This window comes from Podarcis melisellensis (assembly GCF_964234715.1).
Source record: "Podarcis melisellensis genome assembly, chromosome: 5".
Classification (NCBI taxonomy): Eukaryota; Metazoa; Chordata; class Lepidosauria; order Squamata; family Lacertidae; genus Podarcis; species Podarcis melisellensis.
This window is the reverse complement of record NC_138537.1, coordinates 29902511-30046689: the sequence shown is the minus strand read 5'-3', so window position 1 is coordinate 30046689 and position 144179 is coordinate 29902511. Positions and strand designations below refer to the sequence as shown.

The 144179-nt window shown below is 42.7% G+C and overlaps 3 protein-coding genes and 1 long non-coding RNA gene across 10 annotated transcripts; 2 read left to right on the top strand and 2 right to left on the bottom strand.

Annotated features, from left to right (window-relative positions):
* Positions 1-27549: 27549 nt before the first annotated feature.
* Positions 27550-45593, bottom strand: FAM124B (family with sequence similarity 124 member B). Of its 3 annotated transcripts, XM_081910485.1 has the most exons (5): positions 45462-45534; positions 41117-41151; positions 35596-35912; positions 33735-34480; positions 27550-30012 (listed from the first exon to the last, which is right to left on the bottom strand). In XM_081910485.1, the coding sequence occupies exons 4-5, from the start codon at positions 34467-34469 to the stop codon at positions 29356-29358; spliced, it is 1392 nt and encodes a 463-aa protein (XP_081766611.1). In that variant the 5' UTR covers positions 34470-34480; positions 35596-35912; positions 41117-41151; positions 45462-45534; the 3' UTR covers positions 27550-29355. The 3 variants fall into 3 exon arrangements, with proteins under 3 accessions (XP_081766611.1, XP_081766609.1, XP_081766610.1); XM_081910483.1 differs by lacking the exon at positions 35596-35912 and having other exon boundaries at positions 45462-45593; XM_081910484.1 differs by lacking the exons at positions 41117-41151; positions 45462-45534 and having other exon boundaries at positions 35596-37546.
* Positions 45594-55432: 9839 nt separating this feature from the next.
* Positions 55433-57458, top strand: LOC309369664. Its single transcript, XR_014168238.1, has 2 exons — positions 55433-55721; positions 55769-57458. It is a non-coding gene; the product is annotated as an uncharacterized lncRNA (long non-coding RNA).
* CUL3 (cullin 3) lies at positions 57054-104226 on the bottom strand. 5 transcript variants are annotated; one of them, XM_081910379.1, is made up of 17 exons: positions 103783-104226; positions 84098-84295; positions 77489-77602; positions 76064-76224; positions 74238-74352; positions 73032-73260; positions 71874-72019; positions 70437-70613; positions 69198-69368; positions 67874-67981; positions 62276-62400; positions 61940-62036; positions 61078-61212; positions 60239-60307; positions 59250-59436; positions 57861-58006; positions 57054-57533 (listed from the first exon to the last, which is right to left on the bottom strand). In XM_081910379.1, the coding sequence occupies exons 1-17, from the start codon at positions 103846-103848 to the stop codon at positions 57402-57404; spliced, it is 2376 nt and encodes a 791-aa protein (XP_081766505.1). In that variant the 5' UTR covers positions 103849-104226; the 3' UTR covers positions 57054-57401. The 5 variants fall into 5 exon arrangements, with proteins under 5 accessions (XP_081766505.1, XP_081766504.1, XP_081766507.1 ...); XM_081910378.1 differs by lacking the exon at positions 103783-104226 and adding an exon at positions 91878-91990; XM_081910381.1 differs by lacking the exon at positions 103783-104226 and adding an exon at positions 91623-91758.
* A 17888-nt stretch (positions 104227-122114) lies between these two features.
* Positions 122115-143656, top strand: LOC309370792 (guanylate cyclase soluble subunit beta-2-like). Its single transcript, XM_081912887.1, has 16 exons — positions 122115-122965; positions 124789-124862; positions 127746-127840; positions 128445-128605; positions 129101-129200; positions 130519-130739; positions 131174-131285; positions 131922-132025; positions 132983-133199; positions 134087-134407; positions 135567-135715; positions 137004-137150; positions 138224-138378; positions 139609-139823; positions 140715-140825; positions 141997-143656. The coding sequence occupies exons 1-16, from the start codon at positions 122963-122965 to the stop codon at positions 142146-142148; spliced, it is 2337 nt and encodes a 778-aa protein (XP_081769013.1). The 5' UTR covers positions 122115-122962; the 3' UTR covers positions 142149-143656.
* Positions 143657-144179: the final 523 nt, after the last annotated feature.

The window sequence follows — 144179 nt, the reverse complement described above, 5'->3', positions numbered from 1 at the left end:
CAATTCTCTGTCCCTTAGGCCATACTCCTCTAAAGGGGAACTCATTTCTGTATGGTATATTGCCGACTAAGTATGGGCAGAAGGTAGGCCTGGGTCTATGGGAAGATCCGTGGTGGGGAGGGAGAGAGACAACCATTCAAAATATATTATATATTATATATTATTGCATGCCACCCCAATCTCTGAGAGATATGAGATTCCAGGGGTTCCAGGTGCTTACCTATGATCCATATTTCCTTTCGGGACTCAGGGACAGCCGAGACTGTGTGTCTTTATGATGTATTTATTTATACATATATACAACCTGGGTTTGTGATAGGGGGGGGGGGTGTCACAGCATCAGCAGTCTTGTATCTGCCACAGCTGCAGCCTTGGATTCAAACAGACATCAAACATCGTGCTCTGCTTCTTTCATTTTTCAGCTTGCTGCCTTTGTTGTTGTTGTTTAGTCGTTTAGTTGTGTCCGACTCTTTGTGACCCCATGGACCAGAGCACGCCAGGCACTCCTGTCTTCCACTGCCTCCCGCAGCTTGGTCAAACTCATGCTGGTAGCTTTGAGAACACTGTCCAACCATCTCGTCCTCTGTTGTCCCCTTCTCCTTGTGCCCTCCATCTTTCCCAACACCAGGTTATTTTCCAGGGAGTCTTCTCTTCTCATGAGGTGGCTAGGTATTGGAGCCTCAGCTTTAGGATCTGTCCTTCCAGTGAGCACTCAGGGCTGATTTCCTTAAGAATGGAGAGGTTTGATCTTCTTGCAGTCCATGGGACTCTCAAGAGTCTCCTCCAAAACCATAATTCAAAAGCATCAGTTTTTCGGCGATCAGCCTTCTTTATGGTCTTTTACCAGCCAGTAATCTTTTTCCCTCTAGATCACATCACAGCCAACTCTCTGCTATAAACTCTGGATTTAGTTCTTCTAACTATCTTAGGGCTGGAGGAGGGGCCCCACCCATTTGCTGTTTAGCACAGAGCCCCCTCTCTTTGGCTTTCTTAATGGCTCATTACCTTTCCTTTCTTCTCTTAATGGGCCATCTCCCAGGCGATCGGAACATGGGAAGCTGGGTCCAGGGATTAGGTGTCTGGCATCCGATTCAACTCCCCAAGCCTTGATTAAATTCCACCACCTAACAGACCCAGGAATTTAGTGGGGTCTGGCACCCATAAATTCATGTATATACTATTCTTTACTTCATTTCCTGTATAAATGATCCATATTATCCTGGAACCAAACCAATGTTCAGAAGAGAAATTGAGATAAATTACCATACTAGTCCACAGTTATCTTTCCTTCTCTACCTTTTTATATTTATTCTGAAATAGTCTAAGCCAGCCTCCCCCAACGTGATGTCCTCTAGATATTGTGGACTGCTACTGTCGCCAGCACATTAGGGCCTGATGGAGCCAGGGAAGTGCCAGGCGGGCAAACGCTGGTCTAAGTGAGGCAATCAACTGAGCAAATTACCACAATTTAGGCCAAAATGCTTGGAATAACAATCATTCTAAAACTGAACATTTCTGGGGAAATGGCAACTAGCAGAGCACTTTCAGCCACGCTTAAAGACTTTCGAACAGGTGACAAACATCCTTCTGCACTCTTAAAATTCTGATCACTGCAGGGACGTGTGTGTGTGTGTGTGTGTGTGTTGCAGTTAGATGAGGCTGTAAGAATAAATAGGAATCCTTGCCTCTGGGGATTTTGGATGCTGTCATAACAGGCAACAATTTCAACCCGCTCCTGCTTTAAAGTAATTGCAGGAGTCAGGGAGTCAGTTCCAGAGAAGAGTGAAGATGATATTTTGACAGTTTGGGACTGTATTTTGTGAAATAGTGACACAGCACGGACTTTGGAAAAGAGACAACTATGCCAACTGGCATGAACTAAAGCCTTACATCAATTCCAAAAAGCACAAAAACTGTGTCGGAAAAGCAAGCAAACGCCCACGCTGCATGCACAATATTCTAAAAGCAACACTTCCATTGGGAGAGCTTTCTCATTCTCCCACATTTCGTAAAGCTGTGATTTATTAAAATGCTCTGAAAAATGCTAGTCATTGTGATGGGTGGTTGTCCATAGAGAGAAGGCTTGTAGTACTGCTGTAGTCCTTAGGCCCTAAAGCTTATGGGGGTGCAATGCATACCATAGAATTGTAGAGTTGAAAGGGACCTTGAAGCAGTGGCAGAGCATGGGGGGGCACAGGGGCAGCTGTCCCAGTTGCAAAACTGTTAGGGGGCGCAACTGGTGCTGCTTCAATTCAGCTGTGCGCTTCTGTCACTGGGTTCCTTTAAAAACTCCTTCTCCATGCAAACCTGGAAAAGATCTCTCCAGACAACAGAATGACTCTTCCTTTCTTATCTCTGTGGCTGCCATCTACTGGGTGACACGGACGCCGCTAGGCAGTTGAATGTGCAGGCATACTCCATTCGTTTCCCTCCCTCCCACTTCTCTGTGTGGCCCTGGATACTGGCAAGCTGCGCTACACCACTGCTTCGAGGGTCATCTAGTCCAACCCCCTGCAAAACAAGAATCTCAACTAAAGTATATATGTGAGCTCAGTGCACACAGGCAGATTGTAAACTCCTGCGGGATCTCCATAAGAAAGGACATGCTAGAAGGCAGGCTTCATCCGCAACACATCAGTGTCCTGAAACATAGTGTTTTCCTTAGGAAGATAGGAGCATTGCCCTTCCCACTTCTACCTGGAGATGCCAGGGATTGAACCTGGAATCTTCTGCATGTTAAACAGATGTTCTTCACTAAACAAGAGCCTTTCCCTTGCTTTTCCCTACAGAAATAAATGCCAGCCATTCATTGTTATGCAAGAAAGTGAAAGGATGGACTCTGGGTCCGTGATAAACTTGCTTCTCATCCCCAGGTATCATTAACCTGCTCCCATGTTTTTTGTACCAACCTGGGTACTGTTTCTTGATCACACGCTTGCATGACAGTTTATTGTAAGAGTGGGGTGGATTGTCAAGAGCTAGCTTTTTAGATGCATAGATAAGCAGAAACCAAGGGCTGAGTCATACACAAAATTTTGCATACATGGCCATCAGCCCTGTGAAAGGGAAAACAAGTATTTACAAAAATAAAAAAATAAAAAAATCCACCGTATTCCATGACTCACTTATGAAGACTGAAAAGACACATTTCTGGTATTTAGTTTGGAGTAGGTTGTGGAGCAACACCAGCATGAAAAATTGTATAAAATTAATATTTTACTTGGATGAAATTTGGAAGTGGGGGTAAAGGAAACTAACTCCCCCCAAATCATTTTAATGTCTAAAGGGGACGGGGATCTAATTTTTATGTTTGGAAAACAGCATATGTTAATTCTGACACTTTTAGTGTGTGAATTTCACACTGAAAACTCTCTCTCTCTCTCTCTCTCTCTCTCTGTGTGTGTGTGTGTGTGTAAACATTCCCAGAACGACTATAAAACTTAGCAAGTTAATTAGCTGACCATAAATATTTCATGATGCAGAAAATAATTGCAGCTTGCGGTTCTCTATGATAAATTCAAAAACCAAAGAAATATGAGATCTTCTTAAAAATATACACACATTTAAACAAATCCAGGGAAAAGGGAGTTGATGGCCATGATATAGAATGACTTTAAACCTCTGCCCATAATAGCCTGGGCTACTCAAGGATTCTAATGTGCGCCGAAAGTCAAATAAGGGTTATCTCTAAGGAGATAGGACTAAGCTACCAAACTGGCAGAAAGGGCTGTATCTCAGTAGTAGAGCACATATATTGCATGCAAAAAATGCCAGGTTCAATCCTTAGTAGCACCAGACATGAAAGAGTGTCAGCCATTGCAGACAATATTGAACCAGGTGTTCCAAACAGTCAGAGTAAGGCAGCTTCTTGTTCCTATATTCTCAATTTCCTGGTTTGGCCCACCTGGACTGGAGTCAGCACTCTAATATTTGGGATGATGGAGAATGATCCACAATATCCTTCGCCTTCCTTCTCAAATCATCTGCCTTGCTTCTGCTTACAAAATAATCTATAGCAATGTTCCAGAGATATACAGGTGCCTCCTCATGATCTACCAGTTTCTACCAGTTCCTTCACATTGTCCAAAACAAAAACCCAGCCAGCCGCTCCAAGAGATGGAGAATGCAAATGATCTAGAGCTCATAGCAGTACCATCTGTATCCTACCAAAATGTCATCAGTCATCATGAAATATAATATGCCAACACTCCCATTCAATCAAACCCAAAGCATCACAGTTGACACAGCTGTATTATGAAGGATACACCACTAAAAACTCTTGGCACATAAGAGACCCTCAGTGTGAACTGTTCCAACATACTTTTAAGCAAGCTGGAGATGGAGATAAATGGTTTGGGAGGCAAATCACTCAGTAATGACAGAATACTTCAACCTGTCTAATGATGATGCATGACTAGCTCAAATCCCATCAGTTCTGATGGGCAGAAGGAGAAGGATCCACCCCTTCCTCAGCTCCACTCTCTGCCACCCTACAATCACCTATTTTCCAAGCAGAGAAACTGGCCTGATCCTGACCCTTGCTGTTGCCACCACAAAAGCCCCAGAGCCAAACTAAATCTAAGCAAATACAATTGAAGTCAAGGGAGGATTCCTTTCAAATGCAAATAGCAGTTTTCAAAAGGCATTTTTGGGGGGCATTTGTGTGGCACGGGGAGATAGAATCAGACTTGCCCTTCCTACTGCCATCGTCCCAAGGTTGCTCAGAGGGGAAATCCCATTGCCATAGCATTAATTATTCTGCTAACGTAACTATTTAGTTGAATACCTCTCTCAGCGTGCGTAATAAGTACTAATTGTTCATATTTCTACCTGGACTGAAAAATATATAACCCACTTCTTGACTAGATCAAGGAACAAGATGCAAATTAGTGGGAAAATACGTGCAGACAAGCTCAGCTTCAAGATTTTCAGAAAATTTGATCACCAAACTGAACAGTCACAAAAGGACATCATTACATCCTAGGGCTGTGCATCACTGAGGAAGGTTCAGCTGAGTGAAAAATAATCTGGAATGGTCTCCATTAACTTGTCTGCCCCTTGGCTTATTAAAACCTCACTCAAGAAGTTGAGGCTAATCAAGATGGGAAAGCGGAGTCCGCTCTTGTACTCACTGCCCTATTTCCTGCCTCTCAAAGTCTGGCCACACCTGTGTAGGATTTGAAGCATGCAGTTAGGCATGTCAGTGAATGAAGCAAAAGCCCTCGCAGGTACAGCCATTGCAACGTGGAGAAATCGATTTGACAAGCATCTCTTTTCATCCACTATCAGGGCTTTCGATTGTGCTTGAGGATCTAATAATTATGTTGCCAAAAGAATAGAGAGCACTTTGGAAGCAGATTTGAAACAGGAAGCAGCTGAGTTGCAGAGCAAAAGTTAATTTGGAAGGGAAACTAGATGTTTTTTAAGCTAAGCATCTGGTCATTGTCAATGTCAAGAGCAGTCTGCTCTGATGAGCTTTTACGATAGCGATCTAGAGCAACTGCTGTTTCTTATGCAACACAGGGCGACTTGCTGCTCATTTCATTCAAATCTCTTTACAGATCTTATTTATTACTTCCATCTGTCTCTAGATAGCCCTGAAAATAACATGCAACGGATCTTTTCAGCAGCTTCCCATGGAAGCAATAATACTTATCCAGTTGGTAGCCCAATTTTAAGATTTCCTCCACCACCTCTCTCTCTGCAGTACTGAACTGCAGCTGTAGAATAATGGCAAGTGTTTGGATTGTCACAGACTTCGCTCTATATCAGCTCTGAGATGTGCAAAGAGGCCTTTCTGGAGATCTCATCACCAGGAACTGTGGTACAACAGGCAATGATTTGAAACAGGGACTTTTCTCTTGCCGTATCCAATATACGGATCTTCAATCAGAAATATTGCTAGTGTCTATATTGCTGATATTTCTCTTCAGCAAGTCATTTGGGGACAGTTATCAATGTCACCCATTTCTGTTGTTAGCTTAGAATTTTAGTACTGGTTTTAATGTGTCACTGTGCTTTACAGTCTTCACAGCTTTAATGTTTTTAGATTGGCAAATTATCCTGACGTTATTTATCATGCAGATAAATACGAGTTGTTGAACTACAAATCCCATCAGCCGTGACCTTTCACCGTGCTGGATGGGGCTGATGGGAGTTGGAGTCCAGCTTCATCAAGGTCTCAGGTTCTCCATCCTTGTGTTGGACAAATATGTGGGCACTCTTGCTGAAATGTGTTAAGTTCCACATAACACTGAGGGGCTCATCGTAAGTGCACAACATCACACACGTGACACACACGTGATGTTACGTGCATCGAGAGAAGGCCACAAGGCTTGGGGAGGCCTGATGCCACCATGAGTAGGCATGGCAAGGCCCTCTGCCATCATGGGTGGGACACTAGCTCTTCAAGATTGGGGGGGCTCAGTCCCATCCGCTCATACTTTGGGGGGGGTTGAGCTGTCCTCAGCCCCATTGAATTGGCACCTATGGTTCTAAGCTAGATGAAGCTATGGCCTGACTCAGTTTAAGTGAGCTTCCAATGTCCACTAGTGGTTCTTGCTGACTACAAATCAGGTGAAGTAGGACAGGGGGAGTTAAGTGTGATGTAGTTGTTTTACAGTGTTGCCTGGTTCAAATTCCTCCTGAGCCTTGAGTGGCAATGAGCAAGTCACTAAATGGGGGGTAGGGAGAGAACCAATTCTGCCATGAGCTGCTTCGAGAAAAGGTGGGATAGAAATTCCTCTGTGTATTACATTTGTACTAGTCCATTGTTATGCTGCTGATTGTCGTGCTGCCACTGCCATCGCTCAAGGGCAATGTGAGCAGGTGGGCCGTGAGCAAGAAAACTGGATTTGCAACAGCAGGGTAACCAAGAGGGGTGGCAGGCAAGTGATCTGGGCTTGCAGTAGTGCGTGGTTTGAGTGACGTCCGAGGTGTTGACAAGTGAGCAGGGCAAGTGGAGCAAGAATAGCTGTGCACTTGTGTTGATGAAGCAGGCAAGTGAGCTGATCTCAGGGTGGTTTGAGTGAGGGGGCCTGGTTGAACAGCAGGGGTTTGCTAAGAAATAAGGGGAGAAGAACAGGAGAAGAGGGTTGGGTGCTTTAGCAAGAGGTAAGGAGAGAGAGCGTTTGGCAGAGGGGTGGAGGGTGGGTGAGCAAAGCAAGCAGGGGTATCTAAGCAGCCCTTAGTAATAAACAAACATAAAACAATATTTCACTGAAGGCATAGAGCTACTGTGAATAATGGCATCCTGTGTCAAGTTCACCCACTTACCCTGTGCTGCGATGTCTTGAGGTTATGCATTTCTCCCTACCTACATTGTGCATCAGTGGTTGCTGTTGTCTGACGAAAACTTCCCAACCTTATGACAGGGTCATAAGCATAAACAAAGGGTCATAAGCTTCCTCATACTAAGTTGGACCACTGGGCCCATCTAATTCCATATTGTATGCACTTCCTAGCAGTTTCAGACATCCCCAGCCCTACTAGGAATGCCTGGGATTGAATCTGGCATTGACCCTAGAATATGCTGGGGTATCTTCATGTTTCATTGAGAGCAATAGTTAGTTATTGAACAATGGTTGAATACTGAGCAAACCTGAGACTTATTTCCTTTGCATGAACATTTCAGCTTCCTTAAAGGCCTCACACAGATGACTGTGTCATTTAACATTGTCAGCATGTGTTTTTAATTAAAAATTTGATGAATGGTCTTTTCCCAGCTACACTAGCTGTGAACAAGCCTTGTGGGACAGGTCACTTGAGATAGTGTGGTTTTCTCTCAAGTGAAGGAAAGGATGGTGCTGCTTTTAATGAAAAGTTTTGAAATATATTTGGGAGCATATCCATGTTCTTGCTGGATTTCAAAAAGCAACAAAAGATAAGAATACAGAGCAAGCCCCCGTTGCGTTTTGGGCAACTGAGGTGTGGTTGCCATTTATCCAAGTGAAAAGCAGCCGTTGTCAATTCACAGTCTTTTTTGAGGCCATAATTCAGTGGTAGAGCACATGCATTGAGTGCAGAAACTCCCAGATATGCCTCCAGTTAAAAGACTCTCCCATTGACATCTTTAAAGAGTTACTGCTTATGGACTTCCCAGAAGCATCTAGTGGACCATTAATGAAAACAAAATGGTGGACTAGTCTGGCAACAACCCACTGATTCCCTCCTTGAGATCAGATTCCTCACCTGCCAACTCAGCCCTTTACAGCTTGGACAAATCCTGGGGTCCTGATGTGGTCCACCTCAACCCACTGGATCCTTGCCCAGGGTCATCCTAGGGTACCTCCTCAAACTCCTCGTCACCTTTTGCCCTGATCAGATCAGCCCTTCCAAGAAGCTGTCTCAGGACTCATGGCAAATTGTTTCTCTCCCTGGAAAATATACAGCTTTCCTAGGCACCGGACATTTAAGTGTATTTGGCTATTCAGCTTTTGGGAAGAACGTCACGCTCTGACTGAATTTCATGAAATTGGACTACATTTCCACTTGAATTAATGTCTTTCACATGCTGCCGATGTGAACCATCAACAGATCTGTAAACTACACATTTGTGGAGGAAGTATTTCAACAATTAAGCACTGACAGAAGCTTTCAATTAAATAACGAGCAGGAAAACCAACTGTGGGGGAAGGAATCCTCCCATCCACTGGCTGAGAGAGCATGAGAAATTTCAGCCCACTGGGAAGTTTTCTCAGGAGGCTGGAAGCTTCCGGGGATGAGGGCCAAGGATGAAAGTGTTTCCTCAACCATAACACTGCAGCAATTGCTACTTTGGTGCCATAGTCAAGTTTGTATCGCTTACATGACCTGCCAAAATCTCCTGTAGCCCCTGTGTATTGCAAGATCAGATGTTCTGTCTTTGAACTCCCAACCCATGCATGCTCTGGGTTGTATGGGATTGCTTTCTCTAACACAACCAAAATCTATTTTCCCACATAGGTAATCAAGGCTGAACCTGTATTGTTGCTTTGGGTTAAGAGGGTGTGTTGCTTTCTCTGAAAAGCAAGATGAAAAGAGTTTTGAATTCAACAACAGGAGAAAGAATGAGTTGGCTTGTTTCGCAGGTGAGGCTCAGATTGTAGCCGCAAAGTCAAATTGGCATGCAATGAAAAGTCCATACGCAGACATCCCTTTATACATGCCGTACACATGTTTTAAATTTTTGGTGCACTGAAGAAGAAGAGCCATGCTTAAGGGAACAGAATAACTACCCTGCTTTTAAACACGTGTCTGCTCTGCTCACATAGAAAGTGAGAGATAATTTTCACAACAAAAGGTGTACACAGTTTATGGGAGACTCAATCCCACCCCTTTTTCTTCACCTTCCTTTGTCATGTTCTGTTCTTTTAGATACTTTTCTCCCAAGCTCAGCTGTGGAGGCTGGAATAGTGTATCCTGGAAAAGGGCATGGCTGGCTGGCAGGCATCCTGAGCAGCAGGACTCTATGCTACCACATTTTGTTGCATATCCTAGTAATTCCAACTGACCTGCTGCTAACCTAGTGTTGCATTCAACTGTTACTCAGAGCAGCACTGTCAAAACTGACGGACTAAAGTTAGTCACAGAGGTTAATTTCAATGCGTCTGCTCCGATTAAAAGATAGTTGAATACAGCCCCCATTTCTATTTGACATTCTCACAGACCTCTGACATTTAAAGGTACAGTGGAATCTTGGTTTTTGAACGTAATCCGTTCCGGAAGACCGTTCGACTTCCAAAACATTCAAAAACCGAAAACTGAAAGCGGAAGCCTCAGTACAATAGGGAAACTCAAAATGGAAGCCACGAGGCATGTTTGGCTTCCAAAAATCGTTGAAAACCAAAACAGCTACTTCTGGGATTCTGGCATTCAAAAGCTGAAACATGCATCAATGGAGATGTTCGACAACTGAGGTTCCACTGTACCTCAGGTTTAGAACTTAATTCATTCTGGAGGTCTGTTCTTAACCTGACACTGTTCTTAACCTGAGGTACCACTTTAGCTAATGGGGCCTCCTGCTGCCGCCGTGCCACCGTCACACGATTTCTGTTCTCATCCTGAAGCAAATTTCTTAACCCAAGGTGATATTTCTGGGTTAGCGGAGTCTGTAACCTGAAGCGTCTGTAACCTGAGGTACCACTGTATAAAGCCATCACATGTTTGGAGGGAGTGTATACAGTATTATATACACTGGGATAGAGATCCATCAATGGTTCTTTTCCTAGGACCAGGGAAAAATTAGACAAGCAGGTTGCCCACTAGAGACACCCTATTGTGAAAACATACCTCTGTGAATCCAAGAGAAGGAGCCTGTTGGAGAGGCAAGCATTTGAAGGTCGTGGGGCGAAGAGAGAGCTGATATCAAACAACAAGACTAGTTGTTTCATTAGCCAGTTGTCAGTCCGAGGCCACAAGAAATCATGTTGCCTATAGAGAGGCACAGGTGGCTGCTATAAAAGTCTGACACTCTCGGATGGCTTGACATGTGCTCTTCTCTGTGCTACCACCTGCCGCCAAAGATTTTTCAAGAGCAGTCCCCACGGCACTCAGCACAGCTGTCTGCTCTAAGGGCGAGGAAGGTGCCAGTCCCTGCCAGGAGGTGATTTCTCTTGGAATCACAGTCTCACATTAGAAATCCGCTGCCACTGCAAAATGCAGAATGGGGCCACAGGGCACCCATGCGCCAGAGTCCGCTCTGCTTCTGAGATATAAGGTAGATGCAGAAGTCGAGTCTCCTCCTCTAGGAAGGGCCAGGTAGGGATGCGGGAGAAATTTGATTCATTTTTCATTTAAAGGGGAACTTATGCCATTTGCACTTTCTGAAACCAAGGTGCTGAGCAAAACACAGCTGTCCTCCTTCGAAATCTGCAACATATCTGAATTTTGCAATGTAGCTCTCCAGTCAGGTATTGTAAATAAGAATGAATATGGTGGAATAGAGCATCCATAAAAATGAATATGTTAGTGAAAATAATGTACAAAAAATATTCACCCCAAACAGCTCACAAGTTTTCATGGGCACAAACTGATCACAAACTGATGTGGAAATGTGAAGATTTGAAAAATGAGAAACCGAGAGAAAAGGAAATGGGCATATTCGTCCACTGCGAGGGCCAAATTTTTGGTCATTCTACCTGCATGATCCCATTTAAAGCAACTATGGGACTGGCCATGCTGAGCTGCATTGGGACCACAGTGTCTATAGGGCAGAAAGAGATGCTTGGAGGCCCACATCCAGCCCTTGGGCCTTAGGTTCCCTATGCCCAGGTAATGAGAAATTCAGCTAGTGGACAATGGCAGCAGGAAGTCACAGCAATGTTCACTTCGCTGCTGTTGGATGTATTCAGATCCAACTGCAAACCAAAAAACCTGGTGTACTTTAACAGCATTTGTTGCTTTCATGGTTGTTGTTTTTTTATGTCAGAAATACATAGACTCCAGAAGAAGAATAAATAAAGTTATGAGCCTTCAGGCAAAGCCTTTGATTATTCCTAATTTGTGTAAAGTGCTTTGCTGGTTTTTGAAGCAGACTCTCAATAATAGCAGGAAAGCGCAGCGTTTAAGATTCCTCATGGTTCATTGATAGCGGGTGCGGTAGCAGAGTTTTGCTTTGTACTTGACATGCCCTATGTTGTTCTGAAAATAAACGCCTATTTTCATTCTGAAAGGAGGCCTCTGAGAGATATTGCACCTCTCTCTTTCCAGGGCACCTTTGAAATTGGGTGCTGAAGCCAAGCTCTTCGTCAGATTTAAGAAAACAGGAGCCCCATCGCAAGGCTCACCGAGGCAACATGTGTGTCATTTCACAGGCATGCAGAAGCTGCTGATCAGACTGGGAATACAGTGGTACCTTGATTTGCAGAAGCTTCAGGTTACATATGCTTCAGGTTACAGACTCCGCTAACCCAGAAATAGTACCTCGGGTTAAGAACTTTGCTTCAGGATGAGAACAGAAATCGTGCTCCGGCGGCGCAGTGGCAGCGGGAGGCCCCATTAGCTAAAGTGGTGCTTCAGGTTAAGAACAGTTTCAGGTTAAGAACGGACCTCCAGAACGAATTAAGTACTTAACCCGAGGTACCACTGTATTTTAATTGCAATGTTTATAAGAGACTTAAAAAAACAAACATTTTCTTAAGAGCAATTTTGTCCCTACTCTGAGGTATGCTTAATGTATTATGAGCACCCAACTTATCTCAGAGCCAGATCACCTTTGCTTTTTGAAATGTGTTAGACCAGGCTTCCTCAACTTCGGCACTCCAGATGTTTTGAGACTATAATTCCCATCATCCCTGACCACTGGTCCTGTTAGCTAAGGATCATGGGAGTTGTAGGCCAAAAACATCTGGAGGGCCAAGGTTGAGGAAGCCTGTGTTAGACAAAATGCTTGAGTTTAGGTTCAGGCTTCACTTCAAATCCCTACTCAACCCTAACATTTTTTGGATGGCTTTAGACCAGTGTCTCTCTTATACTCTCTCACACAGGGTTGTTGTGAGGATAAACAAGAAGAAGAGGGATTCATGAATGTCATCTTGAGCTTCTAGGAGATACGGAATGATAACAAACCAATCAATGCTGAAATGCATTGATCTAGATGACACATGGTCTTTTAAGCACACGTAATCCATTTTCAAGTGACAGTGCTGTTTTTGTCTTTTTGCCCTTTAAGCTTAGACATTTTTATGCCCCCCAAGTAAAATGTGAATCAGACTTTTGTCAACTGCTTTTTTTGGGTAGCTCTGACTCTAGGACAGAGATGGGGAACCTGTGGCAGCTCCCACTGTTGTTGGCGCTGTGCTAAAACCTCTTCGCCAGTTTCTTGAAAGTTTTCTTCTCCTGCAAAAGAGACTTTTCATTCTCCGGCCCCTTTCTCAGGGCCACTGAGAATCCCTTTAGAATTTGGGCTTATCTTATTGTTGTGAGGCAGCCAGCTGTGGGTGGTTGTGTGTACTTTTTTGTTTCCAGTACACATTTCTCTGCCACCTTCCCGGTCACCTGCACTTTCTGCTCTGAAAAAGCCCCATGGGAAATGTTATCACATTTCATCTCCCCCCTGAGCTTTATTTGAAGCAGGGAAACCAGGGAGATGGGCTACTGAGCACCTGAAGTTGTTACAGTCACTGATTTTTCCTTTCGACTGAAAGGCCAGGCCACTAGAGAGATGATTCACAGAACCCCCACAAACACCCCTTGCCCACCTTGAAAGTAAAATAAGCACAACAAATGCCCCACAATCCCGTCCACGAGTCCACTCCCCCTGAAATTTTGCTCTCCTCTTTTGAAATTAATGCACAAAAGTTGGTGGAGAAGGCTAAAACAATGCAGGATAAATCTTCATTCTGTAGAATAAAAGTGCATTCAGGTGCAAGAAATATTGAGATAGTTTCCCTGAATATAATGCTAGTGCTTCTGCCCCATTTTTCTAATGGTCCTTTCACATTGCAGAACCTGTTGTGTTACAGAACTATAGCCTTTTGACCAATAAACTGGTATTCACACCAGTGGGCATGGGGTGACACAACAACCAACATCATTGGACAATTTGTGCATTTGTGCTTCTGTTCCCCCATGAAAACAGCAGAAAAGTACTGTGTGTGCCAATATGTTGTTGTTGTTGTTTAGTCGTTTAGTCGTATCCGACTCTTCGTGACCCCATGGACCAGAGCACTCCAGGCACTTCTGTCTTCCACTGCCTCCTGCAGTTTCCTCAAACTCATGCTGGTAGCTTCCAGAACACTATCCAACCATCTCGTCCTCTGTCATCCCCTTCTCCTTGTGCCCTCTATCATTCCCAACACCAGGTTATTTTCCAGGGAGTCTTCTCTTCTCATGAGGTGGCCAAAGTATTGGAGCCTCAGCTTCAGGACCTGTCCTTCCAGTGAGCACTCAGGGCTGATTTCCTTAAGAATGGAGAGGTTTGAGCTTCTTGCAGTCCATGGGACTCTCAAGAGTCTCCTCCAACACCATAATTCAAAAGCATCAATTCTTCGGCGATCAGCCTTCTTTATGGTCCAGCTCTCACTTCCATACATCACTACTGGGAAAACCATAGCTTTAACTATACGGCCCTTTCTTGGCAAGGTGATGTCTCTCCTTTTTAAGATGCTGTCTAGGTTTGTCATTGCTTTTTCCCGAAGAAGCAGGCGTCTTTTAACTTCGTGGCTGCTGTCACCATCTGCAGTGATCATGGAGCCCAAGAAAGTAAAATCTCTCACTGCCTCCATTTCTTCCCCTTCTATTTGCCAATATACCACCCTAAATTTCATCACTTTACTTCCACATTTTTGGGGGGAGAAATAACAGGGAATCAATTAATATAGAAATGAGTGCTATATTCCACTAGATTTCCAGGAGTGGCTTTTATGCTCTGTGAGAATTCAAATATAATGTGGAGATTGACAGCTAGGAAATGTCAGGGAAATGGGGTGAACTGTTGTGTCAATGCAGCCCACAACCAGGCTGACCAGTGGCCATGATGGCTGGGGCTGATGAGTTCCCAACTCCTGCTGTAGAATGATGCGTACAATGGAGAGAGTATTCATAATGATACTGAATGAACAAAGATTTAAACAAGGGCTTTGTGTTCTACCTTTCGGATGCTGCAGACCTGCAGGCCGCAGCAACTGTGGCAGAAATGGAGCCTATGTGAGAAATCTGAGCTGGAAAACCTTGATCTGTGGGCCAAGTCGAATTCTTGGTTGGGAGTCTCACTTGCCAAGTCGTAACAGAGTGGGCGAAGGATAGATTTCCAACCTCAATTCAAAGAATTTCCTTGCTTTAATGATTATTAAGAATGCGGTACAAAGATTGCCCAACCTCAAGATGCTAAGTGCATGAATCAGTTGTGCAATATGTACAGATTTAGAATGTGGAGCCGCCTTACTAATTAAAAAGAAAGGAAGAGGCAATATGCTTTTCATACATTTTTTTCATGGACAGAACACTGATATCTGTCTCACGTTCAGCATGATATTCTCATGCTAGCCGCCTCTCCGTACGTGTTCACTCTCCATCTTTTCAGATATCATTATCACACGCATTGCCATTCATCCAAAAACCCTTCATTTTATCTATGAATTTTTCCTTCTCCGTCTCTGAAATTCAGCTTAGTTGCCAAGTCTTGTGTTTTTCCCCCTCCTATACACATTGCAAATATGCATATCTTGCTCCTAGCTTAAGCCATTTCTCATTTTAATTGCTATGCACTTTTCTTCTCTCAGAACTTGTTATGAGACTTTTATTCCTATGCACCAACTGTTCCCATTTTCCAGGGGTTGCTGCTAGTAAACCTCCCCACTCTCTGCCACCACTGTTTGCCTTCTGGGGAGACCGGATATTTCTTTTCATGTTTCGTGAGACACAGGCATGACAATGGCTTCCCTTGAGCTTTCAGCCCTTCCTCAAGCCTGTCTAGAAGTTAAATCTCTGAGCAGGAGGAGATGTGTGTTAAAAAGCTGTATCGTGAGCTTAATGAACATTCTTATAAGTGGACACACATGAACACTAAGAGTCAAACTATATGTTATGTAAAGCATATGCTTATAAAATGTCCTTATGACTGGTCACTCTCTTTCCATAACGAAAGCAGACCCCAGTGTCATGACTCCCAGGGAGACCTCTTGGCGGGACTGATCAGAGGAGGAGGAGGAATGGGAGGAGAGTGCTGAGCTCAATGTTGGGAAGGTGCTGAGAAGTCCACCAACAGGCAAATCCACCCCGCTTCTGCCAGATGTTTCAGGAAGGAGAGCCTCCTGAACCAGTCCCTGCCCTACCTTCCTATTAACGTGGTCTCCCCAGCAACCAAGGTGCCTCATCCCCATCTCCAAGGACGTGTCATCAGATGTGCCAGTGTGAACAGATCCAGCCTAATCACAAGACTGTCCACTTGCTTGCCCAGCCCTGCCTCCTGGGACCTGAAACCCACAAATGACTGCGCCCACCCAAAGGGAACATGTCAAGTGTTGAAACAACATCTTGATGTCATGAACTGGCAGGATGATGGGGAGGAGGAAGAGGATCCCAGCAAGGGGTGTAGTCAGGACTGGGACACACAAGGGCAAACAGGGGGTGAGGAAGGAAGTAGTCACCAGGTTGCAGAGAATGGCAAGAGGATGGTGGTCAATGTCCCAAAACCAGAGCAGCAGGACCCATCACCAGAGCCAGAGGGGTCCCTGTCTCCATGAACATGGAGGCCTAGGGAGCAGTGGGAGGGGTGCTCCAGGAGCCTGAGACAGGCAAAGGCCCACAGCCCAGCTCCCTAGCTGGCCAGGTGGGACTCACTAGCTTTGGTAGAAGTTCAACTGTAGTAGGCTTGGAGCAGGTGAGGGTCACATGGCTCATCAAGCCCAGATGCTGCAATCAGCATGCAAAGTACAAGAGGACAGCAGAGCTGAGGTGCTGGGTCTGAAAGAACCCTGGGGACTGTGGTTCAGAGGTACATTTCCTAATGCCTTTAACAAACTACAGTTCCCAGGACTCTTTGGGGGAATGCATTTTAAATGTACTTTAAAATTATGGTGAATACAGAGCTGGGGTGCACTGGGAGTTAACATTTTTTCCCTCTGTGCCTTTCTTCACCAAAAAAACAAAACAAACCCATCTCTCCAAATTTGCTGCAAATTGTTCCCATTTCTGTGGGGTTAGGTGGGGATTTTTGGCATGGAAATGTGGTGGGAAGAAAGGGCTAACTCTCTCCTTCTCCTTTGCATAACCCCTGCATGGTTCGTTCGTTCTTTCTTTCTTTCTTTCTTTCTTTCTTTTTCTTTCCTTCTTTCCTTCTTTCCTTCTTTCCTTCTTTCCTCCCTTCCTTCTTTCTTTTTGTTGCTAAGAAAAGAGAGTGGCTCTAAGTACACTTTAAATATCATGATTTGTAGTAATGTGGAGTTTGGCCCTTACGTGCCACTTGGCATGTGCTGACAAGAGTTGTTTAAAACTCCCACTGCCAAATTGGTGTGAATATGACTTATTCCTCACCAGCAGCCACTGGTGACAAATGGGAATAGCAAGTGAAACTGTGTAAACACCTAAAGAAGGCCTTCCTGTAATGAGGAAGGCTCTGTTGAAATCAATGTTTTTCTGAAGTATCATTCGCACGGATGACTCTAAGTGAACCAACAATGATTCACTTCTGAGACCTTCAGATCCAGAGCTGCTTAGAGGAGCCCCACACACCAAATAATGGCACCTTCTCCACCTCTCAAGCAGCTTGTATGGGCAGTGATCAAATGAGCTGGGGAGGACAGAGAAATTGCCCCAGAGATGTCATTGCAAAGTCCTTTGGTATGATCTTCTACTTCCAGTTTGGGCAACTGTCTGCCATGTGGACCAACAGTAGCAACTTGTCTTGGCCACAATGTTGAGGGGACAAGATGACTGTCCCACAGACAAGTGCTGCTTTTTTGAGGTGCTGCTTTTCGTGTAGCTGGCAGATACTGCTCCCTCAGGGATGTAGGAACTGCTTCTCATTTGCCATGAGAATGAACTTCTACCTTCTGGGAAGCAGAAGTCCATGTCCTGAGTGTTTGGTTGGATCCAGCAAGGCTCTTCTTCTCATGTTCTTCCTTATTTATTCTTCTTGCTGCAGTGAAGTTATTTAGAAGGATCGCCTGATAGCAGGAGACCTACAAAATGACTTTGCTTAAGATACACGGATAATGTTTAGAGCTAAAAGTGGCTGGTGCATTTGCTGGCTGGAAAAGAATACATTCTGGAACAGGGATAGACTGGGGGGAAATGGTTACTATAGCAGCATAAAGCCTTCCTGGTTTGTCATGCTTTTATAATAACAATATGCTTGGGTGTTTACACGACCAAAATTACATCAGAAGTATTCAGCATCCTCCTCATCCTCAAATAATGTGTAAGAGAGAGCCTAGTTGACCCAAAAGAGGGCAGGGGAAAGAGAGATATCCCAGCATTAGTCTCATCTAGACAACCAAAGTTGTGGGTTTTTTTCACTGGAATTTTCTCACTTCTTATCTGACTCAGAGAGAGATCCTGGCAGTGAGCTAAGCTGTTCCCACCCTGAAATATGATCTCATTGAGCTGTTAATTGTTCACAGCTACCATATGTTGCTTTGTGGTGCAAAAGTTGACTTTGACTAACTTGGTTTACCATTTAGTCCTATGTCTGGAGTCTCTTCAGACAGGCTGTGCTCACCAGGTTCACTGACAGGAAAAGTGAAAAAGAGAGAGCTGTTACTGGCACCACCGCGGATGACAGGAGCGAACTAGCCCCAGATCTGGTTTGCGTTGATATGAGGCCTTGGTGTTGAACTTTAATTGTAGGTAATTTACAAGCTCCTTGGCAAGGCTCCCAACACAGCTCTGCAGCAAAGTTTCATCTAGTCTGCACTACAGCTTCATTAATGTGTGACCCCAAAATTCAGGATCCCCCCCAAACTGATCACAAAAATGAAGCTCTGCACTACAAGGGCAAGCACATATAGTTAATTCACTGTGGCAGACTACAACACAGTTTTCCTGCCAAGAATTATTATTAATCCTTAATAATAATTGATATATATTCCCCCCAAAACCAGCTTCAATCCAATTAGAAAACTTGAGCTGCATTCACTCTATACTTCAGAATGGTATGAACTTTTGAGACTGTCATCGCACATGCGCAAATGAGCACACATGCACAGGTAACAGGTTGTGTGTGTGCTGCAGGGGCAGGGAAATCAAAATGGCCATGTGCATTGGGGTGAAGACATCTCCAGCCTCTAGCTCTGGTGCAAACTGTGTGCAAATGTGGCTTGAAATACAGCTGGCATGTGTGAGAGGGCAGGTGCCAGGAGCAGGCCAGCAATAACTCACACAGCTTCAGCGAAGTTAACTCTTTATTCAAAGAAACAAGACAGCCCAGGAGGCCATGCCTAGTGAGCACAGCAGCCCTTCCTAGTAAAACCTTCCCACAGCTCCCCAAGTCTCCTGCCCTGGTTCCTTCCCAAGCAATCTGAGGTTCCATTGTCTTGCCTGTCTTTGCTCTGCATCTTTGGGTTCTGGGAGTCTGGGTGGGGTGGGGAGGGGAGCTGGTCGCAGCAGGAGGGGGCTTCTTCAGCAGCCTGCCTCATTTCAGCCTCTTGAGCCCCCCCCCATCCTCTCCAGCCTCCACTTCTGGACTGCTCTCTGCCCTAGCCTCTTCTCGCTCACCAAATCCTGTTACCTCTTCAGTTTCTGACACATCCTCCTCTCTGTCTGCTCCCTCTTCCCCCTCTGACCTCTCATCATCATTGTCCCACCACCCATCCCCTGGCTCTCAACCGCCTTCCCTTGGGGGTTCCCCAGCTGGAGCCTCCCAACCCTCCTCTGCATTCAGCCAGTCCATGACAGCGTGTTTGTGACGTCAATGCATTTTAAGTCGCGAAGTAGCAGACGTAAACCTATTCTCAGTGCTGTCTTTGTAGAACTCGGCAAGGGCGAAACTAGAATGGGTCTGCTCTGCCTGTCGTTGGCTCTGGCTTCACCTACTGTTGGTCTCCTTGCCTTTTGACCTATCACAGACCCATAGCCTTTACCTGATGTCCCAGCATCCCCTGTTTCGCCTATAACAATGTTGAAGCTCCAACATTGGTAAGTGAAATATACTTGGAGTCGAGAGTGGATTTCATGCTCTTTATTCAGCTCATAGTGGTGAGGAAGAACGGAAGTTCCCTCAGAATGTCTGCCCCATATACATTATTACACAATGGGCCCCACGTGATTGGCAATTCTGGGATTCTCCCGTGGGCCAATCAGGTTGTGGATTCACCTCCACCTGGAGCTGGACCGGGTGGCCCTTGTGGACCAATCAGACTGCTGCATTCTGAATCCCATTGTTCTAGGGCCAATCAGATTGCTGCATTTTGGATCCTATTCAACTCAGTACATAACAGTAAGGCAAAGGCCACAGAGATTTGTCCAGTCCAAATCCATTCAATGAATTGAATGGCCCCTGAGGACAGATCTCTCCCACCCTCTGAGGAGGAGATCCCAAACATCTGATGAGGCCTGGGATGCCCTCCCAGGGACCTGCAATTGCAGCCCGAAGCTGCTTTCTTCCACGTACAGAAGAGGATGCAAAACAAAAATCCCGCCCCCTAAAGAGCAGAGTTCTTGGAAATGGAGAAAAGGGAGGAGAGGTGGGAGGAGAGGGAATGAAGGCTGGAACAGGAAACAAGTTGTTTCCATTTCTGTGACACGTTGTAAAGATGATAAAATGTTCTCAGCGCTCCTACTGGGCTGTAAGCCACCCTGCCTACTCCTTCTTTGTGATGAAGTTCAAGTAGACAATGGTGTCAGCTGCCTGGGCACAGGATTGGCCCGTAGCTCAGGCAAGACAGTCTCTGCACAGCTTCAGATTGTGAAACTGCGTGATGCAAGACTCTGATTCAGAGCTGCGTGTAACCGCAGCCAGCAAACTTTGCCCTTTCCTGCCTGGATTGGCTTCACAAGGCAGAAGAGTAAAGGGAAGATGCAGATGACTGAAGAAACAAGACCCCGAAACAGTGGAAAGGGAGGCAGTTTGTAATTCTGACTGGAGATGAGCAGCCACACTCCAGGAGATTTACAGAAGGGAGAGTGACAGCTGGGGAAAGCTTGTTGTTGTTTTGCTCCTGTGCAAGGAGCTATTCAGACATTAGAGATGTGCATTGACTTCAGACGAATCCCAAATCCAGAGCCAAAGTGTCACATTTCCGCAGGATTTTGGACAAATCTCAACTGAAGCAGGTACCTTCTGAATCAACCTAAGCCAAACTGGGCTGTTTCACAGAGATTTGGTACCAATACAGATGGACAAAGGCACTTAGTGACTATGTAAAAACAGATACTTTTTACCCCAAGCTCTCCATAGAAAGGAAATGAGGGGAAGCAGGGCTTAGTTCTGTGACTGACAGGTCTAGCTGCCAACCAAGGAATAGCTTTGCCAAGGCTCTCCTGTTTTCTTCCCATCAGTTCTTTGGGGAGGGATGTAGAAGGAACTTGTCAGATTATCTCAGTGATTGGGCTGAGATTCACTAGTTGCGGTTATATCTCGACAGTGCCTGAGATCAAGTTATTAAAGAGCTAGACAGGATTCCTAAGGCTGTCCTTGGTCCAGAGATACATCCACATCAAACAACTTCTCAGTGAAAACATTAATTCTCTCAGCACTTCTGAACACTTTGTCCCACAGTATGATTTTTAAAAATTAGTATTCTGGATTATTTCTCTGGAATATTACCTGTATTGGTTCTAGGGGTTGCTCGTGCGTAAACCGGCGCCACACCTGGCTGGGTTGCCTGAGTGAACCTTTTCTGTCCGGACAGCCACTCGCCCGCGGCTGTCTCAATCGCTAGCAGAATCCGTCAGTGGGCGTTTCTTGAACTTCTTCCAGCAAAGAAGCTCTTTGACGCCTAGTCTCCGCCTACTCTCCCTGCATGGAAGCCTTCTGCGCAAGGAGGGTGTGGGCAGTGGAGGACCCCTACTCTCCCTGCTGGTCCCCGGCAAGGAGCCATGGGACCGCCTCGCCGCTTCCCCCATCTGCCCCCCTTCTCCACTGGTGCTATGCTGATTCTCTTCCCCAGAAGATGGGCTGCCTCTCCCCCTCAAGGGGTGCTCTCTGGAGTCCCTCTGGAGCCTGCTCTCTCCCTCCGGCCCTGATGGCAGTTCCCTGACATTACAATTTCAGAAATATAATTTTTATTCTGTTAAGTGTGTGCCTCTCTGGAATGGGATGAGGGCTGGTGTCATGAGTCTGTCCTGAACTCAACCAAAAAATGACTTGGGGCCTACTGCAGTGTGTGTGTGTGTGTGTGTGTGTGTGTGTGTGTGTGAGAGAGAGAGAGAGAGAGAGAGAGAGAGAGAGAGAGAGAGAGAGAGATGCAAACTGATGTGACAGCCTGCCAACAGTGCTCACAGAAAAGGCATCAGAGGACAGAGTTGTCAGGACTACACTAGGAACACACACATTTTAATGGAACATCAGGAGTGCTGATTTGTTATACAACTGGTGTCTCGAATGGTTTTGTCCACTGGGAGGTGCAAGTTAAGGGCACACCACCCTCTACTGGTCAGAACCATACTCTCATAGCAGCAGATTACAGTAAATTAGATGGCAGGAGAAATTCTTTTTATTTTACTCAGAGACCTTGGAGGCGGATGTCCCCTCCCTCCTCTCAATATACATATTTCCTTCTAATAAAAAGCTGACAATCTGCTTTTATACTGATATCTGAACAGATAGTTTATAACGTTTGAGGAGTGTTCTCCATTCATGCAGAAACCTCTCTATGCTGAATCTATATTGATGCCAGGATGTGCTTCACTCCCAAATTGCCCTATTCACATCTGATATAAGAGGCAGTACACCTCTTAAATTCAGTACACCAGCTGTACTGAAATATTTTAAGAAACTGCCTCACATAGTGTCTAAATTCTGGAATGCCTTACATTTGCAAATAACGTTCAGCAACCCCTGCTTATAAGTCTTACAGGATCATCCATATTGCTAACACCTAATGGGAGCATGAGGGATGCGGGTGGTGCTGTGGGTTAAACCACAGAGCCTAGGACTTGCCAATCAGAAGGTTGGTGGTTTGAATCTCCGTGACAGGGTGAGCTCCTGTTGTTCGGTCCCTGCTCCTGCCAACCTAGCAGTTCAAAAGCACAAAGTGCAAGTAGATAAATAGGTACTGCTCTGGCGGGAAGGTAAACAGCATTTCCGTGCACTGCTCTGTTTCGCCAGAAGCGGCTTAGTCATGCTGGCCACATGACCCGGAAGCTGTACGCCAGCTCCCTCGGCCAATAAAGCGAGATGAGCGCTGCAACCCCAGAGTCGGTCACGACTGGACCTAATGGTCAGGGGTCCCTTTACCTTTAATGGGAGCATAGGAAACACAAAGGTGAAGATCAACAACAAGTTTCAAGAGGGAGACATCTGGCCTCCCAGACCACACCCTGCTGGCAGAAAAGGTGCCTCAGGAATTTGCTTACTCACAAGTAGATCCCATCCTCCAAAGCCTCTCAACGACTCTGGTCCTGTAGTTGTTGTTGCTCTTGGGCCCTCTTGGTGCTGGTATTTTCGACGACTGAGGAGAGGTCCCACCTCCTCCTATGACAATTCCAAGGGTTTTTTAGCAGGTCACACACCAGACAGAGCCCTTTTAAGGGAATCCTCAGCACCAGTTCTGGGAGACCCAGCATGTGGAAACATGGAAGGCAGGGGTGGCCCACCCATGAGGCAAGGTGAGGCAACTGCCTCGGGTGGCAGGATTCACTAGGGCAGCAGATCCCAATGTCAACTTTTCTTTGACCCATGTTCCTGATGTACATCTTCCCTCGCCCCTTCTTCCCAGACAGGAAGGGAGACGCCATTTTGGCATCTGCTTCAGGGGCAGTGCCAAAATGTTTTGGGCCAGCCCTGGGAGGAGGCGCCATGACATGCAGCCTCACAGGCAGGTTTCATGCATGCAGAGGGCTCCAGCACCCATCATGTAAACAGCTGGTGCTGCTACATGAATGCTGGGCAGTGGCAGCAAGCAGCTGAACCGGACAAAATAGCATTAAGAGCTAAACAAAAGATCCTGCAAGAAGTAAACGGAAAAAAGCCTTTAGGAAAAGTTGCCGCTTCTGACTGTAAGGTGGCGATGCTGCGTGGGGATCATACCACACACAGCTGAGTTGAAGCAAGCATTTCAAGAGGAACAGCCGGCACCTTCTCCTGTTCTGCACAACTTATTCTAATGCAGTGTTTTCACCATGGCATTTTATGAACATTTACACAGTTTTAATGCTTGGATTTATTTGTCCCTGGAGCCCCCAGCATGGTACGTACATATGCCCAAGACACAGCTCTTCAGTTGTTATGTGCAGGTTATTTCCCTCTCAATGCTCATCAATAGATCAGTCTTATTACTGGAGAGGGTGTCAATCTGCATCCCATCTGGCTGGTAGGTTTAAACCTCTCTCCTCACCCCTACCCCGTCGTGCTTATTTTATTACCTTATTAATTCCCCCCCCCTTTTGCCACCAATGCCAAAATTGCTGGGGTCTTGGGAGAACAGAAAAGAATTGTCTTGAAAACCAGCTCAGACTGCCAGGCCTGGGGCTAGCCACACCTGTGGTATAGCTTCAAAATTTTTTTTGCAGGGGTCTATGCCACCATCTGCCAAGCTTGGGACTGCTAGAAGTTGTAGCCCAAAACATCTGAAGGGCACCAGGTTGGTGAAAGCTGTCCTGTGCATAGCTGTCAACCGTTCCTTATTTGGCAGGAAATTCCCTTATCCCAGCGCCGTGTCCCGCTGCTGTCCCTTATTGATGATGTCCCTTAAATTTCCCTGGTTTCATGCTCGCCCGGCTTGGGGAAGCAGCGGCTCGGGGTCCTCCGCCTCGAGAGAGCGAGAGAGAACGCACGCACAAGCTGCTGCGTCTCTGTCTCTCCCTTTTTCCCCTCAGGGGTGTGTGGTGAGGAGACGGGTGGTGGCGGGCGGGCAGGCAGCCCCTCTCTTGCGAGACTTCCGCCGCGCTGCCAGGGGAAGCCGGAGGCAGCAGCGGCTGAGGAGGCGGCCTGAGGGAGGAGGAAGAGGAGGAGATGGGGAGGGACGCAGGACGGCGCTTCAGCGGCTGCAGCGGCACCGCAACCACCTCATGCCGGGCTCGTGGGCAGCGTGGGTGAGAGTCTCCTTCCCTCCCTCCCTCCCTCTCAGGCGGGGAAGGGCCGATGGAACTCCTCACGCCAGGACAACGGCAGCCCCGATGTGCTGCTTAGCATACCCTCCAACCAGTGCAGCATCTTAATGTAGTGATTTCCCCCTCTGCATCCCTTTCATAACTCTATTTTTATAAATCATTTGTCCATCCATAGTTCAAATTTTTACTACAAGTTTTCTGTCAATCCTACCAATGTATGTAACTCTTTACAATAGCTTTTCAAATAAATTAAAAACTTTCCCCATTCTTTATTAAAGAAGTCCTCTTCCTGGTTTCTAATTCTGCCTGTAAGCTTTGCCATCTTGACGTCCTTCATCAGTTTTGTCTGCCACTCTTCTTTGGTCGGAGTTGTAGACCCTTAGGATCATCTAGTCCAACCCCCTGCAAAACACAAGTCAGTCACAGCCAAAGCAGCATGGCTCCATCAGTGCTGGATTTCTGTATAAGCTAAGCCAAAATCTCTTATTTTGGCTGCTGATCCCTTATTTTTGAGGCTGCTGGTCCCTTATTTTCAAATCTGTAAGTTGACAGCTATGGTCCTATGCAATTATTCCATTTCATTCAGGAAGGTTACATATAACCTTTCATAATATATATCTCCCTGGGCAAAAAGCATCTCATAGGTTAGAAAAGTATTCTTTTGTTCAAATAATCAAATCTATCCCACCTCTCTCTCTCTCTCTCTCTCTCTCTCTCTCTCTCTCTCTCTGTGTGTGTGTGTGTGTGTGAGAGAGAGAGAGAGAGAGAGAGAGAGAGAGAGAGTGTTGCTGCAGAGATTCAGTTTGTCCATAGTCATATTCTCAGGCCTTTGGTCAGGGCACACTGGGCAGAAATCCTAATGCTTTTCCTGTTTTGTCTTCAAGATGCCACAGAATGCTGTTCCAGCTCCTTGGTAACTAGTTAGCTGAAGCTCAGAAAAGCAAAGCAAAAAGTACTCTGCTGCTATTTTCAAGCTAGACAAAAGATGCTATTGTAGCCTGAGGCCTAACGTTGCCTCCAGCAGTGCCTGCAAACTTTGACACTTCCTTGCACCCCCCCCCCCTCCAAATGTCATTTCTGCCTCCCTGATCCTCCTGACCCAATCCAATAGCATGTTGGCAATCTGCAATGCAAGGCACCTGATCATTTAAATCACTGCAGCACTTGGGCATGCCCGACGGCTGACAATTGTCAGGATTCATTCTTTGCAGCGCTCTTTGGATGTGTGCGCGCAACAAAAACACCTTCATGTTGAAAATCACAATAGCAAATGAAGATGTTTGCTGAATTGTTTTCTTAATAGGCAGAGGAGAATGATGTTCTGCATACTAATTGGCTGCAGTGGAAAGCAAAGCAGACGGCATCAACTCATTTCTGACATTATCTTAAACACTCATATTGTGCTTTCCCCCCTGGAGGTGATGAATCTGTAAATGACAAACCCTACATGGAAAAGTACATGCATTAATGGAGTACTCAAAGAGGTCTTTACAACACTTTACACTTTAATTACTAACATAACTATTTAGCTGGATGTCAGAATTCTGCGAACAACATTTAATGCCAATTTGCAGAGAGTCTTGCTGGGAGCACAAGTAGGAAGACTGCTGGTCAATGTGCAGGCTTCTCATTAGCCCTTGTGAGAACAGGATACTGGACTAGATGGACCTTTGGCTGATCCAGCAGGCATCTTCTTAGTTCAAGGTTTTCAAAAAATCCCATGCCTATCAACTGCCCATCTCTCAGGGAAGGGGAACAGCTCAGTTTTGCAAAAGGTCCTTATTTCAACCCGACATCTCCAGGTAGGGCTGGTAAAGAATCCTGTCTCAAACCCTGGGGAAATACTGCTGGTCCAAAGGATAGGAAATCTGTGCTTTTCCAGATGTTGTTGGATACCAACCTCAGGTAGCAGAGCCACTAGTCAGAGGTGATGGGAGTGGTAATCTGGCAACACATGGAGGTCCATCGGTTATTTGCCCATAATGTGACTAACACTGAGCTATATGGACCAGTGGCCTGACTTGGTATGCAACAGGTGTTCCTTACGACAATATTAGCACAATATTGCCTGCTATTTGGGGACCTTATGTCCAAATGGGGACCTTATGACTAAATGTGAATTGAAGCAGGAAATCACAAGTGCATTGTTCATAGAGCACACATTGAGAAATGGGAGTGCATTATTGCTTAATGCCCTGCACTACCTTATAAAGGAAGAGAGAATTGAACTGAGCACATCTGATATCCCATCACTTGGTGACTCTGAGCTGAATAGAGCAGAATGGCCTCAATTTTTAAAAAATTATGGGCTCAACTCATGAGAGGTGATATGAAATCTGTGTTGATGGTGCATGATCTATATTGCATCTTTCATATGCCCAGTGCATTACTTACTTGGTGTTACCATTACATTGCCACTATTCAGAGATGAGCCTGCATGCATGGATCATTCTGTTTCTCCTCAAGTACTGCACCTAAAGCTACTTTGCAGATTTCCCCTTTGCTGAAGTGTTGACAAACTCAGGAATAGCTGGGAAGGAGTGTGGCCTTCAGGGACACTTCATAAACGTATTTGACTGTGTGCAAGCTTCCTTGAAACTGGCAATCCTTGGGCTGACAGATTCCATGGGCACCTTCAAAGTAAAACAAACGGCCCTTCTCACATTTAAAACTCTCGTCACTGCCTTCATAATCTCTTCAGCTCTCCCCCTTCCTAAGGTAACTTTCACCTCAGAAATCTGCAGTTTCCCCCATGCATACAGAGTAAGGCCTTGAAGATTGCCAAGTGGGGGCACTCGTTGGTTTAACTTACGTCTTGTTAAGAGACTCTGGTTTGAACAATGTTCTAATTGGAGGTTGTGGGGAAGAGGATAGAAGTGAAAAGAGCAGAAGATGACATATTTGAAAATATAGGTCCTATTTTGTAAGTATAAATGATGCTTTTATTTCTAGAATAGGCCCTTTCCTCACCCATAAGAATGCTGCAAGCTGAACCGTACATTTCATAGGAGGAGACAGCAATACATGACAACAATGCATTATTACTTTTTAATGTGGCACAGCTGGGGAACGCTATGAAAACAATGCCAAGAATTATTGCATAATTAGACAGAGAAAAACACATTTCCTCAGGTCGCTGCTGTAAGCAAGCTGCCTGGCACTAAGGCCGAATCGTGGCTCAGTCCAGGCTCAGTATCACCTACCCAGCTGGCAGCAGCTTGTTAACATTTCAGACAGACCTCCTTCCTCAGTCATGCTGTGGAGGTCTCCAAAGCCACCAGTTGTTTATAAACAGCCAACGTTGGTACCTACCCAAAGGGTTGGGTGTGCAAATCCCTACCCCAGCCAGGCAGATCCAACACAACCTACCCACACATGTCATGATTTTCTACACACTCATATACTGGCATACCTTAATGTTCCTGAGGCAAGGCTTAACTTCCACAGAGCATATCCCATTCAACTCCTCCTCTGGCACACATGCTGGAAATGTGATAGGGTCAAAGCACATTCAAGGAGACTGGTATCTGTTTCCCTGTGCTCTAGATCTGGCTATAAATTATCAGTAGTGAAGCCAGAAAAAGTAGAAGCAAACCTTTGGCTCAGCCAGGATTCATTCAGTAGCTGGAGTAATATCATAGAGTGACATTGTGCTTCCTGGCATTCACGGGGGGACCAAAAAGATGGCACGGGACATATACTCCAAAAGATAAGCAGCAGAGCACTTTTGAACAGCTTGTGTAAGTACAGGGCAATGGGGAGGGGAGAGAGGAAATCTGGGCAGCCCCATCAAGAGGAACAGCCCAAACTCAGACCAGTGAGTCTATTCTATCTCTAGTCACCATGCAATGCAAGAATCAGCTATAGGACACTACCAAGTATAATAAAAACATAGAGATTTCCTAGAAAGAAGCCCCATACATTCAGATTTTAACAGGGACTAAGCACGCACAAGGGAAAGGGGATTTCACAACCTAGGCCACTTAAATCTGTTACCCAGCAATCCTAGCTCTAAAGCCAAAGCGCTCAGTTCACATTGTGTGACGTGACGTTTATATACTTCGCAACCTACCAAACATGTAAAATTCATACATTAGCAAACTGCAGCATCATGAGGACTGAAAGGCTCCTAGCGCAGTCATAATCACAAAGTGTGTTGCTCCCTCACAGAGAGGAGCCAAATGCAAACTATGGGAATAGAGCCGTTCAGCTCCCCAGAGACTCTTAAATGAGATGATGTTGTATGAATTCAGATATCTGGTCACATGAGTGCGAAGTTCTTCTGCATAGCTAAGTGCATCTCTCTAGAATGTGGAAATATTGTGCCACCAACTGGTGGCAGCACAGGGATGCTGAAAGCTCATAGAAGCAGAACAAGTTCATCTCTCCCAGGTTGCTAATGAATTTTAGTGAGCTTGTGGAGCACTGAAATGAATGGCTTGTTTCAATCTATTGCACAGTAATCCTCCAGTGTGAGAAACTTCTCTCACAGTCCTCTTCTTCTTTTTAAACTCCTAGCATTAGTCACTAGTCCATAACCTTATTTGCTCTCTTGCAAACTACGTTTAGCCTTTCTTTTTTAACACTAACATAAAAGGTAGTATAGGCAGCTGGGGTATCTACACAAGGACAGAGTCGTTGTGCAGCATACAGATAGTTCTTTAGTGTTATTTCAGAAATAAGGCACTTAAAATAAAATCTAGAACAAGATTTATACTTAAAAAGTCATATAAAGAATTCTTCTTCATCATCCTTTCCATTTCCATGGCTTATTTTGGATGCTCCCAAGGGAAAACTTGATGGTGCCTGTCCTGATCCTTTATTCCTCTTGGCAATATTTGATGACAACGGATTGTTTCTGCCCTCAGAGTGCAAGCTGATCATGGAGCCTGATCCTGTTAACAAACAGCAGGATGCCTGAGACTGTAGAAGCGCTTTCTGTATGTCTTGTGAAAATCTATTTAGTGGCGAATCACTGCATTCGGAAAGGATCACTTTGTTGCCTGTGTCAACATTAGTCTCCTCCTCCCTTTGACGAGGCCAGAGTTCATGACTGGAATGTCTCAATTTAGTGGCCAAGTTTGTTTGAGAACAGCCTAAGCCCTGGAGAGAAGAACCTGCTTGTCTATATGACTGGGATGAAGAGCAAAAGTTGCTTGGCGAGTGACTGCAAACACTTCCTGGAGCATATGCAACTTCTCGTGAGGATTTGCTTTTATTCTTCATGGCTCGAACTGTCCGGTTTTTGGGCTGTACTGCAATTTTTCTTATGGCCAGTGGAGATGGACTGGAGGGGTAGTGAAGGGGCGCTTCCTCATGTTCATGGCTGTGCCAGCTGGAAGAGGAGTCTTGATTCCCAGTGTGCTTTGAGTTGCCTTGAACCTATAAAATAAAACAAAAAAAAATGAAGTTAAGCATCATCCATCATGTGTTCAAAACTCCACCTGCCCCTGTGGAACCATCATCCACAAATCAATAGTTAAAGAGGCTTCTACCAAGAACTTTAAAATCACATCCCTTTCATGAAGGGCAAAAACTCATGGAAGAAGATGGCGTAAAGTGACGTATTATGTATGTTTGTATTTTTCTTACGAAACTGGCATAGATAGTTTTTTAGAATCAATACAATGCTGCTGTTACAAAATGTGATGTTATGAAATAGCATTATAATTGGTTTTTGCAATGAACTTTAAGGTCTATTAATCCAAACAAATACATGTGAGAACGTACAAACACGAACTATCATTAGGACACCACTTGAAAACAGTATTCAGTGAGGGCCATGCTTTCTAATGCTTTCAGTGAAAGCATTTCTTGCCCTTATGGCAATCTTTATTATATTTATTTTGACTTAACTCCCCTAAAAAAACCCTCCAAACCAATATTATTCTCTGAATGGATAGAGGAGAAAATGGAAGGCGACACACAGATTTGAACAATTCCATGCCAGAGCTGAGTGATGGACCCAGTGTTACTATTGGCACACCTACATGGCGGAGTAATGCTCAATAAACTTAGCACCTTAACTAGAATCACAGAAAATTCTCTTGAGCCTCTCACCTAGTTAATTCACCAACTTGGTCATTTCTGGATTTCAAATGGCAGCTATTTGTGTAAAGCTGAAGTATTTCATACTTCAGAATCTGATTCCCAAGGTTGCCCTGCCTAATGGGTCCCAAAGATCCTCAGACTTTGTGCTGAGGCCCTTGCTCAGAATCTGCTTACCCTCATTTCATTACCAGATTGCTTTCTATGTGAATATACACTTTTCCTATGTTCCCTCTTCCTTCCTTTGTCTTCTCTTGGCTCACCAATAGAATGAACAGCCCCAGACTCTTCCTTCTTCCTTCCTCTAGTTCCTCAGCCCTTGTTGAGGTTGAAGACAACCTCTTTCCTTTATTTCCTTCTTCTGCAGTCTATACCGTAACTCTTTCCTCCTTAGTAAAGTATTTCCTTTGCTTTCCCACTCCTAAGTATCCTCCCCATTGGGACCTGCCTCTAAAGTCTCCAGATGCATCATTGTACCCAGCAGTTGTCCAGAGGTTGTGGCGCCCTAAGAGTGCTTCCCTCATGCACCTTCACTTCCAGTTGAGATGTCTCCTTGTCATATAAGACTGGTTGAGGCATTTCATGGAAGCAGCATTTGCCAGATATGCCCCACTCACAGTGAGATGCTTTTGTTGAGCTACAGAACACAACAAACCAAACCACGAGGTGGCAGCCCATGAGCAATACTTGTGGCTCTGATGCATTACCTCAACACTGGATGTAGATGTAAACCAAAGCGTTTTGTGTTATGAAAGCAGTTGGAACAGGGTGGTGCTCCAGATGATGTTGGATTCCCAACTTCCCTCAGTCCCCCCTATCAAATATGGCCAATGGTCAGGGATTATGGGAGTTGTAGTCCAACATACAGGTGGCGTGTGGGTTATGGAAGCCGCCCAGAGTGGCTGGGGAGGCCCAGCCAGATGGGCGGGGTATAAATAATAAATTATTATTACTATTATTATTATTATTATTATTATTAAACCACAGAGCCTAGGACTTGGCAACCAGAAGATCAGCGGTCAGAATCCCTGTGACTGGGTGAGCTCCTGTTGCTCAGTCCCAGCTCTTGCTAACCTAGCAGTTCGAAAGCACCTCAAAGTGCAAGTAGATAAATAGGTACCGCTCCGGCGGGAAGGTAAAAGGTGTTTCCGTGCGCTGCTCTGGTTCGCCATAAGTGGCTTAGTCATGCTGGCCACATGACCCGGAAGCTGTACGCCTGCTCCCTCGGCTAATAAAGCGAGATGAGCGCCGCAACCCCAGAGTCGGTCACAACTGGACCTAATGGTCAGGGGTCCTGTCAGGGGCTCAGGAGCAGAGGCACAGGAGAGGGAGGCAATGGAGAGCGAGGGAGAGGAATCCGAGGGAAGCATAGGCGATGACAGTGATCCGAGGAATTCCCTGAGTCTTTCCAGCGAATCGGAAGATTCGCAGAAGGGGGCGCCCATGGCCAGGGCAAGGGGGGTGCCAAGGGGGACACCCCAGAAGGAAGGGGCCAGCGGGAGCTCAGAGAGCAGCAGTTGGAAATCAGGACCAGCTTCCCCACCAGAGCGCAGTGGGGGGGAGGAATCCCAGGTATCGGGACCAGGGTGTTCACCACCAGCGAGAGGAGATGAGTCAGGATGGACCACGCCTCCATCGGAGAGCGCGGAAACGGTCTAGAGGAAAGTTGGCGCCTGGGCGCGCGCACCAAGTTCAAATGTACAGGCGAGCGGCACAGCAGGTAGCCCGGGTAGGGAACCAGGTCCTAAAGCCCGCCGAAAGGAGGGACAAGAGTCAGGGGGGTCAGCGTCAGAAGAGTCCAGAAAGGAGGAGACCCCGGGGGGCAGAAGGACCCAGAGGAGGAAAGAGCAACGGAAGAGGTGGAGTAAGGCTAGAGTCTTAAACTGGTTTACAGGGGGTGGAGACTCAGATGGAGCTTCGCCGGTCTAGGTTCTAAGACGTAGAGCTGCACGCTGCGGCTTGTAAATGGAAACTGCACTTCAATAAAGACTTTTGTACATTACCACCGGCTGGCGTTGGTCCTCTGTGAGCTGGGACCTGGAGGCAGCTCTGACAAGTCCCTTTACCTTTACTACATACAGTCCAACATACAGACGGCCACAGGCTCCCAGCACCTGACTTTAAAAGTCTTTTTATGAATATAGATTGGTAAGAGATGAAACACACGACACCAGTAAGAAATACAATGTACAAAGACCAAGAAAAACAAGAAAAAAGAGAGAGAGTGTGTGTTCCTGCTACTGCCCCCAAACTACAAAATTCCCTAAAACATTGGAGTTGGTCCATGCAGTTAAGTTCACAAGCATTTTTCACATATAGTTATAACAGTGATTTGTGGCGTTTTCTTAAAGTGTGTTTTGTAATACACCCCCTCCCTGGAAGACTTATTTTTGCAAAATAGTAACTGACTTGCCTACAAGCATGCTTAAGTCAAGACACTTCCCAGAAACATTTTAGCATGTTATTTGTCTTTTAATGGCTAAAGGCAAAGCAAATATGAGGAATTTTAATTCCTATTAGACTTCCGTGATACGCTTCCCAGTTTCGTTGGAGTAAAAACCATCGTTTTAACGTTGTGACTCAGGATGAAGGCAGGAGAAAAATCCCAACATAAATATTCAGCTTTAACTGGGGTACAGGAACATGGGCATCCCTGTTTTTAAAAGAAATAAACGCAAAAGGGGGGGGGAAAGGGTTATGAATAAATTCAGAGAGCATTACAATCATAATTCAAGAAACCATGAACACCAAGCAGTCTAACACAGTGTCTGCTGCTGTGTTAATGCAATATCCAATGCAGTAAAGAGAGGTTCATTGGCGGTACATAGGGATCTGCCTTATTCTGAGTCAAGACCTTTGGTCCATTTAGCTCAGTATGGTCTATATCAATTGGCAGTGGGTCTCTAGGGTTTCAGACAGAATTGTTTTCCAGTCCTACATGGAGATGCTGGGAATTGAACCGGGGACCTTCTGCATGCAAAGCGAATGCTCTGCCCCCTGAGCTACGGCCATTCCCCCTTGCAGATTGCGCCCACCATTTATAAACCAAGCAATACCTGAAACAGGATCTTGTTCCCTTCGTAGTCTTCGGTTTGCCACCTAGTGCTGCTAATAGGAATGCAGGGATTAGGCAGAAGCGGCACCAGCTGTCCGATTTCATGCACCTTGAACTGCAACACCGAAGACTCCTTCGAGTCAACGCATATTCCCAGAGGCAGCTGCTTCAAGCAGAGCTGGACCGCAATGCTCTCCGTCACGTACAGTACGAAGGCACAGAAGCTGCTTTTCTGCACTGTCGCTTCCTTCTGCAGGATCGTCTCGTAGAGCCTCACTGCATCGGCATAGTTATCAAAGCTACAGTAGAGCGTGACGCGCAGGATTTCCGTGCCGTAATGAACCTGCCTCAGTCCCCACACAGGCATGTGCTCATCCAGCCCATAGAAGTCCTGGTCGTCAAGGGCATGGGAGGACAGCTTCCTGCCGGCAATCTCCAAGTGGACTCGCTGCCACGGCGGGCGCTGGAAAAAGTCGTGGACTTGGAAAATCCGCTCTTCCCCCAAGTCCTCATGCAGGAAAAGTAGGACAGATGTCCCAGGGAACCTGGAGCTCCTCTGGCGGTACGTCTCATAATACTTAATGGGAGAAGTGCGTTCCGACACAAGGAAGAGGCGGACGTCCAGGCAGATCCATTCTTGAAGCTGATTGAGGGCTTGCTGCAAGGGCAACGCGTGTCCACATTTGGCAAGCAAGTGCACAGTCATCACCAATGAGTCTGTCCTTCTTCCATCCATTGTATAGTGACCTTGAAAACACAAGGAATAACACAAGCGCTGCCTCAGTGCCTACAGATTAAGGGATATCACACACAGCAGCAAACACAAAAGTACAACAATTAAACTCTGTGCTTCCCACCAATTCCCACTTAAGCTCCTCTATATGCTCTGCAAACCTCAGAATGGCACTAACACAAGAGATTAATCTTCTTTTTATTACCTGCACACTGGATGTTAGAAATGTGATGATAAGACAAGGGTGGGGGAAATCTCGCATCTCCTAGCTCCCAAGCTCTGTACTTAGGACAACTATCTCACGTTTGCAAATCCCCCAAATCCAGACCAGATTTTCTGTCACGGCAAGATATTACACAACCCGTGTAAGACACCATCTCTGTGCAAATGCAAGGTGATGTTTTCAAAGGCTCAGTGCTGTTTTCTTCTTCAAATCTCTATGCCGTGTGTGTGTGTGTGTGTGTGTGTGTGTGTGTGTGTTTTACAAAGCTAGCATTCTTCCTGAGACAACACCCTTCTGTCCTGTGCTGATAAACCTTTTTTTTAAAAAAAAAAAGGCAAAAAAGACATAGGACAACTGAAGAGAATCCAATGTGGATGCTGCAGATAACAGATGTCTATCTCCCAAGAAGCAATTTCAAGAGAGACAAGACTTCAGGGAAACTGTTTCTAAATGCTGCCTTTATGCATGGCTATTGCACATGCTGCCATCTGGCTCTGCACCAATTATTCCAGAGGCCTCATTTCCTCACAGCAATCTCAAAGCAAAGTGTGAGTGTATATGCGTGTGTCAGAGGGAGTTTCCTAGAAATGTAAGCTGTTTGTTTGTTGCCTAGCTACCGATGTCATGGATTTGAGATCAATCCTGAAAGCGTAAAACACCTTTGGTTCAATCCTTTAGAGCAGCCACACCCCCCCCAACCTGGTGCCCTCCAACAGTTCTGGACTACAACTCCCATCAGCCTCAGCTGGGTATGAGTTGTAGTCCAAAATATCTGGAAGTCACCAGGTTGGACGTGGCTGCTTTAAAGCATTTAGGCAAGTTTTATTGTTTTATCCCACCTCTCCTCCAAGGACCCCAGGGTGTCTTACAAATTCTTAAACACACACCCATTATTTTCACAACTACCCTATGAGGTAGGGAGAGAAGGAATGTAACTGGCTCAAGGTCACCCAGCAAGCTTCATAGCTGAGCGGAGATTTGAACCAGGCTCTCCTCAGTCTTAAGCCTTGATTTCTGCCAGCTACAGCCTTAGCCATGCAGAAGTAGCTTCCATGTAGCTATGTTAACATTTAAATGATTCAGTGGGATGGTCAGGGCCAGTTAAGTGACGTCTAACCACAGAATGAGCAGCCCTGGGGAGCTCCAATCCCAGGGGAAAGATTCATGTGACTTCCCCAGGTTGGAAATCTGTGGCTGCTTTCTGAAATGATTCTGGTCCCCATCTGTAAAATAGGTACAGTAGTGTCATGCAAATTCTATGCAAATTAGAAGTGTCACATGCAAACTAGAACAGCTATATTGTAAACTATGTTTTGTTTAAAGAAGGAAAGAATAAAAGTAATAGAATCATTGTTTCCCATTCTGGGGACGTCCTAGATGCACGTAAAGCAAATGTGAAATGCTAGCAAATCCCATTCCCAAGTCATTGCAAAAGGCAAACAAAAGATGGCCCCGCTTGCAGTGTTGCTTAGATACAACATGCTTAAAACTATCTTTCTGGGGAGCTCCTAAAGCAAAATGGCAGGAGAGGGGTAGAGATCACACAATACAACAATTATCCCATTATCAGTAATTACCACCTGCTTCCTGTTTTCCTGTACAACCTTCCTGTGGGGGAATATGCTAATATTCTATCTTACTGAAAACCCTAATTTTCCTAAATGTGAATGCAGCAAAGCAACTTGCCCTGTTTCCCTAGCTATTACTCAGATGGGTTTCGCCAACAATACCCCACCCTTTGGCGTACGCAGCTGTATTCTTCTCTCTCCACCCCAACCCCCTCGCCCTCCTTTTTTTTGTTTTGCTTTCTTCTTTGTGTGAAGATTTTGTGACACCCACACTGAGCTGGGGGAAAAGGGGGAGTGCATATTTTTAAAGCTGCTTTTGAGGTAAGAAGGGCCATAGCCCAAGGTTTAAATCGCATGGTTTTGCACACAAGAGATTCAATTCCAGGCATCTCTTGTTAAAAAGATGGCAGCATTGGGACTGGGAAGTACCTGTACCTGTCAGGATAAGAAATGTAAGGCTAATGAGCTTGAGTCACAACATAGCTCACTATTCTCTATCTTGATGTATTTTTTAAAAAATTACCATATTGCTCTTTAAGCTTAAAGTATCTGCGAGTCCAAAGTAATTTTTCTGGACAAAGCCCACATGATCAATATCCCAATCAACGTAGTCACTGACTACTTCCATTGACAGGAGAGGAGCTGGAGAGAAGAAACAGTACCTATTATAACTTTCACCAATTCCGTATCACTACGTTTGCTTCGCTCATCTAATTTCCCAGTTATTTGCTTTAAGGAATGTGAACATACTTGATCCTCACCTTCCAGAATACTGTGTGATTGGAATGAAGTTTTCATTTAGATTTCGTATTTCTTCAAATGTCATTTCATCTAATGTTAGTCCTACTCAGAGGACACCCATTCAAAATAATTGACATGACTAACTGGGGTCTATTAATCTCAATAGGTCTACCATGAGAATAATTAAGTTCCATACAGTCCAATGTTCTCTGTGCAGGGGAGGGGCAAGGGGTTGCTAATAGTCCCATACAGTGATTTAAAATTACTAGCGACCTAAGCAAATTTTAATGATTGTTCTGTGTTGCTCTTAAAGGTCTTTGTATTGCTATATGCTGCCCTGATGTTCTGCAAGAGAGCCGTATATAAACACTTGGATAAACAAACACTTTAGGATAACCAATATAAAACACATATTTAAATATGAAATTTGCAGATGGCAAAAAGCTGCAGAATGCAAAAATGGGACAGAACTGACTTATGAATTAGCACACATGAATTATGCATCCAAAATAAACTGATCCGTTCATCCCCGGTTGCTTTACAACGTGACGCTATGCATATTTACAGGTAAAGGTAAAGGAACACCTGACCATTAGGTCCAGTCGTGGCCGACTCTGGGGTTGCGGCACTCATCTCACTTTATTGGCCGAGAGAGCCGGCGTACAGCTTCCGGGTCATGTGGTCAGCATGACTATGCCGCTTCTGGCGAACCAGAGCAGTGCACGGAAACGCCGTTTACCTTCCCGCCAGAGTGGCACCTATTTATCTACTTGCATTTTGACATGCTTTCGAACTGCTAGGTTGGCAGGAGGAGAGACCAGGGCAACGGGAGCTCACCCCGTCATGGGGATTCAAACCGCCGACCTTCTGATCGGCAAGTCCGAGGCTCTGTGGTTTAACTCACAGAGCCACCCGCATCCCATGCATATTTACTCAGATGTAATTCCCACCATGTTCAACAGAGCTCACTATGTTCAGCAGGGCTTACTCCCAGATGAGTATGCACATGACTGCAGCCTCACAGAGCAATCCTAAAGCTCAATCCACCACCTTGGAACAGGTTAGGAAGCAGCAGTTGCGTCCGTTTTCTGAGATCCACCAATATGTATTCTAACTACACCTACCAAAATTGAAAGTCGGTGGAACTGCCATCAATGAGATCCCCACTGGCAACAGCAGGGCTTTGAATGCAGCTGTGGCGTCACCTCTCCTGGGCAGGAGCCAGGATCGCTCCCTTGTACAATTAAGATGGATTATAATATTGAGCACACCAAACAGGTAATGCAATACTTTTTAGGAGGTGCAATTCAACAGACCCCAAATAACTATAAACTTATATATATATATATATATATGCTTCCGTAGATTTTCACGGGTACAGGAATGCAGGTTTTGGTGTCCTCGGGTGTCTTCCCGTGTAAAAGTTGGGGTGTCTAGGCGACGTTTCGACGAGGTCTCACTCGTCATCTTCAGGCTGGTGCTTTCGGCTTCTTGTTACTGGAACAGAGCAGGATCTCAGTGTTTGAGTTCCTATAAATACTGTTGAGGGGGTGTGGTGTATAGCCTCCAATGTTCTGGGCAGAGAGGAAGTTCCCAGGCTAGTGTGCCTTTTCTTCTTTTGTTCCTTAATTACTTGAGGGATATCTTGAGTGATTTCTTGAGTGATATCCTGAGTACCACTTAGGTGGGTCATTAGGTGTGGATTAGTTGCTAAAGTCTTTGTGTCTTGACCTCTTGAACTTTGTGAAGAGTTTTTCTGAGAAGATGGCTGTACTGCACTTAGTTGTGCTCTGGCTTGGCTTCGTGTATAGGGGCGAGCTGTGGTTTTGTGGCCTGTGTCAGCCAGATCTGTGTAGGGATTGCAGGGGGGTGCAATCCCTACACAGGGTTACGAAGCTAATCCAAAAAGAAACACCCCCCAAAAACCAAGACACAGAAGAAAACAATGGCATGGCCCTCCTTCCTTATATCAAGGGCACTACAGATAAAATTAGCAAAATCCTCCATAAACACAATATCAAAACAGCCTTTTGCACCAACCAAAAAATAGCCAATATCCTCAGAAACCCCAAGGATAAAATCCAGTTGGAAAACCAAGGGGTCTATGAAATACCCTGCAAAGTCTGCCCAGCCACGTACATTGGACAAACAAACAGACGAATAAATGCACGTATCGCAGAACACAAGAATGCCGTCAAAAAAGAAGAAAAAACTTCCTCTCTTTTCCAACACATGAAAGAAACAGGACACGAAATTAATTTTGCAGATTCCAAATTGCTCTTTAACATGGAACATCACCACAAGAGAATAATCATGGAAGCCATCGAGATAGAGAAACACCCTCACAACATGAACAAGCGTGACGACACATCCCGCTTGCCAGACATCTGGAAATTAGCCCTCCCCACAAAAACTGACACCAGATCCAGAGGCACACAGAACGCCATCACCAATCAACCACACCAGACCCAAACCCAGACCCTCTCCACAGATAAATTACAGACACCATCCAGTAGCCAAACCATGGTGGCACCTCCGGATGCTGCACCCCCCTGCAATCCCTACACAGATCTGGCTGACACAGGCCACAAAACCACAGCTCGCCCCTATACACGAAGCCAAGCCAGAGCACAACTAAGTGCAGTACAGCCATCTTCTCAGAAAAACTCTTCACAAAGTTCAAGAGGTCAAGACACAAAGACTTTAGCAACTAATCCACACCTAATGACCCACCTAAGTGGTACTCAGGATATCACTCAAGAAATCACTCAAGATATCCCTCAAGTAATTAAGGAACAAAAGAAGAAAAGGCACACTAGCCTGGGAACTTCCTCTCTGCCCAGAACATTGGAGGCTATACACCACACCCCCTCAACAGTATTTATAGGAACTCAAACACTGAGATCCTGCTCTGTTCCAGTAACAAGAAGCCGAAAGCACCAGCCTGAAGATGACGAGTGAGACCTCGTCGAAACGTCGCCTAGACACCCCAACTTTTACACGGGAAGACACCCGAGGACACCAAAACCTGCATATATATATATATATATATATATATATATATATATATGTATTTTTACAAAGCCCCTTTGAGCAAACACCCTTTGGCTTGTGTTATTAGTTTCATCCTTTCTATTTGAAAATAAAAAGTTTAAACTCTTAATAAAAGTTTGCGGCTTTCTCCACTTTAGAGTAGAAAGATAAAGGCTATCTTTATGGGAGCAGCAGGCGTGCATACGCACATCCCTCTGGCCTTCTGGTCGTAAACATCTCATGCTTTGTCCTCACATGAAACACACCCATGACAGCTTTTCTAATTGGTAATTTATACTGCAGCTGGCATGACATTGTTCCTTCTGCCTCTCTAGGCGGCTGTTTGAGCTGTTCATGGAGCCTCAAAAAGCTGGTCCCTTTTCAAATTCTAACCCTGGCAAAAAAGAAAGAAAATAAGGATGAAAGAGAGAGAACCAAGTAAATTTCACTGGGATGGTAAACACAATAGCTGGGAGTAGTGTTCCCAAAGGATGAAAGTTCCCAAAGTATGAAGCTTGACTGTGCCTGCCTATGTGCACAATTCCAAGCCCAATGCTATCTCAAGCCAAGGCCACTTGGAATTCCTGGGGTGTCTCCCTAACGTCAATAGAAAAATATATTCCCAATGTATGGACATAATAAAAAGTATATTTGAAATGGGCAGAGCACTCCAAACTGCCTTACATTGGGTTATGGGAGCTTGGAATGAGTGGAGGCATCTCTCCTCTTGGCACCAGGTTGATTTGCTGATGCGTATGTTTTAATATATGTCCATCGGGAAGGAAGCGATTCTAATCCACGCCAGTCTGAGTCATTTGGATTTCTTAGCATTTTCAATAAGAATTGCACTTGGGGATGATGTGTGGTACCAGATCCCATAAAGCAGAAAACCTTATCAGTATTCAGACAGCTGCTAGAATTACATTTGGACCAATATAAAGCTTTTATACTTTGCAGACTGCAAGGAGAATGGAAAGAACCCAGCCAACTAAAGTTTCTGGACTAGTTTTCAGGACTTTGGCATCTAATCTCTAGCATCCCTTCCTTAATCAAAGCATATATACTGAAAGGAAAGGATTACTTACTTGTGGCAAATGCTGTCAATCCACTGCACTGGAACCTGAAAAAACAGAAGTTATTGGTACATTGGTACATATGGGGTACATTGGATACCGGTAATCTAATTCAGCCATACCATATTAATTTTACTTAACACGGATGCTTTCAAATGGCACTGTTCCTTTATGGTGAGATTGCCAACTGATGCTAGGACTGCTTTAAGCAAGTCATATGGGCCAGGTACATGATGCCCACCCCAAAATGCCCCCCACACTACAATTAGGCTGGGCGGGGAGCATACTTCAGTCACTGTTCCCAGGCAGGTGGGGAAATCTTCCTGCTGCTGGGGAGGGAAGAGTTAGCCTAGCTGTTGGAGGTGCCTTGAGCTACTCTAGATGAGCTGTTTGTGGACTACAATTCCTGTCATCCCTTACCACCGGTCCTGCTAGCTAGGGATGATGGGAGTTGTAGTCCAAAAACAGCTGGAGACCCAAGTTTGGGAAACTGCTCTAGATGAAGCTCAGCCCAGGACTACTAAGCGTATTGATCAATGACTAAATTACTTATTTTATAAAATTTATACACCACTTGATTGTGTAAAACAACAACAAAAACCCCAGTTTACCAAAAGATGAAACAGTGAAATCAAGAAAAAATTGCAAAGTACTTTGAAACATACAAAAGTTAACATACTAAAACAGATTAAATTTACTTCAACTTTCAAAGTCCCTTCCAAAAATTCTATGATTCTAACACTTAAAACTTTAATCACCGCCAGACAAAGCCAATATGCCAAGGCCCTACTGTCACTGTGTTGCCTGCACCATCCATGCAAGCCCCCTGGCCTGTACCCTCTTAACATACTTTCTTGAGCACAGAAAAACGTGCAAGAGAGTCAGTAGTTATCTCATAAGGATGACTGTCTTCCCTGACTCTTGCCACGTGCCAAAATTCTATGCTTCAAAATCTCTGTGAACAAAACAAAAACAAAAAAAGACAAAGCTGTGAGAGCTTTGGGTAGTACCCCAGTTTTGTGCTGTTATGGTAGAGGGGTTCACACTTTTCATATTCCTGAGCAGAAGCTGGTTCTTTGTATCAGGGATGGACACAAGGGAGATGGCAGCCCATAGCAAACACCAAATGCCTGTGGGGTTCTTGTAAAGAATGATGGTCTTTGTTAAACATGGTACAAGTTAGCATGGTAGTTATGTTATTAAGAGTAGATACTCCAATTTAGTTAGATCAGTTGCGTCTCAACCGTTCAAATATCCAAAATAAGAAGCTTTAAAGGCAGATTTGCCTTTGCTTAAAAAGAGAAGCAAATTCTATGTTGATAATAGCTTGCACAGAAAACTGAGGACTTCTGATTTGTGACTCAGCTTCTAAAGATCACAGCAATGTTGCTGCCTCACTCTCTTCTTCCAGTTCCCAACTCAAAACGCACTCGTTTCAGGCCACTGGTTTAACCCCTTACTGTGCAACCCTATCCATGTCTACTCAGAAGTCCATTTAATGGAATTCACTGGGGCTTACTCCCAAGTAAATCCTAGTTGGGAATGAAGACTAATGGAGCAATCCTAAACACCTCTACTCAGAAGTGCCATTAATAATCACTTCAAGGTTAAGTGTGTATAAGATTCTGCTTTACATGAGTAACAAAATTTTCTTGCCTCTCTCCAACTTCTTGATCTAAATTAAGAGATTATAAGAGGCTTGGCAGGATGTACCTATATTTTGCTCATGTTGCTTTTTAAAGTGCCACACACCCAGGTTGTGCTACATTAATAATGATTTTATTTGTTCCCACAGATAGGTCACTTTTTACCATCACAATGCCAAAACAATTGATTAATAGCCATATAATTTCCCTTCTCTTTCCATCCTCCTTGCCCTTCATCACCTCATTTTCTTGGAGGCTGCAGAACTGTTCCCATAGCAGTTCTTAGGGAGCTGCAGGCAGGGAAGCCGGAGACCAAAGTTAAGCACAAGTCAAAAGGTCACATTTCTCAAATAACCTAGCCAAGAGGATGAATAAGGACAAGCTACCCTGGTAACCTCTTGATATATTACTTCTTTGAAAAAGGGGCTTTCTTTCTTACGTTTTTACTTTTGCTTTTTTGTACATCGTTTTGTGAAGATTCATTTTAAAAAACACACAACAGATTTAGCCAAATACAAATGTGTGTGTGTATAAAAACTGATACTCCAAAGTTTCATCATATGGCCCTTTATCTGCTCCTCATTCAACCACAGGACAACATGGCAAACCCACTTTGCACCAAACAGTAAGCGTAAGCAGTAATGGACTAGTGCAGGGATCAGCAACCTTTTTCAGGTGTGGGCTGGTCCACCATCCCTCAGACCATGTGGTGGGCAGGACAATATTTTGAAAAAAAATGATGAACGAATTCCTATGCCCCACAAATAACCCAGAGATGCATTTTAAATAAAATGACACATTCTACTCGTGTAAAAACACACTGATTACTGGACCTTAAGCTGCCTGCCCCTGGACTAGTGGTTTCTTTGTAATAAGTACACATCCAGATTTTGGGAGAGTGAAGGATGTGTACATACTGCAAGTGGAAGACAAACAGGTTTTTGGTGTATATGTGTGTGTGATGGGAAGAGAGAATAAACTGTATATCTACAGTTTGAAAAACCTTTTTGGGCACAGTACCAATAATGCCTGGTGCATTGTGTTGCAAGCTTAACAACACAATCCTACACGTCTACTTAAACTAGCCCCAATGAACTAACTCAGTGGAACTTACTCAGAGGCTCCTATTCCAAAGTAAGCCTAATGCTACAATCCTACACACTCTTGTGGAAGCAAGTCTCCCTGAACTGTAGGGAAAACTTCTGAACAAACATACAGAGGACCACACTGCATTTCTCCTTAAAGTGGTGAAAGGAAAAGTGGAAGTTACTGTATTTGCAGCTAAAATTTGATCAGCAAAGGACTCTTACAGACAAACGCTATGGGAATAGATACCAGTCATGACAGCATTATTATTATTATTATTATTATTATTATTATTATTATTATTATTATTACTTTCCCACTCTTCACCATAAGGTTTCTGAGTGGGTCACAACAATGTAAAAATACAGTATCATCCCTGTGTCAAAGACACCTTACTAGCCTCAACTAGCAGTTGATGGTTGATCCCATGCTGTGTTAGTCTAGCAAAGTTTCAGGAGTCTCTTGAAGACCTTTCTATGCAGGCAAGCTTTTGTCTAATTAAACATCTGCAGTCACTTTAATTATTCTTTGTATTACTTTTAATGGTGTTCTGTACTCACCACCCTATTTTATGATATGAAAGCACAGAAATACTTCTATAAATACATGAACAGTAATCATTAGAATCAGTTAAAACCATTTTCAATCCAAATAATACATGTTAGGAGCCCAGGCAGCCTGCCTCTGAATACCAGTCGCTGGAGGAAAACAGCAGAGGGAGAAGACTACAGACCTCATGCTCTTGTTTTCCGGCTCCCCAAAGGCACCGGGGTGGCTGCTTTGAAGGCGGAAAGGATGCCAGACTAAATAAGACCTTTGGTTTGCGGCAGCTTCTTCCACCCTACCCATTTCTCAGCCCCATGAGATTACTTACACCAGCTGCCTTTGGCTGGTGGGAAGCGACCCACTGCCAGGTCACACAGCCTGATCGAAGGTGGATCACAACAGCAGCAGCACTGCCAATGGGATAAAGGTGGGTTCTGGGTCTGAAAAAGCTGGATTTTATTAACGGATTGATTTTATATCTCGCTTAGCCCAGCCGACCTTTTCGCAGTGCAGGACACAAGGCAGCCTAAATTTAAACGCAACTGACTAAAAAATACACAATAAATAAAAATATTAGGGGGGGGGACCAATTAAACATGGAATCCCATGAAAAACGACCCTGAAAAAAACTTTAAAAAACAGACTCACGCCACTTTTACAAAGTAAAATATTTAAAGCTGCATTTCTTTCCTGCTCCCAACTTCCATCCGGTGGATAAACAACCACCATAGCGCTATTCAGCTCCCCGAAAGACTAGAAGAGCCGGGCTGGAGGAGCCTGTATTTTAAGTTTTTGGCAAGCCTGGGCAACAAAGTTGGTAACGTGACCTTTGGGTGGGGGGCTTAAAGGAGCAGCCCCCCCCCAACCGGGAGGAAAACCCAACAGGCGACGCCTATCGTTCCCGTTTCCTTGGGGAAAGCACCCACCACCCATCCTCGCTGGAGAAAAGGCAGGAAAGGGACTCGAGATACAGGAAGGAGCAACGGCGGAGTCCGAAGAGACGCGCCGCAGCCTGGATACCAAACAACAAACGCTCGGGCCAGCGGCTCCCGCGCTTCCCCCGGCAGCCCCGCGCCTACCTGACAGAGCCAGCGCCCGGCTCCATGGTGCCTGCGCCGGGAAGGCGCCCCGGAGCCTCCTGCGCCTCCTCAGCCAAGCGCGCCTGCAGCCCATCCTGCAACAAGTGAGCCGGGACGCCGGCTTCGCCTCTGCCCAAGCCACGGCCCGCCCTCTCCGCGCGCCACTCGGAGGCGGGACCGCCGCGCTCCCCGCGCGCGCCCGCGCCGGGTTTTAGCAGCTGCTCGCAGGAGGGGGGGGGGACGCGGCCGCCTCAGGAGCGAAGCTGCCCCCCCGCCAGCCAGTCCCAAATCCCCTTTTACTAAAACAGGGAGGGGAAAGGGCCACACGTAGGTCGCTGGGGGTTGTGGGGCACCTGCGTGGCGCACCAGGCGGCGGTAGGTCGAATCCTTGCCACAGGCTGGGGAACTTGAGTCAGGTCCTCCTTTTGGGCCAAAGCTCCCGAGGGCCACACGCCGGCGGTGGGCGGAGCAACCAAGGCAATGTTGACCCCCTCCTCTCTAACCCTGCAACTCGTCTGTTCTGCAGGCACTGCTATTCTGCAAGGATGCCCAGACACGGATAAAGTGGCGCACATATCATAGCAGGCGCAAGGCAGCAATTAGAGCCAAAGGGTCTCCCAAGGGCCACATGCCAGTAAAAGGTAAAGGCAAAGGACCCCAGGGTGGTTAAGTCCAGTCAAAGGTGACTATGGGGTGCAGTGTTCATCTCACTTCAGGCCGAAGGAGCTGGCGTTTGTCTGCTGACAGCTTTCTGGGTCATATGGCCAGCATGACTAAACTGCTTCTGGCGCAATGGGACACTGTGACGAATGCCGGAGTGCACGGAAATGCCGTCTACCTTCCCACCGCAGTGGTACTTATTTATCTATTTGCACTGGTGTGCTTTCGAACTGCTAGGTTGGCAGAAGCTGGGACAGAGCAACGGGAGCTCACCTCGTTGGGTGGATTCGAACTGCTGACCTTCCAATCGGCAAGCCCAAGAGGCTCAGTGATTTAGACCATAGCGCCACCTGCTCCCCTACACATGCCAGTAGTGGCGGGGGCCAAAGGCAAAAAAAAAGTGGATGACTTTTATAGAGAAGGCTTTGTTCCAGCAACACAAGAATCACCTGCTCCCTGTCGCTCCACCGTTATACATCTAAGAAAGAAAGGGACATTGTCACATCTCGGCTGGTCAAAATCACTCAAGAAAGGTGTAGGGCATAGCTTTTTTGAGATTTTGGATCTGAGGAGGAGGTATATTCTTGGGAGCACCCTAAGAACCAGAGAAAGAAGCCTGGGAGGCTGCATTTGGTTGTGGGGCCTGAGGTTCCCCACTCCATATTGTAGGTTAGTCTGGCCCCAAAGTTTCTCAGACTCTTTGCAGAATTCATGCTTTTCATTCCCACATCAAATTGTTCACCAATGCCTTACTTATTCATCCATTTATGTATCATCCAACAAGGTGCCACCCAAGCTCTTGACAATTAATTACTTGTAGCTCAATAGGTGAATTGTCTCCACCAAAGCTGTTATTACAAAAGTGTCCTATCCACCCTGTGCTGATTTTTTCAAATATGCCAGCCATCACTTGATACCATAATTACGTCATGATGCCCATGCATGTGCAAACTTGCTCAGACGGTGCATTCACTACAGTATTCTGACATTCTCAAACACGTTGATGCTGTTAGAAGCAAAAGTTTCATAATATGACCTAACATAGCCTCCACTGGAGAAAAGTGTTTTAGTTTACATTAAGTAGTAAAACTGGGCTGAAGGACAGTAAAATATCTTCCAACAGCAGTTAAGAAAGCATTTACAGGACAGCACTAAGTGCAGGCTGTAAATAAATCTGCAAAATGCAGGACAAGTTGTGCAATTTTGTCTGGCTGCTTGTTATTGATTGGATATAGCTCAAGTTGCAAGTATTGTGAATGATCTATTGATCTGTTTAAATGATGGAAGCTATCATCTTTGAGATATGGTCAAAGATATGTGGGCCTGTCATCAGGTGCAGAATTCTTGAGCATTATGCATGTCTACATCCCATCCACAGACATGGCAATAATTAAAATGAAGATGTGCACATTTCAAAGAATACAATGTGCTCCACCTGAAAAAATGTGTAGAAATTCTACAAACGCTAACTTTGGCAGCATGGAGGTGGATGGTGGGTGGGATAAGTTCTGTTGCTCTGGCTCCAGCTAGCACACCTGCTTCATTGATTCTGGCTCAAAGTAAACCTTTCCCCCTTTAGAACTATATTATGGAAATGTTTGCAGATTTAACCAATAAACTGCCTAACCCACTAAAGCAAATAATCAACTAAATTTCAGTCAACCCTAGTTTCAAACAAAGTCTTCGGGATCATGTTAACTTCCATCTCATCTGTAACTTTCATCCAATGCATGTTAATATTCTATGTACCTCTGCGTATCAGCTCCACGACAAAGGGTAAAGGCACAATTTAATATGCATTGAAGGTAACCCTGCATTTCCTCCTGTAATGCTCTACAAAAGGTTTTGTGACATAATTGCAAAGCTGCCTTGGCAGATTGCTCTACAGTATAATTTTAGGTGTCTCAGTAGATTACTTCTCCAATAAACCAGCTTCCATCACCAAATGATAGTGGGTTCTTGTCACAATACTATGATGGAAGAGGGCTGTTCTGTCATTTAGAGGCTTCAAATGTTATTGTCAAGTAGCTTCATAGAAATTGGAATTCTGTGGAAAGTTATGGTATCATTGCCTTCTAAAACACCCCGCTTTTAAGCAGAACATGTCAATCACTGCTTTAATAATATAAAAGTGCAGCAACCATTTTAAGGGAAAAGCTGTATGGAGCTCGGAAACAAAACAGAGTAAGGTTTACAGTAAGCATGACAAAAATACAAGTACAGAAAACAGGAGCTGCATTAATTTACTCTAAAGTTGCACATTAACACAATCAGAACTTTATGTAGGCATCTTTACAGTATTTGCAGTTTTCATATTTACTGTGCTGGATTAAAACAAATATGATTTTAATGATTTTCCTCCCATGCTGAAGAGGGATCCTTTTTCAAGGAAGGTTCTTTCATACGGTTAAGAGTTTGCTTTTAGTAAGTGTAATTTGATCTTAACAGGACTGAAAAACTTTGTCTCAACACATTATAGATTTGAGGGTCTGTTTTCTGTAGTTCTATCCAGAATGGCTATCTGTGCCTCCTGAGAGATAGTGGATACCCTTTGCTGGCTCTGTGCCAGCAAACAGCACTATAGCATTGTCTAATGCAGTGTTTCCCAACCTTTGGTCTCCAGCTGTTTTCAGACTACAATTCCCATCACCCCGATTATTGGTCTTGCTAGCTAGGGATGATGGGAGTTGTAGTCCAAAAACAGCTGGAGACCCAAGATTGGGAAACACTGGTCTAATGATAGAAAATAAACATGTTCACAGAGGCTGAGTCAAAACATGTCCCAACTTGTCTGCTTGATAATAATAATAATAATAATAATAATAATAATAATAATAATAATAATTTTTATTTATACCCCGCCCTCCCCAGCCAAGGCCGGGCTCAGAGCGGCTTACAAGCAATAATAAAAATAAGTTAAATGATTACAACTTAAAAACAAAATTAAAAAAATACAACATTAAAATATTGAAACATTAAAATATTAAAATGTAGCCTCATCGCAGAAGGAGAAGGAAAAGAAAAAAAGGAAGGGAATAAAATTGGCTCCAAGCCAAAGGCCAGGCGGAACAACTCTGTCTTACAGGCCCTGCAGAAAGAAATCAGATCCTGCAGGGCCCTGGTCTCGTGAGGCAGAGCGTTCCACCAGACCGGAGCCAGAGTTGAAAAGGCCCTGGCTCTGGTTGAAGCCAATGTAACTTCCTTAGGGCCCGGGACCACAAGGGTGTTGCTATTTATGGACCTTGAGGCTCTCCGTGGGGCATACCGGGAGAGGCGGTCCCGTAGGTACGAGGGTCCTAGGCCGTGAAGGGCTTTAAAGGTCAAAAGCAGCACCTTAAATCTGATCCTGTACTCCGCTGGGAGCCAGTGCAGCTTGAAAAGCATTGGGTGAATATGCTCCCATGGCAGAGACCCTGTGAGGAGTCTCGCTGCAGCATTCTGCACCCGCTGGAGTTTCTGAGACAACTTCAAGGGCAGCCCCGCGTAGAGCGAATTACAGTAGTCAAGCCTGGAAATGACCATCGCATGGATCACTGTGGCCAGGTCGGGGCGGGAAAGGTAAGGGACCAACTGCTTGATGTGGCGAAGGTGGAAAAATGTCGCCTTAGCTGTTGCTGTAACTTGCGCCTCCATGGAAAGGCAGGCGTCAAGGATTACACCCAAACTCTTAACGGAAGGCAATGGCACTAATTGGGCCCCCGCAAGAGAAGGGAGTTGGTCCCTCATCCCCATGCCATCCCGACCCAGCCATAGAACCTCTGTCTTCGAAGGATTTAGTTTCAATTGGCTCCCACGAAACCATCCAGCCACAGCTTCCAAGCATCTGGTCAGTGTGTTCGGGGCCGAGTCGGTGTGGCCATCCATCAGCAGATAGAGCTGAGTGTCATCAGCATATTGGTGACAGCCCAGCCCAAAGCTCCGGATAATCTGGGCAAGAGGGCGCATAAAGATGTTAAAAAGCATTGGGGAAAGGATTGCGCCCTGCGGCACTCCACACACCAAGGAGTGGCGCGACATTTCCCTCCCTAGTGCCACCCTCTGTCCCCGACCAGAGATAAAAGAGCACAGCCAGTTACGGGCTATGCCTTGTATCCCCACGTCTGCAAGGCAGTGGTCCAGAAGATCATGATCAACCATTGTCAAAGGCTGCTGACAAATCTAAAAGGATCACCAGTCCTGACCTGCCTCGATCCAGCTGTCTATGGAGATCGTCTGTTAGGGCAACCAGAGCCGTCTCAGTCCCAAAACCAGGACGGAAACCGGACTGAAATGGATCTAAAGCTGATGTTTCTTCCAGAAACCTACCAAGCTGTTCAGCAACCGCTCTCTCAATTACCTTACCCAGATATGGAAGATTTGAAACTGGGCGGTAATTGGATAGGTCTAAGGGATCTAATGAAGTTTTCTTTAAGAGTGGACATACCACTGCTTCCTTCAGTTCCCCTGGGAATGTCCCCGTGTCAAGGGACAAATTGATAATTTCAACCAGGGGGGTCCGCGCAACATCTGGACACTCCCTAATCAGCCAAGACAGGCACGGATCAAGGAGGCAGGTGGTGAGCCTACTAACTTGGAGGAATCTATCCACATCAGCAGGGAGTATTCGATCGAAATGGTCCAACACTGGACCTGAAGTCAGTCGAGGGGCCTCCAGTTCAGTCACTGTATCTAAATTGGCAGGGAGGTCACGGCGGAGCAACAGGACTTTCTCCGCAAAAAAGCTCGCGAATGTCTCACAGCTGTGGGTCGAATTTGTGCTTAAATTTGGTTGTCCTCCTAAGGACGTTATTGATCTAATTATTCTAAAAAGTTGTGCCGGGCGAGAGCTAGCGGATGCAATGGAAGCTGCAAAGTAAGATTTCTTAGCAGCTTTCATAGCCATCTCATAGGCTTTCATAAGCGTCCTATAAGATGTTCTTGAGGCTCCGTCACGAGTCCGTCGCCATACTCGCTCTAGCTGTCTGAGATCCCGCTTCATTTTCCGGAGCTCCTCAGTAAACCAAGGGGCCCGGTTTCTACGGGGTCGCAGAGGGCGCTTAGGTGCGATCTCATCAATGGCTGCCAAGAGCCAGTTATTCCAGTCCTCAACAAGGTCATCTAATGAGTCGCAGGGTCCCGCAAGGCTTGTCGGAATCTATCAGGATCCATCAGTTTTCGTGGACGAGCCCAAATAGGTTCGCCAACCGAGCAGGGGAGGACCGGGAGGTCAATCTTGGCTTTCAGAGCGTAGTGATCAGACCATGGCACTTCCACAGGGGGGAGCATGATCACATCTATGCCAGCCCCAAAGATCAGATCCAGCGTGTGGCCTGCTTGATGAGTGGGCCCCAAAACAAACTGGGAGAGCCCTAGTGTTGCCATGGAAGTCACTAGGTCCAGAGCCTATGAGGAGGGAGCGGCATCGGCATGGACGTTGAAGTCTCCCAAAACCAGTAGGCTTGGGAACTCCAAGGCCCAGCCTGCCACCACCTCCAGCAGGTCTGACAGGGTGGCTGCCGGTGTGCTGGGTGGTCGGTACACCAGCCAGACAGCTAAGCTCTCCTTGGTGCCCCACACGAGACCAACACATTCAATGCCGGAGATAGCCTGTGATGGCAGGGCTCTGAAAGAGAAATCCTCCCGGATTAACAACGCTACTCCTCCCCCCGACCCACAGATCGCGATTGATGGAGGACAGAGAAACCTGGTGGTGTTATCTCATGTAGGGAGACTACTTCACCTTCCCGTACCCAGGTCTCCATCACGCAAGCCAGGTCAATCCCCTGCGAGACAAAAAAGTCACGCATGGTGGCGGTTTTGTTGCCTATGGACCTGGCATTGCACAGCACTAATGACGGAGGTGGGTAATCCATGCTCTCCCTACCCTCATCCCTTGGGATGGGGCGTAGATTGGAAGGGGTTCGAGGATCACTGCATCTCGAAACCCTTTGCCGATAGAGATTTCTAGCCCCACTGCCATTCCTCCCTAGCCCTTCAATAGTGGAAATCCCAGACCCCATACTAGCCTCCCCAATAGAAAGGTAACATCCCCTCAATAACAAATCATCCTTGGGCCAGGACTCCTGGGTCAAAATGGTATGGGGAAGAGGTGGAGGTTTGATAGGGTAAGTATCCCTAGAAGATAAAACCCAACCAACCGCACCCCAAGCGGGGAGGACAGTCTCATGGTGTTTCGTTAACTGTCAATCCCCCTCTCCCTCCTGGGTTGATTGGAGGATTGTTGGTTCTATCTGTGGCTGTGGGAGTATTAATGAGGTATGTGCTATAAAATGTGGATCACTGGCTAACAAAGAGCCAGCTTTGAATACGGAAGATCTGTCCATCCTGTCTCGCCAGGAGTACAGTAGAGAAGGTCGATCATTCTGATAAGTTTTTGGAACATTAGGCAAAGGTCCAGATGTAGATTTGGTGCTGGATATCTCTAGATTGTCAGCAACATAGAGTTCTAATTCAGTGTCGTTTGAAAAGGGAACAGGGAGTTGCACTGATGTCTTTCTATGGGATAAAGAGCTGTTGGCCGTCTTTAAATATTGTGCTCTAGGCTCTATTGTCCTTATATTTTGGGTAGAAATCTCAGTCTTTATACTCATTAGCCTCTTCTTCAGGTCTTGTAATTCTAGGCTTACAGGGTCCTTTTCTTCCTTTGGGCAATTAGTGTTTCTAGTGTTGAGCTTGGTTTCCCTTCTCCGCATTAGCTTTGACTCTATGCAAGGGACCAATTGCCTCCTTGGAGAGAATGGAACCACCATAGAGTATCCTTTATCTCCATGAGTCGAAATGGGAGGGCTGATGACCTAAAGGTCATAAATAGGCGCGTGGTGTTTCTCAAGGTAGGCAGGAAGTGGAAATTTTCTAGATCTACATTTCGGTAATGGTAATTTAGGAGCTGAGACAAGGACATAGTAATTTGTCTGCGGTTCATCCACCTAGGAGCGTATCGGTGAATCTCAAGCATTATCTGGTTCATTTGTAAGACTTGACAGGACCTCACTTCATCCATAGTTTGAGTTGGTGAGTTGTTAACAAAGTCATTTCTTATCATCCTTTTAAGCCCTTGGGCATTTAAAGGGGAGGAACTAGTATCCAATTGTTTCTCAATGTTAACTAGTTTGGTGAGGATTTCATTCAGTCTTTGAAGAACCAGAACCATAGTTTCTGCAGACAACATGCAAATCTCTTGGTAGGGGAGCGTATCTGGAATCGGTTGAAAGCAGGCTCCTCTAATATCTTGTTCTAGAGGCCTGGGTGGGTCAGTGTTAGGAGTGGGAGCTACCCCTCCTGCTCCTGCTCTTGCCCTCTTGGACGGATTAGCTTTTTCTGGGAGAAGGGGGGTCGGGTGATTGCCATCCTCCTTAAGGGGGGGTGAGGTTCCCCCAACGTTTTTACTCACTGTTTGTTATATTTGCTCCGTTTTCTCGGCTTCCTCAACCCACTGTTTCTGAGCCAGGGAAGATGGCGTTGGCTCTCTGCCGATTCTGTTTTAGAGGAATTGTGAGTCCCAGTTATGCTGTTCTGGCTCTTTGCACCTCGTTTTCTCCTTCCGGCAGGCATTCTCAATAAGGAAGTGACGCAAGAAGGACCCCCCCAACCTTTTGGCCATTCTTTGTTAACACCTGTAATAACAAATGTGGGAACACTGTGGCCCTCCAGATGTTGCAGAACTACAGCTCTCATTGGCCGTATTTATTGGTAAAGCTTGCTGGGGTTAATGGGAGCCATAGTTCAGCAATATCTGGAGGGCCAAATGTTCCCCACACCCATATAATTGGAACTGCTTACTCATGTTAGCAGCAGTGATGGTGTAACAATGCTCACTTCTGCTACAGTGGTAAAATCTGAAATGGTAGATATTTGATAGGCATCTTCAAATATCTAAAGGGCTGTCACATGGAGGATGGAGCAAGCTTGTATTCTCCTGCTTTGGAGGGTAGAACCTGAACCAACGGCTTCAAGTTACAAGAAGGGAGACTCCGACTAAACACCAGGAAGAACTTTTTGTCAGTAAAAGCTGTTTGACAGTGGAGCGGACTCACTCAAGAGGTGGTGGATTTTCCTTCCTTGGAGGTTTTTAAGCAGAGGTTGGATGGCCATCTATCATAGATGACCCACAAGATCCCTTCCAACTCTACAATGATTCTATGTGGCATCATCATGAAGTATATCTGGAGTGGACACAATGCTTTCTGCCCTAATTGACACAGAATAATGGGGAAATGGAGTCAAGAAGTACGGTAGTAGGATTTGCAAATGCTGCCAAGGCCGTGAACAGGAGTCAAAGCAAACGGGTTGAGCAAGGAAAACTTTAAAAAACTCCTTCACCCACCTCCCAAAACCTCTAGAAACAGTGTTCATCATAGAGTATTATTCAGCCTTAATATAAATTAGCAACAATCTAAAGGTTAAAGTAGATGACGTGCAGGAAATCTAGAAGCAGATCCCCATTCCACATATACCTTTTTAAACAGCATACTAGGGTGGGAGGTTGAACTCAATACATTTTCCTCAGCAGGGCAAATAGCTTGTGGGGTGGGTGGAATTTTAGTGAGAAATGGCAGAAAGGGCTAAGCAACCCGCAACCCTCCTTCCTCAGCAAAAACAAATTTTGTTTCCAGAGTTGTTGCTACTTAAAATAAAGTTAAACCCCCCCCCAAAAAAAATGTATAAGCTTCTGGCCCTATTTACATTCAGACACTAGATCACAGGATCAAGTCTATAGGTCCCCATTATACACTTGCATAGGGGAAAACTTATCAGCTTGCACCAGCTGGCAGCCTTATCCCAGTCTTGCATGCCAGCATTCCTCACCTGCAGAGCAGATGTATCTTGTATCTTGTGAATACCTTATTCAATAGGACACAACAGTCCCTTAAGGGGCATCTTACTGGCTGTTTATCAGCCCTAGAGCCTTAAACAGTGCAATAAGACAACAATGCTTCCTTCCTATCAGCAAATGGCTACTGAAAGATAGGGCAGACAGGATGTGGCTTTATAGAGCAAAGTTTATCTTGCAGCAGCTAAACTTCAGTCACAATGAGAAGTCTGCCAGATATAGTTCTTAAATTTACAGCTAATTAAATTAGCATGCTTGTTGCAGACTTTGTTATAAATTCCCTAGCAAATCCATGCCCTTCAAGCTTACGAAAAGAATTGAATGCAAGGATATGGCATGCTAACAATACTACAAAAAGGAATGTTAAAGCAAACTTGCCTAATTCTTGTAGTGAACATGATCAGCAAACAGTAGTAGCCTCAATAAGAAATATTAAGAGCAATCATCTTCATGTTTAAGTAAGTATAGGCTGCAATTTTAAGTTACCGGATGGGAAATCTTGGGAAGGTATAAATATATGCAGTTCGTTGCTGCTGAAGCCTATGCATTTTATCTGTGTTTGCTTCAAACAGCTTCTGTCACAGAACCACTTTTATTTATCAGCTAATGGTCAGGGGTCCCTTTACTCCTTACCTTTGTCTTTCAGATCCCCCCTACAATTCCCCCCTTTCAATTTCTCTTCCCCATCATTCTTTTGACTTACTTTACATCATCATAAGGATAACTGACAATATATGAGAAACATTGCAGATGTGCTAAACTCCTGCTAAGTAGCAGCTATTCTACAAAAAAGGTATTTGTTATATATTCAAATAAGCATACAAATATACTGCAGCAAAATGGTCAACTGAGTTCTTGGAAGTTTTCCCTTCTCACTTGCACTAGCTGTACAGTTCACCCTGACAGAGACCAACATGGATTGCTTCGTGAATATTGCTCAAATACAGACCCCTTTACAAGGGGCCAACACATAACAGGCAGGGAATTTGCATCTCCCCACCTCCCCCCCCCAAAAAAAACTTCAACTTTTTTCATGCTGCACTGGTTTTGTTTTTTAAGTTCATAATGTTACAGTGAAAACAATCAGAGCTGTAACATCTGAGAGGTTATCGATTACTATGCATGAAATAAAGCTAGATTTAATTCACCAGTGGCAACTTGAGGGTGATCTCTAAAGAAGATAGTTATTTGATGCAAAGGCATGTATGTTATATGGTACAGGGACTACATAAAGTTAACATTTACGAACATCCTCTAAGAAAAACCCTGGTTTTGAAAGCACTGGAGCGAATGTTATGCTGAACCACCCTGAGGAGAGGGAGAAAATACTTGCTGTAAGAACTGGAGATTTCATTAAGATCAAAGTAACAATATTTATTGCATTTTTAGATTGCATTTTAAAACAGTAAATTAATAGTGCACAATGGCTTCACTTGAACCTTCTGAAAAGTGGGAAATCAAAAGCCATAACCCCCTCTCTACTTCGTGAATAGAGTGCAGGCTAATGTGCTTCTCCAAGGGGCAATATTTAGTTTAATAAATTGCCATCCCTGTGCTCTAAATACACTTGAATTAGTGCTCCTTGTACACTAAATCCATTTATTTTAAATTTGTTTTGTCTACATTGAGTGAAATAAAAACATCGCTCTGTACAATCCACTATGAGCAGTGAGTACAACAGCAAAAAGTATCATACAGTTTATACACACTAAATTTCTTCCCATTTCTCCTATAAAGGAACCAGATCAAACCTAATCAGTATGTAACTTAATTTGGAAGAACTCAAATTACAAAAGGGAAGGCCAAATATTACAGCCCATAACTGTGCCCAGAAAAAAGGTTCCTGATCATATTAGCTGGAACATGAATGAATGCAGGTGGAGAAGTAAAGCATGCCAAAACTGTGTTCTCAGGTCTTTATAAATTCACCAAATATTTAAATTAAACATGGGTCTTTAAAGAAATGTCCAAAGCAGAGCAGTATTTTTGGAAATTCAGTCTTACCAGCTGTGTTTTTCTTGTAACCCAACGTATACAATGCGCAAAGTGCTAAGCAACACTACAGAAAACACATTTACATCAACACTGAAGATCCGGGGAAATGAAATTCCAACAATTTTATTTTTTAATGAGCTGTATTTTCTAAATTTGTTTTTATTTTATTTTTTCCTGTTTTCATACAGTATTGAAAACAAAACGCGGCACATTCACATTTTCCCGAGGAACTGTAAGGATGATTTCTACTGGGATAAACGCTGAGAAGCTTGAAGCTCAATCATTTTGATGTTGAAAAACTCTCCGAAGGAGAAAAGGCTTGATCTGAATGATCTAGAACATGTATTGTAATTTAATAGAAGAGATGGTCGTCTTAATATTTAATGATTTAAAAGAACTTCCCAGTTCATGCGAAGAGTATAGTCCAAGAATAAATCATATTTGCGGAACACATTTTATGCTACGTAAGTGTATACTTTGCGGTCCTCAGGTGTTCGTGCCAAATATTCACGCTCAATAAGTCCTTCAATACGCTTTTTAATAACAACTGGACTTGGTAGGAATCGTGCCTTCAGTTGTTGGGTTACCTGGAATATAATAAAAAATATTTTAATATTGTTAATGATACTGGCACAGCAAGAATGCACACACTAGACTTAACATTGACTTTAAAACAAGAGGGAACTTGTGCCACCTCAGTTATCTGTGTTTCACAAATGGCCACTGCATATTAATCAACATTCTATAAAGCAACCAATCATCTGTACCAAAAGATGTAGTTAGTAGCCTCAAGAGTTCAGCAGCAATTTATTTTTATTATACAGTTGACACTGCTCTAAAGCAGAGGTGGCTAACCCTTTTGGTCTGCGGGCCACATCCACCCTTGACTAACCCCATTCGGTGAGTGAGATTACCTCTGCTACTAGAACATTATGCTGCATCTTCTTCCTAGATTTCATTATCCGGACTATAGCAGCCTCTATCTCATGTTTTCTGTCATCATCTACTTTCTGTCTTGTTTCTTTTCTTTCTGGGTCCGATTCTCCTTGTTTGGCAGCAACTGAAAGAACAGAAGAAATATCTCAATTTAGAAATACTGTAGCTATTTAATTCTAAAGATACTAAAGCCAAAATATTTTTCTTTAGCAGTGTCAATAAATACTTGAAACAGAATATGATGCAAAAGGACAACCAACCAAAGTGCAAAAATGGAACATATTTAAGATTAATAAATGATTATCAGTTACAGCAACAAGTTTTAAAACAGGTCAAATGCTTCTTGAGGGATTTGATATTTTTAGACCACAACTGAATGCATTTAAAAGGTTCCTTCACATTTGTTAAATTGCAATCCTGGATAACACTGGGTTTCATATATTGAGTCACACACGGAAGGAAATAAGTTATATAATACAACCTTTGGGGCTAGTTTAGCTTGCTTTGTTGAAGTGCCAGTTTCTACTGAGATAGTAAGTGAACTGGGTCTTTGCATTTGCTATAATCATGAAGCTTTCCTAGCATAAGTAGTTCACAAAGTCTAAAAGGGCAGCATTGTCTGTCATAACATGCTTTTTCTATCTGCATATCCCTACATCTGTAGCTGCTGTCAGTGGATCTTTAGCCTACTTCTTCATTTTAGGCTTCCATTTCCCTTCCAATTTGGATCCATCTCCATCTCCATCTTGATTTTGTATGAGTATCCTGTGTATCACTGGTAATCAGTTTAACTATATACTAGTCACGAAGAAAGGATAAGGCTACCAAGGATTATTAGCTATGATGGTTTATGCTCTCCCTCCACTGTCGGAGGCAGTATGCCTTGGAATACCAGTTGCTGGGAATTACAAGCGGAGAGAGTGCTGTTGCATTCAGGTCCTGCTTGAGGCCTTCCTATAGGCATCTGGTTGGCTAGTGTAAAAACAGGATGCCAGACCAGGTGGGTCTTTTGCCTGATACAGTAGGGCTCTCATGTCTGAAGTAAATGAAGGCTTTAAGCTCACAAAATACATGTCTGGTTTATTAAGTTAAACACCCACCTGGAATTATAAGGCTATGGCTTTATGAATATTTGTATTACCACAGTACATGACATGGAAAGGATCACAAATAGAAGATACACAACAGAATCCTATCCAGCTTGCACTGAGGCAAGCATTGGTTCAAGAATATATTAGTTCCTTGAAGGCAGCCCTAAGAATGGGTGACCAGTTTAGTTTCCATACTAGAATGTATGATTCCAATATTGTAAATTCAGGAGTTGGACAGATTCTAGACGTGGTAGCTGAAAATGAAAGTGAGCATACCTGTTTGAATCTTGACTCTGTGCAGTTTGGATGTGAACTGGTCATTCACTGTAAATATGTGTCCATTTTCTATTTCTTTTGATTTCGGCTCTTTTGTGAGAACCCGTTGTGTTGGCTTTCCACACGCAAGGGACTGTAGCGCTCGTACAAGTTCTCTTTCGGGGATATCAGTCTCTTGTTGTATTTCCTACATTAAATTTAACAGCCAGATGGGTGGGGTATAAATAATAAAATTATTATTATTATGGCAAAAGGTAGTTATGAAGAAAACAAAATTCTGAACAGTTTTGAAGATGTCTTCCCCCTCTAATCAAACTAGTTCAAGACTATCAATGGTTATTTTGACAAATTCAGAAAACATCTGGCAGTAAATCTATATATAATTCATAGCTTAAAAGGCTATTTAAAGAAAAAATGAAAGTTACTCTAAACTAAAAGTTGACAGCATTGTGTTTCAGCACTTAATTTTATCACTTAATACAGTAATCTATATAAACTTCAACTGTGCAAGTTACTGTAGCACAGGACACCTTGTTCACAAATCTGTAGAGGAGTAGGATGATCTATATGTTCAGCATATAGGAAGTTTTACATATACCAAGTGAAACTAGTGGTCCATCTAGCTTAGTACTGTCTATTCTAAGTGACAGTGGCTCTCTGTGGTTTTGGACAAAGGTCACTCCCAGCCCTACCTGGAGATACTGGGGATTGAACCTGGGACCTTTTGCATTAAAGGAATGTGTTCTACCACTGAGCCACGGCCCTTCCCTCTTGGCACAGGTGTGCTGAAGAGTCCCTCTGAACTATACCACTTCAGACTCCAGGTAGGAGGTAGGAAGTAGAGAGAGTTCCTTGTAAAAGGCTTCCTTTCTATAAAGAAGCACTGAAAGAAGGCTGCTAGAAACCCTTCCCAGATTCCCTCATTTTCTACATGTAAGGATTTTTCTTTTTAAATGTGGGGGGAGCATTCAAAAATGCAATTCCTGCACCTGCAGACTTAAGCGTTCCCGTCCAGGAAATACTCTTGTCACTTGAACATGGTGCTCAGCAATTAGTGTCTATATAAGAACAAGATTTTTTACAAAATATATTAAAACATCAAACTAGAAAAGAATGGTAATTGCTTGATTACAGGGTTGCATTTCCTTTGATTTAAATATAGTTTTAAGGGGAAGTAGCAACTAGACTTCCTGTCCACAAACTGTTAACATTCAGGCTGCTTGATTTTGTTTAATTTCACAATGTATCCATTCACCTTGTGTGGTGACACTTAAAGAGTACTTTCACTTAAATACTACTGTCACACACACATGGTGGCAAGACGGCAACTAAGGATTTGTTTTCCACATCATTACATGGCAAGTAAAAAAATGAGTATCCATTAGGAAAAATACACACCATGAAAAAGATGTGATTACTATCAGTAAATACTGTAAATAAATATATTTGTTTGGGCTTCCAACACTTGAATTTCACCCAACACAATTCAAAGGAATTTTAAAATCTTCCTTGAATCACAGGGCTTTGAAACATATAAATTATTTTTAGAGCTGAACCCGAGAAGTATTTAAGTATAGAAGTATATAATGAATGATACAATCTCAGACTTTCACTAACAAGTGAGGGTATTCCTGGATGAGGACCAATAAGATTCCAAAATACTCTAAAAGTGTTAGCAGCCTCATATACCAATAGTTCAAGAACTTCCTGTACAAATGGCTCAAAGGGATGAATAATCCCTCTTCTCCATATGGTAGAGGAAGATGAATGCATATTTGGGAGATAAGTTAAAATTTTTACAGCTAGCAGAGAAAGTCACAGCTCATACCTCAAAAGTGTATTTTTCTCTGTTGTTAAAGAGCATTAGTATCGTCATCTGGAAAGTGGAGACTTGCAATATGTGCTTCCGTGTGTTAGAGCCAGTTACTTGGGCGCCTCCTACACCAACCTCTGAGCCATCTTCCTGTTTTAATTTTCAAAAAAGTCAAAAATCATTCTCGGAACATTATGTTATGCTCCTTCTTTCAGCTTTCTATGTACTTACTATAAGGTATAAGTCATGATCTGACTCATCTGCTTGTAAATATAAAACAAAGATTTTCATTTTGAGATACTCATTCCATTTTATTCCAGTTTATATAATTAGTTTTGCCATTAAAAAGCAAAACAGCTTATAGAGCTGTTTGCTTTGTAATAAGCCAGCTGAATATCCAAGTCACTATAGCATCTGACAAATAGGCTTTCAGAAAACTGAGTCAAGATTGTGCAGTTTCTCAGCATACGTAAACTGGATAAGTTTTTTAATGTCAAACTTTACACATTATGACAACCACCGCTTCTGATACCCCACAGCTTCTCAAAGTGAACTATAATTCCACTGAGAGCCAGAAGCAAAGGCAGCCTGCCAGAAAGATGAAAATATATATATTTTCAGAGAGGGCTATTCTGGGAAATTTGCAGTGCTAGACGGTGTGTGTGTGTCTGTATTACACACACACACACACACACACACGCACAAATACACACACACACAGCTGACTATATATATTAAAAGTAGTAAGTATTGTTAACATGAGCATGAGCTTATATATGAAAGACTGAAATGTATGTGGAACTGAGTTTATTTCTAAGTTCACAATAGCTGAAGGCACAATTCAAAGCAATAATATGTTTACAGACACAGCACTTACCTTTTTAACAGGACCATAGAAGGTGGCATTGAGATCTGCAGAGCCCATATGATGCTGGAGTGTCAGCTGCCTTCCACTATGTTTGGCTAAATAAAATCTACAAAATTCAAGAAGTTGAATGGCCATTTGATCATCTATACTTTTACCTATGGAAGCAAGAGCTTCTTCTATATCAATATAGAAGATTACTATTTTGTGACTGATAACATGGCAAGCCAGCATATAAAGAAGCATTTAATGCATGCAGATTATCTGGCCATTAGCTGTATCTTTTTTTCTTTTTACAAAAATACATTCCACTAACCACTCATACAAATAATCTTAACCATTCCTTACCTCCTAAATATTTCAAAAGCATGTCTGGGGGCTGGGGGAATGTTGCACTTTGGTGTGGCCGACTGAGTAGGCCAGTAGCCTGTTGTGAGAACCCGCACTGTCAGATCAACACCACCTAATGAGACCTGCATGAATACAAAGACAAACATTTGTTTATTTTTTTGTCTTCCACATGGCAGAAAAGAACAAAGCTTGCTATTGAAGACAGACTTGGCTGCCTTAATTTCATTAAGCAAAATCATTAGAAGCTGGTATTCAAGCGTGTGGGCTACAGCAGAAAAACTTGTATGTGCAAAGTGAGCCTTAGGTGGAAGCAGGAGACTTTACACTTTCTATGAAATGCAGAAGGGCATAGGAGGGCAACCCAGACACATCAAGATAATAGAGAGGTTTTCTGGCGGGAGGAGAGTCTCAGTGAAGGATGTATAATGTGTAGTGAAATGTTAAGAGATGGACCAACAAAACACAGCACAGGAATTATGCAAGTACTGTGTCCTGCAAGGGAAAGCAGTGATAGGAATTGCAGAGGCTACTGAGTTTTCTTCTCCCACATTCTATAGGTACTTAACCAGATGGGGCCAAGACAGGCATGAACTGAAGGATTTACCCAAGGCCAAAACAGAGAGAAAGTGCTTATCTGATCATAAAAAGTTGCTATTCTGAACTGCTGCAAAGGCTAACTGAGGAAATCATAGAACTAATGTGAGGAACCCTTGGCTCTCTGAACCACAATTCCCATCAGTTCAACACACACACACAGGCACGCACGCACGCACACACGCGCGCACACACACACACACACAAGTGTGTGTGTATTTTGCAGAGAGAGAGTGTGTGTGTGCATATGGAAAAGCATATGGAAACCCTTGGCATGGATTATTTGGGGGATGGAGGGGGAAATGATCTGAGGATCACTTATGCTGTCCCCATGTTGGCGGAGGTTAACAGAACTACATTTATGCATATCAGCACTTTCTCTGTTTCATATTACTGTTGCCACTTTTGAAGACTGCTAAGTCTTTTATTTACTGTTTACATCTATCTGTGCACTCATTCTGCAGGTGCTTTGATCTTCGGACAATTGCTTAATATTTGACATGTTACTGAAATTAAATATTCTTTAAATAGTTATTGACATTAATTGTTAATTGTTTCATATGCCAGGATAGTTAAACATATTCAGAGGCCTCGATTTTGAGGTAGCATAGCTTTGAGTTCAAGAAGCTGAGGACTAAGAATAGAGGAAGCCTAATACCTTCATGCTTAAGGGCCCCTTTGGGAGCATGGGGGGGGCACTATTGGAAGCAGTTGCGTCCTTGGTGTGATCCAGCAGGGCTCTTTATATTCTTAATACTTTTTTAATATAAACAAGCTTAGGTTTTTTACAGTCAATATTCTGATGTAATTATAATTCCAGTACAGTACTTGTTTTGACATGCTACAAAATTATAATTTGAGAGCCTATGTAGATGAGACATTGAAAGATGGGAGATGTAAGCAATCTCTAATTTATTTAGAAATGATATGGGGGTGGAGGTGGGAGGACAACTGCAATATGAGCCTGAGGTTGGAGGGAGGGGGAGCTTCAACCCTTTCCTTGCACCGTTTCCCCAATTTAAATATGCCCTCTCAGCTATTAGCCCAATTTTACAGGTCATTTATTTTGGCCTTTAACCAAACAGTCTTTAAAATGATGTTATCAATAGGTCCTAATATCAGGTAACAAAAGTCAGTTTGATCCAATGAGCTAAGCTGTTACAGAGTTCTGAAAATTAAAACTCTGATGACACAGATGCTTTTATTTTTTTAATGCATGAACTACAAAAGGTCACAGCGCTCACAAAAATGCTGCCAGAAGTTTAATTATATTTCATTATTTTAATAACAAAAAGCAGGTGTGTGCCACCTGCTGGTGAAGCAGTTCAGTTAACAGATTTTGTTTTTAAGATTCAAAATGTTTCTTCAATCAAAAAGTAGCACATACAGTGGTACCTCAGGTTAAGTACTTAATTTGTTCCGGAGGTCCGTTCTTAACCTGAAGCACCACTTTAGCTAATGGGGCCTCCCGCTGCCGCCGGAACACGATTTCTGTTCTTATTCTGAAGCAAAGTTCTTAACCTGAAGCACTATTTCTGGGTTAGCGGAGTCTGTAATCTGAAGCGTATGTAACCTGGAGCGTATGTAACCCAAGGTACCACTGTATTCTAGAAAGGGCTCTAACCGGCCATCAATTTACTGCCTCACAAATGTTACAATTTCCACAGTGCAATGCTACAAATATTGACCTCTTGTGGAACTCAGAAGGCAGAATTGCCATTAGTACTACGCAATGAAAACATGGCTGTCCTGAAGGTGGCTTCTCTTGTTGGGATCACACCATCTCCCTTTTAGTGTTAGAGCTACAAGATCCCAAAGCTAGCAGGTGCTGGTGGGGATGGGTGATGAAGGAAATCCCTGTGTACTGCATGTCTCTGTTTTCCTTTGTGCTTAAAAAGCAAGGAAGCCCCATGATTCTGTGGGAACCAGAATAAAGCACTGGCCTCATAATTCATCCTCCTAAGAGTCTCACATCTAGTTTATCCAGTTGTATACAATCCTCAGTTTTTTTGGTGGTCACTCCTAGGATTATCCCATGCACTATCCTCTCTCATCTTATTCCAATTTGTTGTCTCCCCTTTTCTTGCTCCAGCACCCAGAAAGCAATCACCCTCGACAATCTTTTCCTCCTTCAAACCCTTCACCTAGTCACCACCACAGAAATCTTGCTTCCTAGGGCTGGCATTGCCAGTTTTGCAGCTCTCACCTTCTGCCACACTTTGCTTTGCAAGCTGCAGTAGTGATGTTGGTCTTTCCCTTTTCCAATACTTCATCCCTTACTGAAACCCAGCCTAAGTCCCTGTAACTGAACTTAACTCATATTCTTCTGTTAATTCTCAGCTTCCTCTTCTCTGTTGCCTTCCTGCACAGAACTCTCACACCCCCATTTACCGATGTACAATGGTAAAAATTGCAAAATAAATTACATAAAGGAAAATTTCAATTTTCCTCCTCAAAATGCACAATGCATACAAAGCTGCTGAATTTATAGCAAATGGACAAATAACTTTTTAGACCCGAGTTCAGGTCTCTGTCCTTAATATAAAAGAGAACGAAAGAGTTATATATGCAGCTTGTTGTAATAATGCCCAGCACAGCTCTCTCTCTGCTGCTGCTTCCCTTGGGGAGCAAGTGGCAGGAGGGAAATCAGTCGTGTCTAATTACTAGAGAACAAATGGGAAAGAAGAAAAAACAATGATCCAAAAATATAAACAGAGCAGGGCGGAAGAGGAATAGCTGAAATTGCATACACAAAGCAAAGAACCAACACAAAATCAGTTCAAATCTATTCACATACATATTTAAAGTCAGTAAACAGAATACAAAATGAAATGCTGCTAAAATGAAAAATCAAGGTAAAGCCAGTTCATATGCTTTCATAACTCTGTCTACACTGAAATCTGAATCAATGTCAGTTTATAAATGCAAAAGTATTCAATGATTTTAACAAATGCTGGGTAATTACCCAGAAACAATATATAATTTGTTGAATTGTTGTTCTATCTGATTTGTTAAAGAATTTAAGTTGTGTTACAATTGCAGGCCCTCAAAAGAATGATGAAATTATTTAAATGGTCACCCAATTTTTGATGGTACTTTCTGTTCTTGTTGAAAGAGGCCAAAGAGATCTACAATTCCCCAGAGGAAACCTGAGAAATGGCTACTACATCCAAGAAAAACAGCAGGGACACAAAATGACTCACTCCCAAACTGGGGAGGTAATGATGAATATATTATTCTTCTAAGTCCCTGTAATTGGAATAAAGAGGATTTAGACAGAGTAAGGACTTATTTACAGAATGTACCCATTTCCCAAGGAGACTTTATTGCAGGCAGAGCAAGGTGCAAAGACACCAAGGATTACTTCCTTGCCTCAGGAAGTGGTAGTGGAGTCCTGACGGGAAGTTTGGACATATTTTTTCCTATGGAAGTGTGTGACTTTTGAATGAAGTACTGTGTTATATTTGGGGTTGCCTTTGAAAAGTGATTAGAAACTTCAGCTGGTTTGGAAGACTGCAGTAAAGCTGCTGACAGGAGCTTGGCACTGTGAGAATATTGCACTACTTCTTAACTCCAGTGATTCCTAGTTTGTTTCTAGATGCAGCTCAATGTCTTGGTTTTAACCTCCAAAGCCCTAAACTAGAAGCAGGGAACCTACAGCCCCCTACTTAATTTCATCAGCCTCCCAACTTTTCTAAGGACTCTTTACCTTTGAGGTAATGGGTAGCACAGCTGCTCTGAGCTGAGAATAGCATAAAAGATAAGATACTTCCACCCGCTAGCAATATTTGGGAGGAGTTACTTCAGAGTAAACATGCTCACCCAGTTTTTACCTGGAACAAGTTGCTGACAGAGCCCACTGACTGGTGTCACCTACTTTATGAAATGTTGGAAATATCTATTTCCATTCATCCATTCCTTGAAAGGAGCAGGTGTCCTCATAGAATTGTAGAGTTGTAAGGGACCCCGAGTTATCTAGTTTAACTCCTTGTAATGCAGGGAATCTCAATTAAAGCATCCAGGACATATGGCCATCCAACCTCTGCTGAAAAACCTCCAAGGAAGGAGAGTCCACAACCTCCCGAGGGAGTTTGTTCCAGTGTCAAACAGCTTTTACCTGCTTCTCTCTGCAGGGATGATTATATGGCTCCTGTTAAGCAATGGCCAGAGCTTCTCAAGTGGGTAATATCCCAGAACCATCTTCCTAGGCAGTTTTATCTGTCTGTCTGTCTATCTATCTATCTATCTATCTATCTATCTATCTATCTATCTATCTATCTATCTATCGTTTAGAATATAATTAAGAACCTGTAAAACAACCCACTTAGCAATACAAGAATTCACTCTGGTATGTGCTCCACCATAGACTTTTTTCTGTAGGTCAACAGCCCTTAATAGAAAAATAGTTCCCCACTCCTGTCCTATACTATGGTTATCAGAAAGACTGCTTGCTGCCCTCTGAATATAGCCAACAACTATAACCTTAACTGGAAGCCATTCTCTTTGCACCTCTGCCTGCACAAGGTGATCCAAGGAAGATGATATTTTCTCTGGTTGTACTCCAATTTTGGAACACATTTCACAAGAAGACCCACCTGCAACCTTTATTGCATATTTTAGGAACCCAACAAAGACTGTACTATTTTTCTGGGCTTTCAGTAGATGACCTATTTAAGATTCAGTGGTTTTTTGGGTAGCAGCGTTAGTTTTCTGGTGGAAAAAATACTAATTTATTTACTGGCTGCTCTCTTTATTTGAGTTCACATGTTGCTGTTTTATCTTGCTGCTGCTTTGTATTTTACAGTGCTGAATACTTTACTGGTTTTCTTTAATTGTTAAACTGCTTTGGCTGCTAGCTTGCAAAAAGATAACCCATTATTCTAAAATAATTTAAAAATAATTAAATAAAAAGCAGTATTTTATTCAGAAGGGTGTTTCACTCAAAAACTGTTAGAATAACTGAAATAAGTGTTCAGATCAAGCCAGCAGTTAGCTTCTTACCCCTGTTGCCTGTAGATGTTGCCTAAATTCATCCATTGTTGTGTTTGAGATGCTCATATCCCTGAACATTCCTTCCAGTTTTGATGTGAATTGACATCCACATTCAGTCTATAAAAAAGAACCAGAACATTACAAAATATGGAGAAAATGTTTGAACTTGTTAAAGATATGAAAAAGCGAAACACATTCTGCTTGATTCCAATCATCAGTTCCAACAGTAGAAAACATCCCAAAATGTTTACCACAAAATGTTGTGCTATTAATGAAAAAATATGCCATGATTTTAATGGTTGATGGGCAGGGTATAAATATATTATTATCATTACTACTACTACTACACCAGGTTGGGGGGACGGGACAAAAATTGTTCTGTAAATGAACAGAAGAACCTGCTGTCCCAATCTTTTAAAAAATATAACAAAATATGTCTTCCTTATTCTTTATGTTTAGGAGGAAAGTTACAACTTTTGAATCAGGCTTTAAAGCCTTCCAAGGTATTCTGAATGACGTGCTATCTCCTATTGTTTTATATTGTTGGGTTTTTGTTTTTATTAAATACCACTCTGTCTTAAGAGGAAACACAAAAATAAAGAACCCACAGTATAGGAACATACACAAATAGAAAAAACAGGGGTTCCGGTCAGCATACAAAGTCACATGTCTTTGTATACTGGCTTGAACCCTTGTTTTTTTCTATTTGTGTATGTCTTAAGAGGAAAAGCAGGATATAAATAATTTCAAATTTAAAAATTAGAAATTTCTTCCCAGGTGCATTCTTAAAATCCCAGTTTAGTTCCAGCTGTACTATCCAAAGAAGCACATTACATGAAGTGCTTTTTTTAGCTGAATAAAGAAGAGGAAAAGATGGATTGGAAGGTTAGGGTGGGGTGTTTTTCAATCCTTCTCCAAGAAGGAATAGCAGGTAAGTATTTGCTTTGTTGTGAAAATAAGGAAGAGGACTATAGCTTAGATGGAGAATGGGGAGGAACCTTTTGCCATACACCAGGGGTTCCAGAAAATCTGTGAACAGGGAAAATTGGCATTACCTGCTTTATTCTATCCTCTTCAACTCCTCCCTGCTTTTCAAGCTTTCTGGCAGGAAATCGACTGCAGTTCCAAATACTGCAGTTTTAAGTTTTAAAAACAGTATGAATAGACTTTTGCTGGCAATGAATTTTTTTTATTGCCCTACCTTTAGTATTTAGAAATATAGCATACTGCAATGATCCCACATTAGCTAAAATTATGACAACTGAATGTTTGACTGAAACCAGAAATAAAGGGAAACAGTCACTAAGTAAAAGATTGCAGGGACTAACTTTACCTTTAGCTTAGATATCATGTTTTTCTCAGAGTCATCTGAAACACTTTTGTTTGTTAGAAGCCTCCTTGCCAAGTGCTGTTTATAGTATCGTTCAAAAACATCCTTCTCTTGCATAAACCTAAACAAAACCATTGCCTTGTCCAATATAGTCTCTACTTCTTGCTCAGTTAGCTGTAAAGACAAAAACATTATTTTTCAACCAAATGCTACCAATCTCCATCGCTAGAGATCGTGCCCACAAAATCCTATTAATTAAGAAACACTCATAGCACAATCAATGCATTTTTACTCAGAAATAAATCCTGCTCTGCTCATGTAGCGTGTAGCATGGCAGCCACAGCCTTCTCAGGCCAGCTTCACACTTCACAAAATAACACTGTCTGTGATTCACTGTGATAAAACACTAAGTGGGAATGGGAGACATATCTTCAAACGTACGAAGGCATGGACTTCAAGCTTTTGGTGCAACAAGTAACTTGTTAGGGGACAAAAGTTCAAGTACTAAATGGGAACATATTTTGCTGGGGGGGGGCAGCAATCTGATTACATGGTCAGCATGCTAAAGTACAAAGAACTTGAAGGCATCATACTGTAAGCTGGAGATGTATTGCTGTGCAAGACCCACCAGAACACATACATTAGTACTTCTGACACTGCCACCAGTAACATTTTCCTTTTAACATAGGTCATTTTTATATGTCAATAATTATCAGCATTATCATTCTAAAAACAACTATGACTAACAGTGGTTAAGTCAATCAAGAATTATTCAGTTCTCTATTTACACACATATATAGTTCATGCAGTTGCAAAACATTCTGACAAGCACATATAATTTGTTCACTCAACTGCACTGATTATTGCATTTTGAAAGTTAAAACAGTATACCGTATTTTTCGCTCTATAAGATGCACCAGACCATGAGACCCACCTAGTTTTTGGAGGAGGAAAACAAGAAAAAAATTAATCTGAATCTCAGATGCCAGAACAGCAAGAGGGATCACTGTGCAGTGAAAGCAGCAATTCCTCTTGCTGTTCTGACTTCTGTGATAGCTGCGCAGCCTGCATTCGCTCCATAAGACGCACACACATTTCCCCTTACATTTTAGGAGGCAAAAAGTGAGTCTTATAGAGCAAAAAATACGGTACTTTCAGGATCATAAGAGAACAGAAGTTTGCACAAATATATGTTGCTGTTTTGTCACAAATTTGCATAGTTGTAACTGAAAATATACTTACTCCCTTGACTCCTTTTTTTAACTTGTCATCAATAAATAATGAGAGGTACTCTGGAGACCTAGAGTTAAGGTTGAGGAAATACTCAAAGTCACCCGCAATGGTTTGTTTGAAGAGCCTGTCGTTATTGAAAGATTCTTGAAGGAAGCGATCAAACCTACTCTTCAAATCCAGTAAACCCTTAGAAAAATAAAGAATATTTTTATTTTCAGGTAGGTAGCCGTGTTGGTCCGACACAGTTGAAATGAATTAAAAAATTGCCCAGTTTGTTCTGGGTATAAGCTTTCAGGTTTCTGAAGAAGTATGCATGCACATGAAAGCTTATACCCAGAACAAACTTAGTTGGTCTCTATGGTGCTAATGGACAATTTTTTAATTTTTTAATTTATTTCAAATAACGTTCAAATATGTTACAGATTTCTATTATATGTTGTATGGAAATCACATCCATTGTGAGGTTATTTGACTGAAAACTATTTGCTCATTGCTTCAAAGGGTCTAGAAACTTTACTTGACATTAGGTTAAGCTTAGAAAAACCTGGTATTTCAAATGGGCAAGAAAATCCATTGTTAAGTATAGATTTCTTTCTCAAGTGCAGAGGACAGCTAGCAAGAGGATGTTACCAGGGTTCACATGCATCCTGTATAACCTCAAGCACCATCTTGCAACTACCACCACCAACTCTTTTCCATTATGGTTGTATTTGCTCCTGGAGGTCCAAGTCACAGGCAACAGCCTCACATACTGGACTGTGAAGTGAATGACAGCTGCATGTCCTGGCTCTTCCTAGAATTCAAACATTCAACAGTTTGGGTCTTGGTGCCATGGTTTCTAGGGCATAGCAAAGTGCTCTTCACCTCTCTGTATTTTGGTTCTACACTTGGGGAAGAATGATTTGGGGAAGGTTCTGGGAGTGCAGTCCATTTCAATGATCACTGGGCGATTTCAATGAAACTCTGAATATCTTCCTTAAGACCAAGGTGACTTGGGTGAGGATGCTGCCTAGGAGTATGTAGGCAGGGCCCCAGGATTCCAAGATGCTTCAGATGGCTTAAAGAAGATCAGTGCTGAAATTGCTGAGGTGGCATTTTAGTGGGCTGCTGTAGCCATTTGTCAACAAGTGATCTCTTGGAACTTGCCCCACTTGCTTTAGAAAGATGATGTCCACCTGTCTGCTAAGAGGTGTGATCTTTACAAATGGACTCTCCTGTGTGGGGTTTCCTTTGCTTCTATTCTAGCTGCTTTAGTTGCTGCAGGTGATTTTTTTTTTTGTCTGTCCTGAGAAATGTTGAAGGTTTGGGTCTTGTCAGTTCTACAGGGATGAGAAAGGAGTCAAGCAAAGTTTGCCCTTTCTTGTGGCAAGTCCACCAGTGGCAGAAGAGCAGCCAGATCTGAAGTTCAATTAAAATGGGCAAATGAGATATGTAAGGTTTAACTACCTGAATATAGTCAACTGGGTTCTTTCCTTCTCCTTCTTCAGATACAAGAGCTTTACCTTGCTCTCGGAGGTAGGAGCTCATACACTCACACATTGTCTTAAGACCATTCGGCACACGGCTGAACAGCTTGTACATACAAGCAAGATCTGCAATGGAGGAAAAGTATATTAACTACCACCAACATGGTATTTCTATCACAAAACAGCAGATGAACAGAAAAAGTGTTCTCAAATTTTTGTCAACTCATATTTTAACATGAAGTCTCATTGTGAGGCTCTTCCTTCTGTCCTGGAATAGCAGACACAACAGACCTGTCCTAAATGTTACCTTAATTTTTGTTCTTCACCTTTTGGCTGCTATATTATTTTAAATAATAAAATCATTATGGTGATTTGCTGCAGCAGTATGGCACATTGAGTGTCTTTGAATATAAGAGCTATAAATGTTTAAAATTTAAATTTAAAAAAAATTTCAGCACAGAGTGTCCAATTCAACAACAAAATATAATAAAACTAATGCCAGGTTACAAATTAAAAACCCTAATGAATCCTAATGCTATGTTATGCTAAGTGACCATTGGCTTTTAAACTAGGATTGGTAAATATAATTGTATTTAAGTAGAATTTGATTGATCACAATAAGCAAGCATGAATACCACATAAACTATTAAAAAGTTTCTTGGAGATACATAACATTTTATTGCTGTTGCAAGGAATGAACCGAGCTGAAACTCATTTCAGGTGAGCTACCATCTCACTCATTAGTTACCATCACAAGCATATAGAGCACACACTAATACAAATCTGCTAATGGAACTATGCAAAGCAAAAAGTTTACATTAGTAAACATTGATGAGAGGCAGACATTATAGTTTTCTAAAATAAAATGGCATTTCTTACAAAATCTTTGGACACGTAAGTAGTATCTATAGCTTAGTCACAATAATTATTCTTTAGGCAGCTTTAGATAGAATAACGCTACCGAGGGAATGGAAAACACAGTTGTTTTTTCAGTATATATATATCACTTCATATTTCAACAGAAATCTCTAAGGAATATAGATATTCTAACAAAAAGGAATAAATATTAAGAATTATTTAGTACACTTCATTCTTATAAACTACTTCAGTGCCTGTAACCAGCATAATCTGGATTTACCTTCTGTTTTTCCATTTTTTAGCATGTGAACTAGACCAGAATTCTCCATTTCCACTATAGTCTTCATATGCTTGGAAATAAGCTCTCTCTCAACAACTTTTACAATTGGCTCTTCAGTTGATTTATCAAGGCAGTGCATCACACGTTCTATTTCTTCATTAATTCTAGCTTCTACTTTCTTGATATAAACTGAAGCACTATTTTCTGCTAAAAACTTCTGGCTCTCCATCTGTATTGGAACAAAGCAGAGGCACGCCATGTGATACTATAATATTCTGAAAGAATTGCTACAGATGCACTCCCCCACCATAAACATTTTTAATTGAAATAAGACTTCATACCTATTACCTTGATGTAATCCATACATCAACCCTGTATTATTATTCATATATTACAGTATGCAATGAGGATTAAAGGATGGCGCTTGGCCTCATGTCCACGACACAGGCAGGATTTGAAGTAGGAATTTCCCAATTTATAACTCTGCTATGCTACATCAGCTCTGAACATGCCCCCTAATTAGTGATACTTGCTAATTTAGAACCCAGTAATACAGCCTTGTGGATATGGGTTGGGATTCATTCCCACCACCATCTGCGCACTAGTGTCTATGTGGACTGTGGATGAAGCAATATTTATCTTTCTTTGGAATTGGAGCATCCTGCACTTTATGGGATTCCACTCCAAAGGACCCCCCCTGAATCTGAGTGCATCTGAGTTCAGCTCCCACTGAAAAGCAGCAGAGATTAAAAGATGCCATGTGCGAGAAGAATACCATCCGTATGATATATAGAGAGTGAGAGACATCGCCTTCTTCTTTCCCACTGCAGCCCAAATTATGCTCTGGAGGGCCCCCACCCTACTTGCCGGAGCAGATTTTGAGGGCACAAAAAGCGTTTCAGGGAGGAGGAGAGGAAAACAAAGTTGCACTGCATAAGTGGAAGTCCATTCTGCTTATGCATAACCAGCATTGGATACAACCAAGTTTTCCTATTTTCCAAATAACATTTTATTTTTGCTGGATGTTTGGGACAGTGAATCTTTAAGCAGAATAGCAGTCAATATCTACAATTAAAAACCTTATATTGGGGGGGGGGGGAAGGAATGATTAGAAAGATTACTTGCAAGTAATTCCAAACGAATTCATTAAACAGATTAACACCAATAAACAGTTAACATCACATACACTTGAAACATATTTTGTACCTGAAAGAATTCTGCTGACATCTCTAAAAATGGGGCTTCAAAATCTTCTTCATAGACAGATCTTCCTTCAAGGCCTAGAATCATTAACATCTGACAAGCATTTCTGATTGCTCCTCTGTCAAAATATTAAATGTAGAGATTAGATATATTTTAGCAGAAGTAGAATTTTTAAAGTCATTCAACAAAACATCCTCATATAATTTCCACCCTCAGCGATCAATGCAAGTCCCTCTCATCAAGGATGTAAGAATTAGAAGATAATAAAGAAGAGACTTCTCCACTCTTAACCTGAGATTATAGTAGTTAACCCCATGCAGAGATAACAAAAATGTGTATTGCTGCTGAACTTCAAGAGGCAATTTAAGGAATCCCTCCTTTGGTGGGCTCTTTGGATACTATAGTGACACCAGGTTTACTCAGAACTGACAGGCTGCTCAACTTGATTTCCTAGCTATAATGATTTTTGGTTGTCTCCATTTAGATCTGGTATAATTAGTTATTGAAGAGACTGAACCGTGAACCATGAAGTCATAAATTCTATCATTCCAGCTGCCATGAATTCACTAGGTAGCATTAGATAACTTCCCTTATCCTCACCGCCATCTGCAATATGCAGGTAATGGCCTGTTTTGCAGACTTTAAGAGGATCACTGAGAGTGTATGCAAATGTTATGTATTATTCTGAGTAAGGAGATTGTTTAGAACCAATTATTTTAGACAAGATTATAAAAGTTCCTTTACTGGCTCTTCTGAAAATTTTTAGGTACTTCATCTTTAAGGTACTGATCTTATTCAGTGTTCTCAAGTGCACAAAAACACACACACCAATCCCCTAATTTCACAACTTTCTCCATCTCTGGAAACTCCTCAGCTGAAAATAATAATTTAACAGTCACAGCAACCAGTCCTTATGTAATTTTGTACAGGAAAATAGCTAAATTATGAAATCGGAATAGGAACTTCACACTAGCTTATCTGTGTAAATTTGTAGATATCAATAAGCATTAAGGGCAATATCCAATGAGCTCATTCCATTAGCACAAGGATTTAGGCCTGCACAACAAAACTCTTCCCCCATCTCCAGTATATGCCAATCCCATATCTACTCCAGAGTGTTGAGGGAACCCCTGGAATAGATTTGGGAGTACACAGAAGGGAAGTTCCACTGTGCAAGCAGATATCCTTGTGCCAACAGAATGGGTCACACAGCAGTACTTTGAATACAGCCTTTAGGGTTGCGTAGCAATGTGGAGTTGGCCAAGTTGAAATACTGTGTACACATTTTAAATTACTAACAAAGTGTTAATAGCTACTAGAGCTCCAACATTGTAACACTCTGTAACTGTCTCAGAAGAACAATTTCTTTACAAGCAAAGATGTGTTGAGAATGAAGCTCCCTAAACACTCCAAAGGAGGAGAATGTTGCACAACTGGTACATACAGCCATATATTCATAAAATGTCAATGGGCAACCTGCAGCCAAAATAGAATCAAGTTTCAAATTGTTTTTAAAATGGTAGGGAATTGGGGGGGGGGAGGCAAATAGCTACTGCAGTGGCAGAGAAGGTAAGAAATGGATATATTGATGGCATGTATTTTTTTAAAAATGTTTCAGTTATCATCTTGATTTTGATAATACAGTATACTACAGTATTAGCCACCCAGGGAATTTTTATTGATAGCCTCGTAAAATATATCCCACTATTAATAATTAAAAATGAAATTAAAAAACGCAAACAAAAGCACAACAGCAGCAAGATTAACTCATGCACACAAAACAAAGATCTTGCAAGAATGACATCAAATGTATTTTTTTGCAGTTGTACCTGTCCACAACTTCTCCTTTCCGTTCCCTTGCAATCATGTCCAACAATGTCTGTCGTAGATGATCCCTAATACACCCGTAACGTACAACTTGATCTCGAAAGATAATTAATCCCAAGTTGTAGACATTTTCCACATTATTTTGCTGTACATATACACGGTCCTAAAATTAAAATATAAATAATAAGGCTTGTATACAATACCACTCTTATGCAGTTTATCCAGAGACTGCTTATAGCTACATGAGCATACCTCAATCACCCCCTCCCCAAAACAACCTCCAATGCACTTTGTCTTGAAAACTGATACCAAACTAACTATAAATGGTTATTGTTTATATTGCAGAAAATAACTGTCTTACAATTATCAGGGAAAATAAATAAATTGGAACACACTATCATTTTAATTCTCTCAAATCATGTGTGTGTTTATCACCATGTAACACCCCCCCTAAATTGATGCAATCAAAACTTTGCCATCTGAAAGATGAGAAAGCTGACCAATACAGCAGAGCTCAGACTACAAAGAAAAAAGAAATCTATCCCGTGAGTTATGAAAGATGTACACATGTATAATAGAGAACACTGACTGCAAGGAAGAGGAGAGCATCATAAAATGGTCTCAGGGTACCTAATCCTAAACAGGAATGGTCCTAGTCAAAACTTGGAAGAGAGACTATTTGGAAACCCTCAGAGCTCTTCAGATGAAAGCAGACATAAAAATGTAATACGATGTAATACAAACACTCTCGGTAGAAGAGTCTTTTCATATGGCACTGGAAATATCAGATCTAAGAACCCAATCCTAAATTGTGCTTTGCAAGACTCCTTGTAAAGGTAAAGAGTAGCTGCTCTTTCCATTTAAAAATTAAAATTTCCAGTGACAATATGGTCCACATACAGAGTAAGACATGATATGTAAAGGGTAAAACATCTAAAACTATGTTCAGTTCAATACAGTATTTGAATAAAGTGGAAATCTGAAAGAGCGCACTAGATAAATGACAACAACAACAAAAATTGATCCGGATCTCTTGACATTTCATTAGCAGTCTTTAGCCTAGTTCAGGAGAGATGGTAGCAACAGATTTCACATGGAGGCATGGGTGTAGATACTCCACCGCATACCTAGAACAATGCATTATGCAGGTGCCCCACATAGAGGCCGATATATAAGCCTTTCTCTTTCATTATGTAAGCACAACTTGTTAACCTCTATTCCAATCTCAGCTTCCCAAAAAAACCATTCACAATGAAACTACTGAGCAAGAAAAGTGGACTCCAGTGTGTGTATGTCCCACATTTATATCAGTTAAAGATTTCAACTTATCATGTCCAATTCTTCCGTCAGTATGAAGATCTACAAGTTTGTTCTTACGACTAAATACTTCTAGCTCCAGAGAGAGAGAAAAATAAGACATTACCTACCATATACATTAGAATGTCTCTAATCATCACCATTGCTGTTTGATGATCATTCCATGCTTGGTTTAATGTTTGGAGGAAGTTGTTATTTAATGAATTTAGCACATCTTCTCGCACCTGCAACCAAATAGAACGTTTCAAAATAACCAAGGCAACTTATTTAATGCAAGTTATTGAAAGCTACTACATATACTGCTATGCTACTGTCAAAAGAATGAGCAAAAAGACGTGCCAAATAACCACACTACCAGTTCAAATCGCACCACTATTAGGAAGCTCTTTGCATTTAAAAAACAGACAAGTGTTGTCTGCAGATAGTCTGACTCATGAGTATATAAATGAAATATATAGATGAAACTTGTTAATTTATCATGTTTTGTTAGCAGTGAAGGCAGATTTACCATATAGGATAAATGATACATTTAGCCCTGAAGCTCCTAGAAGCATAACCAAATTAATTTTGTGATCCTCACAGCAAGTCATATTACTCACAAACATTTACACTTTTTTCTTACTGGAAGGACAGGAAATAGCCCTAGTTAGTCATGTGCATTGCTGTGCTACTGGGACTTGTCTTGTAATGTGTGCAAAATGCGAAAGGAAGAGTAATCATGCTTACTTATCAAGAGCTGACTGACCATGCCATCAGCTCTTTCCTACAATGGCATATGGAAAATGGATTTGAGTAGCAACCTTCTTGGTTGGTTCTTGGAGCCCGCTTGTTTATTTTTTGGTGCCTGCCTCTTCTGTATTTCTCCCTCCTCTTTCTGTGGCAATTGTGACCTTGTCTTCTGGATGCATTTGACGAAGCCTGCCTCTGTTCATTTTTAACTCAGCAGGTAAGTAGTAGAGCAAATGCTTTGCATGCAAAGGATCCCAGGTTCAATCATTGCTATTTCCAGGTAGGGCTGGGAAAGATGCAGATCTGGAATACTAGAGAACTATGGCCAGTCACAGTAAACAATACTGAGCTAGATGGTCTGAGAAGGTATGAGACAGCTTCCTACATTCCCATGTACTGGCACCCAACCTCTGTCTGGAATTGTTTATTCAATGTTGTTTAAAACATAACTCTTAATTTTATCATAAAACTGTAACGGGAGGAAATAATGTAGTGTCTTCCTCTGTAATGCCTCACAATTTCTGATGGCTCTGATCTACCACTACCACTCTTTTTCCTAATCACTAACATACAGTTGTTGTTTTTGGGCCATATTTCTATGACTAAGCTTTCACTGAGCCCTAACTCAAATTAAACACGTTCCGTGAACCAATTAAAATGTTTGGGGGTTTTATTGGAGGGGAGATTTCTTTGAATGAGTAAGAGGGTGAGGTGTCATTATAAAAGCATTATAGCTAGGGGTGAGGGAGAGACAGCAAGGCAATATACTATTAAAGACACTTTCACTCATCTTAATGTTGCACAATGTCCCAGAAATGAAAGACAAGTATGGAAGCCTTACAAATAAAATGATAACGATGGTAGAAATGTAGTAGGCTGCTGGAGGTGGGACCAAGCTCTCTATCCCTCCTCAGCCAGCCACCAACACACTAGCAAAAACACTTTGCAGGCTAGTAACTTTTGTGCCTTGATTTACAAGGTTGAAGAATGGTCCTTTTTGGATAGAAAGATCTCATCTGAGGCTAACAGGTATTCATCTCAATATTTGAAAGTTGTTTGCTGTTCTTTAAATCCCCTTTGCAGCTTACTTTTTGTGATACAAGCATGTAACTGTTTTGATTCCTACAGTAGTCCGTGGAAAGTCCTGAAGTTTCAAGGATAAATTTGGGGAGGAGATTGTCATTTAGCAGCTGCTGCAAGTAACAGCCAGAGGCTGTATATTCTTATCCTAAAAAAAGTAGCATTTGCTAGTTCACAACTAAAATTCTTAGTCTCTACAGTTCTACCAGCTGTTGAGTTCAATGTTTATACAATATACAGGCATATTGCGGATGGGGGATAAAATTGGCTCCTGTAGCCTTTTAACTTCAAAATTCTCAGGTGGTAGCAGGCACACCAAAATAAACATCTATATTTCAGGGCTATTTACATGTGTTTTAAGAATAGCAGCATTTGACATTGCTTTTCCACAAAAAGGTTTATTAGTGAAGTCGCATAGCAATATCCCAGAGGAAGTCTTGGCTCTGTTTCCTGCTATACAAACAGCTATAGTCTCTGTGATGAACACCGGGTCCTTGAGAAGGAGGTGTTCAAGTTTTTCTTGTAACATTCACTTGAACAAACAGTTCTTGATATCTTGTAGTACTACTCTGCTCCCAAGTCACAAAAGCACTCTTTGGGAGAAAAAAAATGAAGTCTGTCCGTCAGTCATAGGGAAGATGCCTTATGTTTCATTCTCTTTTCATCTGTAAAGTCTAGGTTCTCCTGCATAGCACATAGAGACTTGGTGTAGTTGTTACTGACAGTGCATTTGATCTGCATCACTCCCTGTACATATATTGCAACCAGTGTTCGACATTAGCCTGTTACCTGGCGCATTTTGCACCTGATTGTCGACCACTTGCAACCAAGTGAAGATCCCTGGGTGCCAGGATGGCACTTGACATCACTATCTGGAGGTGCATGTCTGGGGATCATTGGATCTTGATTGTTTTCACACACTAATACCACATCCTGTAGAATTCTATCAGTTATATTTTATCTGCACAATCACAATGGATTTCAGGAATCAAAATGCTTTTTCTGTGCAGCCTGAGCAGGAACAGTGAGCAATGTTATAGCTAACTGTTGCAGCTTGTCTTCACTTACCCCACCCTACTGCCCTGCTCAAAGTTGTGAAGAATATATTTATGTTATGAATTGTCTGCGTCACCATTAAGAAAAAGCAGTAGGAATAGGCCAATATATATGTGGACGATCCCTGGATAAAGTGGCTTTTCTTCCTTAAATTCTCAAAGTTTTTAATCTAGCTCAAGATTATCATCTGAACTACCCAGATGTTTAACTGATAATCAATCACAGTCAGTATATCATTTGGGGAAAAAGACTTTAGAGCTGTCTTGCCCCAAAACGGCAACTTGTCATTTTGTTTTGCCAACTGTAAACTTTGGCCTCTAGCTTGTATAGCTCAGTTTCTAACACTGATTGCAACCTGTTTCTTTGAGGAAGAATAGGTATGGAGTATGTAGTGGTTATCTGCCCACTAAAGTTACTTCACATTTATCACCTATGCAGCTCCTCTTTCCAAGGCAAAGAAGCTTCATGAAAGTCAAGTGCTTAAGACAACTATAGATTATACAGCAAATTATACAAAAAAGAAAAAATGACTCCTATTTTTAGCATATACTAGATGCTAGTCATGTTAGAAGATCTTCTAGCTACATATAATTGGGCTGCTGAAGAATCACAATATGTGTTTTAGTATTTCATACTTCATGCAAAAATTGCATGCTTTCATTTGCTCATTTAAGTTTTGCGTTCACTGCTTGCAGATAATGACAACCAGCAAGTACAATCATGAATAGATTTTTAACAATAATTGCTCACTGTCTTACTAGGTTATATAATTTTTGTTTAAAGTACCAGTGTCTGAGTGAAGATTCAGCAAACAAATTAGAACAAATTGAAAGGCATACTTCCTATATGAGCCACAGTATAAAATAAAAAGAAATCCCACTCCAGACAGTAACAATTTGTATTCCAAACATGAATGCATGCATTTAAAATTGTATACAGTGATTAGCAAGTAGCAGTTTACTAATCTTCCCAGACTATTATCCTGAACTGACCCTTAACTGAACTCTTGCTTTACAGGATATTGTTAGCACATTTGGAACATTTTAAAAGTATTGTTCCTAAAGGTTTTATACCAATGTAGTTATGATTTCCCATGGGTGATGTGTATACCAATTACTTACAAGTATACATGAGTGGAGCTAAAGGGATATGCTGTGCTCAGCACACCTGTCCCAATATAAGCAGCAAATATTAAATGCATAAGGCTTCATCAAGGTGGTTTGTGTTGTAGTGCCCAAGACAGCATTACGAATACACACAATGCCTCCCCAAATCCCAAAGCTGCAGCAGTGTTTTTTTCTAACAGAGGATCCTGAAATTATTTTTTTTCCAACAACCTTCCCCCTCCTAATTTTTTGTATTGTTTCATTAATTAAGAACTAGAAAACACTGTATTTTTTAAAAAAACCTCTCCAATCCTGTCAGTTTAGCCCTGATCTCTGAAACTAGGCCTAAAGAATAAAGGTTTTGAAATGCTTCTAAAAGATGGCCAAGTATGCTTCTGAATTGTCTGGTGTTCCTGCTTCTATCTTTTTTTCTGACAATGGCAGCAACCTAAACACATATAAACCATTCATATCTGAGGTTGAGTGCATTTTATATACAGGTGCAAAATCTGTCCTTGTATTCTCACATATATTTTGTCATTTTCGGGAAAGACTAAATCACGGGTAGGCAAACTAAGGCCCGGGGGCCGGATCCAGCCCAATCACCTTCTAAATCCGCCCCGCGGACCGTCCAGGAATCAGCATGTTTTCACATGAGTAGAATGTGTGCTTTTATTTAAAATGCATCTCTGGGGCACAGCAATTCATTCATTCCCCCCCCCCCCCAAAATACAGTCCGGGCCTGCACAAGGTCTGAGGGACAGTGGACCGGCCCCCTGCTGAAAAAGTTTGCTGACCCCTGGACTAAATGAAACAGATTCAAACAAGACGAGACTGATGACAAAAGACTATCACAAGTGTGCCTGTCACTTCCAGATGGCTGCAATGTTAACATAGGAAGTAGCTGTGTCAGCAATCCATTCCTAGTGATTGCTTCCTATCACTACTGTCACAGTAGAATGCGATCCAGACATGGAGCTGAGCCAACCATACCTCTGCAGCAATAGGCCTTGAAACTCCCATTACCCAAAATGCTACATTCACACTAGTTGCAGCAGTCCCAAAGCTGAGTCAATATCAACCAGTGGCGCAGTCACCACCACGGGCAAAGACAGCTCTAATTCACTAGGCTATTGACCACCAAAATCAACTTTAGTAGATGACACTTTCCAGACCCAATAGCAGACAACCACTTTTTTCCACCACAGCTACTTCTGTGACATAGTCTTTATGTCAGGGGCACCAACATGGACACTAGTATGACAGCCGGTACCTCACATGGCGCCCATAGTAGGTCTCATAAATATCCCCTAAAAAATCCATAATGCATGAAACAGGTTGCACTGGCTCGGCCCCTCCAACATTCAACATGTCCCCTTTAACATGTTCACATTTAATTACATGCCACAATTAGACACCGACTTTGCCACCTGTTCAGAACAGTGTAAAAAGTTTTCTATCTGTGAACAAGCATGGCAGTTGCTGTGGTAGGTGCCTTGAACCTCACAGATTTTTTTTGTGTGGGGGGGTGAGGGTGCCTACAGCATTTTGTGGTTCTGTCTCTATTTTGCTCTTTTAGAAGTGGAAGTCATTTTTTGATTCCAAATGTGCCCTGGGTCCCCAAGGGTAAGAGTTCTCTGCTTTATTCCATCACCAACCATAAAGTGTAAGCCAACACCTGTGAAAGATGAAAGGTTTCACTAAACTAGGGTTTCTCAAACTTGGGTCCCCAGCTGTTTGTTGGACTACAACCCCAATCATCTCTGACCACTGGTCCTGCTAGCCAAGAATGATGAAGTATGTGGTCTTGAGTAAGTCAATCATCCAATTCAATTGTAAACACTAAACAAGGTTTCAGAGCCTGAGCTGTTGCACTAATTGTGTTTTGAATGAATCACTGTTTCTTGTATTCAGACATTACAAAAAAAAATGTTGAAAGTTGTGGCAATCTTTACACTATTTGCATATGCATGAGAAGTGAAAGGGGAGTGCCTAGCCGCCGGTTCACACTGCTCACCTTCATGAAAACAAGCCACGGCAATAGTTCCATTCAAACAATATGCCAAACCAGGTTTGGTGTTGCAAGTCTTGGGCTCAAGCATTTCATCCTCCCTTGTTCCATGTGAGGAACAAAATTAGAAGCTTTCATTTCTGGTTTGCAGTAAACAATCATTCATCATTTTATACAAATTTGGCAAACCATAGTTTGCCCACAAACCAGGATCAAATCCAAACTTGGAATCCTGGTTTGTGGGAAAACTACATTTTGCTGGGTTTAAATGAAACGTGATTTCATTCAGAGGAAACACCAAACTGATTTGACATTATAAACACAAGTGGCCTCTGTTCTGATTCCCATGCTTCTTCCTACATGCACAAGAAATTAGAAGCTTCTGTTTTCTGGCGAATAATAATTTTTAGTCTCAGTCTCACCTGTAAAATTAATATGGCTTACTTTAAGAATATAGCTGTGAATGTAAACACGAAAAAGACTGTAAAAACTTTCTACATATTAAAGGTACTTTATAAATAGTTTTTACTAGTAACAGTTTCACTGTGTGTGAAGAGAACGCCTCAGTGAAAAGCAGCTAAATTTTATAATTTTTGTCTAGCATTTGCTAACATGCGGAAAACAATCATAATGTAACCGGAACATTGTGTATGATTCTCTAAGGAAGAAATGAGTTTCTTCTATAACCTTAGCCATTTGCTTCCAATTTGCATATGGTGTTGATTGCACGTAGATACCTTGTTTATGAGATGCTCAGTAACCACTTCTCGTAGTCCAGTGTATAGTTTCTCGCCGTGTTTATGTAATACCATAGTATATGCATTCCTATAGAGTTCCTCAAAGCTGAGACCACTGTTGTTCTTACGCTGAATCTCTTGAATTGCGTTTTTCAGAAGATCCCAAATGCTGTTCACATATTTTTCATCCATAGTCATCTGCAAAGGCAAAGAATAATACTAATTCAGAAACTACTTTGATTAGGAAGTTACAAAATTATTCCCCTTTCAAAACTGTTGCACATTCATAACCCCAAATATATGTGATTATCAGAAGCTCTGTTCCAAGCTGACAGGTGAGTCAAGCCCGATACCAGATACATAACTAATTTTCCAGCAGTGTATTAACAGATCTTCACGCTGCACAAAACTCTGTAAGATATCAGACATTCTTCTTTGCAACACACACCACTGATTCACATGTGTTTTATTATCACTTGATGACTGCTGTTGTCTTGCAAACATAAGTAAGCTATCACAGACACAGAACTTTTCTCTCACTTCAAATACAACTTTTTCCAGAGGAATCAGTTCACACATTCAGCTACAAACTATCAATCACTAATTATGATGCAAAAGTAACCACCTCAGTTTCACTAGACAATAGGATCTCACGGGAAATATATTTAAGTATCACTGCAATTTTCCCTCCCCCACACTATCATGCATATTACCAGTGAGCCTTGCACTGCTGGTGCTATCAGGTGTTCAGCTTACTGTTAGTGCATTACTAGTCCAATGTGTAACAAAAGCTACTGATCTGAGTCACTGCTGAATCATTTGTTTTTTGCTTACTGAAACATGCCTATGGCAATATAAATGTCTCAAATACACTTAAAGGGAAGCTAAATGTTTTTATACTTTCACATTATCAACTACTCTATTTATCTGGGAAACAACCTTGGCTGAAAAGTAGGGTAACAAAGTTAGAAAAGCAAGACATATTAGATAATTTACACATGCAAGTAGTAAACCTTGTTATACCTTGCAAATAAAGGTATAACCCTGGACAAATTATTAATGTAATGCTTTACAAATGCTTTAGTAAGTGAAATTAACAGGAGGGCTTTTTATTTATGTATGAAATCCAATTGTTTAATGATAAACCATAGTTTAAGGCAAAAATCCTCAGCCACCTCAGTTAATAGTCATCATTCATACTCCAGTAATACATATGTTAATAATAAGCATAACCACCTACAATGACTTTCAGATAGAGCTTGATGCTTTAAAGGAATCCTTCACTGCTGTTTTAGGCATATTTCCAATTAATTTAATACACAATTCTAGTAACATTACTTTTCAAAACCATATTGAAATGGCTGTCTCATCACTATACTATCGAGTAGCATAATAATAGTTCAATCTCCAATATGATTCTAAATCACTGATCATTTTGCAATATTAATGCTGTCCTCAATTATGTGTTAGGACTGCAAAGTTGGAAGATTTTTTAAAACATGCACAATGAAGGTTATAATAAAAAACTTTTAAAGTTTATCTAGATATCTTGGAGACCCATCTCTCATCTTACTAAGCCAGGGGTCTGCAACCTTTAAGATAAAAAGAGCCACTTGGACCTGTTTCCGAAGGAAAAAAAACTGGGAGCTGCAAAACTCGTCATTATAAAAATAACTTTTTTGTCACTTTTTTATTATTTCTTTGTTTGACCCCTCAGAATTACTCCTCCTCATAGAAATAAACGTTAAATTAACAAGTTACCTTTTTGTGTGTGTGTGTGTTCTTCACTCCCCTTCAAAACAGTGACCAGCGTACATGCCCGCTTTCAATGCAATGACCAGCGTACATCCCCTTTACAATGTAGTGGGTGGGCGGGAAGGTGACTAACGCACGCACCGCCCCCATGCGACGTCACAGCCAGTACAGCGCCCGCCACAGTGAGGAGTGTCGGGGCGCACAATGCGCCTCCTCCCCTTGCTAGTATCCGCCCCGGAGCCACGGCAAAGGTCTAAAAGAGCCACATGTGGCTCCGGAGCCGTGGGTTGCAGACCCCTGTACTAAGCCAATATATAACCAAGCTTTCTGTCCAAGCAGCAACTGAACCAAGAAGTCCCTAGTTAATCACAAATTGCAATTTCATACAAATAGGAAGCTATCATTTTCAGTTTCAGAAGAAGCCAAAAGTCTAACTTGACCCAATGAACCCAGTACACACAATCAAACCCTGGCTTTAATAAGCCATAACATGTAAGATATTCATACCCCTACTCATATTCTTGCTGCTCTTCCATGTGCAAAACCGGTGAAAGAATGGAGCAGTTATGTGCAAACTGAGAACTATTTAGTAGCTTCCCAAAAAGCCAAAAATCAAAAGGCAATGCATTAAGATAGAATTTGATCACATTTTAGGATTCTGGCTTGTCCTAAAACTGAAAACCATGGTGCTCAGTTTATGCAAAACAGAAAACTATAGAAACTTCTGCACTGCATTCAGGTGTGCTGAAAAGGGAGGAGCAAATGGACTGTTTGAACCAGCAAGAGGCTTGTTTGTATCTCACCTTATAAAGCAGTCGGACCATCATCTGAACTGGTCCACTGCATCACTTCTGAACATTACTGAGTCCCTTCACTTTTTCAATTATTAGTTCAGAATCTCCAATTCAAGGAAGTCAAGATAAAAGCGAACAAAAGCAAAACTGTACAGTGAACTGAATAATACTTTTATGCAACCAATGTATCTTGACAAAACAGAAGAGATATAATTGCCATTAAATTTCTAAAGGGCTATCACATGGAAGATGGAGCAAGCTTGTTTTCTCTTGCTCCGGAGGGTAGGATGAAAACCAATGGCTCTAGTTACAAGGAATGAGATTCTGACTAAACAACAATAAGAACTTTCTCATGATAAGAGCAGTTTGACAACGGAATTGACGTGGTGGACTCTCTTTCATTGGAGGTGTTTAAGCAGAGGTTGGATGGCCATCTGCTATTGATGCTTTTAGCTGAGATTTCTGCATAGCAGGGGTTCAACTAGATGACCCACAGAGTACCTTCCAACTCTACAGTTCTAGGATTCTATGAATAGCTAAAGAAGCACATCATACTAGCTTCCAAATGTGTCAGAATAAAACTATTTTCACTGATTGGCTAAAAGTACACAATGAAGGATCGAAGCTGGTCTCTGTAGGGAATTGGCTCCAGAATTGCAATACAACTACAGAAGAGGCCCTATCCTATCCATCCACAGTTCAACTTCTGAAGGATATGAGGCCCAATTGAATTTTACTGGCTGACCTTAACAGACAGGAAACTTATAATCAAAAAGCATTCCCTACAGTAGACTGAATTGGAACTTAAAAATTTGGGAGAAACTCTATACTACACTTTTTCCCATCCTCTTAAAAGCATTTTAGAGCAGAATGATGCAACCCCAATTTGAAGGAAATTCCATCTAGCGAAAGATTGCCTGCTCTTCCATTCTAGTTTTGTATAATGATCAGAGCCAAACAGAAACTACTTCAGAATTCAGCAGCAGCAAACATGTCTATCCAAAAATATATGCCAAGGAAATGGCTTGGGTCAATATTTAACTAGTCAACTCAAAGACCGTTTTGACCGGTCAAATGTTTAACTTACCAATTCCCATTTGTATACAGCTGTTTTGAATCAGACAATATGATATAGCAGAAAGGGAGGATGGGTGCTTGTATTAAGTGGGACCAAAACTGCATAGCAATAAGCTACTCACTGTTAAAACATGCAGATAGGAAAAGCTTTCATGCACTGTTTTTCAAGGAACCACCATCCCTTTTACAAAACAAATGTTCTGAAGTCCAAAGAAAGTAGCAAGATTGCCCTGAAGTACTATTTCAGCAGGTATGAAATGACTTCCAGTTACAAATTTCCTGGCTACTAATGCTGTGCTGGGTGAATTGGGAAGGATGAAAAAAAGATGCAGAGGCTTACTCCACTTACAAGTGGAGCTAGTGATCAATTTGACATCAACACTTGTATATCATAACTAAGTCTACACTTTCTGCATTTTTATTATATTATTTTATTATTTCTGTTTATATGTAAAAAAGAAAATACCACTTCTAGCTCAAGCAAGGTACAAACACTATGCTACAGATAGACAGACAGATAGATAGGACAGATAGATATCTTACCGAATTGAAGAAAGTAAATAGAGTGGTACCTCGGGTTACAGATGCTTCAGGTTACGAACATTGCAGGTTGTGAATGTGCCTCCCGCACAGATCACGTTCACAACCAGAGGTTCCGCTGTACTTTTAATCTTAATGTGCTAAACAAGTTGTACTGTTTGTTGTAAAAATCAAAACCCTGTACACGATAGCTTGGGTTCTGACACAATGCTAAGTTTCATACTACAATAATGAGCTTGGTTACAGGTAGGTAGCTGTGTTGGTCTGCCATAGTTGAAGCAAAATAAAAAAAATTCTTCCAGTAGCACCTTAGAGACCAACTAAGTTTGTTATTGGTATGAGCTTTCGTGTGCATGCATACTTCTTCAGATACACTGAAACAGAAGTCCATGTGCTTGGGTGAGCCATGAGTGCATGAATTATTCTCCCCCTTAACTCACCTGGAGCAACTAAAAGGAGACTGGAAGCAACTGCTTCTGTTTTCACCTAACCAACCACAGTTAGTCTAGGTCAGTACTGGGATGAACTGTGGCTAATTTAAATCATAGTTAAATCTGTGCAGAAAGACTTAAAATCATGGATTACAATTCCGGCTTGGATTGTAGCTCCCTATTCAGACATAACAAACCATGGTTAGTTGAAGCAGAAACAAATGCTTCTTATAACCTCTGCATGACCACGCCAGAGGAAGAGAGATGAGGGGTGGCAGGCACATGGATATAACACAAAATTATTATTTTATTATAAATCAACGAGTTCAGCTACCATATATTTAAGTGTTCAGATCCTCTTTAGTTGTTAGGTTCCCAAAATAATTAATTTCTTTTGGCTTGTAAAGTTTTTTGCTTTAGAATAATGAACAAAATGTTTTAGACGAGGCATTCATACTTCACTAATCCAAAATTATTTCTAAAACTGTGTAACAAAAAGAGTTTTATGTACAGAATTAGATCATCACAATTCCTGTACATTAGAGGACAAGCAAGTCCTGAGTAGTATACTGAGAGAGCCCTTTCCGAGCTCGCAGAGGAGAGGGTGTTGCAGGCAGAACCCTCCCACATTCGCGGGGGCTTCCCTCGCCCCCGCGAGAATTGGGGAATCCCTGGGCGTGCCTGCAACCTAGCCCGCCAATCGGCGGGCGAGGGGAGGCGCGGCCTGGGCTACTTAAGGCCAGGCACGACCAGGGACCGCCCTCTTTTCCCCTCGCCCCAGCAGCTGAGCGGTTTTCCCATCCCACCCACCCTTAGGTTTAACTAGAATTGGCCTTGCTATAGACTTCGGTTGGTCGCCACAAGGGGCCTGGTAGGAATTTTTCCAATTTGGCGCACTTCCTGCCTTTTGGTTTTTTCGCCTACCTCGTAGCAATCGTCACAACTTTCACGGTATTGGCGGTTAGGCATTGGCATGGGGCAAATTATAGGGAAAAGGAGGGGGGAAGGGAGCGCCATCACCTTCCCCCAATGAGAAGGGGTAGTCCGGTAGAGGACTCCCAGGGGGGGCGTGGCCTTGTCCGAAGCCTGGAGAGGTAGGGCCTCCGGCACGCCCCCGAGCGGTGACACCCGTGGGATCCTAGTTGGCGTACTTCAACAGGACTCCTGCGGTGTGTTCAACCCTTCCCGGTCACCATGCCGGGTAGTCGATAGAAGCCAATGCCTAAGGCCAATACCTTCAATTCCGTAATCAATAAAGTTGTGGCCTTTCACACCCATTAACCTTAAAACAATGTGTCTGTGTCTTCATTTCATCTGGGGGAGGAAACTTGCCACGCAATATAATTTTCAAATGCAAGAGCAAGGTGCATTCCAATTCTGGAAGGGCAATGCCATTGTCACAAGGAAAGAAAGGAGTCAATGCATTATTTGATTGTGCTTTCCTCTTGTTGGCATAGCTGGTGGATCTGTTTCTGTCCTCTTTACTATGTCTCAAAGGAGTAGGAGAAAGTACAGAGCAACATAATTTTGTTGCCATCAAGTTCATGTTGTTGCAAAACTGTCAGATCCAAGATTCAAAGGTAGAAATGTAAATGATGATAGCACTGCTTCTGCATTTGACTGGCTTACAAAACAGGCTGCAGATTTAGGGAAAGGTACTTTCAAATGTTGCAAAGCACAGAACATCTTCAAGTATTTGGCCAAGGAATTCACTCTGGGATTCTGCCAAGCATATCCCTCATGTAACATGGTGGCAAGGTCTTTTGCACAACACAGCCTCTGACTTCTCTTGCTTCTCACCTACTTCAGATTCCTCCATCTTCCGCAGCATGTTGAAGAAAATGGTCTATATTTGGATATACATTAAATCAAGAAATAAACTGACATGTGAAAGGATAAAAGCTTGTTTCAATCTGGGATAACCTTCAGTCTTTAGAAGTCCATGATAAATAGGAAGACAACTATGAAGAACAGGAAGTGATAGCAACAACTTGAGACTAACTAGATTTCAAAGTATTTACTGAGTTTTGTTCCATTTCTCCTCTTTTTCTCAGTCCTTTTTATAAAAATTAATGCCTTATGGCTGCTTAACAATGGGAGTCATAATAATTTTCCAAATTATTAATAATAATTTATTTTACTATGATGCAAACAGTTTGTTTTTATTGTTTTTTTTACCTGCTTCTCATAAAGCAGAAAAACCAAAGAGATGCTAGGTTTCTTAAGAGTTCAACAGCTTGTAGCTCCATTTGTATCAAATACTTTTACAAACAAATATAATTTGTAACTATTGTCCCATAAACTGAACTTTCAATATACAAAAACTGATAACTCTAGGGTATATAAAGTTACACATAACACAGTTTATGTTGCTAAAATAACAAGCAACTTCCAAAATGTGAAGAGTGCTTTAAGAGAGAGAGAATTGCATTTTTAAAAAAGATTCTGAAAATTTCCTTTTCCTAAACTTTTACGGTTGTAGCACATGCACATACCGCCTGCTTACATGAGAAGTCAGTTCACATTTCACCATTCTCACCTCTTCTAAATTCACTAGCATTGATCAATATAAACAGACATGGTAACATTACAGGCAATCAGTCTAAAGTTTCTCCTTTTATCAGTACTCAACATTGATTTTATCATCTGCTTCAATAAAGCATCTCATTTCTGAATAAAACGAGGTTGGTGCTTAGTTAAAATTATAACTGAAAGTATACCACTTTCTCTCAATGAATTGGGAAATATGCACCCTGGTTGTCTGCTAACCAACACTTTCAAAAGCACTATAAGGTATGGTCATTCACTTAGGTTAAGCCTCATCAACATCACTATAGAAAGCCAGTATATTCCTGGCCAAATAACAGGGGTATCAAACCCTGGAAAAGATGGGTTTTAAGTTTAATTTTTCCCATAGCCATGCATTACCTTCAGAAGCCCAGCAGCTACATACGGGACATCCTACCACCACCACTGCCGAAATACATGCAAGTAGCTTGGAGAAACTGTACTACCACAAAAATGAAGTTCAGAGGCCTCTGAATCAATTGGCAACACATCACACCAGTGAACAGGTGATGGAACACTTCTGCAAAATTCTGTTTTGCTTTGTAGGCAATATGCAATACCTCACATTGACTACAAGTTTCTTTCTCAAGTGAAGGATTTATAATACACTGTTACCTCTGAAGTGTTTTCTTTATAACGCTTTTCTAAGAATCCTTTGAAAGGATTATTTTCAAGTATTTTAAATAGTTTTACAAAAACTGCCTTCATTTATTCACCACACACACACACACACACACACACAAACTCAATGTTCTAATGTGGTTACCAAGGGGCACAAGAGTAGTCTGTGATGTCATTAGAATGTTGAGCTATCTCTTAAAGAAATTCAAAGATTTCTTGCAACCAGATTCCACCACAAGGTTTCTTCATCTACCCCCCCCCCAAGTTCAGTGCACACAATATTATTTTCGGTGATGTACATGGAAGATTCAGGTACGCCGAGTGAGCCACAAAACACTGTAAATGGTGTAACTGCTTAGAAATGCAAGTGTCTACCATTTATATTGTCTTTTTTCAAAATTTCCTCACTGTAAAATGAAAGAACATATACATAAGCTTGTATCCAGGACTGTGCACATCCTCTTCCTGTACACCAAAAAATCAGCTCTGGAGGCTTCTTCAGCCCTCTGGATCAAATTTTGAGGGTGCATGGGGGCACTCAAGGGAAAAGAACAACTAAGTTCCATTGTGGAAATATAAATCTGCTGCACTAGTGGAACAGCAGTGTTGGAAACAACCCTATATGTTTATTTCGATGAGAATTATGTATCCTGGCATCTAACTCATGTCATCCTTATCAATATTTTAGATGTTGCTTTAACACTGCAATTTTACACATACCTCTCAGAAGTAAGTACCGGTAAGTTCAGTGGTGCTTAGTCCCAGGTGAGTATAGGCCTACAGTCAAACTAATCATTTTACCATTTTTAAAGCAATATTTAATCTTAATGTATTCAAAGAAGCTCAGAACCCCAGACATTTCTGACACTTTAAAAAGGAGGCTATAAATAAGAGACTTCAACACTTGGCAAATAAGAAAGAGGGAGGGAACACACAAGCTTCCATCCAAAACTTAGCGTATATCGGCAACTTTCTTAAATGTCTGAGCATTTCAGTGCTTGTATTAGCGGAAATCTCTACTATTATAAAAATCAAAGTGTCACCATCACTCAAATGTTTTAGCTCATAGTGTATGTGAAAACTTTATATGGCATTGTAAGTAAATTAAAAAATCAAAACTCCAAGAGAGCAGATTCAGCACGTTGAAGAGGAACCAATGTCCTTAGCAATGTAGGACATGTTTTGCATGCAAAAGGATCCTGATTCAATCCCTGATGTTTTCAGTTAAAAGGGATCATATAGCAGGCTAACAAGTCCTCTACCTGAGATCCCAAAGAGATCTCGCATACTGAGCGAGATGGAGTTTTGAACCCGCAGATACATCCACTAACAGAAGAGAGGGAGATTATTTTCACCAGTTCCCACCCCTCACCCCTTACATGCTGCTCTCTAAAGCTGATTCAGGTGGCTGCAGACAGGAATCAGGAAAAAATATCACCTACTCTCTCCACTGAATCAAAAGTGCCGGACTGGCTCTGGAGACAAGCTCTTTAACGGCACCTTGTTCAACAACTGCTCCTGAATCAAAGTATCACATGAGACCACATCCGAAACTTTGCTGTTTTCCTCTAGTCCAGGGTTTCCCAAACTTGGGTCTCCAGCTATTTTTGGACTACTGTCTCCATCCCTGACCACTAATCTCACTAGCTCAGTTGTTGTAGTTGTAATCCAAAAACAGCTGGAAACACAAGTGTGGAAAATCCTGTTCTAGTCTATTAAACCAGTTGATTGCTCAAGAAGGAAACTAGGGTAGTACATCTTAGGTTGGTATGCAAATTTCTTAATCAATAATACCATGCTGACAAGTAATATTCCATATTCTCATGAGAACTTACAAGTTTATTTGTTTCATCACTTTTCAAGCACAGACACTAAACCAAGTTTTTTTGTTTTTGTTTTTAAGACATCAGTGCCATTTGCTCTTTAGTCTCCTATGACTGTACGACTGTCTCATGAATTCTGGAGTCCAATACTGATTAACTAATGTAATCAGATTGTCATCATTTGAATGACTGTAGATTAGCCAAGAATTCTTAAACACACTTTCCTGTTATCCTGACAAGGATTTTTGCTTTGCCTTCATTGATGTTCTATATCTAAGCAAGGCTCCATTCTCTGTAAATATGAAGTACCCTAGTCTCCATAAATTCTGTCATTTTTCCTGTTGAGGGTAACTGTCAATTCAATTTCTTTGAGTTTCTTCAGATATACTTATAAAACCTTACTGTGGTTTTTCATTAGTTATTAGTTACATTCTGGAGCCAGTCCAGACATTACATTTTTCATGAAGAGGAAAGTTGGAAATTATCACCAATTATCAGCTTTTGCATGTTGCTGCTGTAACATGCAGTATGATTAATCATATGGTTTTCTGGTATGAAGGCTTTCCATGCCACTGCCAACACCTGCTATTATTAGGAACAGGTGGAGCTCATGTAGAAACTCTTTTTTAAATGTGAAAAAATCATAGGATAGCCACTGCTACATGTTGTGATGAAACATGGAGAAACTGTCAAGTGTGATAAAGGTAACACATAAGCCAGAAGTTGTGCATCTGTTTCTCTCCTGTGTTAATATGCTCATATTAAATAAATATATTTATGCCTTTTCAAAACTAAACTCCATTTTAAAATTTCTCTTTGCTTTCCAACTGGTTATTAAACTCTGAATTTGTCAAATATATGATCCTAAACTGTAACATTGTATTTACTGTTCACCCTGTTCTTACAGTAAAAACAGATGTAATATTTTAATTTTGCTGTAAATTGTTTGAACAAACATTTACTGCTGTAAAAACACATTTCTCTTCATGGCAGTAAATATGCATTTCAACAAGTTCCATCACACTTATGTTTGTCTTCACTATTAGAATCCCAAATTATGAGGTGACTTCAGGACCTCTCTATAATCAGGACTTCTCTATAATCCTTATTCAGGATTCAGGACTTCTCTATAATCCTTAAAATAAGTTTAGGAAGACTTTGATACCTTCAGCACCTACACTAGCTTTATGTTTCCAAATAAGTTATCAAAAACCCATAGCAAGAAGAAATATTTCAAGGAAGCAAAGTTTGCTTTTTGGCTTTGCACAGAGACTGCTATTGGCTTTTCTAAATAAAAGTAATACATGTGAAGTATTTTCTTGCTTCCCACCACAGGAATGGATATAAACCAAACACTAAGATACAAATAAAGTACATGTACTTTCATAACAGGAATCAGGAAAAGCGTGTTTGGGTATAGATCTCTGGACATGCAGATGATAAGTTATACTTATTAAGACTTCTTCAACCCCAAAGCCATAATTTCATTATCAATGTTTTAGGTTTAGAAAACGAATTTTATATTTTTACATTTGAGGCTTGCCAAGGGTCCACAATTCCAATTACCATGATGAGTTGTTGTAAGCACAACGCAACATACACAAACCCCTTGAGTTTAAACTCTCTTGAGTTTAAAGCTGGGGATGTGGGGAGGGGAGAAGTTATCTCCACATTTGTGCTATACCAGAGGCCCTCCAAAAAACAATGCAATTGCAAGGACAATCCCCTATTTAGCTCCAACTCCAAGCCCAAGAGGAGGACAAAACTTGGGGCCTGAAGTGGGAACAACTCTTTCCTCCACTGTGGCAAGTTTAAAGCTGGAAAGGGCAGCAGATAATTTTCCTGGTCCTCAGGGTACAGTGCAATGTCAAGGATTACACCTCCATGCATGTGACCTACTAAGGTAAACTAAGATTTGTGGGCTCCTGTTAAGGGCCACACAAGACATGACAGCAACAAAAAAAAATTCTTTACATCCATTGCCTTAATGTATGGTGATAAGAATCTACATTTTCCAGCAAAAAGTTTATAGCTGAAAGCAGCTGAACTCTACCTCCTCCCATACCTCACATCCTGAACCCTGCATCCCTTCAGGCTCTTTTCGCCAAGCTTGGCTCCAATGTGAGCCAGGCCCGTGACAAAAGTTCTCTAAACAGCAGTGTGTAGGAAGTTTGATTCCTGGCATCTACATTTTGTGGGGGTAAAAAGTAGACCTTCTTGCTTCCTGTGAATGGGGCAGGTATGCAAACAAACATACTTGGCTGCCTCACCACATATAGCTTAGCACAATTTTATAGTCTCAGTTATAACAAATGGGAAAAGTTATTGAAAAACAGACAACTCTGAAATAAAATAAGTGATTTTTTTTAGTATGGAGATTTTTGAAAGCAGTTGAAAGCACCTTTTGTCAACCCTTATTACAGATGCATTATCTAATTGGACAAAATGCCAGGCTGAGCACAGGATTGAGTGTTATAATGACAACATGCTTCAAACAGAACTCTGTTTTTAAGACCCACCTATTCTACCAACAGCAATTTGCTTTAATGCATTTTAATCTTGTATTTTTAAATTGTTGTAACCCACCCCGAGACAGCACAATAATAATTGCAACAAAAATACCCTCCTACTGCACACTGAAGTCTTGCCCCCACCACCATAACAAGCAAGTACCGTATTTTTCACTCTATCAGATGCACCAGACCACAAGACGCACCTAGTTTTTGGAGGAGGAAAACAAGAAAAAAAATATTCTGAATCCCAGAAGCCAGAACAGCAAGAGGGATCGCTGCAGTGAAAGCAGTGATCCCTCTTGCTGTTCTGGCTTCTGGGATAGCTACGCAGCCTGCATTCGCTCCATAAGACGCGCACACATTTCCCCTTACTTTTTAGGAGGGAAAAAGTGAGTCTTATAGAACATAAAATACGGTAAAAGACAAGGCCTGTGATTAGTTTGTGACTAGGAGTTCAACCTTAAATGTGATTGGGATGTGTGCAAAGTTCCAGAATCTATCAGCACTTCTAAACTCCTGCAAACAAACACACCAGCCAGAACAGAAGGGGGGGTGGACTTACCTCTCTTTTGATCTGTTAGTGTGTGTGAAATAGTTACACCAATACCAGACACACAGGATCCAATTTAGGGCCTCTTGAATGAATGAAAGAACCTTGAATCCAAGGCTGCCTATGTCCTCTCCCAGAAACTCTTATTTTGGGGCCTAAGGCCTGCTATCACTGGTAGAAAGACAGCCAGTGGTAGATCTAAGTATATGAAGGCATAGCAGGGTCCCTCAATGGCAGATTACGTGTCTCTGCTGGCGAAGCTCTTCCCTACTGAAGAGCCATTGTTGTTTCTTTCTAACTCCCTCCAGCCAGATGTGGGGTTCAGAATTGCAAGGCTGCATCATTTACCAACTGGGAAACTCAACAAACACTTGCTGAAATTTCATTTAGATGAATTGGCCACCACCTCTATCAAACAGAGAATGCATCATTATTCAAACTGAAAATGTGAAACAAACTACAAATATATCTCCTGAAGTAGGCTATTGGGTACCTCACAAAGAAAGAGGCTGAAATGGATTAGGCAGTGAACAATGGGATCAAAAACAGAATTGTCATCTTCTAGTAGGACTGCTGCATAAAATATGCTTACACCAATCTGCAATATTTTGCAGTGTCCTTGTATACAAAATATTTAAGTAAGACACAAAGTCTTCAATTTAAACAATATACCTATATCTATTGCTGTCTGATTTGGCCACTCCCTATAGCAGGAATCACCAACTTTTTTGGATCAGAGGACAACTTTTTAATTTTGAAAGAGTGATGAGGGTTCCCATAACAAATCAACTGCTGGGGTGAGGTTGTGGTATAACACAAAATGGCTGCCATGGGGAGCATGGCATAACACACAATAGGAGATCCCCACCCATGACATCCTTATGTTTACTATGGGAAGCCATCTATGTCCTGCTAGTCCTTACTGTGGAGATCACACAATATTATTTTTTTACAAACACACTGATACTGTCTCTGTCCAATAGCAACAGGAAGCAATTCTCAGCACCAGGAAAAAAATACAAGGTGGCCACCTCACACTGACTCCCATTTCACAGAGTCTGAGGCCACTGCCCAAGGACACTGGTACAGTGGTGCCCTGCAAGACGAATACCTCGCTAAACGAAAAACCCGCAAGACGAAAGGGTTTTCTGATTTTTAGCGGCTTCGCAAGACGAATTTCCCTATGGGCTTGCTTCACAAGACGAAAGCCCATAGGGAAATCTCCGGGGACAGCGGGGAAGCGCAGCACGCCTTCTCCTCTGTTCCCGGACCGGTCCTGAAGGCTTGCGGTGGGAGGTCCGGGAACAGAGGAGAAGGCGCGCAGCGCTTCTCCTCTGTTCCCGGGGTTTGTGGTGGGAGGAGGGTTTTTCCTCCCCACCGCCAACATTCAGGACAGCATTCTGAATGTTGGCGGTGGGGAGGAAAGCCCTCCTCCCACCGCAAGCCTTCAGGACAGGTCTGGGAACAGAGGGAAAGGCGCACAGCGCTTCTCCTCTGTTCCCGGAGCTGTCTTGAAGACTTGCGGTGGGAGGAAGGTTTTCCTCCCCACCGCCAACATTCAGAAGGCTGTTCTGAAGGGTGGCGGTGGGAAGAAAAGCCCTTCTCCCCCGCCAGCCTTCAGAAGAGCTCCCCGCAGGGCTCTCCAAGCTGCGGATAGCAGCCTGCAGGGCTCCCCAACCTGCGAATGTCTGCCCCGCGCGAGGGGCGCTCTGAAGAAGAGCACCCCTCGCGCGGGGCAGCAGGCTGCTATCCGCCGCTTGGAGAGCCCTGCGGGGAAGTCCTGCAGGGCTCCCCAAGCTGCGAATGTCTGCCCCGCGCGAGGGACGCTCTGAAGAAGAGCGCCCCTCGTGTGGGGCAGCAGGCTGCTATCCGCAGCTTGGAGAGCCCTGCGGGGAAGTCCTGCAGGGCTTCCCAAGCTGCAGATGTCTGCCCCGCAAGAGGGGCGCTCTGAAGAAGAGCGCCCCGCGCAGCGGGCAGCAGGCTGCTATCCGCAGCCTAGGCAGCCCTGCGGGAACTCTTCTGAAGGCTGGTGGCGGGAGAAGGGCTTTTCTTCCCACTGCCAGCCTTCAGAAGGCTGTTCTGAAGGCTGGCGGTGGGGAGAAAAGTCCTTCTCCCCCCGTCAGCCTTCAGAGGAGGTCCGGGGACAGACTGTCCCCGGACCTGGTCTGAAGGCGGTCTCCCTAGGAACGCATTAATTGATTTTCAATGCATTCCTATGGGAAACCGTGCTTCGCAAGACGAAAAACTCGCAAGAAGAAAAAACTTGCGGAACGAATTAATTTCGTCTTGCGAGGCACCACTGTAAAAGCATTTGTTGGCAGTAGGCAGCAGGTTTACAATCCCTGCCCTACAGGGAAAAGTTACCACTGTCACTAAAGTCCCTGCCTGAGGTGGGTGCAGAAGGAAATCTTGTAGAAAAGCACCACATAAGGAGCCTATGCAGAGGCAGGCAAGGGGGAAACAAACAAGTATGGCTAGATTTAACCATCACCTAGGGCAGTGTTTCCCAACCAGGGGCCAGGATAATCCAAGGGGGCCACAGCTGAAAATTGTGCAAGGGGGAGCACAGCACGAGACTAGGAAGCCACAGAGAAAGAAAACAGTTCTGATTGGCTGGCTATCAGCCTGGCCAATCACAAGCGGGTGAGGGGTTGGCCCACCAGGGCCTAGAGCTCCTTTTTGCCATGTGTGTTTTCTTGGATAAGTCCTGGATTGTTTCCGGCGAGAGGGGGCGATCACTGAGGCTCCAATTTTGACCAGTAGAGCCCGCAATCCAAAATCCCCAGGTCAGGTGAGTACGGTGGTGGCGTGGCAATGGGTGAGCCGGAGCTGCTTGTTGCTGCTGCCAGTGCTGGGCCTGGTGACAGCCTGGGCCTGACTCTGCAAGATGCAGGGTGCAATCCACCCCAGCGCCTAGCCAAGTGGAGTCATCTGGTGCTGCTGACTTGCATCTAGTAAAGAAGTGTCTACTCAGAAGAAAGTTGCACTGAATTCAGTGGGCCTTATTCCCAGGTAAAGGTGTGGAGGGTATAGTGTTTTATCTAGGCAGCCAGTGCTCCTCCAGATGACAAGATCTTTTTGCACCAGGTCAGTGAGGAGAACTTGCTTTTTAAAATTCTCCTATATACAGAACTCCCTGCATGCCTTTTGGACTTTTATCTGTAGGTTTTCTCCTCTGTGTCAAATAATTGAGGTCAAATAAGTGTTGTTTACTTTTTATACTACATGGAAGATAGATCTTCCTCAGGAGGTTCTGCACTCTCCTTCCTTGGAGGTTTCTAAGCGAAGATTGGATGGCCATCTGTAATGGATGCTTTAGCTGAGTTTCCTTACACTGCGTAGTGCTATACTAGAAAGATGACTCTTGGGGCCCCTTCCAGCTCCATGATTCTATGCTTTTCTGCTTCAACAATATTTCATTATGTTCCTATCATGTTATGTAATTGTATTTTGTATAAATAATAAAAAATATAAATAAAACAGGTTCTATTTACAAATAAAACATTTAAATAACTACCTTTCTACCAGTAGGATGAGGGGGGCATGGGCATAGCCAGAATTTTATTAGGGGGGTGCGCTTTTGTTGGGGGGGGCAGAACATCATATTTATATTGATTTTTACTTATTGGAGTCAACTCCCCCCCCCCCGGTTACACCCATGGGGGGGACACAGGAAGGAAACAAGGTCAGAAGAGGGCCATGGTCAGGAAAAGGTTGGGAAACTGAGCTAGGACACCAAGATCACTCTTGGTAGAAGGACAGTTGGATGCTGCCCCAACCATTTCCTAAACTTTCTGAGACTGCATTGCTTTGCTATAGGGGGAGAGGTTTTCAGAATCTGTCCAAATTTCTGTTGGAGCAAAAGAACTTTTATTTATTACATCTATATCCTACTTTACTTCATTTGACATTTAACAGACATTAAGATCACATAACAGGCACCGAATTAAAAAGCAGATATTATGATCAATATAATAACCTGTTCAATTACTATATTGAACTTAGGTCAGTTGATCCCTTAACTCCCAAAGAAAAATATGCTTTCTCTCAGTGTGTCCCCTATGAATGATAAAGTTGGTTAGAAAGCACTTTATAGGTCATTAAGTGTAACCCATCAGATTTTATTAGGGGTCTCTCACAGGGTTGTATGCTGTTTGTGCACAAGTAGAACAGAAGGCTAGAAGGCCTTCTGGAGTGGATTTTGGGAACAGGTTGGGGGTGTTATTTAAGGGAAAGGAAGGTTAAGGCACAAATGCAAGTCTTTATGCAACAATTAATTCTGTCCACAAAATTTTACAACCCACTAGCACAAATTCAAAACTTTCATCAACCCAATCCAAAGTCAATATATGGACTAAGTAAGGCTGTCTCAGCATGTGATCAATACTACATTGTACATTATACTAGTTTATACATAAACTAGTGTAGATCGTGGTTAATTATCCCCATAATTCAACTTTGAATTGTGGGCATCTATCTTTTTGTCATTCCTCTTGATTTTCTAATGCTGCTTTTTTGCTGAATAAGTTGCACCATGCTTGGTACCCATGTACTGAAGATCTTTGCTTCTATCAGTAGCTCAGTGACAACTTCTTGCTTACTGACAGCCTTCAGTCAAATTACTTAGATGCAACCCTTCCCCACGATATTCTAAAGAGCTGAGTTAAAAATATGCTCCCCCTCCCCATTCCAGGCCAAAACATGAAAAGGTATGCCTCAAGGTAAAAAGCAAGATTTTGTTGTTTTTGCTTTGTTTTGCTGCTGCTGGAAGTTGGATGGTAAAGAATGGCAGTTTATATATACAGTGGTACCTCGGTTTACGAACTTAATCTGTTCCGGAAGTCTGTTCTTAAACCAAAGCGTTCTTAAACCAAGGCATGCTTTCCCATAGCAGTGGGGCACTCAATTTACAAATAGAACACACTAAACAGGAAGCGGAACATGTTCGGCTACTTCCAGGTTTGCAGCGTTCTTAATCCAAGTTGTTCATAAACTAAGCTGTTCTTAAACCAAGGTACCACTGTATATAAACCTGGCTAGAAATTAGCTCCAACTGGTGGGTTGGACTCAGTTCCAGATCAGTCTGATCCAAGATAGGGTGCAAATGCAGCACTACCACAATACATACATATAAAAACATGTACGAACGCACATATGTAGTAAGGAGGGAAATACAAAGAAACTGGGTCCCCAAATACATCTTTGAGTTCAAGGACGGTCCCAGGTCCAAAAATGTTGAAGACTACTGTTAGTTTGCTTTAACAATGGTTATTTTAATTATCTTCAGCTCATGATGTCTATGTACCCTCCCCACTAAGTAGGCATTAAATATAGCTATTTTAAAATATATTTCTAGAATGAGCCACAATTATGACAACTGCTAACAAAAAACACTTTTACAGGGAAAACAATGTTCTACTTTGTGTGAGAAAGCTGTGTGAACATTCTTCACCCACTAACATTTTATAGGCTCATCTGCAAGAAAGGAAAATGAAAAATGTTTACCCTGACTGCAAACTTTGTTTCTCTCAATCTGTTCAACTCCCATATACAACCAAGTGTTTGATGCATAAATCTCATCATCCAAATTTAAAAGGCTTCAAGAAACACTTGTAATATATGTTTTACTTAGAGAATAATTGCAAAACACTGTAAGCAACTGTCATTGTTGATTATCATGATAGCATCTCCCACTGCTATTCAGGCAGCCAAAGCCAACTTTAAGACATTTCAAAATTAACTTGACTAACATGTTGTACTTTCAACAGCTCCTAAGAACACAGCACTTTATTTAAAAACACAGATCTCTTTATCTTCAGAATCTATTACATTGTCATTCAGGGAGTCAATCTTAGCTGAAAAACAGGGTAAATATATAATAAGCAAGTTTTGTTGCTCTTTGTCAGAGTTAATTTTCCTAATCTAACTATGCTGACTTGGAAGAAAACACTAATAGTTTCAATTGGGCTTCTGAGTAAATAGGATTGGGCAGTAATAACTTAAAATATATAAATACAAGTTTAATTTTGAGAATGGAACTGCAGGTTGATCAAATGCTGACGGTGACAGTTGTTAGTTCATTCACATAAACAGGTAGAGCCAGTTTCTTTGTGAAGGCAACAATTATTTGCCACTAGTTTCCTGACTCAAACGCAACAAAAACTTTTGCTCAAGCCTAAAAAACGTACAACCAGACATCTCCTTTTAAGCATATATGTATGTGTATAAACACTCCAGTACTTTGGCAATCAGCAAGTCAGATATCCTTAAAACAAAAACAAAAACTTTACACGTTACAAAAAAACAAACAAACCCAGGCCTTCATCTTGGGTGTCCATTGGCTTTCAATCTTCAGCTGAAACAACTATCGGTCAGGAAAGATATGAGGTAATTTACGGTACAAATCACCTCGAAAATGCTCCCTCCCCGTATGACAACCCCACGGGGGGGGGGGAGGGAATGTCATAAAAACTGTCCGGTGTCAAAATCCTTACAATATTCAGCTTCATTTATTGATACTGGCGAGACAAAAAAAACAAAACACAACAAGTTTGAAGTTGATACAGAACTAGTATGACGTTGGACTCTTCGGGCGAGTGTGTGTGTGTTGTTAAGACCTTCACGCAATTTATTGCCATTATTATTATTTAAATAACAGGCGCTGTACTAGGCAGGCCATTGTCAAGGGCCCGAGGGGAAAGCCGCGATCTCCCCAGAGCCCCTTTCCTGGGGCGGCGGGGGGAGGGCCGCCGGGCCCTCTAACCTGCCTCTCCCTTTCCTGGGACGGGAACTTGGGCTCCCCGCCCGCTGACAGCCTCTCCTGAGGGGCTCCCCGGAGGGCCTCCCCTCAGTGCCCGCGGCCCGCTCCCTCTCCGCCGCCCCTGTGACAAGCCAGGTCGGGCGACGAAGAGACGGGGCTCCCTTGCACGCAAGGCCGCGGCCGGCGGCTCGTCTCGTCGCCAGGCCCCGGTCCCGGCCCGGCGCCGCGACGTCCCTCTCGCTCCCTCACTCACCGGGAAGGCTCGGATCCGCATCTTGGTGTCCTTCCGGCTGCCGGTCCCCTTGCTCAGGTTCGACATCTTCGGGCCCGGCGGGAGCGGAGCCCCCCTTTCCTGAGGGGCGGGGAGAGGGAAACGGGGCCGGGGAGAAGCCCCCCTCAGGCGGCGGCGACCTTCACTCCGAGGGCGGGCGGAGAGGCGAGGCAGGCCCAAGTGGCCGTCTGTACGCGGCGGCGGCGGTGGCGGCGGCGGCTCCCTCAGCCTCCTGCGCCTCCTCCTCCTTCTCCGCCGCGATGGCGGCCAAACATCGCTCAGTGCGCAGGGCCGAACAGGCCCCCCCTCCCCTCACGCAGAGACACAGACAGATCCGGCGGGGGCGGCGGCGGCGCAAGAGAGAGAGGAGGGGAGGGAGGAGGAAAGGGGAGGAGCGCAGCCGGCGGGGAGGAGGGAGGAAGGGGGAGCAGAGTGGGACCGCCAAGTCTCGCGAGAGCTCCAAACGGCTCCCGCGATAATAGGAGGCGGGCGGCGGGGGGGGGGGAGAGGGAAGCAGTGTTGTCTTTCTTCCCACTGACCCTAGGGAAGCTGGAGGAGGCGGGCGGGCGAGCGAGCGGTGCTGGTGATTGGCGGGTGGTGGCGCGGAGGAGGAGGCGGCGAGTGGTTAGATTTTGCTGTCACGTGCGGCAGGAGGCGGCGATTCGGGTTTGCACGAAGTGCGGTTGGTCGTTTGTTTCGGTTAAACCCGCTTTTAACCCGTTGCTTGCCTGGAGGCCTCTCGGGAGGTTTGGAGCGCCTCACCCGCCCCAATTCGCCTTGAGTACCTGGCCAAGGGCGTTTGGCTGGCGGTGGAATAAATGGCACATCTTCTGCTGGGCCCTCATGTAAAACACACACACATTCGTGGCTGCTGCTGCTATTTTCCTCGTGGAACCAGGGACGCGTGCTTGTGGCTCTTGGGTTACCCCAGACTCCTTATTCTCAGGAGCCCCAGTCAGCATCGATGGTAGTCAGGGATGCTGAGGGATGTCTCAACACCTGGAGGGTCATAGGTCACCTACCTAATGTCTCCCACAAGGCATCACTACTTTTATTAGTTATGATACAGCTGTGTTGCATAAGCAAATAGAAAACAACTTTCCCCAACCAGGTGTACTTAGGAAACAATATTTTATTTTAGCTGTTGAAAATACTTGACAATACACTAGCTTGTCTATCATAAGGTAATTACAGAAAACAATAATACAAACCAGATGAAGGAGCTGCAAAAAGAGCCCATGTAGGTGATTGGGTGAATTAATCCCAAGAAAAGGAAAGGCTAGATTTTTTATTGGGCAGTGTGTGTGTGTGTGTGTGTGTACACGCACACACACATACACATACATATATGTATAAAGTCAATAAACTAACACAACCTTTAAAATAAACAACAGCTGCATATCAATTTACTAAATAACAATCTACCAAAAGCAGCAGCAACTAATCAATTTATCAGATCAGGTCTCTCCAAATGCCCACCTAAAAAGGTGTACCTTAACTAGCTGCCTGAAACTACCGGTAAATAGAAGGGGTCCTCCGTGGAGGGGAACCTCCATGTGCAGGGGGCTACCACTGAAAAGACCCACGTGGCCCCAAACCATGAACATCCTGCACAGGGACCATGAGGAGCACCTCATCTGCTTCAAATGCACTTCTCCATAGTTTGAGATCATCATCAAAAGCCTTTCTCCAGGTTTTCCCACCATCTAAAGATGTTGTGGGAGCCCACCAGGGAGAGGAACATTGTCAGTTGTGGCACCCTAATTTTAGAGGCTCACCTGGTGCCCATTCTGATTTTTCCAGCTTCAAGTGAACTTGTTTTGTTTTATTCTGATTGTTTTGATAGTATTTTTAATGCTACTTTTACCAATTTTCCAGGTTTAGCTTATTTTTATTTATGAGTTACCTTACAGTGTTTTTAATATTTTATGATAAGCCATCCAGATAGCATGCTTGAAGGGAGGGGTATAAATCTTAATTGTAAACTCTGATTGGCAGCTTCCATGGATGCAGCAGGACTTTGTCTTCACTCTCATCTTGTCTGCTTGAGCCTTCTGCCTACTGCTATTTGTTCATGCACATTCTCCAAATTATTTTTCAAACTTCTCCTGTTTTTGCACAAAATTTAAATGATCGCACCCATAGAACATTAGTCTTTCACAGATGTCAAGATCATAAAGTACCAAAATTTTGTCCAGTGTAAGTAGAAACCACATATAGCATATATACAGGTCAGCTTACCTTCATTTGTCATGCTTGCAATAGGCTTTATACTGAGACTGAAAAAACAGGTTGTTATTCATTTCAACATGCTAGTGTAGAGCTAAAAAGTTCAGGTCTAAAGATAAATGAGGTGTTTACTGAGTGCCAGGTGCAAAATGAAATCCACAATATGGTAATACATTTATTAAAACAAAACGTCAGGAAATAGTACTGCTGTACTGGTTTGGACTTTTTTCCCTAATAGACCAACATGGCTGCATATGGCTTTTTTTTTCAGTGACTGGGAACCTAGTGGGCTGAAATTTGCATTGAAATTCAGAATATGAAAATTGTTGGAAGTCAACAGTATTATTCCATATGCACATTAATACCTTGCAGTATTGAAAGAAGACTCTCATAAATGTTTTGAATGGTGTCGCTAAGGTCAACAGCAAATACATATTTTTGTCAGTTGGGAGTTGGATAATTTGTGAAATGAAGTGAAATGATAAGAAAGGATTGTAGGCCTGTTTCAGATATATATCAGTGCTAAGACACCTTGGAGATGGTATGACATTTGAAATGATAGAATTGGTATACGAAGGCCTTTTTTCAAAAAATACAGTTTGTCATGATTATAGCAAACACAGTAGGTTTCAAGAGGGTTTTAGCAGCTGATACAACAGAAGCTGTTTTAGTTCAATCAGTGCAGTAGCACTGGGTGTTGGGCTGCAGGGGGCACCACTACAATGCTGTAGAATGGAGCATGAGAGGTGGGGGGGGGGGGATCACCAAATTTTAGCGTTGCTACTGAAATTTCAGAGCCCAAAGACCACTACTGGATATAACCTCTGAAGTCACATGTTTATACCAGTTGTATCCAACCAAGTGAGTCATATCCATTATTTTCAATGTGTCTACTCGGAGTAGGAGTAACATTGGATACAATGCACTGTAGCCATATACCCTATTGTGTGGAAGTCACTTCTGTGACAGTCAGTAGGCTGTCAAGAACACACCAGTGATCAACTTTGTTTTCCTGTAGTTCAAAATATCTGCAAGGTACCATGTTGTGGAAGGCTAAACTAGAGTGAGATGATAGGGCCAGATGATAGGGCAGAGAGAGTGACGTCCAGCAGATTTGAGCTCCAGTGCCAATTATTTTAGACAATAAGAACTTTGTAAATAAGCAGCCTTCAGGCTTGTGAAGATGGATAGGTATGCATCATATTATTCACATGTGCAGCATTAACTGCAGTGAAAACATTATTTTGCCTGAAGTTAAATGTATATTTGAGTGTTTGTAACTCAGCATTGTTCATTATACATATACAAAGTCTAGCTTCCTGTTATTTGAATCTGAGGGTGCATATTCAAGATCACACCTCCGATGTCTGCTTTAAATAACTCATAATAACTAACTACCTCTGCCTGGTTTCCTGTTTGTTATCTCAAATGTGAATCAGAATCTCCTCATAACTTATAAGCGTACATTGGAAGAGCAGGAGGAATTCCAGCCCTTTACCACCCTTCAATTACTCTGGTTGATGGGTTATGGATGCAAAGGTCTAGCTAAACTATGTTAAGGGAACATGACTCTACAGTTTGTTAGTTCTTGGTATGAGCTTTCGTGTGCATGCACACTTCTTCAGATACCTGAAGGTATCTGAAGAAGTGTGCATGCACACGAAAGCTCATACCAAGAACTAACTTAGTTGGTCTTTAAGGTGCTACTGGAAGGAATTTTTTTTGTTTTGACTATGGCAGACCAACACGGCTACCTATCTGTATCTACAGTTTGTGTGTATATACTGACCTGTTTGTAGCGCAATATACTTTATTTTCATTCCAGAAAATATTTCATTCCAGAAAATTTCCAGAATTGCTCATGCTCGTCCTCAGCGTGCTGCTTTCAATCTAGATAAATTCTAGATTCTGTGGTCTGTGAAGGTGTGGTTACTTGGTACACATTTAAAAACCCTCCCCTTGATTAGGTTACCCATGCCTCTTCCTTCCTACACATGCCCCAGGTGAATCAAGAATGAAGTAGTGATTGTGATCTTGGTATGCACCCACCCACAACATCATTGGGCAGGTGTGGATACAGAACCCCCCAATTGCCAGGATATCCTACATGATCTGTTTCGAACTCCTGACCCACCAGTGGAAGAACAATGATCCAAATCTCATAACCTAAATACACACAAATAGAAAATCAAATCACAGTTGCAGAAAGTAAACAAACAGTATATTGTAACCAACAGGTCACACCAAGCTGGCACACCTCAACTGAAACTGCTCTGTATGCCATGCAATAGAACTATAAGTATTATTTTGCAGAGATTGCATATCATGCTCTTATTACTGCCACCAAAAAAGGCATCAACATAACAAGCTGTTAGACAGCTTGCCTCCACACTGGAATTTTGATAATGTGCTGTGGGAACCAGGCCGGGGTCATGGGGTTGTGGCATAATACCTGCCCTATCTTAACAAGCGGATGCCATCTACCCTCTGAACTGTATTTAAGCGAGGCTGCTTGGAGTACAGCAAAACTGGTACCAGAAACTTAATTGTTGGTTTGTTTTGCTTTGTATTTATGTGCTTAAGACTAGATTGTTAAGGGTTTTTTTTGTAATATGGAATTTATACTGTTTTTGCCACATGGTTTATTTTTGTCATCTTTTAATTTAACCGTCATCTTCTGTATTTTGCATGTTTCCAGTGCTCTGTATATTGATGCTTTGAACGTTTGCAGTAGGACACAGCTCATTGTGGAAAAGTGGCATATGACTAAATCAAACAAAAAGACAGGACTTCAGAATTCTGTGGACATGCCCTCCCATCAGCTGCCCCATCAATGAGGGAAAAGGCAGCCACTACCACACACAACCAGAAAGAGAAGCTCTTTGCACGTCTCCTCAGTTCAGAAGAGATGGGAGGGTGGCTGTCCAATTCTGGCCTCCAGTAAAGTGTGTTCATGTTTAAGGGACATGTTCAATGGAGAAGAAACTGACTCAGTGTAAACATGAACTGAGCAGGAAGAGCAAAATATTTTTGAGTGGATATTTATTAAGATCTTTCATAGGTACAAGAGTGGGTAATGGTGCCTGTGAATGCTGCATTGGTGATCCCTGTAATATGCTAAGCAGTTCTTCCCTATCACATTAATTATTTTCATTTTCTCCATTTTGTGCTGTCTTGCAATTGTTCTTCGAAAATGATAAGTATATATTGTTTAACAAATGCATTTAGATTGCAGTCCTGTACATACCTACCTGGAAGCAGGATCCCTTGAGCATTGTGGAGCTTACTTTTGAGTAAACATGTATATGATTTAATTGTCCTCCTTCTGCTGTACTGTGTGGCAATTTTTTGGGTACTCCATATATTGAATGGCTCTGAGCCTATGCAGGCATAGGCAAACTCAGCCCTCCAGATGTTTTGGGTCTACAACTCCCATCATTCCTGACCACTGGTCCTGTTAGCTAGAGATGATGGGAGTTTAGTTCCAAAACACCTGGAGGGCTGAGTTTGCCTATGCCTGGAATAGAGCAATAGAAACATTAAGACATGTTGTTTTCAAATGGTACTTTTCCAGAGATGGGTGAAACAAATTTTTCACTCCCATTTTACTAAAATATCCAGGAAGGACTTGTGAATTATAAATTGGCCTACTTATTGGCTGACACAAATAAAATAATAACAGTAACAGTTGCTAGATTCCTTTTTTCTGCTGCAAGGGATTTTCTTAGGTTAATTGTATATTAGTTTGTTTCTGTATAACTGTTGGAGTTTTATGACTTTTGAGTTTCAATTTGCTTTCATCAGTTCTGTGACCGTGTAATAAAAGTTAATTGTTCTCAAAAATGCATAGAATTGTATTGTTAGTTTCTCAAGAAATGTTGTTACCATTATGCATGTACACTTTGGGACACTTTGACGGTAGCTATGATTTCCCCCCTTTACAAATTGTAGATATTTTTGTGCACAAATGTCACTTTGAAAAGAGAAACTATAAAAATCTCTTTACCTTATTTTCAGCATAATATATGCTAAATCATAAAATAGCTGTAAATGTGCAAATCACTTCAAGTTTCAGTCCCCTGGGCAATTGAAAATGTTGCATCAAACACAGTGGGACTTACATCCAAGAAAGCATGTATAGGATGACACTCCAACTCTCATAGATCCAGTTGGATATATACAGTATATGTATGCACAAATCTATGCTAGATGGTATATATCATCTTTATTGGTACCTCATGCCCTGGTTTTATTGACTTAATTCAACAAGCCAAGCTGAAGAAAAACAGCATCCTCCTTGTTCTACCAGATCTTGTTCTACTAGGTGTCTACCATATCCCGAATAATCCCTGGTGGCCTGCTGCCATTTAGTATACCTTGAAAGGAAAGGCTTAAGATCACAAGGATGTTATAATTACACCATGACACACTTTTAAAACAAGTCTAGCCAGAGAAAATTTGTAGCACTGAAACAGATGGGTGGAGTTTGCCTCTTGGTGTCAGCATGCCATGTTCTACGACTTCCTCACACAGGTGTTTCTATTCCCTTCCTACTTCCTAGCTTAGCATCAGCAGCCGTTTATACATGGTTTACTATGCCTATGCCAAATAACGCAGCAAAAGTCAAGCAACAGATATTTCTGCTGGACAGGTGGCTAAACCGTCAGCGGTGGATAGGGTTGAAGAACATCTCTCAACCACAGAGAAGGAAGAAAATATACTTCTTGACTTCAGCAGGGTGGCCCAACCAAGGACTTCACTCCCCAAATAGTGTAGGAATATTGGGGCACAAGAGGGGGAATTTTTGACACTACTTGGGGCTGTCTCCGGGACCACTTTTTGTTGCTGGATTTATTGTGGCGTTTGCTGGCTTGTGGTCAACTTCCGAGTGTTGCTTCTGCCTGTGCAGCAGAATTATTTCAAGCTTCTATCTAGTGCAGTTGAAGACATCAGTTTGCCAGGACAGAGAACTGTAAACAAACAAATAGCTTATCATAATGCATTGGTGCCACTGCTCATTTAAGGACTCGCCCATCTTATGTTTACATCACAAAGTTGTCCTTCAAGGAAGCCTTTTAATGACACACCTACACATGAAAACACATCACTGCTAGAGCCTACATGAAGTTAATGCTGCATCATTTATATATTCTAAAGATCCAATGCACATGGTTAATTAGAAACCTGGATGAACTAGAAGGCTGTTTGCAAAGGCATGACCTATCATGCAGTACAACTGTGAGGGCAATGTGCCATAGAAAGATTTATGAATCCATTGATTGCTTGGCTGATAACTAAAGCTACAAACCTATGATCACTTACCTGGGAGTAAGCTTCATAGAACATAGTAGCACTTCCAGGTAGACATGTGAAGGATTGTGCTGTAAGAGGGTCTTTTTGTACAATGAAGGTTTGGTTTCTGGTGATATCAATAGCGCTCAGTGCACCACAATTCTCTAAGCAGTAAGAAGTTCCAAGAGTTCAATACTTTTCCAAGTTCAGTTTCCATTGGGATGAGGTAGCAGGAAGCTTATGGCATTCCGAAGTGCTTTTGTGCCAAAACTGCATGAGGGTGGTCAGTCACAACAGTGGTCATTCAGCTACCACTCTCTTCCTCACCTCTAAAGCTAAATGCAAACTCATGGTTTAAAAAGCAATGGCGTCATTTTCCTCATTGTGTGTCGCGTCATTTTTTGTCATTGCTGTAAACACCAGAGGTGGAGTGGGGACGTTTCTGCCCAATGCACATTGCCTGATTTGCTTCCCCACACCAAACACCTACTTATTGAAGCTGTCATCTGTGCATGTACCTCAAATATATATATATATGTCTCAGCTTAACCATGACTTACATTTTCAAATTGAATGGAAAGCTGGCTTGAGAGACCAAAGGAAAAAAGATAGAATGATGCCTTAGGATGATGCCCAAACATTACAAGATCAAGCTAACCTATGGGAGACTTGTTGAGAAAATGCAATTCACGAGGAGCATCACATCAAGTGTAGAAATGACATGTAGTATCTTTAGATACTTGAAAGTGAGGGAGAACGGAATATTGGCACCATTTTGATATTTATAGCCTGCTTCGTCAGGAGGCTTTGACTGACAGATTGCAAGGAGTATCCAATGAGCTTAGTTGCACAGTCAGGAAAGAGAAGTCTACTTCTTCAACTTTATTTTATTTTATTTTTTGCATTTATATCCCACCTTTTTCTCCAAGGAGCTTCCAGATTGGGAGCCCCCATGACTGCTTCATTGAGGTATGACTAGTCCTAAGCATGTGATTTGAATATGCTTTTAATGTTAACACTTACCTATCACGTAGCATAGGAAACCACTATTGAAAACCATTAATTGAAGGCAACTTAATATACGACAGAGGAAACTGTTGCTTGAAGTACAAGTTAACAGCTCCCACCTAAAAATTTCTCAATCGTATGTAGTAATTCAGGTCAAGGCATACATGTTTAAAATTAATTGTTACGTCTTCTGTCCATTCTACAATTACTTTTGTACATGCACACCTTGACCTGAATTAAGGTATGCATATTTAAGTTTGATTGTACAATGGACAGAAGGCGTGACAATTAATTACAAACATGACTGTGAGAAGCAAAAGTACAAGCAAGGTGGAAAACATTCAGACATGGGGACTCCATGTACAGATCTGTTTGCATAAATGAATGAACACATTGGGTAGGTCTGCACTGCCAGCCACACATTCCACCGCCTGCTTCCACTCCCCATATTCCTATAAAGTAAGTATTTTGTTTTATTGTGGTTTGTTATGTCTTGTTTGATGGTGTTCCTTGTTTCTATTAAAAATTCAATAAAAACCTATAAACAAATGGAAAACAATGTCCAGTACATAACATTGAGATTGGACATCTCAATATACCTGAGTATATAAAGTTTGGTTAGCCTGCTTAAAACCAGTCAGGTGACACGATCTCTTTACCAGTAGATGCTGAAACTGGATGAACAGGTGCCTTCCCTATTCATAAATAATCTCTCACTCACAAATGTCATTTAATTTAGCCCTCCATGTTAATTAGGAATATTATACGCCTCCTGCCAGTCCTTTCATTTCCCTCTTTGAATTACCAGCCAATTTTAAGGACTTAATATTTCCCATAATGCAGTGGAATCAAGGGAGGTTGCTTGCCAACCCCTTTAAGAATTCCCAGGAACTAACTCTGAAACAGAAAGGAAGCTGTGGCTCCATTTACGTTCCATTTTAATCTTTTTACACTTGTTGCTCTTTAAGCCCCTCTAAGCTCTGTGTTGGTATCCATTAGGTGTAATAAGCTAAAGCTCTGTTTTATTTCTATGTAGTGTAAACTCAAGCTGTTCCTCAGTGCATCAGGTTAGACTGCCTTGTTAGGGGTTTGTAGTTTAGCCTTTTCTGACCTTCTCAGGGAGAGCCTATTCAAAGTGCTGGTTTTGATCTATAAATCTTTACGCAGCTTCAGATCTCCTGGATCTGAAGGATCACCTCTTCCCATATGTATCTACTCAGGCCTTAAGATCATCAACAGAGGCCATTCTATGAGTGTTCCTTCACTCTTGACATAACAGAGAGAGTCTATGAGGGAGAGGCTTTTTTCAATGGTGGTCTCCCAGTGGGAGAATGCTGTCATTAAAGAGGCTCATCTGGAACCTATAGTAATTATTATTTTTTTTGTTTTCCTTTTTTACTATGTTAACATTTTTATCAGTGTTATCATTTAAACTACAGTGGTACCTCAGGTTACATACGCTTCAGGTTACAGACTCCGCTAACCCAGAAATAGTGCTTCAGGTTAAAAACTTTGTTTCAGGTTTTCCTGAGATTTGCTCCTGAGCATCAAAGAATATGAAGAAAATCCGCAGAAGGGACTTGGAAAAGAATTAATAGCCTCGGACATAAGATCTCCAGGTTGATGGACTATATGGATCTGACGGAAAGGACTGGCAGAATCCGAAACCAGGGAGAGGAGAGGGTGGAGGAAGATTGGAAAGCTAAAGCTTATATTTAGAAATTTTGTAAAATTAATGACTGTTAGAAAAATCGTGGAATGTTATTATATGGATTTAGTAGAAATGTTAGAAGAAGTTAAGAATAGATAAGTAATTTAGTCTTAAAGGGAAATAAGGTTAAAAATATGTTATCTACAAGACGATAAAAAACAGAGAAAGATGGAAAGGATTTGCTGAAATAATTGGAAGAATTGGAATACAAAAAGGGAGGTGTGAGGAAGTCAAGGAAACAAGGAAATGAAGGATAGAATATGGAAAAGGAGAGATGTATTTTAAACTGTTTTTGTTTAGATTTATTTATGTGTTTAGTTTAATGGGATTGGGTTGGGGTTTATATTATTTGTATACTATATTGTATTGTGGTGTTTTTTCACTTTTTTGTTTTCTTTCTTTCTTCTTTTGTCTTTAAATTTTCTCTTTTCTTCTTTTTCTGTAATCTTTAAAAGCAATAAATATTATTTAAAACAAAAAACAAAAATAAAAACTTTGCTTCAGGATGAGAACAAAAATCGTGCTCCGGTGGCGCGGTGGCAGCAGGAGGCCAGGTTAAGTACGGACATGGACCTCCGGAACGAATTAAGTACTTAACCTGAGGTACCACTGTACTGATCTCCATACCCCCCACCCTTGTATTTGCTCTTCATTTGTTTGCTTATCTGTTACATTTATAGCCCACTTTTTCTTCAAGGAAAAAGTGTGTTCCATTTTCTACTGAAAACACTTAGAAACTCTCCCCCAAATGGGAAATCCCAATAAGCCAGGATTCCTGCTGGAAGGGAGGTTTCTAAGTGTGCCTAATAGAACACACTTAAAAGCCCTCTTCAGACCTTCAGCTTGATCACACAATTTCAGGCAAATCCCTTAACACAGCATCCTAATCACCTCTCTTTTAAGTGGTGACAGTAGTCTTCTTTTTAATTCCACCCTTCTCTGCAAGATGTTTCAAGACCACATACAGATATGCTATAGTGCCTGCATTTCACAGTCCTTCTCTCTGGAGTAATCCAATTTGCTCAACAACGCCACAGTTAAGAGGTTTAGGGGTAGTAGCCCCAGCCTGACCAATGACTGGTTATCACAGGTAATATTATTGCAAAACTTAAACCTGAGCAACATTGAGTAAGATTCTAGCGGAAAGAATTGTGGGGAAGCTGAACAGCTGTTGCGGGGCAACCTTTAAGGGAAGTAACACTAAAAGAGACCCTGAAGGAAAGGAATGATCAGAGGACTGCTGAGTCAGCTTTAACAGAGTGATTCCTCTGTAGCCTTTAACCCAGAGCAGAGAAGGAACCCCAGGGAGTACTGAAGGAATCTAACACATGAATCTTTCTAACAAGGGGTGAGGGGTGGAATAGAAACTCGCCAAACCAACTCCAGCTGTTGATTGCTTTTATAGCTGTGTTCACATTAATGCGTGCAGACATCCATTAGTTATTTCTGTAGAAGATGAGCAAGGAGGACACAGCTTTCCTTCTATACTGTTCACAAACCTTTTAAGAACATGAATATACAAGGGGAAACCAGCAAGACAAATAGCTCCAGCCCCAAACAGGAATTGTCGTGTGCAGGGCTCCAGCTGGGCTGGAACAGTAGCTTTGGAATGCTGTTGAGGGTTTGCATGGAAGGTTTCAGAAGGTGGGAAAGGATAAAGGATTTTTCCCCTCCCCGTGCCAGACAATGCCAGAGAACCCAGCCTCAAGAACCGAGTGCTTTATTGGTATAGCGGGGGTGGGGGTGTAGAGAGCGGGGAGTTACTAGAGGGAATAATGATGATTCTACTTCTTTTTAAGCCAGGAAACTCAGACAAAGGAGTGCATGCTGTGTCAATGTTTTGGGAGCACCTTTCTTTTTTATATGGAAGAACTTGCCATTGCTTGCCCAACGAAGGTACTCAAAACATGTCAGACGATTTAATCATGCCAATGAACTGTTTCAGGTTCACCTTTCTTAGCCCTATTCGGTGGTAACATTAGGTGATTAGGAGTTTGGGGGCAAGGTGGCATCTGCACACTGGTGACACTCAGCTCTGTTTCTTGATAACATCTGAATCAGGAGAGGCTGTGTGGGCCCTGGATGCTGTGGTGGGATGGATGAGGGAAAATAAGCTGAGCTTGAATCCCGACAAGATGGAGGCACTGTAGGAGGGTGGGTCCTGGGTTTGAGAAATTGGTCAATTGCCAGCCCTGGAAGGGGTTGCACTCCCACAGAAGAAGCAGATACGCTGTCTGGGGTGCTCTGGGACGAGAGGTGGGACCAGAGCTAAAGGTAGGTGAAGCCATCCCATTGTTTTACTTTTCTCTTTCCAATGCCTTTATCGCTTTCTTCTCACCTCCCTTTGTTTCTGGTACCCCATACAGTCATACCTCGGGTTACAGACTCTTCAGCTTGCGTGTTTTTGGTGCGGCACTGCGGGTTGCGAATGCTGCGGGTTGCGAATGTGCCTCCTGCATGGATCACATTCGCAACCCAAGCGTCCACTGTATTTCCACCCCCCCTCCTCCTTGCCACCTGTATGAAATTAGTCCAAGGATTTATAGCCCTTAGAATTCTGGTTGGCCACCTGTGTGGTTATATAAAATAATAAAATGGGTCTATGTAATAGATTTGCAAGTCAAAAGCATAGAATCCTTTGCTTTAAAAAAAAGATACCCCTTTGATGTGTGTTTTACAATATTCCTGTAGTTATGAGATATAAAACATTAAATACAAGGCCTCTTAACATGCACCATTTTTAGCAATTTAATGTATCCAGAAGACAGCCTTTAGAATCTGTTAAGAATTTTCTTCTGTCTCCAGATCTGCTACAGAAATCTGATATGGAACCCCTGTCAATTTTCCCTACTATCTTTAGAATAGTGTGTCAATATTAATCTCTTAAAAATTATATACCGCTTTAAATTACATACCATTGTACAGTCTGTGCAGAGCAGTACACCTTCAGAACGTATTTTCGCATATTGAGATGTACTTTATATGTGTATTTGAGTAGCATGGCCAACCAGGAAGATTCCTCCATATGAAGCATTTTTAAAAAAACAACAACCACCACCAGCACCTGCTATATGATTAAACTATAGTGAGATGAATACTTTCTCTATGTGTCAGCAGTGAATAGCAGTTTGATGCCAAGGTGAGTATAAGTTTTGTCAAAGAATTGCTTTGAATTGTCCTGGAAGTGAAACGTGTCAAATAAAGGCAGAGTAGCTGTCAGAATTCTAATTGAGGTGCCTTGCTAGAAATGGTTCAGAGAAAATATTTCCTTACAGCTCTGGTGTTCAGGAGTGCAGACTGAAATGTTTAGAAGATAAACTGCTGAGATAGTTGGACTATCGGGAGTAACTATTATGGCTTTACAGATGGCTCTGTCTAGCAGAAATCACTGCAACATAAATGCAAGGGGTGGGTGGGTGGTTGGTGTGTTGGGTGAGAGAGAAAGATAAAGCCTGCGTTCAAATGAGGGATATAAGAACACAAGAACTGCCTTATTCGGAGACAGACCTGAATAGCCTTTTCCTGTCATGCCCAGCTGCTTCATTGAATTCTGTTAGGCAAATATTTACGGTTCATCTTGTGTTTCGTAAGATGTGCAGGAGGCAGTGATGGCCACCAGCTTTGGTGGTTTGAAAGGTGATTGGTCAAATTCATGGGGGAAAGGGCGTCTCCTAGTACGCCTCGCGGAGGACCTTATGGTCCAGAAATAATAATACTTTGGAGGTCCCGGGCATCAAGGAGATTAGACTGGCCTCGACCAGGGCCAGAGCCTTCTCAGCCCTGGCCCCGGCTTGGTGGAATGCTTTGTTGCAAGAGACCAGGGTCCTGCAGGATCTGACATCTTTCCGCAAGGCCTGCAAGATGGAGCTGTTCCGCTAGGCCTTTGGTCCGGGCCCAGTCTGATCCCCTTCCTTCCTCCTCCTTCCCTCTTTCTATGGGACCCTGTATGTAAGTGACGTCTTGGCTCCTTCTATCGACCCACATGGGACCAGCATGGGTGGCTGGGCCTGGTGAACATTTAATATTCCTTATCCCTACGGTTGTGATTCGTGGGTTCCCACCTAATTTTATTTTTATTTTAAATGTGATTTTGAACTGTATTTTAATCAATCGTTTGATTTTGTGTTTTTAATGTATTATATATTTGGTGTTAGCCGCCCTGAGCCTAGTCTTGACTGGGGAGGGTGGGGTATTAATAAATTTATTATTATTATTATTATTATTATTATTATTATTATTATTATTATTATAAAAGGCTATATAAGGTTAAAGGATGGGAGAAGTGGGTTTGACCACTCTTTCTGTGTGCTCTTACGGTTCAAGTGGGCTAGTGGAAATTAAGGGCTGGTATTTATTTAATGGACTTCTGGCCAGGATCTTATGTTTTCACTCTATGAATGGAATGAGAGAATTGCACTCATCGGAGGACTTTGTGTTGAGAGTCAAAATTAAGAATCCAAACCTAAGCTGGATATAAAAAATAAAATAGGCAGGCAGTTAAAGTAGTTGGCACTCTTGCCTTGGTTTTAGAGCTGAAACTTTCACTGTCTTAATTAATGTGTGTGTATGTTTGTATGTATATGCAAAAGTATTTTATGATTCTATAATCAGTTTAGATTATTGCATTTAAAACCGTATCTCTCTCTGCTTCTTGCTTTGGTTCGTGGTACAGTGGTACATTGGTTTAAGAACAGTAGTCTGGTTTAAGAATGATTTAGTTTACAACCTCTGCCAAACTGGAAATAGTGTCTTGGTTTTCGAACTTTACCTCGGTCTAAGAACAGAATCCGAATGGTGGAAGGGCACTGGCAGTGGGAGGCCTCATTAGGGAAAGCACGCCTCAGTTTAAGAATGGTTTTGGTTTAAGAATGGACTTCCGGAATGGATTAAGTTCGTAAACCGAGGTACCACTGTATTTGGAACCTAAATATTTAGAAATAGCCATTCTATTTTCTACTCAGGCTACACATCTAAATGTACACTTGGAAGGAATGCCCTCTAGTGGTAAAACTGAAGATATTACACTATCAATATGGTCCTGTTTTATCAGAACACACACACACACACACACACACACACACACACACGCGGATAGGCTAAAATGATTGTTCAAAGTGTTTGATTTTAGCTTCTGTTCATGCAAGTTTTGGCTTCTTAAAGTAGTGCCAGGAATCAAAACATTTCCAGAAGGATTTCACGGAGGAAGTAACCATACCGTGTATCCATCCTTTTGGAAATGTTTCGTCTCTTACCAATTATCTTCAGCGTCTCAGAAAGATATGCAGGTCACCTGGATAAAAAACAAATGAACCCAAAGGGCCGCATTTTGCAGTTGCCTCTTTAGTGTCCTTGCCAGCCTGGGATTCAAGAGGCCTTAACTAGGCTTGCTATATTTCAAAAAATAAAAACCAGGACACCCCAAAAGCTTTTTTTTTTTTTTTAAGAAAGTTACTGACAAACTCCAAAGTCAGTTTTTCGATTGACTTGCCTAAGCTCCAGGAAAAAGCACCACCTTTCAGATATTTCACCTAAATGTCAATTCTGCCTTTGAAATCCCGGTAATGTCCAGGAAAATCTGGAAAATGTGGGGAAGATCCAGCATTGCAGACTCCCATGCGGGCACCATGGCCACAACTACATCTGTCTACAGCACATATTGTGTGCGTTAGTTGGCCCTGCTAAATGTACCCATAACTGTACAGTGTACTAACATCAACATAGCCTGAGATGAATAACTGAAACCATGAAAAATATTGGGGGGTGGGGATTGTGTGATATAACGAGAATGAAACACTTATCCAATGAATGGATGTTTTGAGGGCAGACTATGGACTGCATGAGTTGGCTTACCTCCAGATCTCACATGCAGAGAGGTTTTGTGTGCATATTCACGTTGCCCATGGGGAAAATGCTTTGCTTGGCATGCAGGTTTCATTGCTGGATCATGGCCACACTATTGCCAGATCTATTGCTTCCTTGCTGATGAACTAAGAACCTTTTTTCTTCAACAGCCAAATGAATCACTCTCTTTTCTATGCTTCAAACCATAATGGGGAAACATGTGGAACTGCACTTTATCATAGCCCAGACGCTTACAAATTACACAGTCCATCTTCAATTCAGGGAACACAGCAGCCTTTTCCAAAAATAAAATCCTCAGATGCCAGGCATGAAATTACTCCAAAATTCAGCATTACTTGGATATGCCAATGTCCCTTCTGCAAATGCTTTTCATGCCAAAGCAGGATATTCTCTCTTTTTAAAAGAAACAGTTATGTATTTTGTTACTGAAATAATGAGGAGTACCTGCAACAGAAAGCAAACAGCGCTTAAAAAAACCAACACATTGATGTCTAATAAATTCTTCAGAATATGAATATAGGAATAAATGGAATGTGAAAGATCCCTGTCTTCATTGTTAACTGTAGCTGAAAATGGTGAGTTGTAGTGCAATTACATATTTTGGATCTAAAGAGAGTGTCTAGGGACAAATTATCATTAGTATCTTTTTAAAAAATGTGTAGTGTAATACTATGTTTTAAGTAAATCCCACTGAGTTCAATGGGCTCAAGGCTACAATACTAGCCCCACTTGCCTGGAAGTAAGCTCCATTGATTTAAGTAGGACTTACTTCTGAGTTGACATGGAAGGGCTTGCACTGTAAGACTTGTAGAATCTGAATAATAATTATGTGCATTTTCCAAAGTAGCAATTGAATTTCCTCTACTAGATTTTTCATTAAGGGTTTAAAGAGAAAACATCTTTCAAGTTCAGTATTAGTTTCGCAGCTGACTGATCTGCTCATTTAGGATGATGCATTTTCATATTATCTACAAAAGACAAGGAGCATGAGGAAGAAACATAAGCCGCTTGGCAAAATATGGATTAAGAAGGACCTAGTCCTATCTGTTCATGGTCAAGGTTAGCTAGCATTCAGTTTACAGCAATTTTGAACCGTGAGAATCATTGTGATTCTTACCTATGAACATAAGGCAAGGGTGCTGGATCAGACCAATGTCCCATCTAGTCCAGCATCCTGTTCTCACACTGGCCAGTCAGATGCCTGGGTGAAGCATGTTAGCTGGAAATCAGCCAAATAGCTCTCTGCTCACCTGCAAGTCCCAGCAACTGGGATGCAGAGGCATCCTAACTCTGACAGTGGAGGTAGAACAGGATCCATTGATGTTTATCTGTTAATTATTTTTTCCTGGGGTTTGTTGGCAAAGTCTGAAGGACCATGATGCAACCTTGCCTGAAGCTAAGCAGATCTGGTTAGTGTCTGGATCTGAGAAGACTTGGATCTTATTATCACAGCAGAAAAGTATAATAAATAACTCAGCAGGTTTGGCTTTTGTTGTTGTTTACTTTCTGCTGTTGAGACATTCTAGTTCCACATGCATACGTTCCTTTGAGACCACTGAAACCTCATGACAAAAACAAAATGCGCAGAGGTTTTGCACATTTTTATGGTGAAGCCTCTTTTGCAAATGCATCTAGATTAGGGAGGAGGATAAGCAGCCCTCCCATTTTCCCCAGCTTATTGAAAGCACTCCAAGATGACCACTGAAGAGCATTTTTGAGGTTCATGGGGGACTCAGCCCCTGTGGGAAATGTGCTACTATTTCTCCAGCATGGCAGAGCTATCCTTCAGCATGAATTCTGTCGCAGCAAAAACCAGAAAGTGTCTTGGGAACATAGGAAGCTGCCTTATACCAAGCCAGAGAGCCAGTGTGGTGTAGTGGTTAAGAGCGGTAGTCTTGTAGTCTGGGGAACGGGGTTCGCTTCCCCGCTCCTCCACATGCAGCTGCTGGGTGACCTTGGGCCAGTCACACTTCTTTGAAATCTCTCAGCCCCACTTACCTCACAGAGTGTTTGTTGTGGGGGAGGAAGGGAAAGGAGAATGTTAGCCGCTTTGAGACCCCTGAAGGGGAGTGAAAGGCGGGATATCAAATCCAAACTCTTCTTCTTCTTCTTCTTCTTCAGACCACAGGTGCCATTTCTGTTGTCTTTTTGGTGCCTACTGAAGACTTTCATCTTCCAACAAGCCTTTCAAAGCAGAGATCTTTCTCGGTCTGCATCTGCACTGGAAATCCTTTGTGTGTTTGCTGCCCTGAACTGCTTTGGGAGGAAGGGCTGCATATCGATTTAATAAGTAAACAATCTAGCTCAGTATCGCCCACACCCAGCCCCACCTGGAGACACAAGGGATTGAACCTGAGACCTTTTTGCATGCAAAACATGTGCTCTCTTTCCAGACCTATGGCCCGTCCTCGGTTTCTGGCACCTTAAAGACTAACCAATTCATTGTGGCATAAGCTTCCCTAGACCACAGCCGGTTCCATCAGATGCGTGAAATGTAATCTAAAACAGCCCGCAGGCTTGAAGGCGCCAATCAGCCTCTTCGCGGCTCTTGTGGCTCTCCATTTCAGCACCAGAGACCCCTGGACAGCGCCTTCAGTTCCTGGCAGAAGCAACGACTCAGGCAAGGCAAGGCTGCGCTCCGGCACTTAGAGATGGAGGCGCTGCAGTCATGCAGCGCGCAGAAAGAGGCGCTGTTTTCGTGACGGGGCTGCTCAGATCCTAGGCAGTCAAAGGTGACTTCGTGGCAGGCCGATCGTAACCTTGCAGAGGAAGAAAGGACAGAGCCACAAGCCCGTTGTGAGGCTCGGGAGAAGAGGTGGGGGGTGGGGAGTGAGCATGGGGGCTGCAGGCTCGCCGCTCAGATTTCCGAGCCCTCGAGGAGAGGCTGGTTCCTTCCAAGGTGTCACGACATCCTAGCTCTCCGCCCGCGGAAAGGAGCTGGCCAGGGTCCCCGAACTAACGTGGCGTCTCCGGGGAAGGAGCAGAGAGCCAGAAGGATCACCCTGAGCGACGGGAATAAAGCAATGTTGCACGGTTCTATCGCTTGAGTCATGCGCCAGAATGGTGAGTAGCGACTGTTTGTCTCCCCCAACGATCTTCCACGGGTGGTTTTTGTTTTGAAAGTTAACAGAGGGATCCGGGATCCGGAGGAGATGCCGATGACTTTGTGTCAAATCGATTTTAGAAAAAGCCTCCTCTGAGCAGTGGGCATCTGGGAGGGACGTTGGGGGGGGGCGCGTTGCTGCCAGTTTAGCTCTGTTTTGCTTTTCCCGGAGAGAAAGAAAAGCAAGGGATCCTCAGCTACTTTGCTCCGGAGCAGCCCTAGTAACTTTGGAGCAAGGGCGCTGAGGACCCTGCTAAAGTCTTGCCAAGACCATCTTGGCAGAAGCCAGCGCCACGAACAGGGCGACCACGTCCACTCGACGCCCGTCAGTCAAGTGGCTGGAGGACCAGCATCAATAGATTCTGGAGATGGCAACCTGTAGCTGTCCCCTCCCTCCTCGCGTTAGTGGCCGATCCAGCCTCCAATGAAGTCCGAGGAACTGTGGCTGATGTCAATAGGGGGCGTCTGGCCGCACATCGGTCTGGATTCAGGAGGTAGTACAGTAAATAAAATATCCCGAAGCGCACAAGTGTCTGCTCGCGCCAAGTAAAAGTCAAGAAAAGAGTATTACGCACATTCTCATTTAAAACAAACAAACAAACAACAAAAACGGACAAGCCCAGTTGCCCCTGATTTGTTGTGGTGCGCTAGGACAGCGCTTGGTTTTGGCAATTCAGTTAGCGGCTTGGAGACGCATCAGCGCCCCTGGGCAGAGAGGCGCTGCGGTTACTAAGACTGCCAGCCTATCAAGACGCGCTTATCTCTAAGCTCGGTGGGATTCGGGGCTGATTCAATTCTGCTTCACACCTCAGAGCGTTTGATGCCTTCTCCTATTTATGGATCCTGGAGGCACGCAGAAGGAGGCAAGAGAGAAAGGTTCCCTGTGCAGCAAACTTGTAAAGGGTGGGGGTTGTGGAGGACATTCGTTTTTTAAGGAGCTCAGAGGGCGTCCAGAAGAAAAGTGTTTACTGATGAACTGGGGGAATAGGAAACTAAGAGGAGTGGGTGGGCAAGAGCTCACCGTAATTGTACTGACCCAAACAGGTCATTTTGATCAGGCACTTCTTCTGGGGATGCGCATATTCTGAATTACTAATCTGCACGACTATTACTGGACATCTAAAGTAGAGTCTTTTCTCATATGCTTTGTAACAGTACCAAAAATCAAGCAGACATACAGAGAAAGCTATGCAGAGAGTGTGCCCCTGAATCAGGAAAATGGCAAATTCTTCCCTGACTTTTAAGGGAACGGTGTGTTTGTTTCCTTTGCTCCTGTTTCTGTGCTTCTGCCCGGTAAGGATGTTGAATAGCAAGAACATAGGAAACTGCTCCATCTAGCTCAGTACTGTCAGGCTGACATGGTCACCTCAATATGTTGTTGGACTCATCAGCCACAGTCATAGAATCATAGAATGGTGGAGCTGGAAAGGACCACAAGGGTCATCTAGTTCAACCCCCTGAAATTCAGAAATCTTTTGCCCATTGTGGGACTTGAACTCACAACCCTGAGATTAAGAGTCTCATGCTCTACCAACCGATCTATCCAAGTCTGGAATGTAGACTATAATGGTCCGTTTTTAAAATTCTGAATTACAGCAAAATAAGCCTGAAGACACTAATAGTAAAGTTGGCCGATTCTGTATTCGATGCGTATTCGTTTTGTAAAAGCAAGCCAAAGTTTCATGTAATAAATATAAATGCAAATATCACCCAATGTGATGCAAATGTAGCTTTTTAAAAGAGAACCTTCTATTTCCCAAGTTTCATGCATTTGCTTTTGCAGTATGGCTTCATCAATACATGCCTGAAGTCTTTGGTGGTTGAAAAATATGGTGAAGAAGTATGGGAGAAATTAAGGTAATTTATACCTGGAGGAATTATTCATAGACTTTCTGTTTTGTTCCCTCTGTGATTTCTAATAATAATAATAATAATAATAATAATAATAATTCAGAAACACCTTTTAAAATCTTAGGAAGTGTCCTGCAAGGTACACGTTGACAAGTGCTTCGCTGTATGCCCACCAACACATCATAGTCTTAGACATAAGCCTAGTGAATAACAGGAGCATATGGAGTTTGTCCTACTGAGGTGGATCATTTGGTCTGTCTGTCAATCCCAGTATTGTCAACCCCAACCTTTGCCAACCCTACTGCATGCCAGATGTTTTGGGTTACAACTCTCATCTGTCTCAGCCAGTGTGGCCATGCTGATGGGAGTTGTAGATCTACCATAATCATCTAGAGAGGGCACCATGTTTGCAAAGGCTAGTACACTCTGCCAACAGAATTCAGAGCCTTGGGGTGGGTGGAGGGAATTGATACCATGGCAGCATTTTGCAAAGACACAACATTACTCAGTCAGGAAAGGAATATTGTTGCATGCCACCCCAATCTCTGAGCGGTGTGAGATTCTAAGGGTCCCAAGTGCTTACGAGGGTTTGTGTTTTCTTCGGAATGAGGGACAGCAGACACTGTGGTGTCTTCATGATATATGGTTTATTTACACATATATACAACCTGAGCCCACAATGGAGAGATTCACAGCAATTAACACCCCAAGAGGTTTTTGCTTTTCACCAAAGCCACAGCCTTGGATTGAAGCAGAAATCAAGCACCTCTTTCTCTCTCTCAGGCTTCCACCTGCTTCAATTTTTCAGCTCTTGCCTTTGTATTTCTAACTACCAGCTCAGGGAGGGGGGCCACCCATTTGTTCTCTGGCACCAAGCCACTTCCTTTGTTCCCTTAATGGCTCTTCACCTCACCAGGAAGCTAGCCTGGCTATTCCAGGAACTAGAAGAGGGCCAAGGCAACCTAACCCCCACAAGTCATAGCAATATGTATGGCTTTCAAAGCAGAGAGACTGAATACAGGGACTCCCCATTAGATTAAATCTATAGAATTGTAGCACCCCCAAAGGAGAGTAAAAGCACATACATGCCTAACATCTGGAAGCACAAGACTCTCATAATGACTCAGCATTTGTCCCCCGCCCCCGCCCCTGAAGAAAATGCCTTTAGCCAAATAATATTTAAGTGAAAGCAGAAGGAATACCATATTGCAGGAGAATGATTTCCCTGCTCTGAGGATAACCTGAAACAATTACTGAAACAAAGGCAAGAGATTGCCTCATCACACAATGCTACTCTCCTCTAACTGCTTTATTTGTTATGCAAAATGATATAGAATGGCATGTGGCTGGGTGAACATTTTTGTGACAGAGCAGCGGCTGAAAACTCATCATACTGGAATGAAGCCACATCAAATTTTGAAAGTATTACAGGAGGCTTCCTTAGGAAGGGTTATTAACTCTAACTGAAAGCATTATATTCTCCCTCCCTCCCTCTGGACATATTCTCTTGACTGCTATGGGCTTATTCAAGGCCCACATTTTAGGAGCATAGGAATCTGCCTTATACTGAGCCACTCCGCCAGCCCATCAAGTTCAGCATTATCTATGGGTGTGCTGAGACCTGGGGATTATTGCATTAGTTTCCTTGGTTATTATGCTAGTGCAACTCTCCTGGTTCTCTGGTTTCTAACATTCCTTTTACATTGCATTACCTGTTGTGGTATGGAACTGTGGCTTTCTGTTAGATAATAATAATAATAATAATAATAATAATAATAATAATAATAATAATAATAATAAAAAAAAATTATATTCCGCCCATCTGGCTGGGTTTCCCCAGCCACTCTGGGTGGTTTCCAACACAATATTAAAATACAGTAATGCATCAAAGCTTCCCTAAACTGGGCTGCCTTCAGATGTCGTCTAAAAGTCTAGTAGTTATTGTTCTTTTTGACATCTGGATCTACTGAGGTCCAGCTCTGAGAGTTCTGCAGTTCCCTCACTGGGAGAAGTGAGGTTACAGGGAACCAGGCAGAGGGCCTTTTCAGTAGTGGCACCTGCCCTGTGAAACATCCTCTCATCAGATGTCAAGGAAATAAACAACTCTCTGATTGAAGGCAGCCCTGTTTAGGGAAGTTTTTAATGTTTGATGTTTTATTGTGTTTTTAATATTCTGTTGGGAGCCACCCAGAGTGTCTGGAGAAACCCAACCAGATGGGTGGCATATAAATAATAAAGTTGTTGTTGTTGTTGTTGTTGTTATACAACTATCCCACCGTAAATTGCATTTGTACCAGGGACCATGGCATGACACAACAGCAGGTGTCATAGGACATGTCACTACCCTTTATGTGCTTCTGTTCCCTTATGATTACCTCATGAAAATGGTGGGAAAGAGCTATACCAGCAGGGCAGAATGTCTCATTTCACTGCTTGAAGCAAAACAGGAAGTGCTGCTGTTGTTGCCACATGCCTTCTACTGATGCTGCCAACCGTTCTGCTGACACCATGCACCTTTTCTCATCTGCTGTGGTCAGAGAAGCTGCACAGCCATCAGGGCCAATTTTCAATGAGATCTCAACCAAATAGATGTAATTGTGCCCAAAATTGGCATCGGTGGCAGCGGTGCTTCTCTGCCGATGGTAGAGGTGGCGGGCAGGTGGGACACCCGTGAGTGTGCTGCCGGAGGGCTTTGGCCCCCTGAAGCAATGGCCCCATCCTCTCTAATGACTGGGCCAGCTCTGGAACTATATGCCAGAATACTGCCCAAAATTTCATCACATGGCTTGATCCTAAGAGGGGTCAGTAGGGGCAGGCCAGCTGACTGAATGAGAGATTGAACCCTAAAAATGTTATTAAAATGCCAGCCAATATTTATTTCTATTACAGAGTCCAAACTGGAGTACAGGATACCTTTTTGACTTTTGAAGTTTACAGAGATGAAATCACAATGCAGCTGATTGATAAGGCATGCAAAATGCTAGGTACGTATGGCTTGGAAAATAATGCAGGCCTTTCTGCACCACTCCACCAGCAGACCCTCCAAGGGTCCTTATTTTCCAGGGATGTCCCTGATTTAGAGAAGCCATCCTGGTTTCTGATTTGATCCCACTTTTCCTTAGGATGTCCCTATTTTCATTGCAGAAATGTTGGACTTATCCGACCCCCGAGCCATCTGAAGGAGGCAATCCTGTATAGGGAATTTTTAAAAAAATGTTTAATGTTTTCTTATGCTTTTATATATGTTGGAAGCTGCCCAGAGTGGCTGGGGCAACCCAGTAAGATGTGTGGGGTATATAATATCATTATGGAATGGGATGTCCCCATTTTCATTAAAGAAGTATTGGAGGGTCTGCATCAGCCACCACGGTAAAGCACATTTAAAGCACATGACTTTCCCCAAGGAATCCTGGGAACTGTAGTTGGTTAAGGGTGCTGGGAATTGTAGCTCTGTGAGGGATAAACTACAGTTCTTGGTGTTCTTTCAGGAAAGTCATTAAATGCATTAAATGTGTGCTGCATACACAGCCCTAGTTAAACTGGGTTCTTGATCCTATAATATTAATTAATAGACAATTATTTCCCCAGATGTTCCCCCCGATATGGTCCTGAAGCAGTTTGGAGAATATTTCTTTGAATTCTGCAAGCGGTCAGGTTATGACCATATGCTGCGGACTCTGGGAGGGAACCTCTATGAATTTATAGAGAATCTGGATGCATTGCACAGCTACCTAAGTCTGTCTTACCAGGTAAGTGGAAATAACTTTAGTGATTCTACATACACAGCACATGTTCACAGCAGCATAATGTGAGATATGTCTATGATTATTATACATACTCTCACTGATTAGTTACTTTGGGTGTATTGACCTTGGGCTGGAAATATTTAGCTGCTGTTTGATTGCCTTTCTCCATTGCATATGGAGCATAGGTGCTTGAGTCCAGTCAGAGGTTTTTTTTGGGGGGGGGGCGGGGCGGGAAGAATCCAGAGAGATGTAACATTAATTCATGGAATTCCCCCTACCTCTTAGAACTTTGGACAACAACTTGTTTTTCTATATTTGTTCAATAGTGAGCTTAATTTCGGCCACACCTTGATTGTAATTTGGTAGAACCACCACCACAGCCCAGATCACGTGCTTAATTTGGTGCCCAGGAAGGTTGCCCATTTGCTTCAGGGCAATATTGAAAAATAAGCTGAGATATGAGATGCGTGATTATTAAGAACTCTGGGTGTTTTTCAGGAAATGAACGCTCCTTCATTTAGGGTGGAAAAGAATGAAGATGGGTCGATGCATTTGCATTATTACTCAGAGAGGCGAGGCTTGTGCCATATTGTTCCAGGTATGTAGTTTCCTCTGGAATGGATTTTGAAAGGTGGGATAGTCAGCTATTGGATTAATGTCTTCTGAATGTCCTGCACACTGTGTTTTTCTCTTTACAGACCTCTTCCAAACCCTCCATTCGCTATAAACTAGCAATTGTCCCAGTGGTGTGATGTAGTGCTGATTCCTGCCATCATTGTTATTATATATTTATTTAGAGAATAATAGCTTTGTAACAAAGACTGGCCCTCTATGCACTGACTGAAAAACAAACAAACAAACAGGGAAAAGGACTTAGTTAAAATGTCATAAATTTACGGTTGCCATATTTCAAGATGTAAAATTCACCCCAAAGAGGCAAAGAGTGATACTCAAATACACACTTTCTGGTTCTGCTGGCAAAAATCTGGACATTTGTCAATTTTTCAAAATTCCACATGGATGCTACTATCACTGTTTGAATCCCAGACATATCTGGGAAATTCCTGACATATGACAACCCTAATAAATTGCTATGGTGAGTCAAATGTTTAATTTGAAATCAATCTGGATTTGAGTTTCTTGGTGTCTCTGGTAACCTTTCTTTTACATCATGGCTGTTGGCTGGTATAATGGATGTATGATCTGTATTTTTTTATTGGTGCTGTTCCTGTGGGTTTTCATGGCCCTTGGCTAGAACAATAAACTTACGTTGTTGTATCATCTATTGGGCTGCCTTTGAAGACTTCTTGGATACTATAATTTGTCCATAATACAGCAGTTAGGCTGGTTGGTGTGGATTGTGCTATCAGAATGTGTTGAAGCAGGAACCACTGATGAGCTTTGTGGCACATGGGTGATCCAGACATGGGGGGAAATGCTGCAAACAAGTGTCTGCTAAAAGCAAAAGCAATGTCTCTAAGCTTAGTATTAGTTTAGGGTGAGGTGATGGAGGAAATAAAAAGAAAAAGGCAGAGTAGGGAGTAGGTGCAGAGAAAGATTTTTGCTCTCACTGACAAATCCAGTTTGTAATCAGAGGGATTTTTAAAAATTTATCTAGAAAGTAAATCCCTTCCCCTCTCCCACTCCAGAAACACTTTAAAAGTATGTAGCACCTGAGCCCCTGGACCCATTTACTTGTAATTTAGCAGATTTTATCCAATCTTTATGGGCTACAATACCTGCAAATTTCATGCACTTCTGTTAACAGAGGGGGAAAGTTATAGCCATTCAACAAATCCCAATTTGTGAATGGAGGCAAGAGAATGAATCAGACCCGAACCCCCAAGCATCAAACTGGCGTTTAGAACAAATCACTCCATATCCCCAATAACATCTTTTTTTTCCTTTTGCTTCAGGAATCATTGGTGCAGCAGCTTTGGATTTTTTCAACATTGAAATTTCCATGGAAATAGTCAATCAGTCAGAAGAAGAAGAAAGAACAGGGAAAAAGGAACACATTGTATTTCTTGTGACACAAAAACCTGTATTTTCATACAGAAGGCGAAATAAGTTCTCTTCCTCTTCGCCGTTCCGTTCAAGTTCCGGAACACTGGTGGAAAAACAGCTGAATAAAGAGGTACTGTGATATTCATTTTTGTATGTATGTATTGGCAGGAAGACCTATATATAAAATATATAGCATCGAAGCAGTTTTAAATTAATAGGAAGTCATCTTCTTTTACATCATCATCATCATTGAAATTACTATTACTATTAGTATTGCTACTATTATTATTGTTGAAAAAAGAAAACAGGTGTCAATATAAGACACTTCATTTTCAGAATCCAGGCATATGCTCAAAACTCTGGATATTTGCCTCCAAAGAGTTTGAAACAGTGAAGGATATTGGAAGATATCCGAAGCGCATTCCAATTCAAGAGTAGGAAGAAATTTAAGTTGCTTGTGCCTTCCATTACTACATTAATTATTTTGCTAATGCAAAGACCTTGGTACACTTCTCACTTTTAAAATTTTAACAGTTTGGCAATTGTTTTGGGTTCATTCCACAGGATACTGAAAGAGCCACGAACAAGAACAGGGATAAAGCCAGCCCGCCTTCGACATGCCCTGTCAAGAAAAGTCACTGGGAAACAATTAAAGGAATTGTGACAATAGGAAAAGGTAAAAGTGTAACTTTCAAAAAGCATTGGACACCATTCATTAATACTTTCAGTATGGCATTTAAAACCCAGGCTTTTTCATTAAATATTATTAATTTCTATCCCATCTTTCCTCCAAGGAGGTCAAGATGGTGGACCTTCTTCATTTTACCCTGATAACAATCTTGTGCAGTGGGTTAGGCTGAGAGATGATGAATAGCTCACGGTCCCCCAATGAGCTTCATGTCTGTGTTGGGATTTGAACTCTGTTCTCCAAGGTCCTAGCCCAACACTCTAACCACTACACCATGGTGGCATCCCAGTAAAAACGACCACGTTGTATTAAGGAAAAACACAGGATAATGGTTGTGTTTACATGTCATAAATTTTTATTCTTGAAAACCCTTTCCAGGTTCTAATTTATAGTGGAAACCTCTTTAGCCTGTTCTTCCAATCATATTATATTCATACACATGGAAAATCCCCATGTGCATTATTCTGGAGTTCTTGGAGGAAGACGGAGGGAAATGAATGAATATTTATTTATGAATGAGAATTAAATTATCTTGCAGAATCATGCTACTTGAATAATGGTACTGATTCTATCGGGGAATTATGGTAGGATTGAAATTACCCCCCCCACCCTCCCATATTGCAGGACGACTTCTGAAAGGATTTGATCCTGTCTACCCTAAGACCCTCTGCATCGATCCGAAGACATTTTGCAATGGGCTTCCTTTCCACATTATATTTGATGAAGAGGTGAGTCAAACTAATGATAACTCGTTTCCCTACATATGTGAACCAAACGTAGCCATTCTGCAACACAATCTTCTGCATAGCAACTCAGAAGAAAATCATAGTGAGTTCAGTGGGACTCGTTCCAAGACAAGTAGGCATAGGATTACAGATTCAATCACCTAATGTAATAAATTGTTTACTGCTACTGCCTACTGTTGACCTAGAAGCTTGTTCGCATGATAAGTTAACCTGAGACATTCTGTTTCATAATATATTAATACCGGGATTAATAACTACCCTTCCAGTAGTTAGCTGCTGAAAATTGCCCAGACGGCAATCGAGCATCGTCTTATAGCCTAATTTTCACCATTATTCCAGCATGCTCCCAGTAATACTGTTATGTGAGACAATGCAAAATCCACTCCAGCCATTAAGTAGAGAAGCATGGGATGGGGGCTGTGCAGATCAGTGTGCTGCCTCTGCCCCCTGTCACTCTTCTGATGGTGTTCCATCGATGGTAGGCCAATCTTCTAAAGCAGGAAGCCTTCTGTCCCTTCCCTGCATGCATTCAGGGTTCTAAAATGTACAGCAAAGCTTTCATGCGTACAAGAGACCCCTCACATCAGAAGATCACTCTCCAACTCATGGAGGATGGTCAGAGCAGCAGCAAGGGGTTGGAAATAGTGGACTTCCGTCTCATGTTTCCTTACCTTTGGGATGGGGGACCTTTGGCCCTCTGGATGTTGTTGGACTCCAATTCCTACCAGCTCCAGCAAGCCTGGCCAATGATCATGGACAATGGGAGTTACATCCCCAACCTTGCTACTGCCCTATCAACCTAGTGATAATGCTACCAGGTGGTTGGCTCTGTGGTGCTACCATTCCATGCTGGCTGCTCTCGTTCTTACTCCAGAGGTAGGATTGCAAGACAATTCTGAAGGGTGCTGATGCTAAAGAGTTGTGATTCTATCTTTTAAGCTTAGAGTGAAGCAAGCCGGAGTCAGCATTCAAAAGATCGTGCCAGGCCTTCAGACACTGGGCATTCGCCTCAACCAATATTTCAGTATCGTACGTCCTGAAGTGAAATTCACCATCTCCAGTGTCCAGAAATTTATCAACAGCCAGTTTGTTTTCCGGACCAAGAGGGAGATGATGCCAGAATCTTGGAAGCAGCGTCCTATGTTAGAACTGAGAGGTAACTCATTGTCTTCATAAATATCAGGGTCAGGCATGATTAAGGCGACTAGATGAAGAGCTGGCTGCAGGGCTGGGCAACCCTTGAAGGGTGGTAAGGCAGTTGCTTCAGGCAGCAGGCTCTGAAAAGCAGCAGATCCAGGTTCTGAAGAGTGGGACACCCACTCCCCACCCACTGTTACTCCCCACTGCCTGTCGCCTGGACAGTAGCAAATATGGGAGCACCCTCCCCCCAAATCTATTCCCTACCCCCCCCCCCCGAATTCTGAAATTGTGTCTTCATTGTAATAATTAAGACAACTTTTTATATGTTCTGGGTGCTAGGATTCTTTTCCCGTGTTGCAGTCATGGGATTGGTTTTATCACGTGTTTTCATTCCACATTGTGGGAAGTGGTGGAGACAGGATGTTTTTACTACTGTGTTTCCATGATGTAGGACATTTGTCCTTTGTTCTCTCTTTGCCTTATGATGCTGAAGAGGAAGGAGCTGAGTTACGATGCTCCAGGTGTATATATGCAAATAAACATAGTTTCGCCATAAAGCTGCACTACTGAGTCTGAATGCTGACTGCCTATACTCTGCTGATCCTGAAGTGTGCTGATGCCTCTGAGGTATCAGTCGCTGTGATGTTCGAACTGGAGAAAGATTTTGAATCTCCCGACCGACCAGGGGGGAAAGAACATGCCAGTAGGGCATGTGTCTCTGCTAGACTCCTACTCATGTGTAGGACCTCCTGACACTGGGTGGAATAGAAGTCTAGTGAAGGGTTGGAAGTTTAACAATGCAGATATCATCTGGAGGGAAAGAACAGCAACCAAAAACTTAAATAACTAGAAGGAATGGCATGCAGGAAACGTACCTGTGATTCTGTATTTTTTTTAAATCAGGTCAGATGATTTGGATGGAGTCTGTCCAGTGCATGCTGTACCTTTGCTCCCCTCTCCTGCGCACGCTGCATGAGCTGGAAGAGAGGCACATGCACATCGCTGACATTGCCCCCCATGATGTCACCAGGGATTTGATCCTTCTGAACCAGCAGCGGCTGGCTGAGATGGAGCTGTCCAATCAGCTCGAGAGGAAGAAAGAGGAGCTGCGGATTCTGTCAAAGCATCTCGAGGAGGAGAAGAAAAAGACGGAAGCCCTTCTCTATGCCATGCTCCCAAAGCATGTGGCCAACCAGCTCAAAGAAGGGAAACGAGTCGAGGCAGGTGAATGAGCGTGAGGCAGATAAAACATTTGGGGCCAATGTGCAGGTGCTTAAGTTGTAAGGAAGACCAAAATGAGAAACTTCAGAGAAAAATTGGTCCAGGCTCCCTTTCCCCCTTACTCTAATGTTGCCATTAACCATTCATTTTAACACCAAGGGTTGGAAACTTGGGGTCCTTCACAAATTTGTTGAACTTCAGCTCCAGTCTCCCACCCAGTCAGTATGGCTAATAGTCAGGGAAGAAGGTAGTTCATCGGTGTTCCCCAGAGCACCTCCATGGTTTAGAGGGCACATACTTCTAATTATCAGATGCTAGGGAGAAAGAACAAGGGAGGGCTGTTCTTATCAGGTCTTGCTTTGGAAGCTTGTAGGAAGCATCTGGTTCTCTACTGTGAAACTAAATGCTGGACCAGATGAACTTTTGATATGATCTAGCAATGCTCTTCTTGTTTTTGTATGGATGGAGAGTTAAGCATGTGCTTAACTCTTATAACAAAAGGGACTGAATCACTCTTGGCCTAGCTCAGGGTGGAGAATCAGTGACTCTCCAAGTTCTGTTGGACTACAACTCTCAACATCCCAAACCAATGGCCATTGGAGGCTTTTGGAGGGCCAGAGTTTCCCCATCCTCAGGCTATATCATGCATGTATATATGTATGCATATATAATTTTATAGCTGGCTGTTAGGGTCTTTTGCTGTGCAGGTCCGTGAATTTTAGCTATATAACTGCCAAGGGCCTTCTGGCGGTTCCCTCACTGTGAAAGCCAAGTTACAGGGAACCAGGCAGAGGGCCTTCTCGGTAGTGGCACCTGCCCTGTGGAACGCCCTCCCACCAGATGTCAAAGAGAACAACAACTACCAGACTTTTAGAAGACATCTGAAGGCAGCCCTGTTTAGGGAAGCTTTTAATGTTTGATGCATTACTGTATTTTAATATTTTGGTGGAAGCCGCCCTGGGGAAGCCCAGCCAGATGGGCGGGGTATAAATAAAAAATATTATTATTACATTATTATTACATTTTTTAGATTACTAGATATCTACTAGATTTTTTAATATCTAGATATCTAGGAATGAATGAATAACTTGAGTATAGGTACAAGTCTTGACCACGTTTATTCACTAAACTATCCCTAACCTTTGTCCTTTTGGGCTTGCAGGAGAGTTTAAAGAGTGCACCATATTATTCAGCGATGTTGTAACTTTCACCAACATTTGTGCCCAGTGCGAACCTATTCAGATTGTCCTCCTGCTAAATGCGATGTATCTGCGATTTGACAGGCTGACCACAGTGCATGATGTCTACAAGGTCAGTGACAAATGTTCAGCCACAATTTCATGAAAGTGATGTTAGGGGGAAAGATGTCAAGGACCATTTCTACCCCCTCCTCTTCCTCCTCGCCCCTTGACACCTTGTAATTCCCTGCTCTCTTTGGCTCCACCTTCTCAGCAGCCCCTATAAAAGAAAGGAAAAAAGAGATGGGTAAAATTCTCCTGTCTTATTCCCGATACCTGGGCTCTGATGCCCCCATTCCTTTTGCTTTGTTCTGCCCGAATCCTGTCTAAAGTGTGTGCATCTTCTCCGTCTGCTTACCCTTAATGTGTGGGTGGGGGTGGAAATGTCTTTGGGATGACAATGTGGGCAAGGCTCTCACATGCCCACTGCAGCCTGTTGAAAGACATCAGGTGGGCCTGAGGGAGTGGGATGCAAGTAGCAGCAGCAAAATGCACAAAGGAAGTTGAGGAGGAAGTGTGCTGACTAGCACACAGCAGCAAGGGAGAGATAAAAAGCAAAGGTGACCTCTGGCCCCATGAGGTTGTTTGGAAGGAATATGAATTGAGAGTGGGAGAATAGGAAAATGGGGTGCGGGGAGGAGTGGTAGAGAGGCTGTGAGAGAAACATCTGTGAAAGAAAGGGATAGCTGGGGGGGGGGGAGGAGAGGGCAGTAAATCTGAGGTTACAAACTCTGTGGCAAGCCTGAGATGCCAGAGAGAATTTATGAGCACTGCATATAACAAAGAGGATCCTGTGCTGAGAAGCTACTAGGGAAAATCTGGAGTAAGGAACCATTCTTGGGCTCTGAGGTCACCCTGTGTGTTGTTATAGGGAGCAAGAATCCTGACTGTTTTCCTCTGAGGCCCTGGTCCATTCTATGGCATCTGTGCACTGGCTTATCAGTAGCTGTATCAGAAGAGAGGGTGGCCGTGATTAAAAAAAAAAACGCCGTGCAAAATCACATACAGAATGCATTGTAATGCTTTAGTTTCTTGCAGAACAAAAAAAGTTTGCGTTATTGTTCTAAACAGCAATGTTACGTCTTAAAATAATTTGAATATCAGAAATGTGAGAATTCCATGCTAACGATATTTCACACTAACCCTCTCTCCCCGATACCAGATCTTAAAATAATTAGGCAAGTCCTAACTAATATCATAATTCATTCATTGATTTATAAAAGTATTTATAGTGTTAACACGCCACCCCAATCTCTGAGCGGCGCGAGGTTCCAGGGGTTCCAGGCACTTACCCTGGAATAATAATAAGCTCAGGCAGAGACTGTTGGCATGGCAGGGTTTGTCCGCTTCTTTTTTTAAAGGTGGAAACCATAGGAGATGCCTACATGGTAGTAGGGGGTGTTCCTGTGCCTGTATCCACACATGCTGAACGGGTTGCCAACTTTGCACTGGGAATGATCATAGCTGCGAAAGACATAAAGAATCCAGTGTCTGGGAATCCTATTCAAGTGAGTAGCTAATAGACACATGCACATCATCTGCTTACTATTTGCAAATGGAGATGGCGCAATGTAGGGCCATAATGATCAGCAATCTCAGACTTGATTTGTGCGTCATGTGCAGTAAATTGTAGGCTTCTAGGCTGTCATAATAAAAAAAGCCAGTATGTAAAAGATCCCGTTGGTTGGCTCGACAAGTTCGCTGGGATGACTAAAGACCAACGTCCCAAAGGCCATCAGTTCTTGTCAATTGCAAGATACTTAATGTGCACACAGAGCTCTGAACCCTGCAAGGGTACCATAATTCAGTTCAAGGGAACAGGAAGCTTTGCGCATGCAAAGAGATGAGTGTGTGGAGCTGGCTTGTGCATTAACACAACAGGGATCCCTGATCATGCAGGAGGGCAAGTCTCTGCACAGAGAGATTTGGACTGGGGGATATATGGCTAAAGGTTCTGTTTTTATACATGAGATATAAGGGCTAGAAGGACAGGAGACCATGAGCACACACAAATGTCTCTGCAGGATTGGTCTTGAGGCCTGAGATTCCCCCATTCCAGTTATAGAAGTTCCCATTTTGTGTCCTCAATAACTCCATTTTCTTTTAAAGGGTTGGGGATGTTGAGCAAGACCTTCCTGGTAGATTGTGTCCTCCTGTGTCAGCTGTAGTAATGTCCTTGCAAGCGTGATCGAGAGAATTGCACTTATTTTCAGACCTTTGAATTCAGGGCTAGAGCTTCAGTTTCTGTCTCTCAGAAAGAACAGCCTGATAGATTTGCTTCCCACTGTGCACCACAATGCTTATGAATAGTATCAATTTTTATGAAGAATTACTATGGCCTGGGTTCAACAGTGCTTACAAGCCATTTTGGCATGTAAGCAGTATATAACTTTATTTTATTATTATTATTATTATTATTATTATTATTATTATTATTATTATTATTAAACAGAGTTCATCATAGGGAACTGTGGATTATGGCTTGTGACTGTTTAGTTTGTGTTTAGAACTTATGGATAGATTGTGCTTGAAACGAAACCTGTTGTGGAAGTGATCTTTTCCCCAAAAAACTCTTGCTCAGATCAGAGTTGGGATCCACACAGGGCCTGTCCTTGCTGGAGTTGTTGGAGAAAAAATGCCACGTTATTGCTTGTTTGGAGACACAGTGAATATAGCATCCCGGATGGAGAGCCATGGGGTACCAAGCAAAATTCACCTGAGTGCCAGCGTTCATCAGTGAGTAAGCTCTGAGACAATCCATTAATAGTGCTTTGCACTGAACTCTTGACTTGGCATAGGGCTGTTAATGGCTACTATTCATAAGGAATAGATTGCCTCCTGTATCAAAGGCAATATGTCTCTGAATATCAGCTCCTGGGGAGCACCCACACCCACCCACCCTTGTGATAGGATAGTGTCTGCTTTCTTATTGGAGCTACTTTAAAAGTATTTAGATTTGTTCCCAAATTAGTGGAGTTAATTACCAAATGTTCCCTTCCTACAAAAATACATGTCATTTACATTTTGGCTGTTGAGCTCTACTTTACTGGGGAATGGTGATTTTTGTGGTTGTGGTTTTGAAAATACAAGATAGATGATGGCACGATTTAGAGCACAGAAGTTCCTAAAATGGTTTGTTCACAGATGATGGTGACCTAGCTATAGCAACATCATCCAAAAAGAAGCCTTAGATTCTGGGTGTAGATTCAACCTTCCACACTCAAGATCCCCTAGGGTTAACATGAGATCCTTGTTTTGCTGAAAATTGCAGTGTGATCATTTTTAGTGCAGCAATTTGGGTGGTGACATGGAATGTCTTGTTTGTCTGCCCTGGCTGAGATGTACTTTAAATGAATGTTACAAGAGAACAATGTGGAGAGAGGCATTAATGTAGACAAGAAGCCTTATAAGAATCCTTGCTTCTGTGAAGGGATGAATTACTGCAATAAAATGCATGTTTCCACCTGCGTTTTCTGCATTTTAAAGAAAATAGCCATTGACTTTAATTAATTCTGAATGAGTGTTGGTTTTTTTAGATTCTAGTATTTATTTATAGCATCCTACCTGAATGGGCCCCACCAATTTGCACTGAACACTGGGACATAAGCATCATTGTATAAGAACAGTGATATTGCTAAGTGCTGACAAAAGGGCAGGCACAGTTCATGCCATTCAGGACAGTCATAACACCACTAATATTTCAGGCAGGTGCAGAGCCTGTGCTTGAAGGTGTTGGGCTGTGAGTTCAGAGCCATCATTCTATAGCCATGAGTCATTCTGGAAGGCAAGCATTTCAATGCATGTTCTTTTATAGGCTTCTGCTTGTTAAATTACCATTGTGTCACCATTCCAGGTCTTTCAACAGAACCTATGTTGAACTTTCCACATTAGAGGCTGATATAATTATTGTCATTGCGCCATTTTCATAACCCACTGCTTAGATGTGCTGCTTTATTTATGTTTCAGGTGCCTAAAGGACAAGAATTTTGAAATGATGGAAAGGGGAGAAATTGATGTCAAGGGCAAAGGGAAAATGCACACTTACTTCCTGGTCCAGAATACAATGGCAACTGAGGATGAGGTCATGGGAAGACCACCGAGGGATCCTGTTCCCAGCCATGAATCTGCTCAACTGTCTCTCGAGTGCAGCGCTGAAGCATTCCAAAGCACATGTCCACAAGGTAGAGGAAGGAGAACAAATGGACTCCTTTTTATTTCATCATTTTGCTGTTTCTGATGCTCAGGCCATGAGTGCCCTTGCTTATGTTGTCAGCAGGGCATCACCCATCATGCACTTTATCACATACACAGCCCAACAAGATAACAACAAGAATATGCCCACAGCACAGGAATCAATCTGCAATCATAACAATCAACACACACACACACACACACACACACACACACACACCACTAAAACACAAAAACAAATCTCACTACAGCCAGCCAAAGACAACCAATCACACCCTAGGCCACCCCCAACATCTCTCACTACCAAGGAAATACAACAAGCAAATAGGAAGAGAACCCACATGTGATGCTGTCACAAAACCCCACACATACACTAAGTAGAAGAATAGAAGCATGGCCACCCCACCCCACTCACCATTCCTCCCTCCACCTCTTCCCCCCTTTTCTTCCTAATGTAACGGTAATGTCTCACAACAAATGAAACTGATCTGTAGAAAACGCAGCTTGAAAAAAGAGACATTGCGGGTATTTTTGTAAACTAAGAAATCTTAATAAAAATATATTTGAGAGAGAGAGAGAGAGAGAGATCAGCAGACTTGAGGGAACTCCAAAGTTAACAGAAGCATAAAATAATTTTTTTGATATTGGGAAACAAGGGACTCCAAGAACATCCCGATGGGAAATGAGCAAGCTACGTAGTCATGGAAAGCTGACTGAATGTTGAGGGGTGGGGAACAGAAAACCAGGTGGAAGGCAAAACAACATGGAGTATTGTGTTGGAGGACACGGCTGACTTACTGGAAAAGTTAACAGGAGAAGCCATACTACAATATTTTGCTGTAAAAAATAAATGACACGTACCTATTTCTATTCCTTTTCAGATTCAGATGAGACATCGCTTCCCATCATAGCAATGAAATATGCAGATAGCCCCATAGAAGCACACACCAGTGTCAAAGGAAGAAATGAATCAAGAGCAAAGGACTTAGCAGGTATTAAGAAGTCAGGCAGAAGTTAGGGTTTGTGGGAATGGGGCTAGGATACACCCCACCTCTGGGGTGGGGCAATGGTCCTGAGGGGCTCTATCCTTGGTAGCAGTGACCAAGGCCAGCAGCCAAGCTGCCTGCCCAGCCCAGCCCAGTTGCCTCTCACCCACCCAGTGGGTCTCCTCACGGGAAGGCAGGGAGGGAAGAGGTGGAGACAGAGAATGACAACAGAAAGAACGTAATCTGGGGCATGGAGGGGCACCCTGCCACCACCTTCACCATCAAGAGTAGGCGGGGTGGCAGAGGGAAGAGGGCAGCAACGTGGGGGTCACAGTGTGATGATTTGCCTTGCCCCCACCCTCCCAGGGACAGTCCTGCCAGGATTCCAATAACTTCAACCTTGGATGGGAGATACAGCAGTCATGTTTGCCTTGTTGCCCTGCCCTAAGAAATAACTTGATGTTGATAGAAAACTCTATGATTCTATGATACTAACATCATATGATGCACCAGTTTGCATTCATGCTACTGGCTCTCAAATTGCGGCATATTCAAGTTAGTCGCTGAGTAGAGGCATAGCAAGGGTAGGTATTCATTTGGGAAGAAGGAAAACAGTCTAACCCACAAACTAACCTATAGCTTCTGGAGATATTTCAAGGCAAGCAGCCTGGCTTTTGCTTGTTTTAGCTTTGGCCCCTGTGAAATGGGAGGCTGTTTCAGAGTAGCTTTTTAAGAAAATCTCTCAATGTGTTCTAAGCAAAATCTTTGTCCTATAGTACTCAAATATATATTGATGAGGCAAGAAGACACCTAAAAAGGGTTTATTCTGCACAGAGTGGAGTGTAGAGGGGTGTTGGGAGAGGATTCCTTCAACATAACACTGAGATAGCCAACACGGTGCCCATTAGATGTTGTCACACTACAACTCCCATCATGCTGGCTGGGGGTGATGGGAGTTGGAGTCCAATAACATCTGGAGGGCACTGCATTGGGTATCCCTGATGTAGCACATAGCACTTAGCGCTGAAAACAGAGCTTCTCATCGCGGTTCTCTCCATTCTCAGGCTTTAAAATGACCCCAGATTTTCAAGATCATGTTAGACTCAGGCTTGATGCTGTTATTCAGACAGGGCCTGCCATCTTTAAGAGCTCTCATGGAAGGAACATGTCTTTACAGGCAAACCTCGTGATTCAGAGACCAATGTAAGTCTCCATGGTGACCAGCAGTCAAGCAAAGATCCTTATCGTCTTACACAAGGCAGAAGCAAGCCAGCAGCAGCGGCGCCGCGGATCAGGAACGTCCGATCCAATTTCTGCAATTTGCTTTAAGAAGCTCCTGAGTTTTAAAGTCGAAGAGTACAAGTGTGTTCTGTAATGTAATGTTTTGCTTGTTGCTCTCCTGGAGTCCTGACTTCACATACAGTAGTAGTACATCAAGTGCACTGATATTGACATATTTTGAAATCACTGGTAGCAATAATGAAGCAAACTCTGGGTATTTCCCTGTTTGCAGTCTTGACTTGTTTTCCGTGTATGAACATGACACATCTTGTTGTGTGAGATTGAAGGGAGTTGTGCTCCAGGTGTCCACGTATTTAAAAGTCTTTGTCACCTTATCCCCAAACTGTGTTTGACTTCCAAAAAAAGAAAAAGAAAGTAGAAACATAGGAGGATATAATTGGCATGGCAGTGCATTTAAGCTTTACTAAGGGCTCATCCAGACTTTGCTTTTGTGCTGTGTTTTCTAGGCACAGCTCTGCGCTTTAAAGCTCTGTGCTCAAGCGCTCCCCCCCCCCCGTGCTTTCCCCACAAAATCCCACTCTTTACCACTGAATCAGAACAAGTGGCGAATTGCCATTTGTTCCGATTCAGTGCTAAAGTCTTCCTGGGGAACGTGGTGGAGGAAAACAAAGTTCTCAGACATGGACCAAGAATGGTCCTGTGCCTGGGAAAGCATGGGGCAAAAGGTGAGTGTGGATGACCCCTCAGACAATGGTCAGTGGAAGCTGTTTCACTTAGAATTTAAATCGCTGAATATCCCCTGCCCCTCTTGCTCTCTACACCCACATACATAAACAGTATGATATAGGGATCTGCGTGTTTTCCTTTTAAGGATGAAAGCAGCCCAGAGAAGGATCTGCAGCTGGAAGGAAAGAGTTACATAGCTCCTTTCCCCTCCCCTCAGTCCTGTAAATGGTAAAGGTAAAGGGACCCCTGACCATTAGGTCCAGTCGTGGCTGACTCTGGGGTTGCGGTGCTCATCTCGCTTTATTGGCTGAGGGAGCCAGTGTACAGCTTCTGGGTCATGTGGCCAGCATGATGAAGCCGCTTCTGGTGAACCAGAGCAGCGCATGGAAACGCCATTTACCTTCCCGCCAGAGCAGTACCTATTTATCTACTTGCACTCTGACGTGCTTTCGAACTTCTAGGTTGGCAGGAGCAGGGACCGAGCAACGGGAGCTCACCCTGTTGCGGGGATTCGAACTGCTGACCTTCTGATCGGCAAGTCCTAGGCTCTGTGGTTTAACCCACAGTGCCACCCGTGTCCCCTCAGTCCTGTACTAGGCCCTGAAACACCTTCACTAGCATTACATGGAAAAAAAGAGAACAGAATGTATTTTGATTTCACCCACAACTGTTTTATATCTTAGTTTCACCCATGTTAGTAAAAATCAGAAAAGGTTAGCAGCCATGGTTGCCATGCATAGCTCACTGGAAATCGATGGCTGGTTTCCAAGCAAATTCCATATATGCAGATCTGTATGAGTGTCACTGAGAAGGCACCTTCCTGGTGTTTGGTATAGTTTCTACTTGGACAATAAATGTTTTATATGAGACATCAAATTAGCACTTGCTTTGTGGCATGAAAGGAAGCGCCTATCATTTGCAAAGTGATCTTTTAGTAAGAATGTCATTCTTTGCCAAAGGCCTCATTATTGTGAAATGTTTCAAACCCCAACTCCCTCAACAATTCCTCATAAGCACCATCACCTCTCTGGATCTGGACCCCACACCTCTGTTGATTCAGCCCAGAACAACAGCAGCCTTTTTTGCTGCTGCATCACACTGTTGACTCATGTTAAGTCTGTGGTCCACCATGACCCCTAGAACCTCATGCATCCCCGACAACCCCACTTGTCACTTTCTTCCAGAATGATGAGGAACTACCAGTGATCACTCTTTGGGCTCAGTCTGCCAATCAGATACAAATCCACCTAACAGTTACTGCATCCAACCCATGCCCCACTAGCCTCTCTGCAAGAATATCATGGGGGCCTTACTGAAATCCAGATACACTATGTCCACAGCATTCCCCTGATCCACCAAGCCTGTGATTCCATGAAAAAAAGAAATGTGAGT

Excerpts from the sequence above, each read along its gene's own strand:
- FAM124B (XM_081910483.1), bottom strand. The coding sequence starts at position 45,487 with ATGGAGCCGGGCGCTGGCTCTGTCAG. Across the intron at positions 41,152-45,461 it reads CCGGGCGCTGGCTCTGTCAG|GTTCCAGTGCAGTGGATTGA; the intron begins GTAGGCGCGGGG and ends CTGTTTTTTCAG. Across the intron at positions 34,481-41,116 it reads ATTGACAGCATTTGCCACAA|GTCACTATACAATGGATGGA; the intron begins GTAAGTAATCCT and ends TGTGTTTTCAAG.
- CUL3 (XM_081910378.1), bottom strand. The coding sequence starts at position 91,970 with ATGAAGGCAGTTTTTGTAAAACTATTTAAAATACTTGAAAATAATCCT. Across the intron at positions 62,037-62,275 it reads GCTTTTGAAATATTTAGGAG|ATTTTATTTAGCCAAACATA; the intron begins GTAAGGAATGGT and ends TGAATTTTGTAG. Across the intron at positions 60,308-61,077 it reads GAGAAAAATACACTTTTGAG|ACACTAATTGCTGAGCACCA; the intron begins GTATGAGCTGTG and ends GTTCTTATATAG.
- LOC309370792 (XM_081912887.1), top strand. Across the intron at positions 128,606-129,100 it reads ACCTAAGTCTGTCTTACCAG|GAAATGAACGCTCCTTCATT; the intron begins GTAAGTGGAAAT and ends GGTGTTTTTCAG. Across the intron at positions 139,824-140,714 it reads CCAAAGCACATGTCCACAAG|ATTCAGATGAGACATCGCTT; the intron begins GTAGAGGAAGGA and ends ATTCCTTTTCAG.